Source organism: Centruroides sculpturatus, unplaced genomic scaffold (assembly GCF_000671375.1).
Source record: "Centruroides sculpturatus isolate CEXI.00-Female unplaced genomic scaffold, Cexi_2.0 scaffold410, whole genome shotgun sequence".
Taxonomy (NCBI): Eukaryota; Metazoa; Arthropoda; class Arachnida; order Scorpiones; family Buthidae; genus Centruroides; species Centruroides sculpturatus.
The window spans coordinates 408396-552574 of record NW_019384648.1 but is presented as its reverse complement, the minus strand read 5'-3'; the positions used below and the strand labels follow the sequence as shown (position 1 = coordinate 552574).

Here is a 144179-nt window from a genome sequence, read left to right as displayed (position 1 = left end):
ACAATTATCTTTCTAAATATTTTCAATTTTTGTTTCTAATCAAGTCAAGTTTTTGCAAAACTAATTTTTAGTCTTTGTACTCATTATCGTCTTTTTCCAAACAGGCAAAATAATTGGATATCTATTTTCTAATTCCATTGCAAACTACAGAAAATAACGTAACATTTTACTTAAATATGAATAAATTAGATTTCAAAAATTTGATATTTCCACTTCCCAACTGAAGGACTAGATGGGTTTTGTGACAAGCAAAGTATTCAATCCTTTCATTTGTTATGCTATAGCAGATGCTTATTATTAATAGCTGGTTCATAGTTCATACTATACGTATTTGTCCGGTAAGTGTTACAGTGGCAATAAGTATAATATGATAGCAAATTCACATACCTGATAATATACAGGGTTGTGTAGAAGCTAAAAAATAAATTCATTACCTTCACGTTCTATGCAATCTAGCTTCTAGCATCATATCTATCTTTGTTACACTTTGTCAAACAACAGTAATCATTTGTAACACTGATCTATATTCTGAGCACATTATACATGTTTGGTTAATTAATTAAGGATGTCAGACCTAACTGTAGATAATAATAAATGCGTGTTTTTACTTTCCCGGCTGTTGTGTATACATAAGGGAATCGTATCAAATTTGACCCCATGAGTTTTTTGCAAATTTTCACATTTTCAGACCATGAATTCAAAAAAATAAAAATAAAAATACTGTGCACGCACACATTGGTGTCTATTTTACTTAATATCTCAGGATGGGGTAAAGATTAAGAAACAAAATTTGCCATGGTGACTTGTATATGAGGGGCATTGATGCTATTAAATTTTGGTGGTGAAAGGTTGAGAGGTGTCGTGTATTTCAATTAGGGATTGTAAATTTACCGACTTTTTCATTTACCGGTAATTCGGTAAATGAAAATTAAAATACCGGTTTACCGGTAAACTTTTTCCTGAAAAATAAAATTAAGGTGATAAAAAATATAAGTAATTTTGATTTCCATTTCACGGAGTGTTGGACAGCAGACTTGAGGAGAAAGAGCAGGGATTATCTCTGTCCGTTTATCAACTGGCACTATAACTACGCGTCGAACAGATACATGGAGACTCTTCTTGCGCGCTTGCGTACGGGGACGGCCCCTTTGAATGATTTTTTACACTCCAGACGGCTGCACGATANCATCCGATATTGACAGTTTTATTAATAGTGATCACCGGATTTTGTACAGATTATGCAGCTCATATATCGTATGCGTATGCAAAGAGTAAAGGAAAGAATCCGAATGAGAAACTGCGAGATTGTTTGGATGTTGCTGGTCACGCGATTGTGCAAGGTTGTCTTTCATCACTTTTGGGAGTTTCTACGTTAATAGTCGCTCCGTACGGATTTTTCAAAGATATGTTAAGAGCATTTTTCATATTCGTTACTTTTTCCATAATTCAAGGGTTGTGTATACTTCCAATTATGCTGTCATTGTGGGACAGTTTCTTGTTATTATTATGTAAAAGTGACGAGTGGCAGCATTCAGACGAAGGGTCTTCGGATCTTAGGAATACAAATATAAAATTGTTAAAATAAAAAAAATTAACAATTTTTGTGGGAATAAAAAATCTGCAAGACGAATGAAATAATTTATTATAAATTACCTTAATCAATTCTATATTTTTTACTATAATGAGCGTTTGAACAGAAGCAAACTGCTTACGAAAAAAAAAATGAATTCGTATATTCCGATGAGATTAACTGCATTACTTAAAACGTTAGAAATCTCAGAAACGTTAAATATTCTTTGCATTAGAAAGCGGTAATTTCTGAGCATTGATTTCTAAGAATACTGCATTGTTGCTTTTTTTTTCAATGTCCCTTTAGCCCTTTTAAATATCTATAAACACAATATTTTCTACATAAAAATTTCTAGTATGAATTTTTCATTTACCGAATTACCGGTAAACCAATCCCTAATTTCAATAGAAGTAGGACTTATTATCTGTTATTACAGTAGAGTATCGATCAACCAAAACATTGGTTAATTGAAAGTGTTCCAGCTGGCAAATTCAAATTTCCGTTAGGGCTGTGGTGTTGCAGCACTCTTCCCCTCCCTGCCAAACTGAACTGTAGGCCTAGTTTAATGTATTACATTATGTAAGGTATGTATTTATAAGACGTGTGATACAAATTATATACAGTACAGTTTTGTTTAATATATTTTGTAAAAGATCGGTTATCCAAACAACCCCAATCCCGAATTGTTTTGGATAATCGATGCTCTACTGTACTATCTTTTACTTTCTTTTATAAAACTCACCCCTACTGTCAAAATTAAGTTTTTTGCCATTTTGTAATAATTCAAAATATAAAAAGTTTTTATAACAATATCTGATAATAGATAGTGCCATGCACAATTTTATTTTTTTCTTAATAAAAAAGTAACTCTCGTTGCTAGATTTTTTTTAAATTTGTAATAGTTTTCTATGATCTTCAATAGGGAATTTTTATGTATAATTGGTTCACAAAAACAAAAGCTGGTCAATGTAATGATTATGTCACCACAAAACATATGTTCTTAAGAAGAATATATAATCAACTAAGTCAAAACAAATGGCACGTGTCATATTTGGTGGCAGATGGCTGCAATGGATGATCTACAAGATGCCTTCTGGGAAGACTTTTATGGAAACTGGTCCCTATTAAGTGTTACTAATGTGAAGAAAACCTGGGAAACTTCACGTGGCTGGGTGCAAACCCACCACTGGAACTACCGGCATTCGATTGTTTTATCCACTCGGCCGTTGATGAACACTTTTCTGTGCATAATTGTTTTACATTTATGTGAGAATATAAATTGTCAATGTGCTAACTGGGAATGCACATAAGTTAAATGCATAACTGTTCCTATGTAATAGTTTTAAATTGTTTGTGAGATTAAAAATGCTGTATTGTCTAACGAAATACATAAAAAAAGGAAAAACAATCCTTAAATAAAATTATCAAAATCAACAAATAGATAAATGCTTTGCAATTTACATTTTTACAAATAAAAGGAAGAGTCCCAAAAGACAATTGATATCACTTCACCTGAAAGAATAATAAATATACATAAAAACAAAAACAAGAAATTACATATTAAAAATTACACAAAGTTTTTACACTTTAATTTAAAACTAGAAAAATTAAGAAATAATGAACATAAGAACTAATTTACATTTTTGGACTCGGGATCTTGAAATGTGAAAAAATGCAAAAAATTTTGTGAACTTCTTTGCTTTCCTTCAGTCTTTTGTGTCCATCAGCAGTCCAGAACAAATTTATATGCAGAGACGACCTTTCCTTAGAGGCTACGGCCCCGCAACAATATGCAAACTGGAACAGTGTCCCTTGGAGATTGACGTATTTTATTGTGAATTTGGCTAATCTCCAAGGGACACTGTTCTAGTTTGCGTATTGTTGCGGGACCGTAGCCTCTAAGGAAAGGTCGTCTCTGCACATAAATTTGTTCTGGACTGCTGATGGATACAAAAAAGACTGAAGTGAAGAAGTTCACAAAATTTTTTGCATTTTTAAAAAAATTAAACACAGTCTGCCAAGTTTTTTAATATTTACCTCACATGGTCACTGTATTTTTATGCTGACTAATATGTACATTTATGATAGTTTTATTGATCATTGTATAGCATCATTTGAAAGTGCTGTGTGGTAATTTTTTGTAATTGTCGAATTTGTTTTATTCAGTTTTAAAATTTACTTACACCGTATCTCTTCATTAGGTGAACCACTCAAAGTTTACACTTTCCCCCATTTAAGGTTTGGTTACTCTGTCGTGTATCAGGTGAGGTTAAAATAGAATGGAAACATCACAGTTAAAACAATGAAAACACACGTGCGCAACACAACATCCGGGACTCCGATATATCATGTGCAAGTTGTCTTTATAAATAAAAAAAATCATTAATAATATTAGATTAAAAAAATTTATTTTTAATCAGCCTAACTAACATTCTGAAGAAAAATTTTAAACGAACGAGCAATTACTTATTTTGACATGGTCACAATGTCAAAATAAACTTTTTAATGATATTTTTAATTTAAAATATACTCTCCACTTGGAATTAGTACTGTCTTGCTCTGTACATCATACTTTCCTGTTATCAATTACCAACCAAAAAAAAAAAAATCTTCATTACCATAGTTTCTGTTGAGTGCCTTGCTGCTTAAAATAGACGACATAAATTTTTTCTTAACTTAACCTTTCACCACCAAAACTTAATACCAATTCCCCTCATATACAAGCCACCATGCCAAATTTCATTCCCTAATCTTTACCCCATCCTGAGATATTAAGTAAAATAGATGACAAATCACATGCGCACACAAGTTTTTGCTGTTTATTTTACTTCTATACTTCGCCTTGTATACATAACAGCTGGGAAAGTAAAACAAAAATCAATTCAGAATAGCAACATGCACTCATAACCACTATAATCCAAAGCCTAGAATAATCAATCGGCTAATTTCAGTGGGTTAATGTCACCCAGCTGACCAATCAATGCAATTTGCCATCTGGATATTTAGACACAGGTAGATAGCCTATCTAGCATCGTGTTCTGGTAGCAAAAATCTGCCATTTTCTGACAAAACTTTTAACAATAGAAAATCTGTTTAAGACTGTGCCTGTATGATATAGAATGCCTTGGTCTAATACCTAAATAGGAGTTTTCCATAAAAATTTCTGCAGATCACTCAATGTGTTACATTGACGTATCTCATCAAACCAAACCTTAGGACGTGTCCACTTTTTGCCGAATGCCAAGCAAAATAGTTTGATGCATTCGGCAGAGTAGCATTGATGGTTTACGAGTGACGAACGTTTAGTATTAGCCAATTCTCGTCAGTAAAATGTTCGAACCAAAGGAGACAAATATTTGCCTCCATACGTTCGTGTCGTCCATTCACAAGTGTGTTCGCATTTGTGTATTTTTTTTTTTTTTTTTTGCTTATTGGTATTACTATTTTACTCATATTTAAACTACATCTAGTCTTTTATTTCTGAATTTACTTTTTTTTTTTTTGCAATATGGTTTTAGTGTGTTGTTTTCTACTTCTTTTAGGCTTTTATTTTTCATTAACGGATAGGAACTGCTAAATTAAATCAATGTCTGCCACTTACTATTTTGGTAAAGTGTACAACGAAAATAAAACATAATTAATTGATCAAGATTTTTCAAGTTTTTCTTAAAGATGAGGTTGAATAATTATCATAAACTTATATTTTGATAAATAATGTAGTCTTTAGGTTTGATAAAAAAAAGAAAAGATTGAATTTAATCTTATTGTATGCACCAGGGCTGTGGAGTCGGAGTCGTGGAGTTTTGATGTTTTAGCCGGAGTCGGAGTTGGTAGATTTTTACGCGACTGCACAGCCCTGGTATGCATATATATAAATTAACTTATTGGATTTTCATTAATTATTTAATTTTAAAATAGTAAAATTAAACAGTAAGTTAACTGTAACGTTCAGTAATCAAATTACTATCAAAGTGAAACTCTTAAAATGTAACAACTGCAATAATAATTTAAGCATGTTACTGTTAATATAGTCTAAAATTTCATGTGAACACATAGATTTTATTAATATCAACAAAAATTATCTTATAGGACACGACAAATTTATTTTCCTACAAACTCCTTTTTAGTGGTTACAAAAGTAAGACTGCTAATGACTACACATTTATTCGTGTAATTGCATTGAAATCTGTCTGAGACTTTTTTCGTTATACAACTAAGTTACTGTGTTGCTAGTGAAATTATTTAAAATTAATTTTTTAAAATTATTTAGTCTTTAAAATTATTTTTTTTAAATATAAACATAGAAAGATTTTTTTTCAGATTTCTCCTACGCTTAAATTTAAACCTGCCTTTAGTTAATATACAAAGCTATATTTATCACAGATTTATCAGGAAAATTAATTTTCAATGATACATATTTATTCAGTTTAGTATATCATCTAACATAAAATTATTTAAATTTGCATGTTCGGACCATGCTGCATGTCTTGATCCGTCCATGGCACTCGCTACTCTGTTGTCTTGACGGAGACGATGCCGATGTCCACCGATGGCCAAACCGCACTCGTTACATTTCCCTTCTTCCATTGCACCTCCGCATTCCGTAATGCAATAAATATGTCCGTTAGGACACTGAAACCAATGTCCCTGTCGAAGATCCATAGCTTTCAGAATTTGACGTTTTTCTGCGTCGCTTATTCCAAGAACGGCACCGTCGCAACATTTTACTAATTTGTTCAGTTTCTTGTCGGCTTTTTTGTAAACGTGATCATCAAATGTTTTAAATACGGTTAATATTTCTACAGCTTTCCGGTAATAACGTATAAAATCTGGATTATTTGCGTATCTTGTCGTGATATGAAACAGTTTAGTAAAAAGTTTAAGTCGATTAATTTCTCTATTTATATCGCAAAGTAAATGATAAGAAGCACGCGACGAGTTTTCTTCCATCACTTTTAATATCACGATAATACATTTCAAAACAAATTCCCAAATAAGAGAGTGCCGAGTCTCAACGTTTTGAATACGATTATATATCGATAACAAATTGTTACAAAAATCAAATATATCATTTAAGAAATTTAAAAAATTTTCTAAAGTATCTAGCAAATGTCTATACATTTGCTTTTCTTCAAGAAGTATATTATTGATATTAGACGTAACTCTATAAATTACTTCGGTATCAACGTTAACAGTTGATCGAGAGTGAAGTTTAGTTAGCATATCAAAAATAACATGTTCGTCTTCAGTTCTAAATTTGTCTATTTTTTCAATCAAACTTTGTTTTTTTCTTTCATTATCATTATCAATGCCTCTAATCTTTTCTTTAACTAATTCAATTCCTTTAAGACATGCTTTTATATGATTTCCAAATCTAAGACTTTTTCGAATAACTTTTTTACACCATGGACAAGATTTCATTTGAATTTCGTCGGTAATTTTAGAACTCATTTCCAACATTTGAGTAAAGCCAGTAATTTCAAATACGTGTCCACAATCTTCTAACTGAATGAACCTAGCATCTTCCTCATCTTCTGTTCCAAAAAATATCTCAGTAACTTTATCATGATTACAAATTCTGCACAATTTAGGACATGGTTCTCCACACAATCCTATACATTCGTGACCACATTTCAAAATTTTATGACATGCTTTATTACACGGTGGTCGATCACACAACTCCCCACAGAGCTGTTTGCATCTGTAGTGTTCACATTTCCAACTGCATTCCTCTTTGCAGGTTTTACACTGCTGACCACATATTTTAGGACATTTACTATGTTTACAGCTATTTTCACATTTCATCGTGCATGGAGGGCAATTTTCTGCACAGGGAAATTGGCATTCGTGTCCACAAACAAGAATTCTTTTGCATTTTTCCACACATATGACATGTAAACGACCTTGCTGACATTCGTTACATTTTCCTCTACAGATATGTCCACATTCTAATTCTGTATTACAGACTTCTTGGCACAGTTTCAATTTTTTCCATTCGTTCATTGAATCCTTGCATTCTACTTTCACATTATGACCACATAAAGCTCGACGATCTAATAATTTTTGACATACGGGTAATGGCGAACCACATTTAACTTTACAAACATGACCACATTGTAATTTTTTAGAAAGAATAAAATTGCAAATGGCATCTTCTGGTTCTTGATGACAATAAATTTCCATTATATGATTACAACTTGGAAGTCTTTTTGGAACCAATTCTAAACAAGGTCCACAAGTTTCAAAGCATTTCTTCTTACAACGATGATTATATTTGCATATTTTTCTTTGGCATAATTTTTTACATTTAAAATCCTTATGCTCCTGATCATAAGGATGACAGAAAATCGTGCAGGAATGCCCACAATCTAAACGGAAATTGCATAGTTGATGACAACCGCCTTCTGGTGCTTTATGAACAAAATCAGAAGCCGAATTCACATCAGTTATATTCGACGGATGATTCTGACATTTCAGTTTTAACGAGAATTCAATGTGATGGCTTTCTTTTAAATCTTCAATTATATTTTTCCACAATTCACTATTTTCGGCAAAGAATTCAAAATTTCCGATGCAATATAATCCTTTTTTAGCTCTTGACAGTGCCACACATACACGATTATTTACTTTAAGAAACCCAATATTTTGTTCCATATTACTCCTTACAAATGAAATCAAAATAATATCATTTTCTTCTCCTTGATAGTTATCTACCACAGTTATACGAACATCTTTACAAGCATGACTTCGTCTTGTTTTTAACAAATGCATTTGTCCCGTATACATTGTTAAAATTGTAATTTGTGACGGTTTGTAACCTTGAAGAATCAAATATTTGCACAAACCATCAATAAATTTTGCTTCATGATAATTGCTTCTACTCTTTGAATCGTCATTAACACTTTCGTGATAATTATGACAAACAAAAAACATATTTTTATCCATTCCTTTTATATTTTCATATTTTTTTACTGACACGTGATCTGTCAGATGCTTGTAAAAATATGGAACAAGTAACGTCGAAATACACGGTCTCATTCTATGTTGAATCATTAATTTTTCATACTGCATTCCGTTATTTATCATTCTTTCAAAAAACGACAAGTCTAAATGATACTTTTTTGCCAATTCATAAACAGTTGGAGAAGGTTTCAATTGCTGATGATCACCTATAAGAATTAAATGTTGTGTATCCGGAGTTAACGATGTCACAATGTGAGCTTCCAAAACTTCGGCTGCTTCTTCTACTATAACTATTTTTGGTTTCAATTTCTGAACAATACTGCGATATTTTGAAGCTCCAGTTGTAGTCATACCAACAATTTTAGCATGTTTCATTAATTCTACATCCTGTAATACTTTAAGATTGGAAAATACTTCCATATTCTCTTTATACTTCTCCTGACAGCTTTTAATTTGTTCTACATAATGATCGATGTAACGTGCCACCCATAATCGATACATTCGCCAACGGTCTGCAATATTTAAATTCCAGATATTTTCGCACTCATTTTCTTGTCTTTCTGTCATAATATTTGTTTCTTGTAATTTTTTCATAATTTTTTTATGTTGATTATCAGTATTTCGTTTCACTAACCAATTAGTTTCGTTTTTTAGTTCTGACTGTAAGTTTTTAGAACTATCCTTTGATGTTCCTGCAGTTTCAGCATCAACTTCAAAATCATCAATCACTCTCTCATTTGTGATATAATCAATATCACCGATTTCTTCTTCATCAAAATCTTCCATATCTGCCGATGAATTTACGTCAGATAATTCTTTTTGATCATATTCTTTTTCTACATCGTCGGTAATATCATTGAGTCGTAACCACTCTGATATTATTGTACTGCCATCAAAATATTGGGACATATTTTCACAAGTCTTTAAAAAATGCTCTTTACTCATAAATTGACTCAATTCATTTAGTGATAGTATACAGCTCCCTGCATTTTCTATTTTCTTTTCAAGATTTATTATTTCTCTCTGAATAGCTTTTAATCCTAACTTTGTTTCAAGATATCCTTTTGATAAATAATGCGGAATGCTGGATTTCGTTTGATCTTGCTGTCGTAAAAACGCCAATTGATAGGCATTCATAGACGGATTAGATGACCGTCCTCCCACACGTACTATACTATTTGTGAAAGATAAAATGCCTTCTAAAAACTGATCTAATGCGTGATTTGTATAACAAACAATAAGTATAGGCGATAATTCTTCCGACGAATTCCAAACACTACAATTATTTAAAAGCAACTGGACGATCTTTAATCCAATAAATGTTTTCCCTGTACCGGGTGGTCCTTGTATGATGGCTATTTCTTTAGTCATTGCCATTTTTAAAGATTTTATCTGAGAATCGTCTAAACCCATATCATCCTTCGACGGCCAGGTTGCGGTATCTAGCATCTTTATACTTGCAGCGTATTCAAAATTAGCAGAATCGGATGACGTCATCAAAGACTGAAAATTATAACAGTCGTTTTTCTTTAAATATTTGGGCGCTTTTACTTCTTTTTCACAATTTACTATGTACTGTTTGAAAGGAAGTGTATCTTCTGTCATTTTTTGAAGAGCTAACATTACGTGATAATAAGCCTCAAAATATGCATCCGATTCAACCATGATAAAAACTGTGAATGGTTCGAAATCAAATATCTTGTTAGAATTTTCAAAATGAATTTCTAGTTGTCCCTTTGCTAGATTTTCTGCATTTCTATTAGATACAGTAGCAAAAATCATAGATTGAAAGTTATCATGTGATAAACACAATAATGATCCAAATAAAAGTCTTTTGCTATTATTCCAATTTATAGATTTAAACTTTTTAACATCGAATGAAATTATATAATTTAATCCAGATGCAGTCATAACCGATCTTTTAATTGAAACATTGGTATATACTTTCAAGTTTTTATGAAGATTACTTTTATCCGATTTTCCGACATGTATCAGATACTCACCAATTCCACTTCTTAATGGTCTAAGAGTATCTTCGCGTAACAGTCTAAATTGAATATCCAAATAATGGTCAACACTGGAATAACTACCTTCCTGAATGATTGGTCTAATGAATGGTGGATCTTCCATTAAGCTTTCTCTGCTAACAGGGAGTATAGGAATCTCCCTGAAATCATTTGGCGGATCCACTACTTCATTATGTTTTAATTTACAGTTTTCTTTTTTTTGATTCATGTGTAATTCGCAAAAGCTGTCATTTGCTTGTTCCAATTCCTTAATTTTTTCTTCTAAATTAGATGAAATAGTTTCGCCACGTTTGGCAACCTTCTCGACCGTAGTTTTTAGTAACGGCAAGATGATAGATAACGTATCCGACGCAGGAATTACTCTTTGGAGTTCCGAGAGAAAGATTATTAAATAGTTTAATGAATTAATATGAAAATCCTCGCACTTATTATTTTGTAAATTACAAAGAAACTTTTGTAAATGAATAAATTTAAAATTATTTGTAGATTCAATAGATTTTAAAAATAAACTCAAAATCTCTCTTTCGTTAGATTTGCACGCCTTACCCACAGCTGTTAAAATCAATGCTACTCTATCTTTATTAAGGAAAGGTTGTGATAAAAGCTCCAGAAAACTTTTCTTTGACTGAAGTGTTAAAAGAATTTCATGCGAATCTTTTTGAATCAGACTTTCCAATTCTTTATATCCCATCGGTCTTTGAATGAATTTCTTCTTGTTTTTCTCACTCATTATTCTTATTTAATTTTAAAAGTCAATGTAATAAATTATCTAGAAATAAATGCAAGACATATTTATTAAAATAATAAATATATAAATAATATAAATTATGAAAATTTTAATATATTTAATTTTCTACAATTCAATTTATACAATTATTACTTAAGATAACATTTGGAATCTTTCAATTCACTCTTTTTTTGTATTTGTCTTTAATTACATGTATTTTTAAAGAAATATTTTAAAATTTTGTTGTTTTACGAAAACTACAATGATTGGAATATATTAAATAACAATGCAAATACCAATACATGCACCTGTTATCAAACAAAAACTCATTCCATAAATTAACGAGCATATCAATAATATTGTGTTTAAAACATAATTTATGAAAAAAAAAAACAAATTCACGTCTAGATCAGATTTTATTTAAGATTTAGATTAAATTTCAATACCAGTAAATGATGCAACATTATGTTATAGAAAGAGAAATATTTAAATAAAAAAAAATCAATGGGGCATGCATGATTTACATCTCTAAAATCTTCTTACGTGAATACTGGAAACATATAAATTAAAACTCCAAAACCTTTAAACGGCATAAGAGCTGACCTACATGAGGCCAAACTGATCAAACTTTCTCACCGGGTGGAACACCTGCGAAATCTGGAGGCACTGGAAATTTACAAAGCCGGGTTACACACCAATTGCATTAACACTAATGATGCAGTCAATGTGTCCCATGCTTGGAAATACTGCTATGAGGTAACGGGCGACGCCCACTCCAGCAATTAAAGACCACATCCCCGTTTGGTGTATTTATTTATATATATTTATATAATTGTATGTATTACATATGCCATTCCGTCGCCATGGCAATGCACATGCATAACTGTATTCTATTAAAATCCGTTTGTGGTGTTCCATTTTTCAAAATTAATTTTCAAAATTAATTTCATAATCATTGTTCTACACTTGCACAGGTTCGAATCTAACTGATTTTAAACCTGATGAAGACCGAGAGTACAGTTGAAAACGTTTGTTTATTATTAAATTGATTACTACTGGACGTTTAAAGGTTTTGGAGTTTTAATGATTTACATCTAGGGAATTCGATCCCGGTCCTTATTTCTAATACCGGGATTTCGGGATTATACTTATTCAATCCCGGGATCATTTCGGTATTGAGGGTTAATAAAAAATAAGAAAATCTTACAGAAATCAAAAATCAAAATTTAGACAAAAATCAACGTATTTTACGGTATACACCTAGTTAATTTAATCACTCTAATTAATCAGACTTACAGTCAGACTAACCAGACTTAAAATCACTGTTTCATGTTAAATTTATTCTTTTTTAAACATCACTGACATCTCTTTAAACTCACATAAATTGAAAAAACCTTTATGTAACAAACTATGCAAATAAACGTTGAAAATTAACAAAAATCTCTCTTAACATCGACTAAATAGACTACTTTCATATAACAACCTAGTAAGTAGGTAGTAAAGTAAGTTTCTTAGCAAAAAGTATTTAAAAATAATATTAATCAGTCACATTTTTCTTAAATATAAAGAAAACTAATCTAATAGGAACATTCTAATTTGAATTGCGAAAATATGATCTGAGAAATAACAACGCATCCAGTGTCTCATCACCAAGTCTGCTTCTCAATTTGTTGCACATATATGCAGCTGCTGAGAAAACGCGTTTAGGTTTGATGGAAGTTGGAGGAATCGTTAGTAAATACTTATAAGCTTCGAGGACACGGGGAGGATGGAAGAAAACAGTCCGGTCGACACGGATCGGGATTGTAGGAGTAAAGGCTACAATCCCGATTGTTTCGATCATTGTAAGCATGTCTTTCTAAAAATAAACGCGTTAATTTTGTAAATTCGGTCTCTGTGTGAGTCTCTCAGCGTCCAGCAAACCACTACCCCGAAACGTAAAAAGACTTTCTCGCATCATCCTGACAGATCGCGGGCAAGGCGAGGGTCGTAACCTTTTCACCTAAGGTCGACCCCCCTAAGCGAGAGGCGTCGGGTCTATATTAACCACACTGGCAAAACAAGATGGCTGACACATTGACAGGTAAAACGCACTGAGTAGTGCTCTCGACTGCACCAGAAAATCGATTGGCGCCCGCGAAAATTCAGTATATTACCAAGTAACCCAGTGAGAACTGCTTGCCTATCATTTTACTTGAAAATACAAGAAGTTTTATTCCAAGCAAGCATCGCAAGCCCCGCTAGGTTAATTTCTGCTGCTTGCTTGGAATAAAATTTCTTGTATTTTATATTAAAATGATAGGCAAGCAATTCTGTTAAAAGCACTGGCACTGAACGTTTCGCTTCGTGCAGTCTATTTTGCAACTTTTTTTTAAAATGATGTCAATCCCGAAAATCTCGGGATTAGGAAAATTTAATCCCGAAAATTTTGGGACTGAAAAGTTGTCGGGATCCCGATTTTCGAGATCCCGGGATCAAATCCTCTATTTACATCTCATCACTGGTGATACTAGTGACAGCTTGATGTATACTTAACTTCCAGTAGTGCATAAAATAGTGGGAACTAAGTGGAAGTTTTGATCTGTTTATAAAAATCTTGATTTAAAGAATGTAACAGTTGCTGAATTAAGAAAGAAATTAAAAGAATTAGGGACTAAGACATTGTTATCAGTGGGAGTCTAATGGGTTTGCAGACCCCCCTCTTTTCACCATGTAGGGTTATAACAATATGTCACAAAGTTGGGCTCCAATTGATGTTTATACTGTTTAAACAACATTAAAGAAAACGATATTTTTAAGCTTGAATTTTGTTTTTATTGTATAAACGTTGATTAGTAATGCAATGAATGGTGATCTAGGCATAGGCTAGGCTTTTTTGTGCTATGCCCCACCTAAGCCTTTCTAAAATTCTTATGCCCCTCTAACATATACAGTGGCTATATGGTTAACTTAAACTCTGGACAAGTCCATTTTCAAATTGCCCACCTTAACAATCCAATTGCCCCCTGTGGGGCGGAGCCCCACGTTGGGAAACACTGGGTTAGAGGGTTCCCAATACATACGTATCATATAATAATAAATTTTTTACAGTATTATGTAATTTGTAAGATAATTTTCGTTAAATAGCTTGAAAATATCACATTTATTCATTAAGTTTTTAATAAAGTTTTAAAAATTGCAACTGCATCTCTCAGAGGACTCATTGATGTTTAAAATTTCATTTTGTAATATATATGTTACTGTGAAAGTATTGTTGTGAAATCAATGGTCAGTTCACAGTTAAACTCAAGATGTCAAGTCAATTTGATAGACCTGTAGTCATACATGGATGGCAATTATAATTTCATAATGGTGTATCAAGATCATTTAACAAAATTTGTCCAGCTACAACATTTGAAAACTAAGACAACTGAAGAAGTAGCATATCACCTTGTTCAAATATTTTTAACATTTGGTGCCCCAGCTATATTGCATTCAGATAATGGGAATTCTGTAATCGAGTCATATCCAAACTATGCACTATGTGGAAAGATGTTAAGATAGTTCATGGAAAACCTCGTCATAGTCAAACACAAGCCTCAGTTGAAAGGGCCAATCAGGATATACAGAATATGTTAACTGCATGGATGAACGATAATGATACAAATAAATGGTCAAATGGTTTGCCTTTTGTACAATTTGCCAAGAACACTACATATCACGAAGGAATATGCCAAAGTCTTTATGAAGCCATGTTTGGCATTAAACCAAAAATAAGCATAGCATCATCATCTTTGCCTGGCAAACAAATCGCAAATATTGAAACTGAAGAACAGCTCAAAGAAACTGTTAATACTTTTGAAGAAAATTTGAGCAGTGGCCATAATGAATACCATAGTCCAAAGGAAAATATTAAAGAGCTGCAATCCACCACGTCTTCATATCAAGCCCTGACTGAACAACACAAAATTATTTCTATAAAAAGAGCAGCCACGAAAGAGAATCTTCTACTGCAAGCAACGAAAATGTTACAAACCTCAAAAAAAAAATTTCCTTCTGCTCAAATTGGTGATACAGTACGAATATAAGTCCCCAATGTCGACCATGGCCGTACAGATGCCCGAAATGTGTTGGCGGTTGTTGTTGGAATAGAAGACTTCAACTTTATAAATTAGCAAACAAAAATGGTATCCTCAAGCAGCTTTATTCCCGTAATCAATTCGTAATTTGTAAAGAAAAGTTACTTTACTTTCCATAGAAGATATTTCTTCACAAGAAATATCGCCAAGAGAAGCAGCTGCAGCTAATTCGAAAAGTGGAGGGCAAGGTCTATACACGCTGTCATTGCAAAAAGAAGTGTTCCACGAATAAATGCAATTGTAAAAGCAAGGGACTCTTGTGCAATTCAAAGTGCCATAATAGTTTAAGTTGTTGCAATAAACAAGATTGTATAACGTTAATCACATAATTTATGTGTAAGTTTATTATTGTATTATTTTCTTTAATGATTTATAATGTGCTGTTTGTTTTAGGTTCAACAGTTTATTTACATGTGCTGTTACTTAAGCTTTCTCCTATTTTGACATATTAAAAAGTTGCATTTTTGTCTTTTAACATAATAAAAATATTTTTATTTAACATTCACCATCAGTGCATGCTGAATGTCGACATTTGCCTGTGTAAGTGAGAAATAATGATATTTAGCAAATATTTCGTACATACACGAAACGACTGTGTCAATGCTGACATTCACCAGAGAATGTTGACATTTGCCAGATATTGGTCATTAACATATAAATATATATATATATATAATGTGTTGTTTCTTATTCCACTGCACTTCCTCTGGTAATTATCTAACAATGCATGTTGCAAGACAACAAGAACAAAAGCAGAACTTTTAGAAAGGTACACAAGCTTAAAAGTATTACACTGACCTTTTTACAGTTTTTGGCTTTTGTTTTTGATATTGCTCTTGTTGTCCTATACCCAAATGTAGGTAACACACAGAATAATTAATAAATAATACTGTATATAATTATAAAAAAGCATTATTAAGAAATGCAATAAAAATTTATTTTAAAAAATGCTTTATACTAGGATTGAGATATTAATAGACTACAAAGCATAGTTAATGACAAGGGAAAAAAATACAAAATACTGTTAGTAGTCAGTATGTTCAACAAGAATATTGACAAGAACTTTTGCACTTTTAGACATAGGTTATATATTTATTGTGTGTGGTCAAATCTAAACATTGAAAAGCACTAACAAAAGTGTACATCATACAGTTTTTATCAAATAAAAGTCATTCTACTTATACTTCATAAAACATATAAATTAAAAAATATCCTATAAACTCTTGCCCATACTAGTAACTTCGTAATCATTTTCATCAAAATGTCTGATACTAATCCAAGTGTATTCACCAATTTTCTTTCGAGTTTTTATCTTTACTTCCCGTTCTTTTTTTTTTTCTTATTGGGTCATCAGAAATTTGCAAATTTCACACCTGGTTATTTTTTATTATTGGCATTACACTGAGGTTTACAACAATTAGATTGGTATTTCAATAATATCTAAATAAGTAAAAAAGCAATTTTGAGCAATGTAAACACAATATGACAGATGAAACAGGAGACAATGTATCGATAAGCCCAATACTGGTACCACGTATTGGCTTTGAAAAGTGCATGCCCTATTAATCCATCACATCTCATGACAATATGAAGTTTTTGAATGCTACAAACTAACGTTGTATTTGTTCACAGTTATATAAAATAATATTTTGTTTGAAAAGATAAAAGGTGTGCTAAGTAATCATTATCATCATATAAATTTGTCTTATATTTTAAGTATATCACAATCTTCCAAAAATAGAATTTTATTGTCACTGGAATGCAGTTAAAAAGATTTTTCAAATATCTGAAATTCATTCAAAATTATGGTTTTGAATGTAAGAATAACTCAAAGATTCAGTTTTAAAAAATGTTTATATATATATATATCTGAAATAAATACATTGCACATTTACTGCACCCAGAAAAGCAATTTTGACTAAGTTAACTTTACAGTGATACTGATGAAAAAGAGCAAAGTCTATTAATCTTAAATATAGATAATTAAATTAATTAAGGCAGGTTGTAGTAGGCAAGCAGAGGTTGTTTTGATAGGCTAAGTATGTTGTAGTTTTTATTCTTGAGGTTTTTAACATCAGCGTGCGAATGGAACAAAATGTAATGTGTATATATACAGTGAAATCATTTTTGACAATTATCTGCTAGGACCACTAACAGTGAAGAAGTGTTTTTGATACAACAGGCATGCCTCAGATAAGACATTTGGGTGATTCATTGCAATGGAGGGCCATTTATTTCTCCATCTAAATCATAAATATATTCATAAAGAATAACATAAATAACCCAATTAAACTTGAAATATAGTGCATTATTTTTATAATTTAACAAATTTTGAATCTATACATAGAAACATACGATTATCTTGTAAAGCACTATTATAAATATTTAAAATTTTAGTTACATCATAATATAGGCATACCTCGACTTACGTCGTTCCCGATTATACGTCGCTTGTTAAAAAAGTATATGGAAAAATAAAAATCAAGTTGAAGTCATTTTATTCGACTTTACGTCTGTCCGCCACAAATATTGAAGTCGTAATATCACTAGAAAAACGTTTAAAGCACATAAAATCATATTAAAATATATACAAGTATGTACTGTATTTACAGTACAGTACATGCATTCATAAATTTAGATTACTTTTTTTGTACTATATTAAAAACTAAAATTTATTTGTTTGTAAGCTTAAAATAGATTTTTATTAACCATATATTATTAAAAATGCATTAATAAATAAAATACAGAACCGGGAATGGTAATTTACAGTTTAGCCTAGTGATAATAGATTTGGAGACAAGTAAATTCGACTTGCGTCGTTCTCCTGGAACCAATTACCGACGTAAGGCGAGGTATACCTGTATAAGAGCTTTAACTTCCAACTGAATAAATAAACTATTTCCTTCTTTAATTGCATATTGAACACACAATAATTCCAAGCATTTTAATGCTGAAACTTTCTTTAAGATACACATAAATCAAATTCAAATTCCTTTTCTCTAAGATAAGATTGTCAGAAAATGTTCTTATGTGTAAAATGATTATCTAAGTCAGCCTGAATAAGGAAAGTGGAACCTGTTAAATGGAGGAAAATGATAAATCATCATTTGGATAAACTTTATTAGATGAAACAGTGTAAATTTCTTGCCTTTAATGAATTGAATAATTATCTCAAACTACCTTATAACATCAAAAAAACCCATAAATAAAATTAGTCTTTTTTTTTATGTGATCATGATTTTCTAATGCTCCAATACGGCTTGATAAACCTTGTATACTGCCACCAATTTGTAGTTTGAGATAATTAATTAATTAATTAGATGGTTTCAGCACAGTAGTTATTACTGTTTAAGTTTTTTTTTTAACTTTGGCTTCACTTCCTGTTTCTTCTTCTCATTATCTTTTCATATCTAGTTATTTCATTTAAATATAATACTTCTTGCGCACGATAACTTTCTCAAATGACGTAAGGGAATACTTTTGCGATTTCTCTTATTTTTCATTTATTTATATTATGCCATGCCATTAGTTACCATAATCCAGTAATTTTCCTTAAATTTTAATTTTAATTTCTGATACAGAGACCGAAAACACTACAGTTTTCTAGAAAAAGATTTATATTTCCATGAAAAAGTAATTTAAATTGCATGTCTACAACAGTAATATCAGTGCGAAATAAAATGGCGATATTTACAAAAGCTACTAATTCAATTTTCACATTTTTAATGTTATTTTGACAAAACATTTTATATCATTTTTAATAATTAATATATTGGTACATTTTCTAAATATAAGTAAGACCTACCTTTAAAGATGGCTTACAATCTGATAAAAATAATCATCCGATAACGCTAATTTAAACTCTTCTTGCTGGCTATCGATATCTTTCGATCCAAATCATAAATCACAATAAGCTGAAAAGATAAAACATTAAAATTTATTTAGATTAAAAACTGATAAATGCAATTGAAATTTTTCAATTTATCATTTTGAAGCATAAATTACTTAAAAATTAATAATTTTAAGAATTATACATAAATAATATTTTTGATTTCTAAAAGTATTTACTTATGAAACAATTTTTCTTTTAAACTGTCTTTTTATTAAAAACATTTAATTTTATGTTGAGAAAAACTCTTACATAAGAACTAAGTCTTATGTATCAGTGCATATGGTTTTAATAATTGTAAATTTACTTCATTGTAGAAAGCCCGAAGAGAGATGCGTAGATCCGAAATGCACAGCATTAAGACCATAAAAGCAACTTTGTATAAACGCACAGCATATATATAAATGCACAGCATTTATATATATGCTGTGCGTTTATACAAACATTTCAACATATATAAATGCTGTGCATTTATATATGTTGAATGCTGTATATATATATAATATAATGTTGAATATAATTTATATTAAATGCTGTGCATTTATACAAAGTTGATTTTATGATCTTAGTCTTAAAAAGTGATTATAAACATAAAAAAAAACATAAAATTTAAAACTACATATTATTAGTCAATATAGTGTTTTTAATATAAGTTTTCTGTATATAATTTTATATAATGGATGTGTTCGGCAGACACGACAGTTCTGGAGCCATCGAGTGTTTTTCTGCCAAATGCCCATTACGTTAGTGCCGTTTCGGAACACTTTCATTTATGCTACCTACTGCTGGGTGCAACTGACCGATGATGGCTGCTTTCCATTCTAATGCACGCGTCACTCGTCGTTCGGCAACGTAACTATGCGACGTAACATCTATCGATTTTGACGACCGAGCGGTCGAGGCGGTTTGGATTCGATCCCGGGTCAAGAGACCCGGGATCGAATCCGAACGGGTCGAGAAATCCCCGGGAAGTTTTCAGAGGCGGTCCGACCGGACACGTCGGCACCAGGCCACGGGTCCGGCCAAACCCATAACGAACTCGCTAGAAGAGGCTCTCTTAGTGGGCGGAGTCAAAACAAAAAAAAACCACCAATTGAAACACTTTTGCTCAGTTACAACTGTCGACTCTGCTGACACACTGAATGTATGTACAGTACAATACATTCAGTGTGTCATAGCCAATGTATCATACATAAACTGTATTTCCACACAAGAGAATGCTTTTATAGATGAGACAAAATAGGCACTATATTCTGCAAAGTACTCAAACAAACTCACTATTTAAAAAAAAATACTTCGGTAGTATCAAAAGCATTTTCTTAATTTCAGAGTTGTAATTCAAAATAATACTAGCACACGTTACACACAATTACGCCACAAAACAAAACCGAAACTAACGATGTCGATGCACAAATACGCAATTCTCATCGTCAATATTTAATTATATTATATCAATGAAAATAATTTCAAACGAAAATTAAATCTTCTACAATTATTTTAACTTCGCTACATTTATACAATTTTTAATAAGTAAATTTTTCAAAATTTTATTGCTCTCGCTGCTCCATCACGTGACGCGGGAAACGTCAGGGATGTCACGTGACACGCATCCAAAGTGCTACTCCGCGACGAAAAGATTAAATTAAACAATGACGTTCCGAACGGAGCACAGTCAGTAAATATCCCAGTAATGTTTTCTTTATAGCTCTTTTAAGAAAGCAAAATTATAAAAATCTCGCGACTTTTACCGAAATTAATCTTAATAGCTTTAATTGAAATATTAATTAATTAATTAATTAGATGGTTTCAGCACAGTAGTTNCTTAATAGCTTTAATTGAAATATTAATTAATGAAGTACTATTGAAAGTTAAAATTTTTAAAATAATTTTATATAATTCGTGCACAAATTAAATATTAAAATAAAAATTATAAATAAATATAATACCGATCTCGTCTTTTAATTAATAAATCCAAAATACGGGTTAAAATCACTCGTCTAATTTCACTTTAAACTCGATTAACTGTTAACACGACGGACTTCACCTAAATAAATAACTCACGTATAAACACGTGGTTGCTAGTTTCGGTTTCGTTTTCGTATCTTATTTCCTTCATTTAATAACATTTATTTTGTATTTTAATCATAATTAATGATTTTAAAATGATTATAATTAGTTTAAAACTATTTTTAACTTTTTATTAATTAATGAAATAATACATAAAATAAAATGCAAATTTTAATTTTTAGCTCGGTTACGCCATCTAGGGACACTGCGGAGAACTAAAATCCAAATAGAAGAATTCACAACAGCATTTGTGATTTAAATAAAATCACAAATGCTGTTGGGAATTCTTTAATTTTAACATTCGAATTGTATATTTTTAATATATAATGGGGAATTTTAAGTTTGAAATTTGGTTCAGTTTTTCTAATTTTGTAAAGGTTTATTAAGTGGAATAAAATGTAAAACAATTATACTTTAATTTTTTATGAAAGATAACTTCTTTCTTTTCAATCATTGTGTAATTTTAATATAAATGTTTGTAAATAACATTGACATTATCAAGCGAGGAATACTTACGATACATTTAATTCAGTTACGACAACGCAACACTCGGGCGATCTGCCCGAGGGAATGCCTGCCCGGAGTTCTTCTTAAGGTTAACTGGCCCCACGGTCATTACAGACGTGTTGAAAACCCAGAAAACTCCACTTGACCGGCCGGGCAAGAACCCACGACCAAACTCCCTGTGTTCGGGGGACTGCTTGGCCACTGGTGGGCCACTTACGATAAGATTTTTGTTTATTTAGAACATTAAGTGAAAATGGAATTCAGACTAATCCCATTTCTTCTGTAGAATCAATGACTCAAACTAAAGAAATGAATAGTGTTATGGTAATTAATAAGATCTATTATATTTTGTAAGTGAAATTCTGAGATTATGTTAATTAAAACAAAACACTTTTATATTTTTTTAGGTTCAAACCGATCCTTGTACTGTACGATCAAACGGTTGAAAAAAGTCGATATTGATTACGATTCATTAAGTGGTTTTCTTCAGAGAGTAGCTCCTGTAGTTTGTAAATATTTAGAAGAGAATTCTCACACAAATGCTTTTGATAATAGATTGTTGAGAGACGAAGAACGGAGTTCGACTCGTATTATTTATACACTCGTGTACAAAATTCCTTCGGAAGTTAAATTTGTGTTTTCGTAAAATCAATTGAAATAAAATATAGAACTATTGGAAGAATTATTTCGTATGAATATTTCTAGTAGCATTTATTAATTACTATTTTGATACTTTCTACACAATATATATGAACATACATGTATATGTATGTGATAGAAATTTTCAATGAAATTGCTTACTTTGTAATCATTTCTGCGTATGAATATTTCTAGTAGCATTTATTAATTACTATTTTGATACTTTCTACACAATATATATGAACATATATGTATATGTATGTGATAGAAATTTTCAATGAAATCGCTTACTTCATAATTTCTTTAGATGAATATTATGTAGATTATTTAAGAGCTTTTAAAATTTATCATATACAGTCAATTCTGCTTATTTGGAACACGTTGGAAGTAATCAATGCATTTTGGCTCAATTAAGTGGCTGTCCCAATTAAATGAGCTAATAATAAATTCTAAAATAAAATATGTAATACATNTTTCCACGAACACCTAATTTATAATTTCATGTATTATGAATATACTTTAATCATTTATATTAATGTTTGTTTAAGGTATTATTATTGAATTTTTAGCTTTTTTTCAGCTTCAGTGTTTAGATGCTTTGTGGAATTCAACTGGAACTGTCTTAGCTTTAATAAAAAAAAATGTATTATTATTGAATTTTTAGCTTTTTTTCAGCTTCAGTGTTTAGATGCTTTGTGGAATTCAACTGGAACTGTCTTAGCTTTAATGTGTAAATGTTATAATGTAAAAAAGAATCTGTTTAATTAGTTACTTTGAGGCTCGCTTAAACTGATAACATTAAGCGAAGTAAGAAACTAAGAATAAGGCATGAGTTTTCAATTTTGGAGCGCTTTGGGAATCGCTGATCTAAAAGCTATATTAATGTACTAACAAATAGATTTTAGTTTTTTGGTCTTCGCATTAAATAAGAAACATGTCTGAGATCGTAGAGAACTTTCCTGTATTAAGAGGAAGTCTTTTTTAATGTAAAAGCAAATTAATTTTACATAGAATTTTCTAATCTTAGTTGTAAACTTATCTGCCAATTGTCACGAATAAGAGAATTGGATAGAAATGTGGATAAAAGTTAAAGGGAAAGAATCGGACATCATGAAATATAAACGCGAGCGAGGTCAACCAAAAACCTTCAAAGCACTACATTCGATTTTATACATATCGATCTACTGGTACGCAGTGATCCACGCCTAAATCAATTTAAAATGACACTATTACTACCAAAAAATTGTCTCATTAATTAGTTTTTAAAGAGAGTAAAGGTGTACACCAAATATTATTGCTGAAAGTAAAAAGTGATTTTTATTTAATTATTATTAAGGTAAAATTAGTTTACCCAATTTCCAAACTTGAATATTTTGATCCATAGTTGATGTAGTTAAAAGTTCTGTACTGTTAAAAGCAAAAACAAATTTTATATTAAATTTAATTTTTTATATTTATAATAGAATACATATGTGCGCATGTATGTGTGTATATATATGCAATTAAATATAATTACTTTTGCACATTGAAATGAAGAGTATTTCCACTTTTTCCTTCGGATATATTATAACTGCCGGAAGGCGCTGATAAATTATCACTTAAATCATAAATAAAGAGTTGACCGTCGTTAGTTAAGGCGGAAATTATCAAAGGCCGAACCGGTGACCATTCGGCTTTCTTGAATCCCGAGATTGTCTTTAAAACCAGTATGGGCTTTGACTGAAAAAGAAAAAACATCCTAGAAAGTTTTAATATAATTATTTTAAAAGTAAACTAACCAAAAAACTACCCTTTAATTTATTAAAATAAAAATTGTATTATAAATTATATTTGAATTAATTAAGCAAGTAACCCCAGGAATTATACATAATGTGTCTGATCTGGATATGTTGGACTCCATCCTTCAATATCTGGCTGCTTCCGCCGTGGGCCTGGACGAACTCATGATTAGCAAAGAAAAAGATCCTCAGTACTCACAGGACAACATAATTGTAAATAGTGTCATTCAACAAATGAAATTATTGTGACCGTTCTTTATAAAATATTTAGAGAATAAGACCGATAAAACATGTTATACAAAATTTAGAATGAATTAGCATTAGTGAAATGCTTTATCACAATTTATTATTTTTTGCCACAAATTCGTGACATGTGAAAACGACTTTTTACATTTTACTACTACTAAAGAATTAACAACAATGAAATGAGAGAAATACAAAGAAAAATATAAATTGAATAAATGTAACTGTTAAACTGAAAGCAATGTACAGTACCTCTAAATGTCATCTCACCATACTTAAGTACGGTTAGTTTTTTTTTTTTTTTAGTTAAAAAAAATGTTTAAACAGATACTTCTATATTCTATCCTTTTCTGATAACTTTTATAGTAAATATTTATATTTATATAAATATATATAATTTACATACTATTAGGTTATATCCAGGGCTGTGGAGTCGCGTAAAAATCTACCGACTCCAACTCCGACTTTTCCTTACGAATCCGACTCCGACTAAAACACCAAAACTCCACGACTCCGACTCCGACTCCGAAGCCCTGCCAGGGCTGTGGAGTCGCGTAAAAATCTACCGACTCCAACTCCGACTTTTCCTTACGAATCCGACTCCGACTAAAACACCAAAACTCCACGACTCCGACTCCGACTCCGAAGCCCTGCCAGGGCTGTGGAGTCGCGTAAAAATCTACCGACTCCAACTCCGACTTTTCCTTACCATCCGACTCCGACTCCACAGCCCTGGTTATATCAAAGATGTAAAATAGATATTTTAGTATAGAGTTTTTCTACTGTGTCAGTTTAGCGTAATGATTACTTTTTATTTCTCTGCAGTATGAATTTATGTTTAAAATTGTTATAAACAATAGAAGGAGAGCACAATGTCTATTAAAACACCAAGATTCATTCTAAACAGTAGCTTAACTAGAACCAATATCAAGAGAGTTCAAATTAGAATGTGCATAACTACATAACTCTATGGAAATCCTGTACCACTGTGGATTTATTCTCTGGTGCTATGGATGAAGAAATAAGCTCATTATATATAAATATATGTGTATGTGTATATGTAAGTATGATTGTCATATTCAAATCCTTCTTTTGTATTTATTTGATAGTTTTCTTATTTATTTGCAATGGTAAGAAAGCCCAGGTTCCCTGGGCCTTCTTACCATTGAAAATAATCAGTAGTATAACCAGAGAGAGAGGCCCAGGTCATCTGTTATACTACTGATTCAAAACTTAAATTATTTTTGTACAATTAATTGTTTATAATATAACATGGTCGCAATAGTTTTCAAAAAACTGAATAAATGATTAGATTTAACAAATATGAATACAATACTATATTCATATAACGTATTATCCATAAGTGAAAAATATTACAGAAAAAATTAATAATTTTACTGGAAAAATGAAACAAAACAAATTAGCAAAAGACAGAAAAGCAAATTCACAATGATAAGGATTATTAATTAAATCATAAATAAAGGTCGGTCATCGTTAGGAAAGAAATTATCACGGAACAATTTAGCAGTCTGTCAATCAACTTTCCGATGCCATTTAACGGACATTGAAATATCCTTGAATATATTTCTTTGCTCAAATAAAATAATCAATAGTAGACCTATTTAAATAACAGCATTATATTTAAAAAGTCAATACTATCCAAAATTTTAAGTCCTTCGTACGAGTACATAAATTTAATAACATTAATTTTCAGAACATCTTTTGAATTTATTTTTTTACACAATTTAACTGCATAAAGTCAAAAGAAGTATACAATTTAACAGTTTAGATATTTGTAAAATAATAACATTTTAAAGAATGACATTACTTTTCCTTTCAGATACATTATCTCAAATCTTAAAACTGATTGTAAAATATAAATGAGCAATTATTTATTGTGACATCGTCATAATGCTGGGCTGCAATTTTTAATCATATTTTTTATAATTTTTTAATTTAAAATATATTTGCTCTCCACCTCAAATTAGTGACGGCTTGCCCCTGTACATCATACTTTTCCATCAGCAAGAGTCGTGCTGGTCCAACTCATTTCAAGAGAAAACTTTTGAATTGAAATAATGTTACTTCCGGTTTGTGTTGGAAGTTCGTATATAGTTAATTGGGGCCTCCTGCCTCTAATATTACGTTTGCACACAATCCACGACTCACTTCAATCTCGATTTACCTACAATCTGAATTGTGACTGTCGCCAGTCGAACGTCATGCTGTTCGCACAGGCAATCCACCCAAGAAGAACCCGGCTATTACACGCGATAACAAGACTGACATAACTAAGCAATAAGTCACAAACACCAACAAACAAAATGGAAGTTTTGGTTAGAAATAAATACTTTTTCTTGCCGTATATCTAATAATAGACAGATGTCATTGTCTCTCCAGATATCTTTTTTTATTTTTCTGTCGATAGCCGGACACGTGTTCAGCAGCCATCTTGTATTTTCTCGCGCACGTGGGATTGTGGGATCTCTCTTATGACTGGATCTAGTTTCAAGAACTCTCTTGAGTTGATCACAATTGAACCTCGTTTCAGTCGAGATTGAAACAGTCGAGAGGTTGCACCACGGAACAGTCTCTGACCTTGGTCACAATCTAGATCAAAATGCTCGGTGCAAACGGGGTATAAGGGTTCCATATCTAGTCTCAGTTTTCATCTATCTAACTGTTGAATCTAAATAATCCATCTAACTCCTTTTAACTTTACTCAGACGGACGACAGTGGGAATTTATAGGTCATTTTTTTCAAATTGCAGCCCAATTAGTATTTAAATTCCATAATCATCTGTAAGAGTTGAGATAAGAGTTCTAACTTATAAGACCTAAAACAGTAAAATTAGAAACCAATACCATTGTTTATCTTTAATTATTATTAAGGTAAAATTAGTTTAATAAATTCTATCTGTAATGTATTATTTTGAATTTTGTAATAAATAATTAATTTCTATGTCATGATTTTTTGCTTGCCGCTACGTAACAACTAGCATTACATCAAATTTGTTTTTAAGAAAAATAAAGATTAAAATATGATTATAATAAAGTATTACTGTTATATTTTAAGAATAAACTATAAAAGTATTTATTAATAAAGATCATTTCACAAATCCACAATATTTCGAAATTATTAATACCTTTTCTTACCTGTAATAAGGAATAAACATGAATTTCACCATCACCGCCACTACTTAAGAAAGCATTACGACAATGTGGAGAACAGTGAACCGATTCGGTACGACCCAGATGGCCGTCAAAACTTATAACTACCGGAGATTTATAAATAAAATCTGAATTTGTATCTATATAATAAAGAAAATATTAAATAAAAAATTTATCAATGATGTATTTTGAATATGAATAAATATAGCAAAGTTAAATTTAAATACGGCATACTAACAATTTGCAACAACCGTGGAGTTGATTGAACATTGAAATATTCCACCCCCTTCAGTTCCAATTATGAATATGGACTTATCTTCATTGTTGAAGGATAATGAAGTAACTAAAAAATTTTTAATATTTTAGTACTTTTGTAATGGAAAAATACTTCTCTTTACAGCAAAATTCTGTATAACTATTGATTATTAAGCTATCACAGATAACAATTTTGGATATAAAACAAATGCATTATTTTACAAAGTTTTGCAAAGAAACTGATTATTCTTTAGTGTATTTCATATAGTCGAAGTTATTTTCTTTAATAAGAATCCATGAATTCTGCTTGCTATAAAACAGCGGTTCTTAACCTTTTAGTGATGAGGGACCATTTATCAAAATTTTTGTCTTGCCTGTTTGTCAGTAATATAGGTTCTTATAAGATTGTTCTATAAATTAAACATGTAGAAAATTATTCGGAACCAAGAGTATTATATTATTTGCGAAAGTGTTACATTAATTATATTATTTTAGTGCAATTTTTGTGACTGCATACTGTTTACCAACTGCTGAATTCTTGGTTCAGTGCTACTCAAAGCAAATGCATGTCGGTACTGGCATTCAACCGATTTCAATGTTTATTTTTAATTATCAAAAGCACTGAGAATCCTTGCTCGCATAAATATGTGGTTGAAAATAAAGTTAGGCACTGTAAAGCAATTTCTTGAATTTTAGGGAAAGCAATAGCTTTTTGGCTTCAAAAATCTTTAAGATTAATTCCTGTCTCGAATTTATCTTTGCAGTTACTATCATGTTGCATTTCAATTAACTCTTCTTGTATTTCATCCGGCACCTCAGAAATGTTGACTATGAAAGGATTGAAAATCAGTTTCCAAATACCTTTGTCCTTGCAGTCAGGAAAATAGCAATTGAATTCATTTTTCAAGCTTTGCAAATGGAATGTAATGTTCTTTTGTATTTGTCCTTTAATCTCAGCACACTGTCAATTAGTAATTGAATTCAATGTATCAAACGCAGAAAAATTCTCTCTTTGGACTTTGCTGATCCATACATCAATTTTAACGATAAACGCACTGATTTTATCTTCAAATGCAAATTTTTTGCCAGTGCCTTCCAATTTCATATTTTCTGACCGCGCACCATACCCCAGCCCAGTCCGCTATCGGCTCTAACCTTGATGTACTGCACATTGTCATCAACTCACCATTTATTTAATAATTTTGGGATAACTTCGCGGACCACTTTGGGTGCTTTCAGGGACCACAGGTTAAGAACCACAGCTATAAAACTATAGACAGCTAGTTGGCCAAGATGGTAAGGATATCAGTCTGCTAGAATAGACCTTGAGTCTAAGTCACAATTCACAGGAATTTTTCAAAGGCAGACTATTCCAGATGTGTTGAACCCCATCCCTCAACATCCAGCTTCCTCCATTATGGATCTGACCAAACTTGTAATGGATATGATTAAAAAGAAAATTAAATGAAATGATATAAAACTATCAGAAATCTATTCTAATACTTCCAATCTACAGAAAAAATTTACTTCCAACTTCCGAATTTGGTCTTTTGCTTCGGATTTTGTGGCTCCGAGGAAATTCGTCGACGAGCAAAATGAATCTAAATGATAAAATGTATATATATATTATAAATTTTAAATATTTAATTAAAGATTTTATAAATAAATAAAATACTGATAAATGCTGACCTCTCTACATTTTTTAATTTCTGGTTTTCTTCCATTTTCCAAATAAGTATTTGTCCATCAAGACTACAACTAATTAACTAAAATTGAAATAAATAAATAATAAATGATTATAATGTTTCTAATAAAAAAACTTTTAAAATTTTGTTATAAAAATATATATTTTTTTAACTTTTTGATAATAAATATTAAGTACAATTTAACTTACAAGTTATTCAAAATACAATAAAAACCCCTACTTTGCGACTACTAATGGTTCCGAACAAAAAATGGTCTTTATGAAGTGGTATTCGCTTTGAAAGGGTTTTTCATTAAAACAAATAATACACCATACTTTATTGATACTATGTATATTTAAATTTTGTATTATTCACAAATTTTTGTTTGTTTTAAGAGTAACTTTTTACACAATACAGTTTCTTTTTCGAAGTTCTCCTCTACTTTGCACAAAAGAGTTTCCACGTATGCATTTCCTGAATTATTTCTCAGTGACTTTCGTCTGGCAAGCATTTCAAATTTCACTTAGTTTCAAAGGTAAAGGTTCCAGCTGCTGATTGCTAAAATCATCTTGTGCGTCACTCTTTCAATTCTCTCCGTCAAATTTCTGAAAAAGACGATTCAATTTCTCTCCAAATCTTCGGAGCACTTGATCTCATTAATTGGTAATATCCTCAATATCCAGATGCATATGCATTTGTTACAAGCTCTTCTATTTCTGTCTGAGGAATATGCACTTACTGTTTCTTATTCTTCAGCACAACTGAAGCTACATTGCTGGAAACGTTTCTTGACTGAGGTTGAATTTCATTCCATGTTGCCATCAACTATTTTGAGGATGTAGTATGACCTGCAAGCTCATTCACAGTTGATGATTTGTCTATTCAGACAATTATAGCTATAAGGAACCATTTATAATACTGAATTTTGAATATTTTAATGATTCTTTGGTCTAACAGTTAAAGTGGAGAGATCATATTTGCTGGAAAAACTTCAAAAGTTCAACATTTGAAAGTGTGATTTTTGTATGACGTGATACATTGTCCACAAATAAGAGAATTTTCATATAGTTATTTTTCATTTTATTCAGTTTTTCAAGCCATTCTGTGAAATTTGCAGTAGTCATCCATGCCTTTTGATTGCTAAGCCAGTAAACTTTTAGCCGCGATGCATGTATGTTCTAAAACAATTTGGCTAGAAAAATTTATTTATCACAAAAGGAGATTCCTTCTCACCAGTTGTGCTAACACAAAAGGCAATTTCTTGTAGAAAAGGGCTGGCAGAATTACAATTTAATAAAAAGTAAAATACATCACAAATGGATACGAGTTCAATTTTGCTTGCCATGTCCAATCACCAGGAACAACTATTGAGAGAAAAATTCATTTTCAAGTGGTTTCAACTAGGCAGTCGTGGTCACGGATAGGGATGGTCCTATTGGAGGGTTGAAATACATAAAAATTAGGAACTTTGTACTCCTCTCCAGACAAAAAGATCTTTATAAGAGATAGTGTTTTAGATGGGTTTTACTATGTTCATATTTATAGTAAATTAATCTGAATTTTGACTCAGCTGAATAATGCCTTATTTTAATGAAACAGTGTGATTCTGGTTTATGCTAGTTTCAACTAAATTTTTAATTGTCTTCTAAAACAATCACATTTGTGAAATTAGTGAAAACTGGTAACTTTATGGTTAATTTCTGAGTAATTTTTGTTTTGTTGCATTACTAGATTTTTCCTGTTTATGAAATAGTTGGATCATACTGAGGTTGCTTTAAATTTAATACTCTGTTCTGGATTTAATCTTGCTCTGATCATATTTCATGCGACATAAGCCATCCTGTCTTTATTTGAATAATCATTCTGCATCGCAACTTTCCAGCACTGGCCAACTAGTGATTCCTGTTCTTACACACATTTTTTGTTTATAAGATATTTTAATGTGTGTGACACATTAAAATATCTTCCTTCTTTCTCCAGTCTCTTATCATTTTTTCAGTTATATCAAACTTTTCTTCCAACAACTTTGTTGTTGAATTCCTTTGTCATTTCAATCATTTTTAATCTAAAACTTGTTTCACACTTTCTTTCCTTTGATTTTAAACAATAGAAATTGTAAATGTAAAAATTTATTTGTAAAAGTAATTCAAAATTTTTGAACTGAATTATATAAAAGCAAGCATCTTCTAGAACAGGAAATTAGTTAAAACTTTTTACATTCAAAATAATGGGCGAGTGACTACGCAAACTCTTAGTCAAACTATAATACATACAAAACACTTTCTTCTCTGCATAATCTACTGATATAGCACTACAATTAATATATTATTGCTCGTTGATATTCATTTATATTGATATTTCTATTGTATTTCCCATACTAGATGATGATAACTCATTAGTAGATGCAATGTTATAAGTATTTTATGACTTCCTTTTAAATTGTTCTTAACAATTATTTTCTATTTATATGGAGTTTCCCCAATTTCATTGTCTAATTGTAGGTTTAGTAGTTGAAAGGTAATTTTCTACAATTTATATTGTAAGGAGGAACCTACTCCTTTTACTTTTATGTTATATTCTGTTTTTTAGGAATTTTGTTTAGTTTTAGGCAACAACTTCCCAATCACAGAATAAAATCCTAAATTATCCTTAACTCACATCAGCTATATTTGAAAATAATGCAATTAATCACATGAAAACAGAAATTCAAAGATAATAATTTAAAAATTCAATTAAGAAAATCAGATTTTTTTTAAAAATTTCATGTTATAATTTAGGTAAATATTGTTGACAAAATATATTTATAGTTATATTTCTCTGTATGTAATATTCTTTACTGATCGTGATGATTATTAAATATGAACACGAAAGAATGGAATTGGTTACGCCTAGAAATTATCGATTTGTTGATAATAGTTTGTTAATCTAACTGATAAATAGAAGAATATACTGATGTTTAATTATTTATAATAGAATCAAGTTTGAATTCTTGTTCAATACACTGTTTTCAAACAAAATTTTAACATTAAAAATGCGTAAGAGATATCGAAAAATCTCTTAAAATTTTAATGTACTTTCAAAGTTTTATCCCTGTTTTATAATAAATTTAGTATGATATAGATACTCATCAATAATACAAAGTCCAAAGTTGAAGTGACCTATATACAATCTAAGCTATCTTTTACTTGTTTAAAAAATAAAATTTCTGTTTTAAAAATTGATATGGATAAAAGAAATTTCGGGAAAATATTTCGTTGAAAATCTTACTTGTTGCAGTCGATCCAAGAATTATTAACACGACATTTGAAATGAGTAATGATGACATTTTCTGAAGGGCATTGTAATGGCTTTGACCTGAAAAAAAAAATCCATTATAAAATTAGAATTGAGCTTTATAGGGAAATATATTCGAAGAATTTCTTAAAGAGAATTATAGAATCTCCCTGAAGACAGATTAAGAGTTCATGGAAATATATATGCTGCTTAAATGTTACAGATTCGATTAAGGATAGAAAAATTCTGAGTTTATGACAGGATTGCGTGTAGTTATCTAGAATGAAGAGATATTATCTTGTGGAATATCTGAAGAAAGGAATGTAAAAGACAGGATGATGAATGTGGATTTGAATGTTTGATATCTTTTAATTATTTTACATTAAATAATTACTCTTTAGATACGATTTAAAGTTGAACGCGGATTATTTTCATATGTTAACTTGTAGAAGAATAAGAAAGAAATTATTCAGTAAAATTTTACTACCAACCTGTTTGCAAAATCAATTTGACCTTCTTCAATGAAATATCCGTTGATTGATTTTGAATATATTCCAGAAGCTACAGCGTAGAACCATAAAAATGAAAATAATATATAGAGCAAGATATCTCTCCGTATAAACAAAATCGCCATATTTTTAAGCGCTAACGAGATTAAACAGCGTGAGAAGAACGAATAAATTACTTGATGTTTTTCTTCTCGTGAGATTTATGTGGTAGTTAACTGAATTATTCGAAAATTATTTATATTAAACGAAAAAAAAATGACGTTCGAATAAACTATTTTTTCACATCTCTAGAAGTAATTAATAATGATTTGAATTTTTAAATAAAGGAAAGGGGAAAAAATATTTAGAGATTTAAGATAAAAGTGAAGTGTATATTATCGATCTGAAGTCTGAGATTTTCGATGAATGTTGACGTCAAGATAAACATGATTTAAATATCTCACAGATAATATTTTTTAGTTTGTTAACATCAACATAAAAATTAACTGTCTGTAAAATCTTATCGAACTGTTTATATGACTTAAAATATCGATTTATAGATGTAGAAAAGTTGGATAAATGTTGATAGAAAGGTAAACAAGTCTGATTTCTCTACATTTATCTCTTTTCCTTTTCAAATATGCCATCCTAAGAAGAGTAAAACTGTATTTTATATACTTTAAAGAAAACTTTAGTTAGTTTAACATAAACATAATTTCAGGAATTTAATTTAATGTTTTTAAGTATGAAGAAGCTAATTAAAATAACGCAAGCTACAATAATATCATTAATTCCTTTATATTTCATATTTAAAAAGATGTTAAATCAAGTAAAAATTATTATTATAAAATATAAAAATGTGAAGTAAATTAGTTAAAAGAAAGGTAAACAAACAAGATGCAAAAACATTATTTATGCATCAGTTGATCCAGATGAAAGAAGACATTATCAGTTTTAACTCGTCACTGTTAGATAAGAAATTGTGAAAAACCGAGCTAGATAAAACAGGGGAATGTGAAATTGTGCGTACTTAAATAGATAGAATTAATGTCTGTTGTTTCTTTAAGCACTTAAATGACTTCTTTTTATAATAAAAAAAATAACATAAATAAAAATGATCATTACTGTAGATAAAAATATAACTAAACAGATCGATTTATGTTGGTAAGTGGATTAGTAAAGTCTAGAAAAGTTGGTTCGAAAGAGAAACGAGCTTAGAATTTTCCTTGAAAACTACGAAAATAGTAGTTTTTAATCAATTAAATATCATACAAACCTTCAAACGATGGATAAAAGTACGTAAAAATGTATTAAATTAATTGTAAACATTCAGATTTTAATGAAGAACTAAAGTTCTATGAGATAAATGATTTAAAGATGGGATTTAAGATCCTTCTAATGCACTTAGAAAATATTTTTAATTAATTAAGATTAATATAAAAGTGTTAACATAAGCGAAAATTATTATCAAATGAGATCAAACTGGGCGTATGAACGAAGTTATTAAACTTCATTCGTTAATGGATTAGTAAAAAGTAGAAAAGATAGAATAAATGTTGTCAGGAAGATAAATACGACTTAAAACACTTCACCAGCACTTAGATGATGGTTTTAATTAGTTAAGATTAACACGTAACGTTTACGTAAATGGAAATTATCATCATAGACGAAACTGTGTCAAATAAAATTATCAGTTTAATTCCCTATAGGTTGCTAAAATCTATCACACGTGGAGAAATAATGTTTGAAATTTGTAAATATCCGCACTTTATTGATAGTTTGTGTATAGATAAAGTGTGTAATCATAAATTCTAGAGACGGATATGAATTTATAAATTATTTTTTATTAATTTAATAGTTATTTATGTGCACCAATATTGGCTTTCTTTTTCTTTAAAGCTTTAACTGAATGGATAAGAACCTACAAGTTGTCATCCTGCTTAATGAGAATTTTTAGTAGGAAGTTTGCAAATAGGATTCATATCATTAGCCTTCTCAGAGGGGAGCAAACGGGGCACTTGTCTCTATGGAATCGAGTAAAAAATTCCACAAATTATAATCGTAAAAGTGTTTGAGCTATGTGATCTTACATCCTCGACCATGGACTTTGTCTGTCTTTAAAAAAATCCCCAAAAATTAAATAATTACATAAAAATTTATTGATGTAATTATTTGTCTAGAAGCTTTGCCTCCTGGAAATTTATATTATATATATATTTTGCTATAACATTTGATTTAAACGCATTTATTTGAACTTCAAAGAGATTTAAACTCAGAAAAATTCATAAAATATACAATTTTGTAATCTTTACTACAACTTTATCAGCATTTACGCGAGTAGAGAAGCAGAATAAACTAGACTTTATCTTTTAAACTCTTTTAAAATTTTCCAATTTAAATAAATTTCTATTTATTGGTAACATAATTAAAACTAGCTTCTGATATTGTTTACGTAGTGAACAATATTTTGGAAACTAAAAACAAATTCAGCTATCTGAGACGATGTCGTTGCCCTTTATAATCAAATAATCAAACAGATCAGTAATTCCTGTACTTTATATAGATTTGTTTAACCGTGTAGAGTAAAAGTTGTGAATTTTTTTTTGTTATTTTAAAATTAAGCAACTTCTGTAATATTTTCGCGAATTTCGCATGAAACTGATCGATTTAAATTAGTCAGAAATGCTCATTAAACGGGTTTATATGCGGAATTTGACGTTCCAATATCTAGAAAATTTCAGAAAGATATTGCAGGAAGTGTTGTAAATATGTTAACACCTATATCCTCTTTCATAACACCTACTAAAATGTAAGTTATTTGTAACATATTTAAGTTTTTATATTAGAAAAATAAATTGAATAAATAGAAAATCTTACGATCGTGCCAAAGCGTGTGTTTTCGGTTTTTCTCAGAATTATCGATTTTGGAAAAAAATAAATAAAATAAAAAGAATATTTTTTCGGTAAAGTGCACTTACGAGAATCGTCGCTAGAGGTCACTCTCATTGAGCCCACGCCGTGTGTGTTTCTTCCTCAGATCAATGGCTGGTCTGTGTGTGGTGAGGTAGTAATATTTCTCCGTTCGTAACACGCCTGTTTTTATCTACAGAAAAATGCATAGAGGAATTTACAATACAGTAATTGATAACTTAACATCTAGTAAACCTACTGAAGAGAGGTAAGTGTACATTTCACATGTCAATTTCACGTTAGCATGTGTTTAACGTAAAGCGAGTTTTAATACGTGCTATGTGTCAGCCTAGTTAAGTTTTCGTGTATTGTGTGTAGCCTGTAAGAATCATTGCTGATTTTTATTTTACCTTCTGCAGAATTTAATTTACTTAAATTATCATCGCCCGTTAATATCTCAATGCCACGTCGTACCTGTACCTGTTTCTTTTTTTTTTGTTTTGCTTTGCTTTTTGTATCCACCCCCTTCCTGTTAAGTCACCTTTCAAAGTAATGTAAATTTCAGTTTGAATTTATTAAGCTTTATGTCCATTTCTGTTGAATCTGATAGATTTTCAAGCCTTTCTTTGATTGTGTAAAAGTTCTAAGCAACAGGCTGAAGTTTATTGAAAATGCAGATAAAGAATTTTATATAAAGAAAAGAACAGAAATAGTCAAATGCTGGAATCTCAAGGTTGTTAACTAAAATTACAATACTCAAGGCTAGATAGGATTGGTGTTTTGTATTGGGTTTAAACATTGGCATGGCATGAACTGCGAAGGAATAATAATAATAAAAATCTAGGTAAATTCGGCCACAGAATATGTTTTTGTAGGCCTGACCAAATTCTTCAATGTCTGTATTGCAGAATAAATGTATGTCTTTACTAACCTAGTATTGCTTAATGTATTATAATAATTAAATATTTAATATGGTACACAAGTAAAAAATCTTTATCTAGAAAATAATTAAATAAGGAAATATGGATGGTATAATATGTTGTTATAATTAGATTTAACCTTTGTATTTTTATTAGTAATAAATTTATAAAAGGCATGGTTAACTGCATACAAGTATTTGATTCTTTAAATATTATTGTTTAGTATTGTCTGCATTAAAGTAGAACAATGCCACTTTAGAAAATTTAATTCAAATACCTATTGTGTTTAGTTTCATTGTTTTTAAAAAGTTTTTGTATTATTCTCTATTATGTAAAAATTCTAATTTCTTTTTTATCAAAAATCTAAATTTTTATAAGAAACTTGGACATTAAATACTGATTTGTCAATCATTCGCATGATTGATTGAAACTTTGCCCTCTCCTCGTAAGCTATATCAGATTTAAACTTATAAAATATTTGGTTAAAAACTTATCTTTTAAGATAAAACTTTGGAGTTGGATGATTGATCTAGTTTAGATCTTCCATATCAAGCATTTTATTTAAAAATTTATGGATAGATCTGAAGGAAATCCTCTAGAATAATTTTGTTAAACTGCCTTCCTAGTAAAGAATAAAACATTTAAAGCAAAATTAATAAGAGAAATTTTACATTTGTTAGATTAAATGTTCATAAATTATGTATAAAGTTCATCTAAATGATTAATGTTTTCTATCAGAATTTATAAATGATGAAAAGCTTTGTATTTCTTCAGTTTTGATTAAACAGTTTAGATATAAAACTTAAAACTTTTAATAAAAATGCAAGTCTATATACACAGCTGAAACTAGAATGAAGATAAGTGATGGTAATTATCTTTTATTGATACTCAATGAGTTTGAGGTTGATTGGTTACTGTGTTGTTACTGGATTAGAAATTAATGTATTCAATTAATCATCTGTTTAGTGAAGATTATGCTTATTAGTACAGAGGATTTGTAAGCTTATCTACCTAGTTTCTTTAAAATTCATTTATTAATGTCTAAAATTTGCCTTGAAATTCATTCTAGAAAGGAGAAACTATATTTGTATGATTCTTTGCAGTGGTGTGTTATAGCTTATGGGGCTCATTCACATTTCAGTTAGGACAGTGTTGTCTTCAGACATTTTTCTTCGGTTGAATTTTTTGGGAAAATATTTTCTTATAAAAGATTGGTTTGGGCCTCTTTTGGTGGGGTCCCAGGCTGTTGCCCTTTTATCCATAGGATAATGTTACTGATTCATTGAAAAATATCTGAATTACTATTTCATAATTTGTGTCCTGTAATCTTGTCCTTTATGATGTATTTTGTATTTTTTGAAAATTTTTGAGTGTATTTAAGCTAGTTTAATTATTACCTTAAAACAGGAATTACACAAACTTCATACTATGCATATAAATATGTTGAATGATACCAAACAGAAGAGAATTTCAATTTCGACTTGTTAGTGTTTTATAACTTCAATTTATAGCTAATTAAGGTCGTCAAACTTACCAATAATTTACTTAAGAAGACTCCATTATGGCGCCTTTCCCTTTAATCATATTTATTATGTATGGTTTTTTTTTTCTTCCAAAACGTAGCAAAAACGAAATATTAATGCTAACATTTAATAAAATGATAATCGTTTAAGTACGTAATAACTTTCAAATTAAATTATTCTTAACAATCGCATTCAAATTCTTTATTAAAATATTACTGAAGATTGAATTAAGAGTTTTTTTTTATTTACTTTATTTTTTTCCTTTCCAAAAATGGCAGCTTCCATGTTTGTTGTCATGGTTGCATTTGAGTCGCTTGATTTTTAACTTAGTTGCTTTATGGTTTTGTTTTGAAGTGTATAATTGACTTTTATTTGTTTTTGTAGGGAGAAAAAGTAGTATTTATCGAAATTAGTTTAATAATAATGTCAAATTCGTGAAACACCCGATGTTAAACGTAACTTAATTAAACATACACGATGCATCATGGAAGTGAACACGAACATGCATGCAAAGTTCGAAATTAATCCATAAGACACACATTAATGAGTTTTAGAGCCCAACACCTATTCATTATAGTGTGTTAAACGTAGGTCAACCACCCGATAATTGTTTATTTATGAATGTATGTGTGCATATAAGAATTCTTCCGTGCTCTTAGCCAAGTTTTCGTCCTTGGCTTAGGAACCAAAGAACCCGTTTTGTCAAGGGATTTTGACCCGTGTACACAATGGATTCTTTCAGATGGAAGTTTTTTTCTAAATATGACCAAGGTTATGCATTCGTGCTTGAATTCTGCTTAGAAACTATGTAAACAAACATTGCTATATAGTACAAAATGGTAGCTACTTAGTAAATTAAAATGTAATTACATTAATATCCACGTTATATGTTGAATTACAAAGTCGTCTGTATCATATAATTCATTCTAGGATTTTAAAAAATTTAATCAAATTAAACGAGGGCATATTCAAAGTATGTAGTTAATGCATAATTGATTCATCTTCAACTTTCTAATTTTCTATAGGTGCTTAATAAATGCTTGCTGCTGTTTGTCATCCTTGAAGGTGCAACTGGTGTGTGTCGACATATTTTTCAATCTTTTAAGTGGAAAAATTTATATATATATAAATCAATCATGCATGCGATGACACCTTTAACACAGCGAAAACTTTGTGATATAGAGTTATCGTGCTTTAATTCAGACACGTCAGCCATTTTTCTTTCAGTTTAAACATTGATCATCGTTTCCGATAGAGATCGATGCTTGTAAATTATCGATTTCGAACCGTAGCGATAGCTGATCGATTCTACTTGTTTATTGATTGTAAATAGGCCAGTCGCATGAATATTACAATAAAGAAAATAGCTATGGTACTAACAGGTGATTGTAAGTATGTAAGCTTAACATAGCTTCACTCGAGTCGACTACATTATCATTAAAGTTCTGATAATGGGCGAGGTCGGTCGACGAACCTTATCGATGTTTCCATTGTAGAAATTTGGATTTAATTATTTAGAAAGGTTACATGGAAGAAAACATTTCCAAGATCCTCATAATTAACCTTTAATACAAGTAACGTACTACATTGGTTTTGGATAAAAATCACTCGCGTGTTGGGTGCAGAGAGAGAAATCGAATTAATTAAGAATTCCAGTGGGGTTCATACTTTTATGTAAAAATCATTTCTTTTAGTCAGTTATGCAGCACTTCTGAGAGATGTAGCAGGTGCCATTTGATATTTAAAAAGAGAAAAAAACTAGTAAAAAAAAGAGGTGAAAATTAATTCAAAAATAGAAACTTGCTCAGTTAACTTAGTTTTAAATATAGTAAATAGGTGAATTTTGTAAGAATGCAGTGTTTTTTGAAGAGTATCGCGTAGCACATGTTGCAGTAGGATCGATATTAGAACTTATTTTTGATTACTATAAATGGTTTCGATTTTTTTAGCCATTATTAAACTTGAAATATATCGTTTGCAACGGGGGTTCTCCTTATATCCCACATGTGTTTTCCATCTCACGCACTCATTGTTTAACTCTTAAAAGTTTGTTTTTTTTTTCTGGTTGCTAAGTGATATTCAAACACAGGCTGCAAAAGTTCGTCGACTGACTATCAATCTCAATTTTATTCTATAGAAAAAAAATTACAAATTATGATTTATATAATATGCTGGAAACTTAGTCATGGCGTAACGTTTCCGTTTAAGACGTGATTGAAAAAGCAAAGGGGGAAGGAAGAGGAAAAAATTAGAGAGATAACTCTCGCTGTCTTACGACGTTTTGCGGCCATTTTACCTTGAAACTGATCACGTTTTTGCGTGTTCCATAAAGGAAAGACCTATTTATGCGGTAGTAAACAAAATATTCGTGTGGGTAGGTGTATGTTCAATTATTGTTGTAATGGAGAATTATAAAAAAAAAATATCCATCTTTTAAAATATGGAACAAATAAATAATTTTTCGATTCAATTTTTGCGTTTCATCTTACAAAAGAATATTGGTTAAGACTTTTTAGACCTTGAACTTATTTGATTAACTTCAAAGTTGACATTTCATCTATTTAATTTGCATTTTAACGCTTGAAATCCACTATGACGATCCATTTTAGTTGTTTTCAAAATCCGCGATTGATGCAATTTATTAAGTTAACATGTAATTTAATTTCAAGTACATCGCCATTCCTAGAAACACCTGCCATTTAAGAAAACTTTAAACTAAATGTTAAGACTAAAATAACTCTGGAAAAAAATCCCTCCATTTTTCTTCTTTCTTTATCCGAAAAGATAACATAGAGATTTTACTTCATATAACTTTTCGTTTGTTAGATAAGTACCGGATATCTATTTAGAGCCTGTAAATTTGGCAAGTTGACAGGAACCAATCTGATCCTTTTAGAAAATATTGCAGAAAATGCGAATAATCTAAACTTAGGTTTACTTCAGTGTAAAATGCGAAGTGTGGGGGAAATCTCCGAATTCCATATAGCTGATTCTGTTGTCCTTCGCGTTAAAGTTGCGAAGGATTGTATGCTAATTTATAGGGATTATTTTTTAATTTTAACTATCGAACTGAGCCATTCTCCTACTTGCTATATCTACTGGAAAGGTGAGAGTTAAGGATCGTTGATGAGTTGAATGCTTGCTAATATTCAAATTGCGAAGTACAACTATACTTTAACTATTACGTCAACTAGTCGCAACTAGGATGAGTGTTAAGAAATGCTTTTGTTGAATACAATTCGAATTTTAATTACTATGTCCCCATGTTGTTGCAACAGGTCGTTGAATGTGGATGTTTAGGAATCTTCTAGCGTGGGAGTGAAAGTTTTTAGCTTTATATGCTAATTTGAAGTTGCTGCTTCTTTTATTGAAGTTTCAAAATATTTTATGCCAATATGTAAATTCTACTACATTTGTAGTTCCGTATTTTATTATAATGCAGCGTTGTATCGTATTGTAAATGTGCGCGTTATGTTGAAGTTTTAGCATACTTTTCTATGGCCTTTAATGATAACATGACACAGTATCATCATTAAAAAACTACGAAGTGGATTGACCTCATTATAAACTGCACATGCGTTATGAAAAAAATGAGTTAACGGTGGCTAACGGCTAAACGACGTTGTCATTTTTTTTTAATATCTTCTAAGTGGTACTGGACGAACATTTGTTACAAGTTCACTGACCGACTCGACTCTCAATTATACCACATCCTGTATTCAAACGATGTTTTTATACATTTAGTTCGAACTTTTTTCTTCTATACTCGGCCTAGTGGTTCGAAAATTACTTTCTAAGAAATTTACAAAATTTAAACGTAAAGAATAAGCGAAAAACTGTAATTAGTTTCGTAACAAATTCCAGGTATAAGCATAGTTAGGGGTGCACAAAACAAATTCAATTCTTTCGAGTACAATTAATGATAAATGAACACTTCTGCACGATATATCCTAGTTACACATGTTTGCATTTTTCAGATAATATCGATTTTTCTTTTCATACGCCACATAAAATTGTTTTAAAGTATAATTTTAAAGTTTATAAGGACGTAGACGTAGCTCTAAGATCTTTAAAATTGTGTTATAGCTATGACACTACTACACATATGTCTATATTTAGTAGGTTAAGTGGTGAACGCCCGACATTTTGATGGTGTTTTTGCCGTTCCAAATACGAATTTTCTTGAATTTATGTACGAATTAAGCGCATGCAATTCTGTAATCTTAACTTTAATATGAAGGAATCTCAATCTCTTCAAATGGCATAAAGCAGCATGTAACCGGTTTCTACGGATAGGAAGACCTTTCTCCGGATAACATCCTTTTGCATGACCTTAGCTGATGTCATGTGGTGATGTGACGCAATTCTTGCTTACCTTTCTTTATATTATACCTTACAGAATGGATTACGCTAGGTCAAGGTTTATAATATACTAGGAATTCGTGTCACGTGATAATTCTCTTCATTGTGAAGGTGTTTGCTGGAATTATTGATCCAGCTAGCAAGCTGAATTTTTCTAAGTTGTTTTTTTTATGTTTTTTTAGGTGGTGGGTTAATAGCCATTGAGAAGTGCATGGATAACATTCACATATCTCTATTCACAATATGGGAAAAGACTGTTGGAAGAGGGAGAAAATCCATGGTGAGTAATTATTTTTACATCAGAATTTATACATTACTTACTAATTATTTATGTAAGATTACTGAAATGTTATAGAAACAATTAAAAAAATCTTTAATAATTGACCCGAATATGCCCGTTGAAACATTTCATATTTATTGCTGTGGATAATGTCTAAAAGAGGAATGTTTTGTTTTATTGTGCTAAATACAATTTAAACTAGGGCATAAATTGGACATTAAAAAAAACTGACAGATCAACCAAATTTGAGTGTTGATAACTCTATAAAATTTGACATCGACTTGGAAATGTGGTATTACTGCAATACAGTGAGATGGGTCAGGTTGTGACTTTTAATGGCAACCAGGATATATTTAATTGAAAAAAACCTGCATTCTTTTTTGGACAATACAATTCTAGGAATCGATACTACCACCAGAAAAGGCCTAGAGTCAAGAATTTAAACAAGGTTTCTTTAGCTAAACCAGTTAAAGTTGTGCAATTTAAGTAGGTTAGATGTGAAATAGTTGGTGTTTGATAACAATTTTATCAGCTTGTGTTTAAATATCTGATATAAATTGTTATATATACTTAAAAACACTTGCACAAAGCCAGCTAAATAAATAAAGCTAATAGTCTCTTCTGGATTATTAATCTGAAAACATATTTCTTCTGTTTCCACCTATTAAAAAAAAATGTCTTGTGCAATTCCCACTGTACTAAATTATTATAATAAATCTAGATAGGATTTGCCAGTCATGCTTTGGCTTATTTATGTTATGCAAATTATATAATTTCCTGATATTGCTTAAGTTATTAGCCACGGGTTTTAAATAGCATGTTTTTTTTTTTTTTTTTTTTTGAAAGCTATGAATTGGAAATGGCACAGGTTTTCTTGAAAAAATTGATTTAAATTTAGTTGACAGCATCAAAAATATTACAGTTAACTTGTCAAGAATTGACCCGAAATAAACTGAAAAAACTCAATCTGTTCATCATCTTAGCATTTATTCTCTTACTCAACATTTATTATGCAACCACTAATACTGCTACCAATATTTAATGCTTAGAAGTGATATTTTATGACATCCTTCTTATGGTGTCAGTTACTTGAGGGAATAAATGCCATTATTTTTTTTTTTGTTCTCTAGAGTTTTATAGTAATTTTGTTGCTGAGATGAGGTAAAAATGACACTTGAACATAGAAAATCCATTTAAAATGTTAAATTTAAAAAGAAATTTATAAATGGAGTTTTATTACAATTTTTTTTAAAACAAGAATCCAAAGATTGATATCAGCTCTGAAAAAAGGAAAGAAGAAACTAAAGTAATTGTATTAAATAGAACAGTACTAGGAAGTGATTTCATTAAGTTCAGAATGTTTGACATCCCACACAAATGATATCATTTCTAAAAACTTTTACAATATAGAGTTTAATGATCATTCATGACTAAAGTTGCTAATTATTATAACAAGATACACTAAATTATTAAATAAAATTCATCTTAGTAATAAAAATGTATATAAAAAAAGCAAATATTTATCATTAAGATCAGTATAAGTAAACAAATTAAGTAATTAAACTAATATTTGAACTTTTATTATAATTAAAGTAAATATTCTTTGCTCAAATAATACTTAAAAATCTATATTATTCGTCTAGGTTATATACTTAATTGATAAAGTAATGAAAATAATAAATTTTCAATTTAACTTAAAAAAAGGATATAAAATTAATTCAGCAGCATGTTTTAAATAAAATATAAGCTTTGAATAGCATATAAAATTGATTAAATAATCAATAAAAAGTTTAAAGAGAGAAATTTATTCAATTGATTTATAAATTGTTATTTAGAAAAGGAAAGGAAAAAAATTACTTTTCATTCACAATTTATAGAAAAAATACTGTTGTTAAACTACTTGAGCATCTGTATTAATTATATTCATTGCCTGTTATAAGTCATTAATGCTGTTTAAATAATCAGCCTATCATCTGTAAAGTGAAAGTAATATATATTGACACAACCAGTTGTATGAATATTGAATTTTTGGCTTTATTCCAGTGTTATAGAAATGCCAAGTTTCCATATTGATATGGTAATATCTTATACGTGATTTTTTTTATACCTCCCCTAAACATGTTGGGAAAAATCTTGGAAAATATAGTTTATTTGATTTTACATCGATCTAACCAGTGTATAACGGTAAAAAACGATTGGAACAAGATCGATTTTTTTTTCGAGGTTCATTTGTAAAACACTATATACTTAGAATAGCATTCGTCACGTTTTAAACAAGTTGGCATCTGCATAACAATATTTGTGTGCCTTGAATTTCTCTTGAATTTCGTTTCTATTTTATTGATTTTATAAAATTATAAAAGTATACATTTCTTTTGTATTTCGTTTAACATAGAAATGATTTTAACGAAATTATAATTTTTTAAATTATTATTATTATTTTTTAAATGTAAATAAATAATTTTGTAAGTTGTGTATATGTTAAATTGCTTTAGTGTGTTATTGCGTGTTATACTTCTACATAAATTTATATTTAAGTTTTCGAGTAACATTGAAGGAAATTAATGTAAAAAAATTCGTTAAAATTAAATTGTAATTAGGTCCTCATTGAAAATTAAGAGAATATAAATGAAGTCTAACAATCCGGGAATTGACCCCATGCTGATGGTCTCAAAAGCCGCTCTAAAATTATTATTATTTTTGCAGAATTACTTTGAACTTTTAAATAACTTTTTAAATATTTTATATATCCATAAATCATTCGGTTAATGTACGAAGTTAGACGTTATACATAATTAATTTCATATATTCTTCGTAATTGATTGACCTTTTAAGGAAGTTAATGCCTTAATAATCACATAATGGAGTCTGTGAATTTTAAAAAAATTGGAGGAACTTCTATAATAAGATTTATTTAGAACTACTACTCCGGAAAGACGCTAATTTTAGGGGAAATTAACCGAAAACGTATCACCTCCCAAATCGCACCAGTTCTATATTTTAAAATGTGTTATTTCCTCCATTTTTTTTTTTTTGGGTCAATTTTGAAATTCAATGCCGTTGATGACGTCGCAGTAATTTAGTTACCATTGTCCACTTTTTGTTTATAGTGTGCTTGTTGAAAGGAAAGTTTTTCGTTATTTTTTGTAACGCTTTAAGGTAAACACATTCACGATACAGCATTTGTTATTAGGCGCTTATAAGTGAAGATGCTTGCTTCACAAAATGGCGTTGTATCTGAAATCATACTTCTAATTGGCGATACGTAATTGTTGATAAAGATTTTTATTATTATTTTACGTTTATTCTTGAATGAGCGATAAATAAATGTTTGAAAAATGGAGATATAAAAAATATGTATCGTCTTTAACAAAATGTTCCGTCTAACTATTATAAATGCACGTAAATTAGCATATTAGATTTTTGTTTTGCAGTTTTTATTACTCAGAACATCAAATAGGAGTGAGTGTGAGCAGTAAAAATTACTTAAAAATATACAGTATTTATATAAATCACACATGGAATGAGTGAATTTTGGAAACCTCTGGTGTGATTTTAGAGACTAGTCGACCAAATGCACCGTTTGCAGAAATTTATATAAACATAAATAAAAACAAATTGTTTGAAGTGAAAATCTGATATGCACGGTACAGTATATAATAGAACAAATATGTATTTAAACGACTTAATAATTGAATTGACATTGTTACGCCATCTAAGAATTTTATACACACTTTCGTAAAAACTGGTGCGATTTGGACTACTTTTCCCTATAGATTTTTGAGTTATGCCATCAGAATTTTTGGTTTAAACAATAGATTTTCGTAACTTGTTTTCATATTTCTAACGTGATATTTTCAGTAACTGCTTGTAAAGCGATTGAAAGTTCAGTGTGTGCACATATATACAGCCAAACCTTTGAACAATGGCCACTGACGAAAACAAAAAAATGGCCGTCATTCGGAGGTGGTCGTTGTTTGGAGGTTTTGCATATATTTCAAAAGAAACTTTTCGGAAAAATGGCCGCCGTTTCGAGGTTGTCGTTATTAGAGGTTCGACTGGATGCTTGTTTGTGTATAATCTTCAATAGCAGCCACCTCTAAACAGTGTCATATATGTATACACACCCAACCTAACCGCAATCAAGTAGAACCACCTTACGACTGGTACAAATTTGTTGTTATTATTAAAAAATGCTGTATACGTATACTATATTATTTATATATATATTTTTGGTTATTGTATTATTTAATTTAAACTATTATCGGGAATAGAATAACAATGAATCTATAGGGGGAAAGAAAAATTCGATTTACGACTGCTCGCTTAACAACAATTTCCTAAGAACATTAAATCGTACCGTATTTTTATTAGAAACGCGACTATATTCTCACTGTATAATTGCTCATCATTACACTAATAAAATTTAATAAAAATACTCAGTAATAGGAAACTTAAAAAAAGAAATAGTATTTTTTTAAACCTTGTTTTAAGTTGTCACGTAATCGTCACATTTAATCTGTTTTTAAATTTAAAATATTCTAAATGCGTATAATTTAGTTAAGATTGCGTTTCTAGTACGTACTAAACGCATTAAGTAACGTTGTACGCCATTAATTTTGGTATGTTTTCATAAAAAGTGTCTAACAGATTTATGATTTCAAGGAGAATATCTTAATAAAACACTCAAATCTTTATTTCTGAAAAATCGATTATTAAACAATTTAAATAGTGTCGAACTTTTACAGTAAAACTTCTGTTAAAAGTCCACTTTAGAAGAAGAAAAGCATTTTATTAAATTCAGCAGACTTCAACAAGTGTCCGACATTCTTAATTTTGGTAATTGTAAGCAAATAGAGACCGTAATCCCTAACCGGAATCGTCTACTACTTTAATAAAACAGAGCCGCATCTAATCAAAAGAGCGTAAAAGTTATTGCATGGCGCCAGGGTTGTTTCATCATTCATTCTCCCACGAGATACCAGACAAACTGAAAGTTCCGTTAGAGCATCCAGGGCGTGGTTGATACAGCATTTCTATTTTGGCGCACGATGCCAGTTGCCAAGGTCTGATATAACAATCGAGTTAGGGGGTGGTCCGCATTGGAAATTTATCTTTCTCGCTCTCGCTCTGCTTCTCCCCTCTGAATTATCTAGAAAAATCACAGATTTTGTAATTTTAACATCAATCACGAATTATTTTTTTAACCGCTTAAGTTCACACTGGAATGGAAAGAACGGGGAGATGCCCTAATTCTGACTGATGGCTACGATACGTTTTGACGTTGCTACAAAAGAAAATAACTGAAAAATGACCATTAATGGCTCCACACGATAGATTATTGGATAGTTTTTTACACACAGAAACGTCGCCAGAAAATTAGACCTGTCTCGTTTTTGCTGATACAGCGAAAGAACAAAGGGTTTTTTTTTTCTTTTTGTGAAAATTATTGATAGTTTACTCAAAGATGATGCTACAAGTTTTAGTTTTAATTATAGTTTACTAGGTTTTACTAACCTTTTTTTTAAAACTAAAACTAGTTGGAGTAGTTTACGTTACGTTCTAATTAACGCCTCATAAAAGAAGTATACTACTTCTAAACGGCCCCTTTCACTAGACTTGATAATTTTTAATTGTGCTTCCCGGTTATTATCTAGTGTGATTTGTTTTCAGCTTTTCAACAGTCCAGCACGTTTGCAGCTGTATTATATTACAACGGACAAGGACTAATAACTGAACGACCTTGAAGTTGTACAGTACATACATCTCTTCCTGTACTTACTCTCCCCTGTGCTATATACATGGCTTCATCCCACACCTGTTGAGTTTACATGATCACCTGTCTGCAGATATAAACTTAGATCTTTTACAATGTTTTTTAATTAGAATTTAATTTTTAAAATAGGAAAGTTGTGTTTTAAATTAATTAATTATAAATTTTTAACTGCTGACTGTGAGTTAAAATGGGAAAAGGCATTTGTGTAATTTTTATAAACAGTTCATTGATACAGCTCCTCTTTGACCTCATTAACACTTACTACTTAAGACATATGGCACATCTGTCCTTCAAATTTGCTTGTTTGCACTTTTCTATTTTCATAAGGTTTAATCTGGTTTTGGTTTATTTATGGATCTATATATACTGTACATTCCTTTCATTATTATTTTTTTCATTTTTAGAGGGTCTTTGGGAATAGACATAATCCACTGGAGATATAAAAAATATATGCACATTTTTAAGAATAAATTGTAATTGTAATGCATTAAATTGAATATATGTAAATTTTTTATACAGAGACGGAAAGACACATCAGAGCAAATGATCCTGAATTCAACACGCAGTTTAAATATGCGGTAAGTTTCAAACACATTTCAAGTTTTTATGAGAATTAAGCTCATAAGTTATCTTGGTAAGTGATGTAATAAGTTACATTCAATTATTTCTCAGGCATAGTTTTCTTGTTTCTGTAATTTCCAAATTGTTAGATTTATTTAAATTATTTAAAATTTGTTAATAAAATAGAAACAAAATTGAATAATAATTTACACCTTAAACTTTCTAGAATAATTACATCAAGACATCCAAGTATACTTTCCTGACATTTATTCCTATGAATCTGTTTGAACAGTTTCAGAGGCTAGCCAACTTTTATTTTCTTTGCTTATTGGTTTTGCAGGTAATATTTGTTGTTTAAAACAAAGTTCAATAATATAAATCATTGATAAAAGTTATCTTTCAGCTTATACCTCAAATATCTTCCCTTACTCCAGTTACTACAGCAGTGCCTTTAATAGTGGTACTTTCACTGACAGCTCTGAAGGATGCTGTGGATGATATCGTAGGTTGCTATTTGTGTCATTTTAATAAATAATTTAGATGTTTTTCCCATGGTATTTCAGATCCTTTTTTTATACTGTCAAATTTAGCGTCGTCACCGCAGTGATAATCAGGTTAATAACAGGGTGTTACGGGTATTACGAAATGGGAAATTAGTTGATGAAAAGTGGTATAAAATACAAGTTGGGGACATTGTTAGAATGGAAAATAATCAGTTTATTCCAGTATGTCATTTAGTTTCCTTACTGAGATAATAAAATAATTCATTAAAATAAAAAACTATTTGTCATTTGTTTACAGGCAGATCTTTTATTACTTTCTACTAGTGAACCTAATGGTCTTTGTTACATAGAAACAGCAGAATTAGATGGGTGAGCATAATTTTTGGACACTAAAGATATTTATTTATTTTTATTTAATTGTGTAATTATTTATATTTATAGAGAAACAAATTTAAAATGTAGACAAGCTCTTTCAGAAACAGCTGAACTTTCAGAGTCTGAAAAAAATTTAGGAAGTTTCGATGGTGATAATTATAATTATAATTGAATCAGATTGGTAAAATGTTTAATTTTAATGTTTATATGAATTTTAAAATAGGAGAAATAAAATGTGAACCACCCAACAACAATTTGAATAAATTTGAGGGAAACTTGTTTTGGAAAGATCATCTTCATTCGTTAGATAATGATAAACTTCTGCTGCGAGGATGTGTGTTAAGGAACACTCGTTGGTGTTATGGTGTAGTTATCTTTGCCGGTAGAGATACAAAACTCATGCAGAACAGCGGTAAAACTATATTCAAGCGGACAAGTCTTGATCGTCTTCTAAACTGGTTAATCATTGGTGTAAGTGGTGTATCTATATATATTTTGAATGTTTTAAAATCTTACTGTTGAGCTTTTAATAAGTTTAATGATGGGATGTTAAATTGCTACATAAATTAAACATTGGAAAATCTAAAATTTAATTTGATTTTTGTAAATTTTAATGTTGTTCATATAAAATTGAATGAAATCTTTGAATATTTGAACTTTTATAATTGATATTAAGTCTGTTATGGAAGTTCAAATATATCTTAATCTAATGTTCTTAATTTTAAATGTATTCTTAATTTAAAATTAATTATCAAATCAATTATATTTTCAAGTATTAGTTATTTAATAATTAACTATCAAACAGTTAAATTATTAGCTCTTAAGTTACTGAAATCATTGAGAAAAGTAAAATATTATTCATATGAAATAAAGCATTACAAGTATACCTCAACTTACGTCATTTCGAGTTACATCGTTCCCGATTATACGTTGTTTGTCAAAAAAGAGTATGGAAAAATAAAAATTAAGTTTAAGTAATTTTATTCGACTTTACGTCTGTCCGCCACAAATATTGAAGTCGTAATATCACTAGAAAAACGTTTAAAGCACATAAAATCATATTAAAATATATACAAATATGTACTGTATTTACAGTACATGCATTCGTAAATTTAGATTACTTTTTTCTGTACTATATTAAAAACTAAAATTTATTTGTTTGTAAGCTTAAAATAGATCCTTATTAACCATATATTATTAAAAATGCATTAATAAATAAAATACAGAACTGGAATTGGTAATTTATGGTTTAGTTTAGTGACAAGTAGATTCAGAGACAAGTAAATTCGACTTACGTCACCTCTCCTGGAACCAATTACCAACGTAAGGTGAGGTATACCTGTAATTATTTATTGGAATTAAAGTATATTTGAGACCAATAAATGTCTGAGTTTTAGAGAAAATGAATATCTTGTTAAATATAATTGAATATTTATTGTGATAGCTAATAAATTTTAATAGAAATTTTCAGTGAAATAAATTTGAGTTAAATTTATAATGAGTAAATCATATGAAAAGTTAATGTACATGAATGATATAGCCAGCTATATAAATATTTTATTAGTGAGAGTTACTTATCAAATTCTGTTGCTTTTTATCACATTTTAATACACGTACTGTACAGTAATAAATTTTGACATATTTTTATCCATTTTTAAACTTTTAAATCTTTTAAAATCATTAGTCAGTTTAAATTGTATATCTACAGAATAGTGTTTATGGCATGTTCAAGTTTAGGGTTTTCTTAATTGTGTAATGATGACTCATCAGAAAATAAAATTAATGCAATTTTAATATAAATAATAGCTAAGTAGACAAATGAATATATTCTTTTTCATATTAGTGTCTAGAAATCTGTATTTATAAAGTCAATTTCTTGCTAATTTTAACTTGGGAAGAAAGTTTTCCTGAAATATAGATTATTCTCTCAGATAACTCATGCTTTACTCCCTCCTAGATCCAGAGATTATGTAGGAACAAAAAGACATATATTATCATTTGTTTTATTATTTAGATTATCTGATTAGATGAATTAAACAGTAAAGAGATAATGTATTTATTTCAGATTTATTCACAAAATTTACTTTTGTTTCATGATATAACATAATATATTTGCAAGTTTAACTCATATTAAACTTGCAAATATATTATGTTATATCATGTCAGTTTATTTAATTATTAAATAATAATAATTAAATAAACTGACATCATACAAAATTGGCTTGAATCAGTTTGCATTTTCCATATGTCACTCTTGTTTACAACATAAATGAAAAATGTTTTAGATAAATTTATAAGGAATTTGTAATTTCTTGTATTTTTATGTCAAGCATTATACCAATTAAAGTTCACAAAAACTTGTCTAATGATAACTGAATAGCTGAGTAAGTAACACCATCGGGCTATTTGTTCTGATGCGTTCAGATTAGAGCTTAGTTTGGATTGTCAGGAATTTCATGGATGGTTTGTCTTAGATGTATTAGCTCCATCTCCCAGTTACTTTCTTGAATTTGACTGAATTTATGATGGACATGAAAAAGGCCTCTTAGTGTCCACAAGGTATTATAATAATAATTGTCATGATGGCTATTCACAACTTATACATAAACAAATATATAGCGTATATATACATTAATTTAAACAAATATATAACATATATATACGCTATATATTTGTTTATGTATAAGTTGTGAATAGCCATCATGACAATTATTATTATAATACCTTGTGGACACTAAGAGGCCTTTTTCATGTCCATCATAAATTCAGTCAAATTCAAGAAAGTAACTGGGAGATGGAGCTAATACATCTAAGACAAACCATCCATGAAATTCCTGACAATCCAAACTAANCATTTTCTTTTATATATATTTCTTTTTTATTTTTGTATTGTCTTCTAATTGCATGTTTTCCTCTTCTATATAACTTGTTTACGGCCTTTTGTATTAAAAAAATATCTCAACTGGCATATATCCAATTTATTTCCATATTTGGCTGTTGATTCCAATTTGAAATAATAAAAATATTTTGGCTAATAAAAAATTCAGTTTAGGCTAGTTCTGTTTTAATTATAATCTTTAAACCATTTATGTTTTCATTAGGAAATCTGTTTAAATGAATTTTAATAAAAATTTTCAAATATGATTATACTTATTTCACAGTTGATAGATTTTAATAATAATGTCAAAACAGTATAATGCATACAGTACAGGTATTAGTTTCATAATGGTATATATTTATAGTAAAATGAAAGATTGGATGTAGGCATGCAAACCGTTTTTCCTTTTCCTTCTCAGAACATGATTAATAAACATGAGGTCTGTTGTAAATGGAAAAGTAGCATAAAATTTTAAAAATTTTCCTTAAATCTATAAACAGGATATAGTTATTAGATTGATATATACTTGTTGTCTGGTAATGTGAAGTTCTATGTCAAGAAATGGGATGTAAAAATGCATAATTACTCAGTTTTTTTAAAGTACTAGAATCAAAAATAAATTATTCATTGTCTGAAATCATAATTTTAAGTTAGATAAACAAAATACTAATTGAATTATAATATTTTTTTTAATTGAAAATTTTCTAACAAAATTTTTATTTTTATAGATTGTATTCTTCTTGTTTAGTATGTGTTTGTTCTGTACAATTGCCTGTGGTGTTTGGGAAACTGTTACTGGTAGACATTTTCGTATCTATTTACCTTGGGAGGATTTAGTTCCTAATAGAACTACAGAGGGGGCCACTGTTATTTCTGTTTTGGTTTTTTTCTCATATGCAATTGTATTAAACACTGTTGTACCCATATCGTTATATGTCAGGTAAAGTATGACTTTTTAAGTATTATTTGTTGCATACTTTGACAGTTCTAGTTTCTAATCAAAAATTAATGTTATAATTTGTTATACAGTGTAGAAATTATAAGATATTTGAATAGTCAGTGGATTAACTGGGATCAACAGATGTACTATGCACCCAATGATACTCCTGCCAGAGCCCATACGACCACATTAAATGAAGAATTAGGCCAGATAGAATATGTCTTCTCAGACAAAACTGGCACATTAACACAGAACATTATGACTTTTAACAAATGTTCAATTATGGGACATATGTATGGAGAAGTCCTTGATGAGGTAACAAAGGAACCTATAGAAATAACAGAGGTGATTATTTTTATATAAAATATTTTATTTATGATGAACTTGTTGTATTTTATACTACAATTACAGCCTTACATTGGATATCCAGAAAGATGTTTTGTATTAGATATTGCAAGTTCATATAAAAAAACTAAATTATTTGAGTATATTTAAAATATTTTACAATGCAAAAAAAATTTTATTTCAGAACACACCTTCCGTCGATTTTTCAGTAAATCCCCTGTATGAACCAAGCTTTAAGTTTTACGATAAAGCTCTGTTAGATGATGTAATGCATGGAGATAAACATGCCCATGAATTTTTTCTTCTTCTTGCATTATGTCACACAGTTATGTGTGAAGAGAAAGATGGTAATTTTTAATTTTATCATAAATGTTTGACAATGAACTAATCATTTTTTTGTAAATTTAGCCTTTGATTTAATAAACTGTTTTGAAGGTCACAGTTTTGTTTATAATAGCAAGGTAGTTAAGTTATTGTTTACTTAATTCCAGTTATTTATAAAGAATTGAAGACAATTTTTACCTTCAACTAATTCTGAGGATATTAATTAATCATTATCATTTTTCATACTGGAAAAACATCTCAAATTTTGTTTAATTTTTATATATTGAAAATCAGATTTTAAGTTTAAACTTCCTGTTAAACATTTCTATCTTCTTTAAAAAATTTAGCAATGTTAATTTTTGAAAGTTTATCCTTAATTTCTGGCCTGTTAAATTATTTATGAAGCTGTAATATAAGAAATTAAAGGAAACTTTTACTAAATTTCCTTATATGAAGTCTTTAAAGTTTAATTTCAAGGTTTTGTATTTCAATTTCAAGGAAAAATTTATTTATTTAAAGTGTTCAGTTTTAATTACATAAATAAATATTTTAACTTTTATAATTGGTTTCATTTTTTTGCCTTTGTAATATAATAATTATTTAATAAATATCATTAAGTTGTTAAATGATTCATTAATATTACAAACAGGACGTTTAGAATATCAAGCCCAATCTCCTGATGAAGCCGCACTTACTTCAGCAGCAAGAAATTTATAAACTGACATCATACAAAATTGGCTTGAATCAGTTTGCATTTTCCATATGTCACTCTTGTTTACAACATAAATGAAAAATGTTTTAGATAAATTTATAAGGAATTTGTAATTTCTTGTATTTTTATGTCAAGCATTATACCAATTAAAGTTCACAAAAACTTGTCTAATGATAACTGAATAGCTGAGTAAGTAACACCATCGGGCTATTTGTTCTGATGCGTTCAGATTAGAGCTTAGTTTGGATTGTCAGGAATTTCATGGATGGTTTGTCTTAGATGTATTAGCTCCATCTCCCAGTTACTTTCTTGAATTTGACTGAATTTATGATGGACATGAAAAAGGCCTCTTAGTGTCCACAAGGTATTATAATAATAATTGTCATGATGGCTATTCACAACTTATACATAAACAAATATATAGCGTATATATACATTAATTTAANCAAATACACACACACACACACACACACACACACACACAGCTAATATTTATTGTATTTTTGTATGCATTTTCCATGGTTTTTGTGTTTAAAAGACAAGGTGGTTGGCTATGGGCTATGCCAGTAGTTCTAAAAGTTATTAATCCAAGGACCACATCAAAACCAAGTCAGATGAACTCCAGTGCAAGTCAGACCATTTATACCCTTGTCCATTTCTTATAATGTGAATGTTGCCTTAGATAATGATGGATTGTGTGATACATAAATGTTTTCTCTGGCTAAACAATATAGAATTGCAATTTGAAAAAAATGTCTAGGTCAGTCAGTCTGAGATCACCTGGTGCAAACTAGAGTCAGGAAAACTGACTACTAGTAATGACTCCTGGGACAATTGACAACAAAAAAATTTTCAGTTGCAGTTTCAGTGTTTTTCCACTTAACCAATTTTATATAATTCTGGAATTTCTTTATTACTGAATAATATCCAATTTGGGATAAAACAATTTAATTGAAAATTATTTAAAAATGGCATGTAAAACGAGACTTCAAAAATTTATTCATAAGAATTAAAATTGCAAATAAATCCAAAAATTATCTAGGATTTGTTATTTTTGTCTTTTGGTCAATGTTAATCACATAAAGTGAATCAAGAAAACTCTTCCTGATTTTCAAAAGAAAAGATGAGCAACTGAAACTATGACTAAAAATTTTTGGGTGATCGGTTTTCTTGGGCGATCAATTACTGACAATTATTTTACTAGTTCTGACAGTCAGTCAGTGGCAGTCACAAATCATGTAAACTTGTGCATAAGGAGCAATGACTGTTCTATAGGCATGGAATATAGTGGAACAGTTTAGGTGATTTTTCATTCTAGCAACATTTTTGTGGATTATATGTTTGAAAATATGATATTTAAATTTAAGTTAAATATGAAGATAAATTTCAATTGTATTATTTGTTGAGCTAACATTAAACATTTAATTATTAAACTTTAATGCAATAATTTATTTTTCAGCATCGTACACCAAACAGTATTATTGTAGAAGTAATGGGACAGATAGAGCATTATGAACTATTAGCTATTTTGGATTTTAACAATTATCGTAAACGCATGTCTGTGAGTAATATTTAAAAATTTTTTCAATATAAATTATAAACCTTTCTTAATTTTCCTGTTAAACATTTCAGGTGATAATTAGAAAAAATGGAAAAATAAAATTATTCTGTAAAGGTGCTGATTCTGTGATATTTGAAAGACTCAATCCTGATAGTGCAGAAATCAAGTTAAAAACAATAGAACACTTGAATGTGAGTATTTAATATTTGTTTTTAAAATGTTTTATCCTAAATAATAAAACAAAATTTTTTTTCTATTTGATGAGTTGCATAATGTTGAGTTTTGAAATGTGACTAGGATTGAAATTTTACTACGTCATTGTTTTAGATATCAAGCTTATTTTTAATGATAATTTATAACTGATAATCATATTACTTGTGTCCTGTTTTCATTTTAAAAGTGATTTGTTGAAAATATTTCATAATGATGACAAATTTTGCACAAAAGTGAGCTTTATACTTTAAAATATTTGTTTTAATAATCTGAAAAGCTATAATTTTTGAAATATTTTTACATTCTATTGATATTAATCATTTTTTGTTTTGAAAACTTAATTTGTAAATTAGCTAATCTATAAAATTCTGCATATATTTATCATATGAGATGATTAGATAAGATATCTATCATTTGATTTTGATCATTCAAGATTTTGTAACTTTTTTTTTCTTTTTGAAAAGTGTCTCACTTTTAATTATTAGTCCTTAACATAATTTATAAAATTTATAGAATTATTTATGTCACTTTTCTTTTAGTTCAAAGGAATATATTATATTAAAATCAACATTTGTATTTGTATTTTTGGTATTCTTAGACTAATATTTCTGGTAGTTTATAAGGAAAATTTTCATAAAATCAATAGAGGTTGTTTTTCAGCTTTTTAATTTTACTATAAATCATTTTTAAATCTATAGTCATTATTTATGACTAAAAATTCAATTTAAAACAACATTCTAAAACATAATGAATCACAATTGATGTTTATTATGTAGATTTTCTTTTAGTTTCTAAAAACTACTTTGTTATAATATTTTTCAAATATGATCTTATTATGTATAATAGTTTAAAATAAGATGTTTGCAGAGAAAAATTTGCATTTTTTAAATGAGCAATCTTAATTATAAAAATTTTATAAAATCATTTTTTATTCATTCATTTTCTGTAGAACTATCTATGAATTGAAATGGCTAAAAAATATTCACTTGTTTTATGTGAACAAACATTGCTTCTATTTGTTCAGATAACTTTCCCGCACTATTTAAATGTTATCAAATATTTTTGAAACTGTAATAATTTGAGATAAAATCAGAATGTTGCATAACTTTATACATACTTTTTCTGATAAAGACAATTTGTAAAATAAAGTCATATGTATTTAAAAAATATATTGTGAATTATATGAAATTTTTTCTGAAACAGTGATTGCAGATATTTCAAAAGTGTTTTATAATAAAATCATACTTATAACAAATATTAAAAAAGTAATACATTACAACAAATATATTTTAATACAGTAGAGCGTCGATTTTCCGAAAGTCAATCATCCGAAACGTCAATCATCCGAAACAATTCCAGTTGGCAAATTTAAATTTTCGCTAGTGCTGTGGCGCTTCAATCTTTGACTATGTCTTGGGCTACTCAAATATTTTACGTTTTTGATACTAAATTAACATCTGAAGTATAATTTTTTATTGTTTTTATATTTTTCAATATATTTATTTTGTTTGTACAAAATAAAAAAATAATTTTTAACGATACAATAGTCTTTGTTAGGCTTAACATCGACGAAAATTCAACGCAAAGCGACACGCAACGGAGAAAAATTTCGAAATCGGATACGTTAAACTATTTTTTCGTACGTAAATCAGTTATCCGAAATATCAGTTATCCGGACAACCCCAGTCCCCAATTGATTCAGAAAATCGACGCTCTACTGTATTAATATTTTCATTATAGATATTGCTTAAAATTTTAAATAAAACAGAAATATATGGAAAAGTATTGTTTATTGGGTGCTTTAGATTATATATTTTTAATTTGTAAACCTTTACTTGTTTACAAATAAAGTTTACAAATTTTATAATTTATTGGTTTTTTACTTATTCAAGATTACAGATCCTCTTTCATATATAGGCTATTTATATAAAGCTCAATAAATTGCTTTATATACTTTATATGATTTTATAAAATAAACTCTAAGTAACTATCTTTCAATACTTGTTTTTGAATTGACATTTTGTAACTGTTGAAAAATGTACATATTTTTTTATAAATGTCTAGTAAGCAGAGAAATAAGACTCCCATTTCTGAAAGTTAAATTTTCAGCAAACTTAAGGTCAGTAGCAGAAAAGTTATTGTTGAAAGTTAAATTTTGATTTTTATGATAACTACAAAATTATTTCAAATATTTTTTGTTCAAATTAAAGAAATTTGATAATCATATTATTGTGCAAGCAAATACTAATTAAAAAAATATTATTTTATCTAAAACATAGTTTTAAAACAGCATCTCATCTGAAAAGCTATATCTGATTTATGAATATTTTTCACATTAATCATGGATGTTTGGGAAACTTCTTGCCTGCATGTGACATATTCAGTACAATGAAAATCATAGTTCTAAAAATATTTCCAAAATAAATTATATTTTTCATATTCAGTCATTCTTGTAAATAATGAACAAATTTTACTACAAACTTTAAATTCTGTTTAAAGTTTGTTTTTGTTATATGACTGATGATGGGAGAAATAAATTTCTAATACAAACTATAGTTTATCAAAAAGGAAATTGACTTTTGATGAATTGAGTACATATATATATCCTCAATCTTATGAAATTTTCATAAAAATTCTGGAAAAAATTAATTTTTTAAATATAGGATTATATATTTCAACAATTTAGGATTATTTTAGTTTAGATAATAAATTTTATGAATTGTGTCACTTACAAAAACAGAATAAAATCAGTATTTATTTTATAATAAAAATATCTTTGTGTGTGTGTGTGTATGTAAAATAAATACTTGCTTAGATTTTCTGTAATGCCATAAGAATTTTACTTTCTTGGCTATTATAATATAGCACATGAAAGTACTGTAAAGAGTCAAATTTGACTCTCTTGACATTGAGACCCCCAGAATCCGAAAAAGTCAAATGGAAAAAACTTTCCAGGGGTGGTTGTGTGTATGTGATGGCATTTATTTCATTTAATGTCTCAGGAATAGGGGTAAAGATTAAGAAACAAAATTTGGCTTGGTAACTTGGACATTGATGCTATTAAATTTTGGAGTACAGAACTCAATTTGGGATGGAGAGATAGAGGGGTGGTCATGTGTCATATATTGAGGTTAGACTTAATGAAAATTTTACTTGCTATTGGCATTTACAATATTTATAAAAACTTTCCCCTACTGTCAAAATTAAGTTGTTTTTAATAATAGTTATTAATATAAGAATTATTTTTAAAAAAAGCTCATGACATATGATGCCACATCCAATTTTAACTTTGAGTTAATATCTTAGTGTTTTTAACCTTAAATATTTTTTTAATGGAGAATTTTATCATAATTCAACAAAATTACTCTTTTTAAGCTTTTGTTATTATTTAAATTGTATATCCTAGTATAATTGAAAATTATTAGACTTCTTAATGGTCCCCTTAACTGTTGTTCAAGTGTGTGGAAAGTTGAACAAGAGCCCTTGTCAGCTTTTATGTATTTATGTGCAAAGTTTTACTTTTATACATATTTTCCTCATTTTTTTTTAATGAGAAATACTTTGTTATTTGATATCAATAGTTAAAATTATCTCTGTAAATTCTGGTGATTAGCAAATCAGACTAATTGATGATTCATTTTTTTTCCTTATGAGATTTGTAATAAATTTCATTGAAGAATTTGATCAGAATGAATTATTTTTCTGAATGGATAGATTTGTTGAATTAAAATATTTTATTAGTTTAAGAATAATTCTTTTTATTTTAGAAGACATCTATAATATCAACTATAAAATTTGTAAAATTATATAAGTGTAGAAAGTAGGAAAAAAATTGAAGTGTCATTAATTTTCATATAATAAAATTAGAAAAAAGGAATTAATGATATGATATTAATTAAACACACTATTTTGAATTATTTACTGTAATAAATTTGAACATTAAGAGTTATTCTGTTGACAAGATTCAGAGTTATGGTGCTTCTAGAATGCTTGTTTCTGGTCTTATAATTTTAGAACTGGCATTTTTTTTTAAAAATAAAATTTACCTTTATTTATTTATTTTTTTTACCTTTTTATAACTAATACTTTTTATGAAATAAAATTTTAGGACAGGTGTCAATTATAAACTGCATATTATATATACATACAGAGTAAACATTTTAGATATATAAGGCATTAAAATTAAATAAGACTATTATTTTTTTTTATCATAAATTACAGATAAACAGAAAATGTACATTTCCAATATGCATGAAATTTATTAAACTTAGACATTGGATAACCAGTATTTTGTTTAGATACAAAAAATGAAATTTTCATAACTAACAGTACAAAAGAAAAGTAATTATAATAAGGGAAAATATATCAAACTCATAAATTTTAAAATTATTATTCTATTGTGAAATAAAAGCTTGTTTTCAAATTATACAATTATTTTCTATATCCTCTGTACCATACATGAATTTAGAAAATGTTTATTTTAAATCACATGAAAAATATTTGTTTTATAAACATTTTAAATGTAATATTAAACTACAGTATATTTCTTCTATGATTTTATAAATTTATATATCATGTATAAATTATATGAAATCATATAATCATATATTTCAAAATTTTCATTGATATTTTTAAAATATAAATTATTTTGAATACTTTTTATTTTTATTGTATTTTTTCGTAATCAGATTGAAATTGTATTTTCTAAAAGGACATTTAGATCAAATTCTTATGTTACATGTTCTATGTAATACTTTTTTTGGTTGAATTTAACAATATACAATATCTAATAATTATTTAAGTTTAATAGTTTTGGACATGTTTATATTGAAATAAAAAGAAAAGGAAGAGAAGATTGTTTTCTTCATGATCAGGATTAAGTTTAGAGCTTTCTTTAACATAGAGCTTTAATTTGTTTCTAATAATTCTAGTATTATTGAATAATCACCATTAATCACCAACTAGTATTTTAAGTTACTAGTATTTTTAACTATATTTTATAGTTAAATAACTCACAAATAACCAATATTTTTGCTTTAGGTTTAAATTTTCCAACTCAAAGCACACACAATATTCACATCTTTAACTTGTAAGTTATTCTTAAATAGTTTAAAAACTATTTAAGAATAACTTACTATTTTTATATAATTGATAGATTATATAAAGTCATCCACCTCATTTATTTATCTTACAAATTATTACATATTACATTTATTTCTGTATTTGATTTTTTTCAACACAGCCATTTTCTCTATCAGTCTCAAGGACAGAGATCCTAGGTTCAAAATTTACCAAATCAGTACCTATTTATATTGTATTCTCAATCCATGCTTGCATTTTGTCTAAATACTCCAAAAGTACCTGTAATTTACTATTTGAAGAAGCATATAATTTCACAGGGTTCATAGCAAACATGGAAAACCCAGAAAACATGGAATTTTCATGAATTTGGAAAACAATTTTATTGAAATTGTTGTCCTATATTAATGATACATACTTTCATCCAAAATAATTGGCTAATTGGTGTATTGGGTATAAGAAGTTTCATTTTTTTGTAAAATATAGATTTTCAATTAATCTAACTTGAATATAAAGAGTGCATTTTGAAATAAGTTTTATTGGAAACTGAGTGTTCACTTTCTGAACAGAGTAGTTGGCTCATAGAACAGCACTTATTGAGTACTCAGTGAATGTCCATTAAAAACTACTACTATCTGTGGACGAGCTTTGCAATCTCTCTTCATAGAATGTTGCTGCCAGTGACTTGAGATGGGCCTTAATGTTGTTTTGAAGACTGTCATTAGTCTCGAACCTCTACCCTCCTAGCCACTTTTTCAATTCAGGGAAGAGGTGGAAGTTGCTCAGTGCTAAATTGAGGCTGTATGCCAGGTATTCAAAAAGTTTCTGTCGTAATTGCTGAAGTAGCTTTGGGTTACAGCAGCACTGTGAGGTTGGGCGTTGTCATGAATCAGAAGAACTCCAGAAGTCAGCATGCCTCTTCTTTTGTTCTAAATGGCTCTTTGCAGTCATCGTAAAGTTTTGCAATAAACAGCTGCATTGATTGTTGCTCCTGGTTCCATAAACTTAACAAGCAACACATCTTTTTGGTCCCAAAATACAGTAGCCATAACCTTCCTATTGTTGAAGGTTTGTTTGAATGTTTTTGGTTTGTTTAGTGAGTTTGAGTGCATCCATTGTCATGACTGTTTTGTTTCGGGGTGACATTGAATCCAAGTCTCATCTCCAGTCACAATAGATGTCAAAAAATCATCACCTTCAGCCTCATACCTGGCTCATTCTTTGATGAATTTCCACAGCACTATTCCCTTCTGCTTGAAGAAACCAAATTACACTACACAACTTGAACTTGGCAGGAGAGTCAATTGTAACATCTGTGTTTACATGCCTGCAACTAAGCTCACAATGATGTAATGACATTGGAAGTGGCAGTGGCTCTAGTGGAGATGGGCAATTGCCCACTGTGCATACTTGCCTCCTTCCATTCGATTGGCTGTTTACCCACACGATTGGAGGTTGAAACAAAAACTGCCTAAGTATTAGGACACTAGAAATATTTGATAACATGGAAATTTCATGGAAACTTACAATGACAAACTGCTATGAACCCTGTTTCAGCAAAATTCTAATTTCTTCTTGAATGTTGATCTCACGTTCAGTACTTATATATAAGACTAAATCAAATGTTTCATTGACTCACTTGAGACAGCTCTCTTCTCATTTTCAATTTAATTTCTTATGTTTCATGGTGATATGTCTTAAGATAGTGGCAAAATGTTTCCTTTTCTGAGACTACAACACTGTCATTTTTCGAGGAGAGCAAAACCAAGAGATCAAAAAACATCAAAAAGTTTGCACCAACAATAGCTATAATATGCCCTGGTACTGAAAAGTTTAAATATTAATCATATATAATATTATGATTTTGCTAGGAATGATTTAAGTTGTATCAATTCTCTCGTTTTTAAATATCATTATTATAAAAATAATAATACTGTTTTCTTTTAAGAAACTATATCTTGCTTAGTAAAAGTTCTTTCCTTAATACAGAAATTTAAGTTGTAGTTTCCTGAAATATAATCATAGAATGTTGTATTTTTATTAAAAGGAATATTAAATTTTTATTGAAAGGAATTTTTTGTTTTCCTGAAACATTGCATTGTCATACAGTTTGCATAAAAATAAAGAAATCTGTTCATAAAATATCCAGATGATGCAGAAATCAGTTAGAAAATGTTCATCTTCAGATCCTTCTCAAATTTAAATCAGAATTTAAGATTTTAAATTATTTTATTTCTTATAAAATATTCTTTGAAGACCACTGAAGACTGGAAATAGAAAATAAAATAGTAATAGTAGATTCTTAAATGCTGGAGAAAACATTAAATTGCTGTGTTAATATTAATGACCTAATTAAAAACTCCTACTGTTTTGTCCTTATTTAATAGTCATTAGAAATTGATCACTTGTTTATAAAATACCAGGATAAAGTTTATCAGAGAAATTTATTTTCCACTAAAATACAGTAATTACTTTTATTATAATACATATTTTAAATGTTACAAAAATTTTATATTTTATAACGAAGATTTAATTTTAATTTCATAAATTCTTAATTATTGTGAACTGTTCTTGGAAATTTATAGCAATAACAAAGTTTTTTTTTAATTATTTTGATGTTCTATCAGATATTTAGATATTAGTATCTACTTTTCATTTAATTTAATGACAAAATAACTTAAATTCCAAATTTTAACACTAGAAAAAGTGTTTTTAAAAATACACATTACACATGTATAAATTAAAATAACAAAAAACTAATATTCTTCAGAAAACTTTTAAGTAGAGTGGCTCTATTAATTGTTTCAAATATTAGTTATTTTGTTCTAATTTATAGAAATGAAATTGAAGAATTTGTTTAAAAAATAAATGTTAAATTAAAAAATGATTTTAGTGACTTCCTGATACATAAATTATTCAAATTATGTCTGCCTAAAAATTAACATTTTGGAGAACAAATCGAATTTTTGTTTTTTCAAATTACATTGATGTTCTTTTATTTATTTTTTCCTATGTATTCTGTATAATGATAGATAAATTTGTCAGTTAATGGTGATAATAGCCATGGAGAAATTCATCCTCTGAAAACTTTCAGTAGCTATTAGAAAATAAAATAAGTAACAACCTCATCTTAACAAAGTTTTAAAGTTGCTCTTTTTATAATCATATTAAACTAGTCATCTGCAAATTTCTATAGTTAGTCTGTTCCATCTACATTAAAAAAGTTCTTGTAATTTTATGTATCAAATAGTTTGTCTGAATCCTACTGAAATTATATACCATACTTATTTTAGTGTTATGTACTATTTTTAACATTCCAAAAATAATATGAAACTGCATCAATGTTTTTAAATAATTGTGTGAAATTAAATTAAATATTAGTAAAATAAATATTTTTATTTTTTCAAAAGTTATATTTTAAAGTTGTGTGTCTTTGTTTATAGATTATTTTTGTCAATGTAAAAGAGTTTGGATATTAATCCTTATATTGAGTTATTCATTAGGAAATTAATACAGTTATTCTATTGATTCTCTGGGATTCTCTACACTTAAAATATTAAAAAATAAGTCTGTTGTAGCAGTTTTTTTTTGTTTTAAAAACTATTATTTCCAAAACATGCTATTTTTTGCTTGGAAGCATTTAGGAGAAGGATACTTTTGAAGATTAAATGATGATATAACAATATTAATTTTTTAAGTGTTTTTACAATAGGTTTCTTCAAATGTAATTGCTGCAGTATAAATACAAGTGAACAATTCTGTTTGGGAAAAACATATTTAATCACTAATAGGAACTTATTATGTAGCACAGATTGATTGTGTTGCATTTCACAATTAATAGTTTATAAACAAGGAAGTTTATGAATAAATAAATAAAAAATAAAAAATATTAACATAAGAAGAGGATATACTATTGTCATTTGCAAACTTAAACATCTGAATCCAGATAATATCTGTTTAGATGTTCCATTGTTAGAAGTTTAGATCATATGATGTCTATAATGATAAAATTACATTAAGATTTCCTGAACATGTTATCTATACCACGGGCTATCTAATATTCTGCAAATAACTTTATCTTACATTTCCTAGTTACAATTCTAATATTATATATTAATTTTTCTAATATAAATATAAAAAACTAACATAAATATAAACTATACTGATACATTGCTATATATCATAGGACTATAATTTTAATCTAAAATTATTTAATTAAATTTAATAAGAGATGGCACTTAACACTTTCCTCTAGGGTCAAATTCTTTAGTGATTTATAATTATTATTACCAAATTATAGTTTGATGATATATGGCAATGGAAGGTGTATTAATTTTTCTAATTTAAACTAATTAGTTTATCTTAAAATTTAAAGAATTTAACATGCCTAAAAGCCAAAATTAATTCATCAGATCTATAGAATTTAGCAATAAAGATATATACTTAAGCTACCATCAAGCTACAATAATTAATTTTGAATATTAATTAAATAATTTAGAAAATCTGATAGCAATTAATCTATATGGTTATGATTTGCATTTAATGTCAGTTTAGATAACTTTACTGGTAGCATATCTGTACAGTAATCACAAAATATATGTTTGAGTCCTGCTATAGATTTTCTAAATTATTTAATAAAATTAAAGATTAATTTCTACTTATTAATCTTAGCATAAGATGATACTTAACTGCCTACTATTAGGTAAAATCATTTTTCTGTGAATGAAAATTGATCCATTTTTTGATATCAAAATTCTATTTTTTGTGTAACATGTAGAAAAAATTAATATATAACAGAAGCTATTAAAAAATATTTAAATCAGTTATTTAATAAATAACAATGGTGACATCAATTGAATATGTAATGTAATCTCTAATGAATATCTATATTTAAAACTTAATTCATAAAAATAATTAATTTAATATTTAAATAAATATAAAAGTCATGTTTTTTTTTTTTTAAATAATAAAAAGCTATCTGACTATTCACAACAATAAAGCCTTAGAAATAAGATCTAAATGAAATAACATTGTGATAGAATGAGGAAATGTTTTTATTTGAAGAGCATATTTTTGAAGTTATTGTTAAAGAATCATTTTGTCATGTAATTTTAATAGTAGTTACATAAGAGAGGCTGTTGCAAATAATAGAGCCATATCATTTTTGCAAGATGCTGAGTTGTTATTTTTTAAAATTACTAAATATCAAAATAATATTTCAAAACAAACATGACAACTTTAATATATTTACATAAAAAAGTATATATTCATGTAATTTATATGTAAAAGAATAAAACATCAAAAATATAATTATTAATAATTAGGAAATAAAGGTTTTTCTTTAGTCCTTTTCAGCCCTGTAGTACTGAATCTCTCTCCTATTCCTATCATTGGTTTAGCTGGCACAATGGCATGAACAAGTAATGGGAAGTGGTGCTACCCATTCAGGTCAAAATCATTCATACGTTAAAAATTAAAAGTTATGACTTGGACTTGAACCTGTAGACTCTATAGACCAAATGATTGATGTGTTTACTGCCTTGATCATCTGGCTGTAAAAAATTCTAATGTTATAGAGGAAAGTGTAACACATCACAAAAACAATCTCTAAAATTTTTTCAATTTATTATTTCCATTTTTAGAAGAAAATATTTTGAAAGCAAAAACTTTAATTTTTATGAACACTGAATATGGTTTTCAAAAATGTTATGATTTTTTATCATAATTGATCTGTAATAATAATTATAAACTTAATATAATATTAAAGGCAATAATAATTTAAAATTGTCAAAAAAAAAATTCATTAATTTCTTGAATAAGTTTTTTAACATGAAAGTTTGTCCAATATATTTGTGTTAAAAATGTAATTTCTAAATTACAATCATTGTAATATGAATGAAAATTTTAATTAAAATCAAAATTATATTAGCACCAATAGGGTATTGTAGACTTAAAAATATATAGTCAATTTATCATTTATAAATTGGAATTTAAGTACATAAATATACATATATATATATATAGTACATTCTACTGCTAATATAGGTAATATGTAACATAATGATAACTAATTATGTATCCAACAAGATTTGAACATAAAAAAATTCATAGTTATCTGTGTCTTTTCTTGTTATGAGACCTCTGTCTGTTGTTAGGTGGAATATTAAGTGATGCATACCCATATTTGGGCATACTTTTGATTTGATGGAGTTGTATCTATTATTGTGGTGATTGTGTAAATGCAGTACCTTCACTTTATTTGGGCTGAGGACTGTGCTTGACTAAAGTCAAAGTATAGTTGCTAAACACAATTATGTTTTGTATGCTATTGGTGCGTTTATCTATTTATGTAAACTTTTATGATATGTAATATTTCTGCTTTCTGTAGTGTCTCTTAAATGATGTTAAAGATTACTATTATTATTGTTTCACTCTTTGAAAGTTTGCCCAAAGGTACTGTTATAAAAGAACAGAAATATGTACAAATAAATTATTTAATCTGATATTATTAATTTAAATCTTGAGTAATTTAAATAGAATAAAATATAATGTCTAAAATATTAAATGTAACCATTACATTCATTTTTGTAATTAAAATTTTACTGTAAACAGATATTTTATGATCTTTTGGATTTTATGTTGAATGAAATTGTTTTAAACTGTTTTCCAGTCTGATAGTTTTATTTATTCATCTAATCTGGTGTAAAAAAATCAACTTGTATTGTATTCAATATAATGTTACTTTAAACTATACCTGATTTAAGAAATTAATCTGTTTTTGCTTATTTGGTATGCCTATAAAGTTCAATACAATTTCAATGATTAATCTTATTTGTAACTGTAATGAATACTTATTTGGATGAAATTACAGCACTAGAAACAACTTATGTTAAAATTCTTATAATATGCTGATATTTTAGATGTACTTCAATAAGGATTCCTCCTCAAATACATCTATTTGTGTAGTGAAGTTTCCCAATATTTTTTTGCTTATTGACTGCATTCTACATTTTAAATTTAATTTTGAGTCCTTTCTACACTGACACAAAACAAGAATATGCTACAAAATAATAAAATTAAATAGAAATTAATAATAATCATCATCATCATTTGTCAGATATAAATTAAAATTAAAAATTGAGTGTTTTACCTTACTGTTTTAATGATTTCAGTTATTAGTATTGTGTTATATTTTTTGTTACTACATTCATAAATTTATTTATCCATTGATCTCAAAGGTTTCTAATTCATTGACCTCCTAGATAACTGCTAGGTCCCTTAGTAATAGTAATTAGTTGAACCCTGGTCTAGTTCAAAACTTTTATTTTGAATATCATATAGGTGTATGTTATGTCACTTAATTTGTTTTTTTAATTAAACATTGCTTTATCTTAAGTTGTTTAGATACATAAATTGTTATATTTAAGTTATAATTTGTGATGATTTTTACTCCTAATAAATTATTAATCTTACAATTAATCAATTATAGTAACTGGACACATTCAGTGAACAAAAACTATGCAGCACTTTAGCTCTGTGCTAAAACATCTCTCTGTAAAATTGATTAGATGTGTTCAGTTCCTTAACTGACAGATGTCATAGTAGTGATTCAGAATGTAAACATTTGTGGTATATTTCTGTACTTGTAATTATCTTTTATTCTTGCACACTTATATTATATTGAAGATTTGTTTGTCAAATTTTAAGTTTAAATCTAATGTTTCCATTCATTTTTAAGCACAACAGGCAGAATGGAAAAATGTGCTGTACTAAAGTGCTTTAATGCAGCAGAGTAAATATCCATATGAACAATGACAAACTTCTTCAAGAAAGCACTGACAGTGACATCATGTAAGACTAGTTTAGCCAGCTAAAGTATTGCAACACTACTGTTTACTGAATTCATCCATTGTGATAAACTTTTTAATATAGTACTATCATTAGGCAAAATAATTTTTATGTTTCTATTTTATTTAAAACTTAATTTTATCAACAGTGCATTTGCCATTAGTGGAAGGAACACTTATGCATATTTATTAATAAATGGTGCCTACATATATAATATTTTGACTTAAAAGTGACTGTGTAATAGTGAGTTCTAAGCTCCTATACTATTCAAGCATTTTTACATTGGTTGATTGCAATTATGTCAGCTTTGTGATAAGAAAATGCTTACCTGTTTCATGCTGAAAAATGTTTAAGATTTGTTAAATCTTAAACATTTTTCATTATCCATTGCCATATATCATCGAACTATAATTTGGTAATAATAATTATAAATCACTAAAGAATTTGACCCTAGAGGAAAGTGTTAAGAAAAATTTGTTACGTCAAATTTTGTTTATTTTAAATGTGAATGCCTTAAGTATAGTAAACTTCTCTTTTATATGCTTGCTTAAAGTAAATTTATATTTCAGAAATTTGCTGGTGAAGGACTCCGTACATTGTGCTTGGGTGTTAAAGATCTAGAAGAAAGTGTTTATGAAGAATGGAAAGCTAAATATCATGAAGCAACGTAAGTATGTCTTTTGATATGTTAATTCTTACATATAAAGTAAGTTATTTATAAAATGTAATTCATATGCTTCAAGTTTTTAATTTTATTTTTTCAAAAACAAAAAAAAAAAAAAACAGAATAGATACTTTGAAACACTTTTTATAATATTTTAAATTTTAATTAGTTTTCAAAATGTGAGTAGTCCTTACATAAAATTTTAGAAAATTAAATTTTATAAGTATTATAAATTGGCTAGATTTCATAAGGCATCATTATTTTCGTGAAGGAAGAAAGATGCTTTATCATATCTTAAAATTCAATAGGATTCTTATAATTTGTTATAGATACGAGGGGGCACTTTGTAACATCTGTTAGTGCTGGTGACTTTCCCACAAACTTTGTAATAGTGAATTTTATGATTTGAATATGATTCGTTTAATCTTTTGTTTATATTTACTTCGGTTTTATAAATTTTTTTGATTTTTATTTGTTAATACATGTTCTAGTTATTAATTGGAGGCATCAAATCTAATCCTGGTCTGATGTCTCGTACTACTACTCCTTCTCCTCTTTGAAGTCGTCCACATCAATTGGAAAACATCAAAGATTGCCTAGTGAACCAGCTCTGAAATCTCAATGGCTGGAATATTTTTTCCTTTTATTGAGTTCATCTACTACTGTACATCAAAATTTGGTTTCTTTCTTAGAAGAGCAATTTGATGCCATTTTGACAAAGCTTGAGGATTTATCTACTAAATTTGAATGGCTGGCTATTATTCAATAAATATTTTTATTTTCAAGATGTGTTTTTGAAAATGTAAAAGTATTTTGTAAGAAGCAAGATTAAAAGTACTTTTAATATAATTTCATAGATTTAAATACATTGTCATTGGTAGCTTTTCAGTCAAGTTAATCATAACTACTGCAATGTATATAAAAAGGAAAAGTTAATACTAGAATATTTAACTTCTATACAAAAGTTTAAGAAATTATTTTGATACAGCTTTATGGCATTATAACAGCTTACAGCATTTATAACAGGTTTTATTTATTAAAATACTACATATAGTTTTGTTAAATGTTGGTACACATGGTAGTTGGTGGCTTATTATACATTAAATAATTGTTTCTGTTGTAGTGTCAATGAAATTTTTTTTAATTCTCTCTTAAATCAGAAGAAAAGTTTTAATTTACTTTGTAAAGATTCATTTCACTGTATTTTACAGAAATATTTATAAAAGGTAAAAATTTTCTCAAAGGATGAAGAGAGTAATTCTTAATAGCACAACAATTTAAAATCAGTATCAAAACAATTTAAAATATGTATTTTTCTTAGCACAATGTTGCCATTGAGAACATATCACATAGGTACACTTTCAGAGGAAAAAGGTTGTTTTATTGGTGTGAACAGATATGCATTTCGGGCTTAACATGACTCGTAAGAAGATATACACGTAGTTGAAAAAGGAAAAGTTCTTTTGGCTCCACACATATACACATTAGGATACTGTAGCATTAATAGGATGGAAATGCCAGGATCACTCAAAGGTATTTCCTAGCAGAGGAGAAAGTACAAGGTTAAGTAGTAGAAGATAGTGGGTGAAGGGAAAAAATAAAGAGAAGATAGTTGGTGAAAATGGGAGAGTCGTAGCACTACAACCATTTATTGAAACAAACTGAATATGTGTACAACAGTAAATGACTAGGAAAAGGTTAAAGGTACATACACAATTAGGCATGAGGGCACATACCAAAAAACCAGTAAGAATTTGCATTGCAATTGAACAAGGAATGACTGACATATTATTAAAGGATTGTAGACAGTAAAACAAAACAAAATCGATCAGGTTACATGGGTGACAGAGATATGCCTGGATGTTGACGTACTGGTACTTCGATGATAGACCTGTGCCTGTAGAGAGGAGTACACACATACACAAACATGCTTGTAGATGGCATTCCCAGTCGAAAGAAAGCCCATAGCCAAATAGGGCTGGCACTGGCATGGCTGGAACACTCACCCCGATACCTGTTAGGTGTGTAGCTAAGGCCAAAAGTACCTAGTTGTTGAAATTCAGTTCTAGTGCATTTGTTGATAAAATAAAGTTCACCAGTTCCCTAAAAATAACAGGATCGCTAGTGAGAACAGCTAATGGGCAAGGCCAATTGTATCCTCCTTTAATGGTTGTCATAATGATCACAATGGAAAATTAAGTGAAGAGGGTCTTGGGTAGAGATATCACACATGCAATAAGGGGTCTTCCTATGTTTGAACCAGTTTAAGTACTGATTAAAGTTCCCATGGCCACTGAGAAGTTGTGTAGTATGGAAGTCAATTTGCAGATGCTTCACCTTAAGCCTGAGACTAACGTCTGGGAGAAAACAAAAGGTTAGCTGACCAGTGTTGTCATTTTCCCAATGACATTGCCACAGAAGAAGAGCAGTCTGGGTGATAGTATTTTTAATGGCACAAATGGGAATCCTATTCCAGGAAGTAGTTGCTGATGAATTAGCTGCTTGTTTGGCCAGGGTGTCAGCTTTTTCATTTTCTTCCAACCCCGAATGCCTTGGACCCAAGAGATGGCGATGTATTTCAGCTTACTTTTGTTAACCTTGAACACAATGAGATTAGCGAGGTGATCTTTTTTGATTGCAGATTTGCCTGATAGCAGTTTGGCTATCAACGCAGATCCTAACACATTAGGATAGTATAATGTGTGCTGTAGGGTGTGAAATAATTCTGATGAGATGTACAGAGAACATAGACAAGATATGAGAGGTTAAAAAGAAGTGAGTAATGTAACCTTGTAATCCTTGTATCCTTGTTACAAGGATTACTCACTTCTTTTTAACCTCTCATATCTTGTCTATGTTCTCTGTACATCTCAACAGAATTATTTCACCCCCTACAGCACATGTTATACTATCCTAATGTGTATGTGTGGAGCCAAAAGAACTTTTAGCTCCTTTTTCCTTTTTCAGCTATGTGTATATCTTCTTACGAGTCATGTTGGTTTAACTGTCGCTGTCTCAGGACTGAAGAGGGGTGTTAAGCCCAAAATGCATATCCGTTCACACCAATAAAACAACCTTTTTCTTTGAAAGTGTTCTTGTGTGATATGTTCTCAATGGCAACATTGTGCTAAGAAAATACATATAATAAAGAACAACAAGCAACCAAGATTTAATTTAAAATATATTTGAAGAAACAATAATTGTATTTTTAAGGAACATTGAAAATAGATGGGAAATAAAGAATAAATATTTAGTAAGAATATGTTATTTTTTTCAGTAAATACTTCCAAAATATTCACACATCAGATTCTATGTTGAAAGCGATAAATCAGATTACTAGTATTCAGATGAAAGCAGATTGATTAAAAAGTAACGACACCAAGGCCAATTTTAGCCAGTTGCTTGTCATTATTTAGATCACATGCTATTAATAATTATGTAGGGCTTGCCAGGTGATGTCTAGGCACCACTGTGTGATTCTACTATGATCTCTCCTTCTGACACAAAATAGAAGAGCAAAAAGGAACACATACACAGTAAACAGAACAGTTGGAAGAACAGGCGCTGACTGTCTGGAATTGGCCATTCCTTGTCATATTCAAAGCAGCAAATACCTTAGAGGTGACTAAAAGTCATGGGAAAGTGTCACTACTGATTGAGAAAGCATAAGATGACACACTCATAGAGTATTGATGTATACTAGCTTCTGATGATGTCATCCTTGTTTTCCTTTTACTTGTTTGATTCTCACAATTAAATTGTTTTATTAAAGAAAGGGTAATAAATAAAAAAGATAAATTTCCTGAAAAATTTGATAGAAAAGAAGACAAAATTCAATGATACTGCCTATCCAAACACAAACGTGTGTACAAAGGCCTCACACAGATAGAAGACTGCAACAAACAAATTTACAAATGTATAATTTATATATCTAATAAATAAAAGAGTTTGCATAAATAAGTTAGGTTGCATGGTAATGTAAGCCTCAAACTAGATTTAATTATTGCTTTGCCAAGAGCATCTGCTATAAGAAAGACTTTGTCATTATTTGCTTGTTGCAATTTCTCTTTTAGTTTTGTTGGGTGAAAACTACTGATTAAAAAACTTACTCTGAAATATAATTATAAAATTATTTATTGTAATTTTAAATATTGAAAAATAACTTTCATTTTTTTGCAGAAAAATCAGACTGTCAATAGTTTTTATTAGAATTATCAATTAATGAGGAGATGGCATGATTTTGGAATCACCAATTTTGATCAAACTTATTGACTTTTCTCTATAGGTTCTTCATAGTGTTGGATGAGTAAAGTTTATAAAGTATGTATTTTCTCACCACACCGGGTTGTATATAATCCAAATGCACAATGATCTACAATTAACCAATAACAGGCATGAAATTCTTAAAAAATCAGCGAATGTTTTCGATGCCCCTCCTGGGCTCTTCTTCAGGCTTATTTTATATCTTCCATTATAACTGGATTCTTTAATTCAAATGTTTTTTAAAACTTGAAACGTGCCCTTTTCTGAAAAAATTCCAAAAGTGGAAGGAATCCATCAGCTATTTCAAATATCATTTTCTACCAATGGGGTTCGTTATGTGCAATACCTTATTTAAATTTATCTTATAAAATATATTTTGATTTATCATCAAGTAAAAATTGCCATGCTGTAGAGAGATTCATTTCTTCTTTGAAATTAATGCATGTGGATTTGTGGTCGGCTTTAAAGATTTCTATTGCTTCCAAAGTTCTTAGTTGCTTCTGATGCTGGGTGGTGCGGATAACATGAGCTTCATCGAAGATAGGTGCGATACCCAGGTTTGTTGCATATGTAGATAGGGCTGTTGTACATTTATTATGTGTGATGTCAGATTTATGCTCTTTTAATCTTGTGGCCAATGAACGTTTGGTGGATCCGATATACACTAAAGGCCTATCCCATCTGTTATCTTTTAATGGAATACTTTATATTCCCGGAAGTCTGTTTGGGTCAGAATTCTCCTTCCTGTTCCTTAATAAACTGTATATGGATGAGTTTCCTTTGTATGCAATCTTAATTGCCCTTACTTTTGCAATTTTTTTGTGCATTGCTTTTAGATGCAGGTTATATGTTATTGGTACACTCTCTATGTTATCTTCAGAATCTTATAGAAGAAAAGGTAGAGGTGCAAAATACTATTTTGCACCTCTACCTTTTCTTCTATAAGATTCTGTAAACGCATGTGCTGCTTACACAATCTATTTATAATGTTACCGTAACCACGCTCTTTAGCAATCTTCCTAACGTAATTTACTTCTCATTGGAGGGCTTGGGTGATGGAAGAATGTGTTTAGGCTCTTTCTACTAATGCTTTAAACGCCACTATCTTACGTGAAAACAGGTCACAAGATTCATATGGTATATATGTCGATATCACTGTAGGTTTTCTATAGACATAAGACCTTCCCCTAAGAAGGCAAGTAACTCCTTTATCCCAGACTTGGAAAAATCTACTGAAAGGACTGTCACATAACCAAAAAGAATACTGCAGATGGTTAGCATCTTTTAAGATTGGTACTGCAAAGGAATCTAAGGAGGTTGTACAGCTGAAACATAAATTGAATAGAGCTTCCAAACGGATAAAGAGTAATGGCATTGTTTTGACCAGAGCGGATAAAGCCAAAGTAATGGTGTTAATGAAAAGAGAGACTTATGAGAAAGGATTAATTGAATACCTCTCATTAACTCAGTGCTCAGAAGTGGAAACAAGCTGGGTGGATAAGATGCAAGCAAGAATTAAACAGTTTGCTAATACGAAACTAGCCAGGAACATAGGTATTGAGGATATAATTGTATAGGTCCGGGACATAATTGTAGATGTCCCGGACATGCCGAAACTGTTCACTTTTTCAAAGACACATAAGCAAAGGCAGCAACTCAGACCTATAGTAGACAAAGGGAGAGCTCCCACCCTTAAGTTGGAAAAGTTATTACATAACATGCTATCCACACACTTAAGACTACCAGTTCAAGATTTTGAGTGTAATGGAGCTTTTAAAAGAACTTAAGAAGATACACTCTCCCAACTGCACAACAGTATTGGATTTTAGATCCTTATACCCATCAATAAAAATTCAACCATGTTTTTGTGTGCTCAGAGACTTCCTTCTTTCTAACATAGAGGATACCACATTGCACCACAATATACTCGAGTTAGCACATCTGGCTTGTTACAATTCCATATTCCAATTCAAGAGCACTATAAATGTGCAGGGAAGAGGTGCACCAATGGGAAATCCATTGTCTGGAGATTTATGTGAAATGGTGATCAGAGTATTAGAAAGCAAAGTCCTTCCCTCCTTTCTCCCAAATATTATTCTATATGGAAGGTATATTGATGATATAATTATCCTTTAGAAAACTGAGCCGGATCTAGAACATTTTAAGGAAACAATGAACAACAACCCATATGGCCTTCTAGTGGAACTTGAACAGCATAGTAAGGATAAAATCCACTTCTTGGATATAGTCATAGATATTAATTAAAGAAATGTCTATAGAAAACCTACAGCGATATCGACATATATACCATATGAATCTTGTGACCTGTTTTCACGTAAGATAGCGGCGTTTAAAGCATTAGTAGAAAGAGCCTAAACACATTCTTCCATCACCCAAGCCCTCCAATGAGAAGTAAATTACGTTAGGAAGATTGCTAAAGAGCGTGGTTACGGTAACATTATANGTTTATTTTGGTGGTGACAGAACATTTTGCTTTTAATATATTATTATTACTTTGGAAGAAAACTGGCATAACTCAAAAAAGCGTGATTTTTCGATTATGTCGTAATCAAAGCAAAAATGTAGTAAATTTTTATGTGGAAGAGTGTCACAAAAGTAACTTGCGTATTTGGCCACTAGGGAGCAGTTATGTGGGAGGTAAATGATATTCAGTTAAACTTTGGTTAAATCTTTGCATGGGATTTTCTCAAAACTAGTAATTTTGAGTTGTGCCAGTTTTCTTCCAAAGTAGTGAAATGGTGACACTGCTTGTATTTGTTACTGTGATATGTGGAGGATATACTAAGAAAACTCAAAATTTATTTTTGTCTTCAAATTAATACTTTTACCTCTGTCTCTCTGGATTTTGTTATCCTTTCTTTTTTATAATTGAAATTTTTGAGTATATATAACAAGGGCAAGTTTTACTTGAAATGAAGACACAGCCTTTTTTCAAAGCCTTTTGTTTCTTTGAGTTTTTACTTTTCTGGCTGCTATAGATTATAGTAGGAAAAGTCAATCTGTCAAATTTTTGACTCGCTGATTTTTTCTTTATATTTTGACATTCCATGAGCCCAGAAAACATCCTTACAAAAATCTGTGTTGGCATGTATTTTGCATTATATCTCAGGATTGGATGAACCAAAAATTTTCAAACTTGCAGGGTATTTTTATATATGGGGTATTGAATTTGGTGGTTAAATGTTAAGAGATGGGGAGATGGTAGGTTTGTATCATATCTTGAGTGGGATCATACCTAATGAAAATTTTACTTGTCATGGAATTTAGTTTTTTTAACTAGTTACCCATCCTCAAAAAAACCTTTGGTCTATTTATAATAATCAATAATATGAGATTTTATTAAATAATTTTTTAACAGATAGCTCAAATTTTTTAAACTTAAATTTTACTAAAATTAATAAATTCTAAAAATTTTTCCATTTAAAAAACTTTTAAGAACCACAAGTGACGTTCACTCTTTAATTCCGACTTCGATAGAGTTTAAAAAACAGAGAAAACAAGAGAATTATTTTCACTATTTCTTACTTTATTATGTTATCCATATATATTTCGCTATTTTAGCCTCTTCAGTGGATATTACACTGTCAAGTTGCCAGTACTATTATAGTTCATCAAGCTATCCCAGCATGCATCGACATATGCTCCTGTATTTAAATTTATACAATTTGCATGTTCTTTAATACAGTAATGTTCTATGATGCGTCTTTTTACAAAATTTTTTTCTTTATACAAAATTTTAATATTACTACGATCAATAAGACAATTTTTAATACTGCAGTGTTGTTGCCACGGGGATTCAGTTCTGTTCAATCGAATTGCCGCCTCATGCTCCTTTAGCCTCACTTCCAGTTTTCTTCCTGTTTCTCCAACGTAGCTTTTCCGTTCTGTGCACGTACACATCAATTCATATACGACTTCTGCAACTTCTAAAGGATTCTTCGATTGTTTTTCATTTGCTTTATTAATCAGACAAATACTGTTATTTAATTTATTTTTTTGTTCACCTACTAAATTGACTGAGAACAATTCTTTAATATAAGTTTTATATTTTTCATAAAATTTGAAAATATATGGAATTTTAATATATAAGTTTTCTATTTTATTATTTTTAACATTATATCTATTATTTAAATACGAATTGTACCACTTACGTATAAGCTGTTGTGGATAGTCATTCAATAAATATTTTTTAAAAAGATTCTTANATAGTTTAAATAAGAACATTAAATTTACTTATGAAGAAGAAAAAAATTATGAAATTAATTATTTAGATGTAATAATCACAAGAAAAAATGAAACATTGCTGTTCCGAAAATACGAAAAAATATGTAATAATAATAAGGTGATTAATTACAAGTCATATTCTTCTATAGGAATAAAAAGAAATGTTTTTTTGATGGAATTAAAGAAAATATTTAATAGAACAACTTTAAAAAAATATATTGAAATTGAAACTAAGAATCTTTTTAAAAAATATTTATTGAATGACTATCCACAACAGCTTATACGTAAGTGGTACAATTCGTATTTAAATAATAGATATAATGTTAAAAATAATAAAATAGAAAACTTATATATTAAAATTCCATATATTTTCAAATTTTATGAAAAATATAAAACTTATATTAAAGAATTGTTCTCAGTCAATTTAGTAGGTGAACAAAAAAATAAATTAAATAACAGTATTTGTCTGATTAATAAAGCAAATGAAAAACAATCGAAGAATCCTTTAGAAGTTGCAGAAGTCGTATATGAATTGATGTGTACGTGCACAGAACGGAAAAGCTACGTTGGAGAAACAGGAAGAAAACTGGAAGTGAGGCTAAAGGAGCATGAGGCGGCAATTCGATTGAACAGAACTGAATCCCCGTGGCAACAACACTGCAGTATTAAAAATTGTCTTATTGATCGTAGTAATATTAAAATTTTGTATAAAGAAAAAAATTTTGTAAAAAGACGCATCATAGAACATTACTGTATTAAAGAACATGCAAATTGTATAAATTTAAATACAGGAGCATATGTCGATGCATGCTGGGATAGCTTGATGAACTATAATAGTACTGGCAACTTAACAGTGTAATATCCACTGAAGAGGCTAAAATAGCGAAATATATATGGATAACATAATAAAGTAAGAAATAGTGAAAATAATTCTCTGGTTTTCTCTGTTTTTTTAAACTCTATCGAAGTCGGAATTAAAGAGTGAACGTCACTTGTGGTTCTTAAAAGTTTTTTAAACGGAAAAATTTTTAGAATTTATTAATTTTAATATTTGTCTACACCGATCCCATTGTTTTTATTATTTATTTAATTAAATTTTACTATTTTTCAAAATAATATTTATCATAACTTAACAAAATTACTTCTTTTAAACTTTTATTATTTAAATTTATATCCTACTGTAATTGAAAATGATCACTTCTTACCTGGTCTGCCTAACCTCTTGTTTAAGTGCTGGAAATTCATGCATGAACTATTGTCAGCTTTTTTCTATAGCTGAACATGGAAGGGCTCTGATAATTATTTTAAATATGGTTTTAGTGTATTTGAGTAACTTTTCCCAAACACTTTTATATCATCTTTTAATATGTATTTCTTTTATGTCTTTTACAAAAACACTAAAAATTTGCTTCCTTTTTTCATTTATATAATAATCCAAAAATTGCAACTAACATAATAATTTTAATTGTTGAATTTGGCTTACATATAAACTGCAGCTTAATATAAATTTCTGTAAAATTCTAAAGATTTTTTTTGGAGATAGAAGCATTTGCTTTGAGCCAATAGAGATATGCATTATTTAATGACAGGGATGTGTTCCAAGAAATACATTAAGTAAACATCATACTTAGACCAACTTTGTATAGTATAGTTATATGTAACAATTGTAACACAATAAGTATTTATGTATCTAAATGTATCTAAATATAGAATAGGTACAGGAGATGAAAGTTTTTCATCTCTCTCTCAGGACTATATTACAAGAACTCTGTGGTCTGTTAAGTGGAATGGTGTTAAGCACTGCATATCTGTGTATGCTTTGAAGTTGTAGAGTTTGTGGATTTTGATATGCTTATTTTGAAACTTTACAACTCAATCTTACTATAAAGAACAGTAACAGGAATTTTATGGTGATGGAATATATAAGCCATTCCATCAGCATAGTGACAAGTGACTGAATATATTATTTTTAATGTAATCATCAAACTTAGTTTCAATTTATGTAGTTGGTTGTGTGTGTTAAAGTTATTGAATATTATTTATGGAACATTATTTTTAAATCTATCCTTTCTGCATGTGTACATGTATCTGTGTGATTCCAAACTCTGTACAAATTTTTATGCAGTAAAGGGAATTCCAAGACACATTTTTCATCTATGAATGTATAAGAATGTACAATCACAAATGTTACCTTCAAGTGCTAGAGGATATTGTTTAACAGTGTTATGATTGCCTAGAGGAAAATAGGAACAGAGAACGAACTTGTTGTTTGTTGCCGACAACAAACTCAAAAATTGGATACATTTCATGTAATGTAACCTGATGTATGAAGACTCCCATTGAATCAGAAGCAGTAACCTTGCAGCAGTAACAGCATATAGCAACTGTTCATGAAATGCCAGAAATCATTAAATATATATCATAATCAATGCTTTATTGCTGTCATTTATTATTTATTATTGCTGTTGTAGCCAATTGACACTTTGAGCAACTTCTTTAATAAAACTCACATTTCTCACAGTTGTTTCCATTCATTTATGTACCAGATTTACCAATACCAGGCAGTTGTCCCTTTAGCATCAAAGGTAATCTGTGGACATTTACAGATAGGAAACACAATGACAAACATTTTTCATTCATTAAAATCTATACAGCATATTTGAAACATTCTTTATATTAATAAAAAAATTGCATGTAATATAATTTAAAATGTTTTAATTATTTTGGTTTAATTTTTAGGACAGCCTTAGAAAACAGAGAATCTAAAGTTAATCTAGTTATGGAAGAAATAGAAAAAAATCTGACTTTGATTGGTGCCTCTGCCATTGAAGACAAATTGCAAGATGGCGTTCCTTACACAATTGCAAACTTGGCATTAGCCGGAATTAAACTATGGGTGTTGACTGGCGATAAACAAGGTAGTATCTTAAAATTTTGTTTAATGTTAATATAATGGACTGTTTTTTTAAAGAGAAATAAATTGCAGAGACTGCCATAAACATCGGATATTCATGTCAGTTGCTGACGGATGACATGGTTGATATCTTCATTGTTGATGGAAATGATCCTGAAGAAGTACAAAAGCAACTCCAGACTTACAGAGAGAACATTCGGAGTGTCATGTCTCATACTAAAGGCGCTCCTCAGTGCAGCGTGGTTACATTTTTGGATGATTTATATCCACTCTCTAACAGCAGGGAGGATTTTGGAGGATTTGCACTTGTTATTAATGGACACAGTTTGGTAAGTTTAAACTTCAGAGATTTTTAAATTCAAAATCATTAACAAATATGCAAGAAAATTGTCAAGATATTTGTTATATCCTTTAGAGCAAAACTAAGATTTGAATTTGTATTCTCATTTAAAGCTGAATATAAAAATCTTTGATTTATTTAGGACATTCAGTTGTTACAGTGCAATTATACTAATAGCAATAAATTTTTCATATTTAGAAGTTTTATGAATAAATCTTTTTTTTGTTTTAGTCTTTTGCACTTGATGAGTCAATGGAACTTCTATTTCTTGAAGTTGCCTGCCACTGCAAGACTGTCATTTGCTGTAGAGTCACTCCTCTGCAGAAAGCATTGGTAGTAGATTTAATCAAAGTTCATAAGAAAGCCGTTACATTAGCTATTGGTGATGGCGCAAATGATGTCAGCATGATCAAAAGTAGGTTTTATTATAAAACTGAAAAATCCGAATTTTTTAAGTGTAATGTTTGTGTGAATGCTTAACATTTATAGAGAATATTATCTTTACAGCCGCCCACATAGGAGTAGGTATCAGTGGACAAGAAGGTATGCAGGCCGTCCTAGCCAGTGATTACTCGGTGGCACAATTTCGTTTTTTGGAACGTCTTCTCCTAGTCCACGGACGTTGGTCTTATTTTCGAATGTGCAAGTTTCTACGATATTTCTTTTATAAAAATTTTGCATTTACACTCTGCCATTTCTGGTTTGCTTTCTTCTGTGGATTTTCAGCACAGGTATGTAAAAGTTTGATCAAATTTCTTAGAATTTGTTTTGACTCATGATTGATTTTATATTTCTTTTCAGACTCTCTTTGATCCAGCTTTTATATCTGTTTATAATGTTATTTATACATCATTACCAGTTTTAGCACTTGGAATACTTGACCAGGTAATTTTTTGTGATTAGAAAACATAATTTGAGTAAAATTTAACTTTCGAATTTATAATTATTTTCTGTTTGAATTCAGATGTTAGATAATGAGATTTTTTGTTAAATTAATTACAAAAGCCATAAATAAATCTACGCATCCTTATTTACAGGATGTAGATGACAAAAATTCAATTCGATATCCAAAACTTTATACTCCTGGGCATTTAAATTTACTTTTCAACAAAGTTGAATTCTTAAAAAGTGTTACTCATGGAATCCTTACGTCTTTCATCTTGTTTTTTATCCCGTACGGAGCATTCAACACCGGAATAAGTTCAGAAGGTCGAAATTTAGATGATCTCCAGCTATTCGGCACCACTGTTTCCGTCATTTTAGTGTTAGCTGTGACTTCCCAGGTATATTTTCCTTGCAAATATATTTTAATTCTTGAGAATATAAAATTATAAATTAATGCAATTCTATTTTTAAACAGGTTGCTTTAGATACTGCATACTGGACTGTTACAAACCATATAGTGATTTGGGGAAGCATTGCCTTTTATTTTATATTAACTTCTCTTATCACTAGTAACTTGTTTCTTTACAATTATGTGGGAATGTTTCTTATTGCCATTGCCACTCCACAATTTTGGTTTACGACTTTTTTAACTCTAACCATTATTTTGGTGCCTATAGTGGCCATAAGATTTTATCACACGGACGTCCATCCAACATTATCTGACAGGGTCAGGTTAAAACAGCGGAAGTCGTGCCTGAGGTCTCGACCCTCGGACACGCAACTGCACAGATCTTCCAGCATCAGAAGGAGCAGTCGGCGTTCCATACGTTCTGGATACGCTTTTGCCCACCAGGAAGGATTTGGCCGCCTCATAACTAGCGGCAAGATAATGCGAAAGAACAAGTCCAGTAGTTTCGGAAACAACTTACATCCACACTCCAGGAGCCACAATCTGTGGGTCACCAGAAACCATTCAGGAAACTCCAGGGAGAGAGCCACTCCTTCCACAGTTGAAGTGTAAAGTTTTTTCTGTGTGTGTGCGTGTGTGCATTTCTGTGATTCGGCATTTGCACCTGTTACAGTGCATAAATATTTTAAGTTTTTGTTCCAAATTTTCAAAGAACCTTATAAGTTTCAATTAAATGTTTCGAGAAGAAGCATATCGATATTTAATGTTCATATTTGCAAAAAAAAAAGTTTTTTCTACCATCTTTATCATGGATTATGGCCTTGTACATATTAAAAATTGAAACAAAAGAAAATAAAATGTCTGTACTAAAAGTGTTGAACATCTTCATCTAGTGCATTACGGAACAGACATTTACCTATATCATTGTTAATAAGTCCATTTTATGAAGTGTAAACTAATTGTGGCACAAATTTTTATTTTATTAAAACTGTTGGTAAATACAGAAATCTTCCTACACTTGCATATGTATAATATTCTTTGTAAACATTGATTTTTAAAAAAAAATTTTGTTGTAGCCTAGATTTATAAAAAAACAAAAAAAAATTGTATTCGAGTGATATACTTTATTATATATATATAATGCATTGCATTAATGGAAAAAATTATTTTAATTGCAATGTTGTTTAAAATGCCTGTTCTTATAGTTAATGGGTGAAAAAAGTTTATATGGTTAATAAAATTTATGTATTTTATAAAGGATCTTTTGATTTTTATAGTATAGTTTTGCATTAAATAATTGCTTGATTTACCATGAAGTAAATTGCAAATAACAAACTGAAAATTCGACTCAGATATTTTGAAATCTTGCACTTATTTTTCCAACAAATTAAGGAATTTTTCATCTTTAACTACATGGTATGCAGCAACTTTGTCCCCACTTCAAAACCTGGCTAAGGAAGTTTAGTTTGTCCTAATTTGTAGCTATGATATGGCATATTCACTCCTCATTATGCCACTGTTGGTGTTTAACTGATGATGATGATACATTTAAATACAAAATTGTTTTTTACATATATTGTAGATAATGAAATTCAACCAGTTTGTAAACATGAAACAGATCTGTTTGTATAAATTATTAAAACAAGTAGACCATTGCAGAACATCCTGTATAAACATGATACTAATATATGGTTGACTGAAAATTTAATTTGTTTTCAGGTAAGAAATGGTAAAGATCACATAATATAGCAATGATGCTTAACAATTGCAAATTGGCATGTTATGCAATAACTATGATCAGATGGCAATTTTGTATTATTGTAAAAAATCCACTTGTGTAAGGTCACATTTTGTGTAGTTTAGTAAGGTTTATAAGGACAATTAACACAAGAATTTGCACAGTTCATCATCCATATTGCAGAGCAAAAGAACAAAGTTATACATACTGTTGTGGGTTTGATCTTACACTCAGCTATTTGAGTGGCATGGTTACCATTTTAAGCATTTATTGTGACCACCACAAAAGTAAAGCATTCGATGATCGGTAAAAACATTCAGCATGTCGTCTTGCAATAAAGGTGCATCTCAGTGCAGCATTGTGTGTAAAGTGTGTAAATCATCATAAAAAAACAAATCATCCTTACTAGTTTTTGTTCTTAATTTGCAACCATTATACAGAAATCCCAATGCCCATAAAGTTTGGGCCTACATTCTCATCATTTCAGGTAAGGGATCCATACCTGAAGTTAAAACAACTATGCTGTAGAATATTCTGTAAACGAGAGATAGGAGAAACAAATGTTATATTATTAATAAATGAAGAATCAAAAAGGCACAGAAGTGCAAATATTAAAGTTATATATAAATATAACAAATATGTTGATGTAACTATAGCCTTAAATGCATAAAACAATTTCAAAATGTGTGTGAATTTTTTATTGAAAGCTTGTCATTTAACTTAATAAATCATATGAGAAGAATTTCTCATTTGGTATCAAACCTAGAATTTCAATTTTAGGTTGATGTTTTTTAACTCTCAATATAATGAATGGATGCCAAGATGATATTAAGAAAGGCATCAGGCTTTAACAAGGGGACCATCAACCCTTGTCCTCTTCAAATTGATTTTATTTTTCTATTATGCAAGGGTTCACAAGATGATGATTAAACAAAGTTAAGGATGATTTACATTGGATGCAAAGGGCATGAAAGCAAATTTCATTCACACTGCAAGTGGTGATAAGTATGGTCACACTTTGTAGTTTCTCACTTTTACTAATAGATGGTGTGTTAAAAATGTAACTGCAGTATAAATCAAATTTAATTTTTTTTTTTTTTTTGTTTACTGTGTTGTGTAGGCTTATCGAAATTAAATTATATACCAGTATTATTTTAGACCGTGAATTTTTTCTTTTCCCCTGCTGTGAGTCGAGAACTCTAGTTGAGATGAAAATGTTTTTATTGACTTGCTGTCACGTACTTCCATTAGCTGACACAAAAATTTTTAACTCCATGAAGTTACTGTTTGTTTCGTCGTTCACCCTCTTTAAAGCGTGATTTACACAATGCAAAGTTTTTATAGTAGAGGAGGAGGTGTTTCCCAATTACATTATAGTGAATTGTAAACAAGGTATCATAACTATACCCACATTTTTTGTGCAAAAAGTACTGGTAACTATTAAACTAAATGTTCTTAATTGGATTTTTTGCTAGTGTAACTATAAGTATGGTTTTTGAAGGCTTCTGTACAAAAAGTCAAAGTAGGCTTAGGGAAAACTGGGTGGTAATATGGAACCTTACTGTATATTTTCAAAAAATGCTTTAATGTATCCAAAAACAAATAGGAAATTACAAAGAATGTTAAATAATTTTGTAATTATTTACTCCAATGTATTTTATCGAAAAAATCTTTTATAATAGAAAAATATGATCTCGATCAACAATGTATATCTCAGCAACTCTTTTTCGATATTCTCAGGAAGAATTGGCTTTCTACCTAGTGTCTTTCACAAATTGCTCCGGACAAATGTCTGCTTGCAAAGAGAGGGTTCGGAGGAGTTGAGTTCCATATTAAAAGTACCAATGGGGTCCATATCATCATCAGCGCCACGAATTAACTTGTCTGTCAAGACAAAACTTGAAAAAACGTGATCGTCACATTAATATGTACTGTACCCCTAAGTCTCTGGAACAGAATACATGCACCAGTGAGCCTACAACTACACGACTTATATTTTAGAAATAATTAAATTCACTTACCATTCAAAACTTTCGAATTTCGAAATACACAAATTTGCTATTCACTACGGACAACCGTATAACTGAAGTGAAACGGGCTTTCCCCTTGCTATGGATGTCTGCCTAGTGCAGTTCAGCCACAATCTGCTACAGTTCATCTTTATTATCAGTTTGAAATGGAGGGGTTCCATAATACCACCTTTCCCTCTACTCTTATACACAGTGAAATAATTCTTGCCAGTTTTGGTTATACAGCGAGTTTGTAAAAATGACAAACATGCAAGCATAGTCAAACCATAGGATGGCTGGTTGGCATGATGAATGTCACAGCTTCAAGCCTCTAAATTAAAAAAAAAATTTGGAAAGAATCTTTTCCTGCAATGTGTAATCATGTGAATTGTTTTTAGCCTAATATACATTTAACTATAAATTATTTAGTTATTAAATTTATTTGCAAACCAATATATAAAGAATATGTACTAATTTAGTATTCAACGGAAAAATAAAAATTGTTTTGACTTCGTGACCACCTGGCTCAACAAAGTTGCCACATTCAATTTGAAGAAAATGTGAGTTCAACCCAACCCCACGTGACATATCCCAAAGTTTGGGATTGTCTTCTGATCTAACTTATGACAATTACTTAGCACACTTTGTAAACTGTAAGCAAATTGTAGCAGCTGCATGCCAGGATCATCAAGTCATAGAACAATTCACACCTTATATCTTGACACATCTTTAGACTTTCAACTGCTTGTAGAAACCATCATCATAAGGAAAATGCAAAACTGAATCATGAGAAATGGAAGGTGTAATAAAGTGCAGAGATAAGTATTTTGAATTTAGAAAATGTTGAACTGATGAACAAGAAATGGAAGGAGCTTGCAAATGCTCTAATTTATTGTAAATATATGTTGCAAAGCAAGAATATGATTAGTAATTTGTCTCCACAAAATATTGTCTGTTTTTGCTACTATGGGGGAGGAAAGTTTTAAAGAAATTATACACTTGCTGGAGGATACAAAAATTCACAATTGCATCAATATAGAAAATTCAATGCAAAACCTTTTCCTATAACTTGCAGAGAGGCTTGAAGCCATGATGTCCAGCGTGCCAACAAGCCATCTTATTCATTCAACTAAGCTTGTGTCCAATTTGTTTTTACGGACTTGGTATCTAATCAAAATTGAAAACTTTAAAAAAAAATCACACTTATCCAACTAATACCTGGTGAAGTAACTCTTGTCCATGTGTTAAGAGTTTACAAAATATCAATACTTAATGTGTTATAATAATTGACCCTTGCCTTCCTTAAATTGGTCTCGTTGTAAGATGCATTGTTTACAATACTTCAGCATTCCAATTCCTTTTGTTGAGTGTGAATAAGCACAAAGAAAAACAATTAGTTAACTCAATAAACATTTAGAAAAAAAAGATATTTTATATAATTCATGTAATAATCAAGACAAGTCAAAACCAAATTATTTTGTTCTCTAATGAATAATGCCATGACTAAATTTTCTGGTGCAAAAGAAAAAATTTTCTATAAATGACTTTGACTAAAAAATTTATAAAATGTAACTAAAAGTCAAATCAGAAATTTGGCTTTGACTAAAAATATATATAATGCAACTTTGAATGCAATTGCCTCAAAAGAAAGAAAAAAAAACTTAGCTTTTATATGAGTCTACTGATGTATCTAAATATTTTACATTTGAAAATTAATATTTACTGGGCCTATTTATTTATATATCATAAGGCCTTGTTTTATGTGGAATTGATACAGGTATACCTGGACTTACGTCGTTTGTCAAAAAAGTATATGGAAAAATAAAATTCAAGTTTACGTCATTTTATTCGACTTTACGTCTGTCCGCCACAAATATTGAAGTCTTAATATCACTAGAAAATTGTTTAAAGCACATAAAATCATATTAAAATGTATACATTTACAAGTATGCACTGTATTTACAGTACATGCATTCGTAAATTTAGATTACTTTTTTTGTTCTATATTAAAAACTAAAATTTATTTGTTTGTAAGCTTAAAATAGATCCTTACTAACCATATATTATAAAAAATGCATTAATAAATAGAATACAGAACCGGGAATGGTAATTTACGGTTTAGCCTAGTGACAAGTAGATTTGGAGACAAGTAAATTCGACTTGCATCGTTTTTCGACTTAAGTCGTTTTCCTGGAACCAATTACCGACGTAAGGCGAGGTATACCTGTACATGTAAATTCATGTTTTTGCAGAAGGTTAAATTAATCCTGAGATGCAAAGGAATAATTCTTACTAAAGTACTACTGTACTAATGTACTGTACATTCTATTTTTATTACAAAATTTAGTTTAACATTTACTTGATATTAATGTTTTTTTCTATTATATAAACACTTTCATAAATATCTAAGCAATTACCATCATCTGGGTCTACTTGGAGTAGACTACAAATTTAAGCAGTATCTTCTGATACACAAGACACACACACTTAACTGGAATAATGATATTCTCAATAATCTCTCTCTTAAACCCACTTGTCAATGATGGGTTTATCTTACTCTTGCTAAACTGAGATTTGTAAAAGAAATCTAAAAAAAAAACTATTGTATAACAATCTGTATCCTGGTTTTATAATTACACACACAGTTTTGTCCTATGTAAAGATTATTTTCTACTTAAAAAATATGTATTCTAGTTTAAAGTGTTTTGGTAAAACTTATAACCAGTAGCATATGGGGCAAATTTTAACAACAAATGAAAACAAAAACATATTTTACAACAATTAGTTCAATTTGTACAGTGGATGAAATTTACATCAAACTATTTAGAAATTCTGTTTAGTTCACTAGAATTTGTTGACAACAGATGAAAATGTGGATTTTATGTTACATGCTGTGAATCTTCCAACATTATTCTACAAGCCTATATGTTATAGAAGAGCAACTTAATATGAATATTCTTTTGTATTAAACACAAATATGCATGCATCTTAAGGATTTATCATTTACTTTCCCACAGAATAATACACAATTATTGTTGTTCGATCATGTTATCTCTAAAATGTTTCGATGTAACTGCAAAATGAATTGGCTAAGTTAGAATACTATATTTCAACATAGAATAACCCATCTTAGTTACATGTGCATAAGCTGCATATAAGAACTTTTACACAGTTCATTCCACAGTATGAACTCAGTGCCTGTAGAGCAACCATTACTCCTGTAGGAACAAGTTGTAACTGCAATTAAAAATTAAAAAGGGCTGCAAATTATGCCACTAATAATGCCATTATAACATTACAGATTGGCATGGTAACTTTTACTATGGTGCCAATCAAAACACTATGATGATTTTGTCAGCAATCTGTCCAAAGTTAAATCTCAAGTTCACCCATTCATTACAATGGATTTTTTAAAACTATAATGACTTAAATTTAAATTTCAGAACTTCTGACATAATATGTAAGATCCAATAATTAAAATTACAATACTTGATACCAATAGTTTATTAAATTAGCATAAATAAGGTAATAGTTATGAAAACTAAGAATTTTACAAGTATATAATTTTATGCAGTATATATCATCTAGTGGCAGCATTACCATATTAGTAGTAGTAGTAGATTTGTAAGTCAATGCTTTTCATCAGATACAAAGGACAGAGCTGCCAGTCTAATTTTGATTGAGACCATTAGTATATAAATAAAAAATTTTTGTAAGAAATGATGCTGCAGCTTAAATTCTGGATTCAAACCATGTACAACTAAATGGGTTCCCCACAAGTATTAAGAAATTAAAACAACAGAATATTAAAAATGTAAATGTTTACATTCCCTTGTGCAGTTCTATAAAAATTTCAAATCATGTTTTGAGATAATGCAAATGTTAAAATGATTTTATACAATAGTAAAACAAAATATTTTTAAAAAGTCTACATTTAACTTGCTTTCTTTTATAGATAACTGGATTTTTGATAATTTAGTTGAGAGTTGCTTCAATTTCCTGGCAACATTTGAAACTGTGCGCACAATATTTTTCATTATTATAAAGTGGCAAAAAGCTTAATTTTGAGGTAGGGATGAATTTAATAGAGCCAGAAAAGTAAAAATGCTTTCATTTGCATCACTAGCTTATCATCCATGTCATTCACTTGGTCCAGTGATAGGAATCATTCATTTTACAATGGACATACGTTTGGACTTCGTCATGTGGTGAACATGAATTTGTCGTAGTATTCTTGTCAAGTTATAAAAAAAAAAAACAATTATAATTAATCATATTCATATGATGAATCCTTAGTAAACATTAGTGTAAGAATATGCCAAATAAATAAGTGCAATAATTTTTTGAAATGTACAGTACAATTGCATACTATTAAATTTAAAATTTAAATATTGTTCTGATCTAAAACTCATTTATCCAAAATATTTATCCTTAAAAAAAAATGGTCATTAATAGAATTGGTATAAAGATCTTTTAATGTCCTTGCAATTGGTATCACCGACAAAAGTTTGAGAAAATCCTTTGATTTCAAACTTGAGATGAGCAATACTAAAGAGCAGTACTGCTTAATTCCATTCCAAATACTTTAAATGTTGTTCTTGGTTTGAGGCATTGGATGAAATAAGGTGATTAGATGAAAACATTTTTCAGAAATTGACTAATTTGCATATTCTTTATTTATGGAGGAATAAATATCTCAAAAGGGAACAATACATTATGTAGAATAAGTGTATTTTATATACTGTTAAAAGCAGGGCTGTGGAGTTGTATAAAAATCTACTGACTCTGATTCTTCCTTACCATCCGACTCCAACCAAGGGAGGACTTGTTACCAAAAGAGACCCAGAAATTCTGATGTCATCACGTGACCTCAGAATAAAATATTCAATAAATAGAGTTCTAATAAAGATAGAACGTAGAAACTTTTTATTCCAACGCTAAAAGATTCCTGTAAGTAATATATAAATATGTATTCGATAATTTTTACTTTTCCGGCTGTTATAGATAACAGAGGGAAAGTGTAGTGCTCGGTCAAAAAATACCCTTTCCAAATTTTTACTTTTTGGACTCAGGACACCTTGAAATTGAGATATGCAAAAGATTTGAGTTTTTTATTCATGTGGATGTTAGTCTTTGCGAGGGGACATAATTTTGTTTACCCTGTTTGAAGCCTAATAATTTCTGTGGTCAGAATCGGAGTCAGATGAGGACACAGGAGTTAGTTATTAAGCGTCAAAGTGGTCGAACTAAATCATGTCCCCATATACATTCTAACATCTTAGGCCAGAACACCTTAATGGGTTTTACTGTACTATCATAAAATGACAAAAAAGCTTACTTTGAGGGTAGAGACGAGGTTTATTTTAAGTTTTGAATGCTAATAACAAGTAAAATATTCATTAAGAGATATGACACATGACCGCTTTTGTGTCTTCACCCTGTTGACCTTTAATTAAGAACCAAAATTTAATAGTATTAATGCCCCTTATACACAAGCCACAGTGCAACATTTCATTTCTTAAACTTTACCCATTCTGAAATATTGTTTAATATCTCAGAACAGAAAATAAAAAAAGTTAAACAAATTAGACGCCAACACACACGGGAATTTTTCCCCTTTTATTGACTTTTTTGAGGAGTTCGGGAGGTCTCCAAACATGTAATTTGAAAAAAACCTGGAGGGTCAAATTTGATACAATTCCAATACTTTTCTGTTTTATATACATAACAAGTTGGGAAGTAAAAAGGAGTCTGAGGATTTTTTGATGACTCCGACTAAAACACCAAAACTCCACAGCCCTGGTTAAAAGAAAGTTATATATATCTAACTATTTTAATTTGGGCTCCCTTTTTCCATAAACTACAAAACTAAAACAAAAAAGTTTAGTCTATAAAAAGCAAAATTGCCTAATTCTTGTATATACTTTTGCTCCATTTAATTATGAACAAGACAATCTGTTTAAATTCTACTGGCTTAATTCCTGCTTAAGACAAGGCTTCATGTTCACTTTTTCATTATCCTTCCAAAACTTTGATTATGAGGCATTTTCCTTCAAATTGTGCATGTTTGTGTATGGTGTGTTTATTCAAACAAACCAAACAAAGTGAAATGCATTTAATACAGAGGCTGCCATGTTGAAAATTAGGGTCTTAACAAAAAAAACTGCACTGATTCATTGTTTTATGGGAGTCCCTTATCCTTGTTCCATCAAAACCCTCAAATTGGAATTGAGCTGCAATTTGAAAAAATTGTAGACTTATAAATTCCCACTCTTGTCTTTCTTTAATCAAGAACAGAGCAGATTAAAAATGAGACCAGATATGAAAACATTTGGTGGCAGGAGGCCCCAATTAACTGCATATGAAGTTCTGGTGCACTGGGAAGTCATGTTATTTCAATTCAAAAATTTTCTCCTGAAAGTGTTAGATGACTGGCACAACACTATTATTAAAGGAAAGTATGATGTAAAGGGGCAAGCCACTACTAATTTGAGGTGGAGGGCATATATTTAAAATAAATTAAAAATTGCAGCCCAGCATTGTGATGTCACAATAAATATTTGATGATGTGTGTGTGAATTAAAAATTGTCCATAAAAAATTACTTGGATGCCTTGTCCAAAAGTATGACATTGAATTGAAGACTTACAAATGAAAATCATAACACTACTAAATTTAAGGAAATACTAATTTGTCTTTTATTTCTGCCAAATATTCAATACATACAATATCTTTTGCAATATATTCCATAACTTGAAAAATTTACACAATCTTAAATATTATTTCTTTAGTGTAACAAGTGTAGCAATAAGGAATATCAAGGAATCAAAATCTTTACAACTATTTAAAAATAATTTGAAAGCACCAAATTCATACAATTAATAATTACAACCTCTCAAAAGACAAAATTGATTTTCTTTGAAGCCATGATTTTCAAGAAAGTACAAAGTTTTGAGCAATTCTTATTTAAAATAATTCTGAACTCATATATATATTTCATTTATATGTACGCATATACAGTATTTTATTTCCTTTCAAAATCATAACGAGAATATTCATTATATGGGCGAGAGGTGGAATTTCACCTAGAACCGTCCAGACCCCAGTTGTGGTGACCTCGTGACGCCCGAAGTCAAAAAGTTACATTGCCCGTGCTTTACATCCTGTACATAACTATAAAATTACAGAATGCGAATTGGATGGACATATTCAGGCAATGGCTTTGGCCTCCGGTATGAAGCCCTCCCAATATTTTATAAGCTAAAATAGTAATTGAAAGAAAAATTAGTATTTTAAAAATTAGTATATACAATTTTAAAATTTGGTTACTTTTGCAAGTGTGCTTTACCTGTTGCTGAGTTTCTAGTAATTGTTCCATGTACTTGATAATTGTTGCTTTGAAATCTTGTACTCTGGTTTGTTCAAAACGTTCCACTTCCTTGCGAATCATCTTTGAAATATTTTCAAACTCTTCCTGGCCACGTTCCACTTTTGCTTCCCACTACAAAACATTTCACTCAATAAAACTGCTTAAATAATGACAATCATGCTATCAATTTACCTCAATCACTTCCTCTCTTGCTTGAGGTATCTTATCGGTTTTTCCTGCAAGTTCTAACTTTGCCTTCTGTTCTCTCTTCTTTGTAAGAATTTGTAGAGCATGTTGCCAAGTTTGATAAACTTTCACCCGCTGATGGAAAACATCCTGCAAGATTGAAATGGTATTAGAAACGTAAGTGTATTAATGAATTTACATAATACCTTACCTTTACAGCAGCTATAAGACTGATGTAATCTTTTAGCAGTTCAGAAAGTAAATAGAAGTCATGATTAGCCTGCTGACACTGCAGTTGTTCAATTTTCTCTTCTACTTCAGCCAACTGTGATAGTGCTCTAGAGAGAGCCGTGTGCTCTTCACAATTTCCCATCATTGCAGCACTTTTTGCAAAAGATGCCGTCGAGGAGGAAAGTTCTAGAAAATTTGAATACATTAATGTATTAAACATATTTAAAAAGAATTGTTAAAGCAAAAGCAAATAATTCTTACCTTTGCGATGATGTACCAAAGCTTCGACACTAGAATGTAGTTTCCTCAATTGCTGATCAAGGTTTTCTATTTGATGCTGTTTCTCTTCAAACCACTACAAGTGGAATGTGTTACAATAAGAATTTAAAAAAAAATTTATAGTAATCATGCATCCTAATAGCTATTCTCCTACCTGGATTGCATAATGTGGATTTGTTAATAAAACCTGTCCTCAAAAGAGAAGCATGAAAAGAAAGGAAAGACAGATAAGCAAAGATTTAGATTAGAAAGAAGAACCTAGAATAAGTTTTATTTAGTATTTCTGCTAACAGTTATTGTAGTTTTACACAATGCATTTACTCTATATACAATATACTCAGAAAAATAAAGTTCAACATTCAATCTAACTAGTACTTCACTCTTTACACTTTGATCCACAATAGAGAAAGCTGAAAATACATTGACAAATTAAAATTTCAAAAACATTAATAATGACACTGCTTACATTAACTACAACTGATTTTATTTTTAACATTATCTTTTTCAGCCTAAACTTCTTAAATGTTTTTATTTTTGAGATTACTGCACATTATAAAGAAGCAGTAAATAAGATACTTTGTGCTATTTAATGTAACAATAATTTTATAGAAAACATTGATTCCTTACTAAAAATGAGATTAAAAAATTCATATTATTTCAAAGTTTTGGTTTTTAAACTTTTATATAGAAAAGTTATTGCTTAAGAGCAAAAACCAGGCTATCTTTTTTTGAATCAGTGCAGTTATAAAAACCTTGTCTGAAATCTTTGCATATAATACTAAATCAAAGAACCATTAGTTAATTTTCAAATTCATTTTTATGACGACTATTAATGATGTTACATCTATTATATGGAAAAATTACATAGCAACTAGTAAAAGCTTTCAAAATTTAACAGTAACCCACATTATTTAACACAAATCATCATCATCAAACTGATTGTTACTTAAGATAGTGTAATAAACACTAATTTCACAAGTGAAGAGTTGTGTCACTCGTTTATGTATCATTAATTAAAAGCATGCAGAAAAATTTAGAATTCATAATTACATTAAGAAAGCCTTAACAAAAAAATACTTTTTGAATCTAATATGACTACTACTCTGTATTTGAAGTTAACATATTTTTAAATTTCTCTACAGCATTTACAAATAAGCATCTTTCTAATTTTAACTAAATTACATTGGCATTTGATACAAAAATAATCTTATAATGCAGATCATTTAGCATCCCTATTACCATCTTATAGTTTGCAAATTAATCAAAAATCAATCACTAGTGTGTTTTTCTCAGTATCATCAGTATCCAACATTTTTAGGTATATTTACATTCCTTATATTTAATGAATTAATGATATAGGAGTAAATATACAAATACTAAAGAAAATAAGCTTGTATGTTGCAAAATAAGGTAAAGATTTCTTAATTTCATGGAAAAATATTTTACAATTGCTTTTCTTCATAGTCTTTCAATCCCTAATAGACTCATTTCCCTGTATGGTGTACTGCCACCCTCATTGCAACTTATGCTATTATATACAATTTATGCAATTTGGTTATTTAATAAACTAATTTGTATACAGATTCTGCTGAGACAGTCCTGCCAGACTGAAATTTTCCAATATCTTAAGATGCATAAAATCTTTGATAGGAAAAAAAACCCAAAAGAATTTAACAGTTGTTTCCAAGTAAGGTAATTTCTTACTACTCAGCATTATCAGTTTTATTTTTAATTTACATTTGATTAGTTTCATAAAAGCTTACTTAACAGTTGTATTTAGAATAAATGTCAATTCTCTTGGAAACAGATAAATTAGCCAAATATATAAACAAAATCCAATTCTTACAAAAAACAAAAAAATATTTATCTGTATACTTTACTGTAAGTTATGTTTTATGCACACAACTAACATGAAAAATCTAAAACCAATTTCAGTTTCTTAATATTAATACATGATAAAATGTAACTTAAAAAAATGGCTAATCTTCCTTTGAAATAAAAATTCATGTTAATGTTTTATTCAAAGTTTGTATCTGGACATATAAAGAACATAAGACAAAATTGCCTATCTCAATAACTTGAAACTAACAGGATTAACCTCATTATAACATTTAATTACAATAGTTTGTATGAAATTTTTACAGAGAAAAATTAACATTTCTTAATGTTTATTCTAGAATTGTTAAATATAGAAAATATGCTGTTAAATATGTCATAATTATGATAAACATTTCATTTAAAAAAGTGGATATAAAAAAATTTACTTTACATATTTATACTTGTAATTAAAAATGGTTTGATTGTAGCAATTGTATATAGGACATATTAATGTAAAGTGAAATCAAATTATATAATTACTGTAAATGTCCTCTTATTAAAATCCTTACATTGAGATAAAGACAACAGTTCTTTAACAATACAAGTCCAATAGCCAAAACATAGCTGAAAAGCACTTATAGATACATTATAACTTAACAGATTAACATTAATAATGGTAAATTTTGAATTTTATTAATTTATGAAATTCTGAGAGAAACAATTGAACTTCAATGCAACTTGCAACATTTCTATACCACTGTATAGAAAATGCCATTAATGTTATTGAGACTGATATCAAAACCATGCAAGTTAATTGACTATTCTGACTAGATACATCTTATATCCATAGCTCTTCAATACCTCAGCTGGTTAAGTTTCTAAAATTTCCAATACTACACTTAAAACATTAAACACCTTCCATCGCTGAGAAATGTTTATTTAATAAAACATTTTCAGTCTCACGGAATAGGCCATCCTCAGGTGTGAGTGACTTTGAACGTATATTATATTATTATATTGTTATATTATTTATATAATGTTATTTAAATGTTTATATAAATATATAATTATATTTAACATTATGTTATATCGTCGTTGCTTCAGCGTATTTAGTACATTTTATTTTGTTATGTACTTGTTAATTTATCTGTTATTTTTGTTTTAAGTTTGAATGTATAATTGTACATAGAAGTCCAGGATTATTTTAACTTATTTCAAAAAATTGAAAAACATGACTTCAGAAACAAAGTTTGTCATTCAGATGTTGTAGTCTACAAGAAAGGGTCGACGTAGGGAATTTTTAATTGTGTGTGAAAAATTTATTTGATTGTATTTTTATGTTATTTTTTTAGATGATTTTTTCAATTCATCAGCTGTTTTTTGTAGTTCCTGGACTGGAATGAAAAGGATAAATATAGACAGANGTTGTAGTCTACAAGAAAGGGTCGACGTAGGGAATTTTTAATTGTGTGTGAAAAATTTATTTGATTGTATTTTTATGTTATTTTTTTAGATGATTTTTTCAATTCATCAGCTGTTTTTTGTAGTTCCTGGACTGGAATGAAAAGGATAAATATAGACAGAAAGACTGAAACTTTGTTTCTATAGTCATGTTTTTCAATTTTTTGAATGTATGTTTGAACGTTCAATCGTTAGTTTTAAAATACGTTTGAACTCATTTACACTTGAGGCTTAATAACACTAACATTTTAACTAAACATTTCTCAGCGATGGAAGGTGTTTAATGTTTCATTAAGTGTTTTAAAAAGTGCTGAGTTTGATGAAGTAGTATTGGAATAATAACTATCTAAGTTAAGATGAATAATTAGAAAATTTTAATACAAGCTTATTAAAAATAGTTTAATCATCTATTTTTAAAACAAAGTTCTATAATTATTTTTGGGATATAATTACACTAATCTGACTTCTAGAGATTTGAAGATATTCTACAATTGTTTTGCTAATGATAAATTATTTAAAATTTCTCTGTATACATTAATCAAATTTTTTTTAATGTGCTGTGATCTAACTCATTAAAAAGTTAACTTCAATATAAATGTGCTATTATGAATTAAGATTTTATAATATATTGATTTATTATAAAAATTGCTATTATGACTAGTGTTATTAGTTCAAGAAATTGTTTGCTAATGGTTAAAATGTTTATCTTTTTGAAGAGATTTTGATATTTAAAGTATATCCTCTATTTTCCGATTAAAATTTTAGCAATACAGCATTCTTGAATGCTGTTGCTTGAAATTTGAAGAAAATTATCAGAATTTAAAGCAACAGTGATGATAAATGTTACTTAATGTTAGAATGTCTAACTGACATCAAGTATTTGGAACAGTATTTATGACTAAGCTATAGTTTTATTTATGATTAGAAAACCTAAAATCCATTCCTGTTCTATAAGAAATTTACCTTATAAAATAATTTTTGTAAGATGTTTCATCATTTCTGAACTAAACCTGAACAAACTTATATCACAAGACCAACATGGAAGATGTAAATTGCATGATTAATGTGCAAGTTTCTAAATTTCAGGAAGTATATAAAAATAAAATGTCTTTTATATTAAAATATATTTTTGTAAACCATTTTTTCACATTTAGTTTGTCAAAGAAAAGATACTTTTACATTTTATGTATAAAGGGCATTTTAGATACATATGTATATGTATTATAACATATACATATACATATGTTATAATTTGTATCTAAAATGAAATGAAAAACAATCTAGCTAAAATACAACAAATTGTAATCTTTTGTTGACTTAAAATTGTATGTAGATATGTTTTATTGTTGAACAGGATGCCAAACAGAACCACAATGACAGCTAATGGATAATTAAAAAAAAAAAAATCAATCAAAATTTGAAAAAACTTGAAGTATTGTAAAAGTTTGCAAAAATCAAAAATTTTGGTACTGAAGTTGAAAATTATTTTTTGATATAACCACCAACCAAAACCCAATGCATAGCAAAGAGACACCCACAACTGGCGTAAATAATTTGGCTATAATTTGGAAATATTAATTATAGCCAGATTATTTATGGCACCAAAGTATGATTTTGTATACTAGAACTTGTCATTATTTTAGGTGTCTATTTTTTTTGATGTGGTTTAGTTGGTACAAGTACATTTTGAAAGCAAATGACAGTCCTAGTTTCCAAAGTAGGATTCTTTAACAAAATTTTAACGTTTCTCTACAAAACTGATTCAAGTTCTTATACAGATTTGTATGTTTTTGTTTCCTATGTGTTATCAAAACAATGTAGTGAATCATAAAACAATGTTTTTCTTCAATTGAAAAATAAATAACCATACTTCAACTTTGTACCAAGAAAATAATTATAAAACAAAAAAATTTCTATTGTAGTTTAATCCAAACTCAAAACTCATTTTTTAAAACATCCAATCTTAAACAATTTCAAGGATAACTAAAATTATACATTCCACAGTATTTTGAAAGGCAATGTCTAGAATAAACAGTTCACTGTCAGGATTCATTCCAGAACCTTATTTTAAAAAAAGTTAGCCAATAATTTGCATAAAACTAAAATGAAGTGACAGTCACTTTCTTTAATTCATATCTCATTAGAATTTAACTCCACAAACTATACATTTTAGTAAATGATCAAAGAAAAAAATGAACTGGATTATGTTTAATTTTGAATCATTATATTAATTAGGCAGAATATAAATAATACAAACACATATTTGAAAAATATTTCACATTATGAATCTTTTTGAAAGTGAATATAACTAAACTGATATTTAAATTGATAAATATTAAAATTATTTCATTGGTTGAAAATGAGTTTACATTATCTTATGTATTAATAAGTTTAATAATAATATAGTTTTTAATCAGGGCTGTGGAGTCGGAGTCATGTAGTTTTGATGTTTTAGCCGGAGTCAAATGGTAAGGAAAAGTCGGAGTTGGTAGATTTTTACGCGCCTCCACAGCCCTGCTTTTAATATAAATGAAAAATTCTATTCATCTAGTTTTCTAAAATTTGTGCTTTAACATTAAAATGAATTTTAATAATTACAACACTATTCTATGTGATTTAATTTCAAGTATTCTTTATATTGATACAAAGTTAACATAACTAATATACCATATATACTAACTCAGTTATTTCATTATTTCATTTGTTTAAAATCAAATGCTATGAAATTGTGCAAAGTGTTTTCTTAGCCTCATTGTATGACCTAAAATAATGTTCTAGTATACAAAATCATGTGATGCAGTGATCAGTAACTCTGGTTATGCCACAAAATACTAATATTTTGTCCTAAAAATACTGGACAAATCTGCATACTTCCTGTGGTAGCTTTACTTTCGTCATCGTGTAAAATATAAAAACTTCATTTTTTCTTTTGTAAATCAGATTTAAAATAAAATCCGTTTGATTCAATTGAGTATTTTGACTCTTTTTGTGTGCTCTTTTCAACTATCACAATATTAATTATGTAGTAGGTAGTAAAAAAATACAGCTTGCATTTTTAAAAACACACGTCAACAATAGCTCTACTTTTGGCCACTACTGTACCATTTGGTTTCAAAATAAAAATTAGTTTTACCAAAACTAAAAATCGAAATTCTATTTTGGATGCATTTTGTTATGTAATTATTTTGTAAAATAATTATTAGATTGTATTTGAAAGCTGGAACCTGTCACAAATTGCTATTTAATCATAGAGCAGAAAGAGGTGTACAGTTGAAATACTTTTATATAATTTCCCAATGTATCAAGATATTAAAATACTTACTGGATCCGATTCATCCATTTTGAATGTCATTTTATTTACAGTGTCTCCTACTCTATTAAATAAACGAATGACACCAGCACCACTAAGAGCAGATGTATTTGTTGCTTTTGGCAATTCAGCTTCAGTTTCAAGAAAATCACGGAAATCAGGATCCATCCTTAGTACTGGATGTGATGCAGTACGATTCAGATATCGCTCCAATGCAGCTCTTCTCTTTTCAATAAAGTCGGTTGATGAAACAGTTTCATCTTTTGACATTTTAATTTTTGTCATTCCTAAAAAAATTAAAATTAAAAAATTAGATATCAGATGTTTCTTCTAAAACTAATTTATTATTACCTACCAATAACACTTTTTTCTGGTGCAGGAGGAACTATACGTCCTAAATGAAGGTGTCTTTCTACTAATTTATCATGCAAACCGAGGAAATCACTGAATCTTCTTGATACAGAAAACAGTTTCTTCTTAAAGTATGGCAAATTTGTCTTGGTAGTAACTTTATAAACAACGTATGCTCCCATACCATCACCAATTTTATGTGGATTATCAACAGTAATTTCTAGAAACTGATCTTCTTCCAGCTTAAAAAAAATTAGTTCATTTGACTAAAAAATTTTCTTCTTAAAGTATGGCAAATTTGTCTTGGTAGTAATTTTCAGATCAGTTTTAATTAATTAAACAACTAAACTGAATTATTCTATGTAAGTATGAAAAAATAAATTGTAAAATTACAGAACACTTCAAAATTTAAAATATTTGCTGCCTGATACATTCTAGAAAGCTTACCTCTTCACCAGACTTTGCTGATTTCTTTGTTGTGGATTTTACAGGCTGAGATGGTGTAATTTCAGCAGCAGTAGAGTTATCATTTTCTACGCTCGTTTCTTTACTTTTATCCAATGTCGGAATATCTTTGCTAAATTCTTCTTCTGGTGTACAAAATTCTAGTTTTGATTGAGGTGTGGGAAGAGGAACATCGTCATCTAAATTGACTTCTATTCCACCACCTATAATTGAAAGTTTTAGAAGTTTATTCACAAATGTTAAATATAAGTAGAAACCTATAGAATTTATCTTAGATATTCCTTTAGTAAATCTTGTAGACAAATATTCCTGATAAATTAATGATTCTGCAACTAATTTTAAAATGACTTCAAATACATCCCAAAAATTGTTGTCATTAATTCAATAGTGTTGCACTTGAGTTAACAGCAATACAGCTAAGAAAACAGTCCACAGTTATACAAATAACTGATAAAGATTACTATTATTGTCATTAGGAATAACTAAAATATGAAAATAATAAAGCTATTTTAATCAGTAAAAAAATAAAGCTATCTGTTATCTTATGTATTAATAAGTTTAATAATAATATAGTTTTTAATCAGGGCTGTGGAGTCGGAGTCATGTAGTTTTGATGTTTTAGCCGGAGTCAAATGGTAAGGAAAAGTCGGAGTTGGTAGATTTTTACGCGCCTCCACAGCCCTGCTTTTAATATAAATGAAAAATTCTATTCATCTAGTTTTCTAAAATTTGTGCTTTAACATTAAAATGAATTTTAATAATTACAACACTATTCTATGTGATTTAATTTCAAGTATTCTTTATATTGATACAAAGTTAACATAACTAATATACCATATATACTAACTCAGTTATTTCATTATTTCATTTGTTTAAAATCAAATGCTATGAAATNTTTTTGTTGTGAATTTTACAGGCTGAGATGGTGTAATTTCAGCAGCAGTAGAGTTATCATTTTCTACGCTCGTTTCTTTACTTTTATCCAATGTCGGAATATCTTTGCTAAATTCTTCTTCTGGTGTACAAAATTCTAGTTTTGATTGAGGTGTGGGAAGAGGAACATCGTCATCTAAATTGACTTCTATTCCACCACCTATAATTGAAAGTTTTAGAAGTTTATTCACAAATGTTAAATATAAGTAGAAACCTATAGAATTTATCTTAGATATTCCTTTAGTAAATCTTGTAGACAAATATTCCTGATAAATTAATGATTCTGCAACTAATTTTAAAATGACTTCAAATACATCCTAAAAATTGTTGTCATTAATTCAATAGTGTTGCACTTCAGTTAACAGCAATACAGCTAAGAAAACAGTCCACAGTTATACAAATAACTGATAAAGATTACTATTATTGTCATTAGGAATAACTAAAATATGAAAATAATAAAGCTATTTTAATCAGTAAAAAAATAAAGCTATCTGGATTGAAAATATTTAAAATCCAAAACATTAAAATCAGCTGGTTTTAATTAGAATATTCACTCTAATTCACACTTCTGTTTTATAACTGATTAATTTTCAAACATTTAAATTATTTTTTTTAAAATAGATATTTAAATTCATCATCATTAATATGTTCATTTGTATTGTAAAATTAAATTAAAAATATAACAGTAAAACTGCCATTTAAGTTTGGTATAGTGAGGCAATTTACAAAATTCCTTCCAACTGAGAAGAGAGATTACTTGATTAAAGTGAAAATTCTTAGGCTCAGTCCTTAAAAGTATATTTAAAATGCTAGACACTCTGAAATGTTTCTATTTAGTTTATATTGATAGTTTGAAAGGTTAAATATTTTATAATTTAAAAAAATAAAAAATTGCTATTAAAAGTAATTTGATAAATCTAAATTTAGAATGTTTTTTTTTAATATAAAAAATAGCAAACTAATTGAACTGTTTGTATCATAAAAACACCTGCTTGCTTTATCATAACTTGTTATAACTAAAGTTACATACTAAGAATGGAATGCAACAAATTTTTATATTTTACTGTTATAAATTGCCCAAAAATTTTAAATTTCTTACCAGCCATTAAGTCTTCAATTGTATTTGGTGGTACAGCTTTTTTGTCACCGTTAGATATGTTCAATTGTGTCTAAAAGTAAATTAAAATTAGATAAGGTTAAGTTTTTAAAAAATTATATATACATACAAACATACATCCCAAAATCCAATGTATATTTGTAATATGTCAAATGACAGCCAGATTAAATTGGGCTACTTCTCTGCTATTATTTTTAATTAACTTCCAAATAATTTGTCACTAGAGGCAGGTGTTAGGCACCATTTGGTGACAAAAATAAGAGTGAAGTAGTCAATTTAATCTGGTAGTCATTTCGCATGGTAAGGAAAAGTCGGAGTTGGTAGATTTTTATGCGACTTCCACAGCCCTGGCAGGGCTGTTGAGTCGGAGTCGTGGAGTTTTGGTATTTTAGCCGGAGCTGGATGATAAGGAAAAGTCGAAGTCGGTAGATTTTTACGTGACTCCACAGCCCTGCCGAAAACGTTTGATCCACAAACTGCTTTGGGTTTCAAATTACATAATTCAAAGTTTCAAACGTTCAAAGACATTTTAATAAAGAATTTTTTAAATCGACAATTGGGTTGCTGTTTCTATAAATTGAATATTAAAATTTTTACACTAACTTGTATGCAGTTCATGCAATGATTATTAGATACTTTTTGAAAATTATTGTGAACAACAATCCAAAAGCAGTACTTTTTTCAACCATTCTAAAAAAAAAAAAAAAAAAAATTGGGNAGAGTATATATTTTTCTTTTCTGAACAAGGGGCTGAAGTAGCTAGCTAGATTGCACACTTTCTAACTCTTCTGGAATGGTGTAATTGAAGTGCAAATGCTGTCAAATATATGTAGATGTAGAATTTTATCATCCCCTTTCTCCTCTTATTAAACATTTGTTAAAAATAATTTTTTTATACAAATAAATAGTATTTTTATATTTAACTTACATTAATAACTATTAAAGTATTTGGGTAAATGTCCCAGGCTCCTTTCAGAGTTCATAGTAGGGTACCCCCTATGAGTGCCTCTGCCCCTATAAAATGACTTGGTATTTAATTTTGCTGGAGTCAGAAGTCAGAGTTGGCCTACTAAAATTGTCAGGATTTGGAGTTGAGTGTTTTTTTTACTGACCCTGCAGCCCTGGTACTATGCCAAGATAAATTATTCGCAGGTAACTGAACAAATTTGATAAATTCAGAATTTAGGTTGTTTTTTAATTTTTGACTAAAAAATCAATTCTCAAAGCTCCATAGATTCCTAACAGAATATTAATTTGAATGGATATCAGAGAAAGTCATAAGAATTTCTATTAAAAAAATAAAAGCATTTAAACTAATTCAATATCAGTTTAACTAATTTTTTCATTCAGAGGAACCATTTGGCTAATGGTATTAGTCGAAACAGTTCCAATACAACTTCGGATTCAACCAAATGAGTCATCATATTTACTCAATTAGAAATAAATTGAAAATTAACATACTTTTATTAAAATTTATCATGAGAAATAACTCTAGGCAAATTGCTTTACATCTAATTATTAAATTAACCTTAAATAGCCCAATAAATACTCTGGTGGATTGTTTGGCAATGCTAATTGAATCAGGTGATTGTATACATATTCAGTTATGACAATTTTCTTTTATGAAATGAACTCTAATGTAGTTTTATTACTAAAACCAAAACTACATGAATATAAAAACAAACTCAGAAATAAGACAATTATTATTCTTGACCAGACAATTACCACCAGATTTTCCAATAATTATCTGATTTCTAAAACAACAAATATCTGATTTAAGAATCTAACATGAGAGGAATAATTGCTGTTAATTTGAGTTAGTCAAACTTTGAGAACAACTATATTCAAAAACAACTATAAGTAATCATTCTATAAACTACTATTTTTTTCTTTTGGTCTAAAAAGCATCTTAATCTTAAAATATTAAATAAAATGAAGTATTATACACAATCTATTATGCTTGAAGATAACTTTTTGAACATTAAATAAAGGATCACTTGAAGTATTGTGTGTTATCTTTGGTTTGAATCACAAAGATACAATAATCAATAATTTAATCTTATAATTGTAATTGGGATAATTAGGACAGCATAGAATCAATATTTTTCCAAAAGAAAACTTAGATAAAGCAAATTTTACTTTAGTCGATTTTGTATTCTGCATTGCACTCTTTCAAAAGAAAGTTTGTCTTGCTATAAATGATTAATGAAATTCTGATTAATTTCTTTACAAATATAACTAGAAATTTCATTTATCTTTTAGATTAATAACTTCTATACATTTACACAAACTTTTCATTACATTAAACTATTACAATATACTTGTTCATTATACTGTATTTTGCTTCACCCCTTCAAGACTTCCATTTATACAGAATAAAGTATCAAAAACTTGATCACACATTGGAAATAAAGATGATATAAATTAGAATAATTTTCAATTTAAAACTTTCCATGATCATCAAAAAGTTTGAAAAGAACTCCCAAGTAACAATTTCAGACAGCTTAAATAAATCAAGTCATCTACAAGAGAAATGTTGCAAGACAGTAGCTAGATTCTCCTAGTTTAACTTAAAACTTCGAAAAACTAAGTCAAGTGATGTAAATTAATATAATGAGAAAAATAAGCTTAAAAAAATACTGGTTATCTTTAATGTGCAAACATCTTAAAAATTTGAAAATTTATAAATGGCAGTGGGGCCAAGGCTCTTATGGCACCTGCCAACTGCTCTGGAATCAAATTCAGGCAGTTGAAAAAACCCTACATATTTTTGGAGGATGTATTGAGTCCCATTCATCATAACCTGGATGTTCTCATTGTGGGCCTAGCTAAACCTATAATAGGTATGACAAGTTCTCATAGCACTGACAGGATAAAAAGTAAAAACTTGGTTTTATAATTCAGAAGAAAAGTTTTAATTCTGATTTTCCAATCAAAAACTAGCACACATTTTTATAAATTTAAATATGTAGTTTTCTGAATATCTACAATTTTGCAAGATAATTTGTGTAGTTTTAAGCTTACAACTTTATATATTTTGCTAAAAATTTTAATGAGGTCAGTTATGATAAGATTACAGAAAAATCATGTTATAAATTCTTAAAGTGTTAAGTCATTTAATTTCTAAAACTTCACAATATTTGTATGTAGCTAACAATAATTAGCAAATAATTTCATTATTTAAAATATTTGAAACTTCCTCAAAAACAGTATGTTTATCTGAATTTTAAAGTTATCCAATAGCTTACTTTATTGATTTTTGTATCAGTTATGTAAATTTTCACAAAGATTTCCTTGAAGTTGATAAAATCTAAATTATTCTCTTCATAAAATTGTTTCTAAAGTAACAAAATTTAGATTATATATATAAACGATAAAAGTTTTGTTACATTGTTCACTCACTACAGGTACTACCCAAATTATTTATAAATGCAATTGTGTTAGTAATATTGCCTTAAAATAAATGAATTGTTATATGAAAATGGTTACAACTAATTTTTGAGATCTGTATAAACTGCATGTAACCAGTCTTTAAAACAGGAATCTAATAGCAATAGCAAAACAGAGCACCTCTTTAAATGATAAGCTCCAATGATTTCTAATGATCTTATTGCATGAATCTAATGATCTTATGGCATGAATTTCACATAGTTATATATTTAAGACAATATTTCTTCATTGAACTGCATAGCGAGCATAAAATTTTAGAAATTATATTCATATTGTATTATTATTATTATTAAATATATTATTGAGATGAAGGAATGTATGTAAATTCATTATAATGAGCCATCTTCCTTTCACTCTTCTCTACATACAAGAGTTGTCATATAAAGTGATAACATGACAATACTTGATACAAGCACCAATATTTACAACAAAAAATATTGTAATCATGCATGCAACAAGAAATTCTCATCCTACATTTAGAAGGCTTGTATATTCTGTCTCCTTTTTTTCCACTTCATTAACATTGTCTGCATAATGCTATTCATTCTAATAGAGTTGTGCAATTTAGTCAACATTATATCACAGATTCTTCAATCAGCAATTACATTTTCATTAATTAAAAATTATTTATTCCATTTCACTTTTCTATACTTCTTTTATAATCAATAAATAACACAGGTCAAAAAAAAATTTTTTTTGGTGCCTAGGATTTTAGAACTGATTTTAGCTATATTTGGGTTGCTGAATCCAAATATGAAATCAGTTTTTTTTACATACAGTGCTACATGAAATGTGCAGCTCTAATTCCAGTTTGTACAGTTCTAAATCACATATGCAAGAATTGATTCCTATATATTTTCCCCATTGTTAGTCTGCCGTCCAGTTAGTTCCAGATAAATCCACCAAATGAAGTAAGCATTCGGTAACGAATTGACGTTCAATGCTTCAACTAGAGTTGAGGTAAGTTTGTAAGTTCTAGCCGTGCAGTGTCTAGATCAGTGTTTCCCAACATTTTTTGTGCTATGCCCCACCTAAGCCTTTCTAAAATTCTTATGCCCCCCAACGTATACACTTAATTGCCACACTGTTTCGTCGTAACCACGATAAGACCTGATCCTTTCATCAAAGTCTCTTGTACTTTCCAGTCGTTGCCAAACGCAACCTGGAACACAACTCATGTCTGTCCACTTCAAGGTCTGGGCAAAGAATGTCCTCTCTCCTCAGTATCAGGACTTCATTCATCTCTTTGTTCTCAGTGGTTCCAAGAATTGTTAATCCCACCCCAAGGGAAAAGGGTTATAAAGGAAAGTTCTAGAAGGAAAAGGAAACAAAGAACAAAGTACTGTATAACTGGATTGCCGTATATTATCCCATGCATAAAAAAGATCTTTGAAAATTGCAGTAAAATTCTAAAGAAATATAAGATATGTTTGGCCCCATCTTTGACCAATAAGATTTCAAATGATATTTCTAAATATGTTAACAGAAGTAATCATAATATAGATTCTCTAAAAAAGGCAGGTGTGGTATATATATTGGAATGTAATTGTCAGAACCCATATATGTATATAGGAGAAACTGGTCGTGTATTGGATGTTAGGATAAAAGAACATGAAGCAGCTATTCGTTTAAAATATAATAATTCCCCATGGGATGAGCATGCAAAAAATAGTAATTGTAAAATCAATCGCAGTAATATTAAAATTTTGCATTATGAAAGAGACATGTATAAATGAAAATTTAAAGAACATTTAGAAATAAAGAACCAATAAACTTCACTTCTAATACTGGAGGTAATATAATTCTCTCCACTTGAATAAAAACCTTTCAATCTCCAGTGTTATTCTTCTTGGCAAACATTTTCAACCCTACCAGGATCTTCTTCAGGCCACTGTTATAATAAATTCAAACAGTACAAAATCGAACAGGAACTGAATAAATGCGATTCAAATCCTAGAACGTCAACGTTAATGTCAAAAATATAGAACACCACGCTCTTGCTTTGATGACGTCAAAGTTTGCATAATTTGCACTTGTAATAAATCCATATTACATCCAATTATGGACTGTTCCTTCATAGCAAAATTTCCATGCACTAGAGATGTTGACTGCATCTTTGGAGTTAATACATGTGTTGTTTAATCCCGCTTTATAAATTTCTAAGGTCTCCATAATCCTTAGTTGGTCTACACGATGTGATAGCCTAATTAGATGGGCATTCTGTAGATCAACCTTTATTCCAGGTTCTGTGGCTATGGTTGAAAGGGTGGTGGTGTGCTTATTATTATCTATATCATACTTATGCTCCTGGAGACGTTTACGAAGGGAGCGCTTGGTTGATCCCACATACACTAACCTATTATTAAATCTGTCATCCCAAAGGGGGATAGAATATACTCTCGGTGCGCATTTTAAGTCAAGACTATCTTTCCCGTTGCGGAGTAAGCTGTAAATAGATCTTGGTCTATTGTACGCTATTTTATTATTAGTGCGGGAAGAGATTTCTTTGTATAACTTGTCCAGATGGTGGTTGTACTCTACTACTTTTCTTTTACTGTTTCCGTCAAGGTGAACATCTGGGTTGTCAGGAGTATTGCGCGCACTCATCTGTATATACTTTCGTGCTATATTATATACCAAGTTTTCACTGTATCCATGCTGCGTGGCCATTTCCTGGATGTGATCTAGCTCAGCTATGGTGGCATCCCATTCGGAATGGTGGGTGAATGCCCTCTTAGTCAACGCCCTAAATGCCGCTATCTTATAGGAGTAAGGGTCCTCTGAGCTGGCGGGGATGAACATTGGTACATAGCATTTTTTGTAATAGACTTTGAAAGAAATCCTATTGTTTATTAATTGAATGTTCAATTCAAGAAAGTGTATGGCTCTATTGCTTTTTTGGTCTAGTTTAATTTTTAGGCCATATGGGTTGTTGTTCATTTCACTTATGAAAATATTTATGTTAGGTTCTGTTCTCCATATGACAAGGACATCATCCACATATCTCCTGTACAGGAGTATGTTGGAATTATAACGAGGGACGATTTGTTGCTCAAGCCTCCTTATTACTATCTCACATAAGTCCCAAAGAAGAACCAAAAAAAATAATTTAGTAAATAGTTCAGATGTTATGCTAATTGATTCTCATTGGTACAAACTGACAGAGGGCATTACATAGAATGAAATTATTGCGATTGATTAAAAGAAAGATGCTAAGGTTTTACTTGTTTTTGTAAATTATTGTTCGTAAACTGTTTATATCACTATATATTTTAACAGTAAGTAATGTATGTTGTTTTTATGCATCATTATTAATTCTACAAAATAGTCATAAAAAAGTTTTGTTTTTAGTGATGAAGTTATCAGGTGGTATTAAACACTTCAAGTGCTCTTTGAGCTTGTACAATTCCTCTACGATGTATTTATGTATAACATGTGTTGGTGTCCCATGCACAATTTATCACCTTTAAGAGTAAGTGTGTAAGAAAAAATTTTTCCTGTTGGTATATTTGTTGTCATGAACTGACTATTTTGGTTTTTTTTTTATTTTTAAAAATTAGCACTGAGGAGGGGTTGGGATGTACTGTGCCAACCTGAAATGCATTTGTCAATTTTGAGAATAAAATTGTAGTTCCTAACTGAAAATTTGCTGTGAGTTCGTCTATCATTTGTTGGATTACAGAGACATATTATTTAGAGAACAAAGTACTGTGTTCTAGATGCTTTTATTTGTGTTGTTGAATAGAAATAAAATGAGTTCAAGTAGAAGTTGTTGTATAAATCATTCCGATGTGTTTTGCTACATATGCGGAGAATATACTATTAGTGACTTTGTAAAGAGAGCTTATCTTGGATACTTTGGTGTTAAACTTGGTGATCAGGATAAAAGCTGGGCACCGCATCAGGTCTGTAAAACTTGTACAGAACATTTATGACAGTGGACTACTGGGAAAAGAAAAAGTCTGAAATTTGGTGTACCGATGGTTTGGAGAGAACCCAAAAATCACCTTGATGACTGTTATTTCTGCCTAGTAAATATTAATGGAATCAATCGTAACAACCGTAGCAAGTGGACTTATCCTGATTTAGTCTCTGCAAGACACCCGGTCCCTCACTCACAGGAAGTGCCAGTTCCATCATTTCACCAGCTACCAGAGCTCTGTGAGGACGAGTATCCCTCTGATCCTAATGAAGGTGACTGTGATTACGAGAGAATGTCATCAATTCCTCAATGTTTCAACCAGGATGAGTTAAATGACCTCACCAGAGATCTCAACCTGCCAAAAGAAGCTTCTGAATTATTGGCTTCTGGGTTGAAGGAGAAAAATTTACTGGAGCAAGGAACCAAAATTACCTTTTACCGTACAAGAGAAAAGGATCTGCTACCCTTCTTCTCTCAAGAAGACAATTTTGTGTTTTGTCACGAAATTAGAGGACTCTTGGAAAAAATGGGCCTTCTTGAATATTTTTCAGATGATTGGCGCCTATTTATTGACAGCTCAAAACGAAGTTTGAAATGTGTCCTTCTACACAATGGGAACAAATATGGTTCAATACCAATTGCTCACTCAACGAAAATGAAAGAAGAATATAACACCATAGCTCTGGTCTTGGAGAAGATAAAGTATCGTGAACATCAATGGGTAATTTGTGTAGACTTAAAAATGGTAAACTTTCTCTTTAGACAGCAAATTGGCTACACCAAATATCCTTGCTTCTTGTGCCTCTGGGATAGCAGAGACAAAACACACCACTGGGTTAGAAAAGAGTGGCCTGAGAAAGAAAACATGGACGTTGGAGAAAAAAATGTCATTAATGACCCCTTAGTTGAGCGAGAGAAAATCATCTTTCCTCCACTGCACATCAAGCTAGGCCTAATGAAGCAGTTTGTAAAGGCTCTTGATAAGAAGGGATCGTGCTTTGCATATATAGGGGAAAAAATGCCTCAGTTAAGTGTAGAAAATATTAAAGCAGGAATATTTGACGGCCCACAAATAAGACAACTCATTAACGATCTTGCCTTCGTAAATTTGATGAATGAAGCTGAGCAAAAAGCCTGGACTTCATTTGTTCAAAAATTTTCTAGGCAAATGCAAAGCTGAAAATTATGTTGAACTGGTAAACGAGATGCTTAACAGTTTCAAATCCCTTGGGTGTAATATGAGTATTAAGGTGCATTATTTACACAGTCACTTAGACCATTTTCCTGAAAATTTAGGACACACCAGTGAAGAACAAGATGAAAGATTTCACCAGGATATTAAAACTATGGAGGACTGCTACCAAGGAAGATGGGATATGCATATGATGGCAGATTACTGCTGGAGTTTAAAAACGAATTGCTCCAAAATACATTCACAAAAGTCACGGAAAAGAAGCTTCCTCAATGTGTAACTGTTTAGTTTTATTGATGACTTTTCCTCTATCTTTGTATAGAATAATATTTGCATAATATAATAATAAAAATTCCATGTTTAGTTTTTTATTTGATCCATGGATTTAACTTAAGATATTGAAACGTGCATTTCGCTAAAATGCTATATCTTAAAAATTAGAGCTCCTAGGCAAAAACTAATGCCATATTTGAATTCAGAACATCAAATTCATATGAAATCAGCTTAAAATACCTGGGCACCAAAACCACTGTTGACCTGTGTAATCTATTTAGCACTAATTCAACTAAAATTCTTGACTGATTTTAGTAAATAGGTGTTTTGTAGCACTAATGTTATTTGGGGAACATGGATAAGGCAGTTGCAAGAACAAAATTTCAGCTTTAAGAAATAATGAAAAAGCCTGTTTCTATTTACAGTAACAAGATTTTGATTTAATGGATTTTCAGGAATGAGTTATACTTGCAAGATGTGTGTGTCCAAAGTATTTTTATACTTCTCAACTACCATCCCAACCCTTAGAATATTCCATAATGCTTTCACAAATGCCCGTCCACAAAATTACATAATGCATATCCTTACTCAATCCTCTTATTTCTACTAAAGAATAATACACAGCATAAAGTACCAACATTATTAATTACAGTAGACCCCCCTATAACGCTTAGATACGTTCCACGCTAACCGAAAATTACGTTGTAGGAATGATTAAATACATGAGCCAATCGCAGCCCGATAGGTGGGAACTTTACGGACTAAGGCTGTTCGAAAAGTTTTCTTCTATAAAATTAACCGATTCTAGACTAATTCCACTCAACATTTCCAAAACACNTTTGGGAAACACTGGTCTGGATATAACACAACGTGGAGATTTGAGATTTAAGCTAACTAAGCTTGAACCAGATATAAAATCGCTGTGTAAAAAGCATCAAGTCCACAAATCACATTAAAGTAAATTTTTAAAATCTATTATTTTTTTATTTATTAAAAGTTCGTTTCTTTGTTTTGACAACAGTTGTAAGAAATCGCTTTAAAATTATCATTCATATTACTAAAAAGAACTAAAATTATGTATGGTGGGACATGATGATTTTAGAAATGTTAAAGTGGGGCATGGCCTAAAAAAGTTTGGGAAACACTGGTCCAGACTCTATCAATCTTCTCGCGAAACGACGTTATAGGAGGTACGTTATATGAAAGTTGCTACAATTTTTTCGCTACGTTATAGGAATTTCCGTTATAGGAACGTACGTTATGGGGGGGGTCGACTGTACAAGTATAAGGTACAAAGTAATAATAGTATGGTTTGCTATGTGGTACTTAAAAAAATGAATCGTTTTGTTACACAATGATTGAAATCTCAGAATTACATAACATTTTGTAAACACTCCTACCTCCTTGTAACACATGATAGTGATTATTTACATACCCATCTACATCTAGGTTACATAATTTATGGACAGGCCTAGGGTCTCAATATTTCAATCAGGATATCAATAGACTTTGTTCTAATAATTAAAATGCAAGAATTTTCCATTATGTGCTATTTGAAAGTTTTATTGTTTTATTAAACAACAAACCAATATGAAACAGATGTGTTGTCAAAATAAACAAATCAATGCCTCATTCCAAGGATCTCTATGTATTAAACAACCTGCTTAAAGCCAGTACAAAAGAAAAATCCACAAAAGAGACTGCATCAGTAAGACCCATGTTATTTAAATTGAATCAAATGGAAATTGAAGGCTGGAAGCAGATCAATCCCAAGTCATGTCATGAAAATTGAAAAATGTCAGGACACTCAAAGTGCCACAATACCCAGACAAAGTTCTGTGACGATAATTATCTTATCACAGCATATGAGGAATTAGCTTTTCTGGAGCTTTCATTTATTGGGAAGATATTTCAATATACTTTTAAGAATTAATTATGCAAGAAGAGCATTTTATGTCCTGTTCAACTCCTTTTATAATATAGCCAGATTAAATAAGTTGTCTTGTACTGAAACAGTCTTCTAATAGTCCTGTCAGCACTTTTCCACAAATAGTGAGTTTACATATTAACATTTCCTGTTATAAAATGCTTAGTTATGAACCTTTCAGACAGTATGTTCTGAATATAAACAGAGTATATATTTTATTTTATAAAGCAAGCTCATAATGTTAGCCCATCTAAGTAATTCTTTGCTCACAATGACACGATAAAAAATTGATTTTCTAATGCTCAAAAACTTAGTGTTGACAAGGATATTTCAAATAATGAAAATGAGTTATGGCAGAATTGTATATCTTTAATATAATATAGAAATGACAAAGTATGAAAATATTAAATATACTTAATTGATGAAAGCCAATAAAAATTTAAATTTTAGATTCAAAATTTCACAGTTTATTATTATTAAAGGAACACATTTCCTAAATTTTGAAATTCTCTTAAGGCTGCAGAGAATGATCAAGATAAATGTCAATATTGTCAATCTGGTTTTCAAAATTTAACATTAAAATATAATGAATTATTACACAAATTCAATATATGCAATTCAATATTACACTGTAAAGATATAAGCATAATGGAAAATACCAATGCATAAACTCACTAACAAGTTTATTCAGTGTGTTTTCATTTAGAAATAATAATTATTCTTCCAAAACGGTAGTAGTATTTTTGGTATAGATGGAATGTGTTAAGTATGTTAAATTTAGGCTATACTAAGAGCAATTGCTCAGTACTTTAGAAGACCCAAGATACTAATTTTAATGGCATTCTATTCAGATCAATTTATTTCATTAATACAAACTCAGAGTTCAATTTGTTAATTTACAAGGAAATTGACAAATTGAAAATATTCAAAGAGAAAGCAATCCAGAGATCTGGCTAGACTAATCCAATAAAACACAAATAAGAAGTTCTAGAAACAGTTGTTAAAAAGCTTTTATAAGAGGCTGAACAATAAAGTCATTTTAGCCAAGGAATGGAATTTCAGTATCTGAGGCTAATCACAGCTTTATAATCAGTATAACCTATCATTGAGAGTTTAATCGTGAGAGGTAATCATATTTCCCTTTAAACATACGCACTGTAACATCTGTCATCTTAGTTTAGAATCCATTTTGTCAATATGCACATTAGTTACAAGCGACACATTAGATATGCAGAAGCATGTCACATACACAAAAATAACCAATCGGGCCAAGCAATAAACTTTAGAGTGTCAAATAAAATTTTAGCTGTCTGGAAGGAGTGCCTATTAGTTACATTTATTTCTTAGTTTTGTCTATATAGGAACATTTATTAGAGTTTAGTATATACAGTTATATGTCATTGTTAACTTAAAATGCATGTAGAATTCCATAAAATTTTTTGCTTGAGTTATAGAAAATGGAGAGAAATAAGTCACCTAGACAAACTACATCTAAGCTATCCTCTATATTAAGGAAATTCTGAAACTCCACACACTTATTGATTGTAAGTTTCACAAACCATTGTGATTTTGTATAGAAAAAAGTCAAGTCAAATTTTTTAAAAATGTTTTTAGAATGGATAAACTGTGATTAAGTTAATAATAAAAATAATAAAAATATTAAAATAGCTGAAATATTTGATCTTCAGATAATTATTGACTAATTGATTTTAAATTTGATAGTGCTAATTCAGTAATTATTTAATTTGTTAAAAGAATTTTTCCAACTGGATAGCTGAGTTTACTAAGAAAGCAGTAAATTATGCAAATCAAGTAATCAGGTTATAATGAAAGGAATATATTAGTGTCCTGATTACTCAGTTCAGAAGTCAGCAAATGAAATCAAACAAAAGCTCAGATATGCTAGAAGAAAAAAAATGCTATTAAAGAACGATAAATAAAACCAGTCTGTTTACCTATTAACTGCCTTAATGAGAAAACAAAATAGTTTATTAATTAGACATTAGGGTAAATAATGCCAAGGTGTTTCTTACATCAATTATCTCATTCTTCTAGAATGAAAAAGCTGAAATGAATATCTGACAAACCTATGAGAAATAACCAATAAGAATGTAAGATGAGATCTGCTCTTCATCAAGGACAAAAATTTGTAGTCAGTTTCACTGATTAGATATCATTTCACATTTAGTGCAAATCAATTGTAAAAATACTGCCTTCTGTTAGAAACTATCTTATTTAAACTTAACCAATAACTATCTGTAAATGTTAACATTTTGGATATGTAAAAGTCAGTAATCAACTATGTTGGTTGTAATAAATATCACGATTTTAAAATATTCTCACAAGATATATAAATGTAGATCCAAAAACAATGTGCATTATTATTGCATAAATATTTTAGCTATTTATTAGGATCAGCAAACATTTTTAAAACAAAGCATTTAAATAGGAATAAAGTATCAATAAATTTTGTAAACATGAAAGAAAGATTTATTCTATTAAAACATGAAAGATTTACTCTCATTCCTTATAACTGGCACAAATGTTACTTTTAGAAAAAAAACATTAAAGCTGTCGATCTAGCAGGCAGCAAAGGCCTTTACAGATTTGGTCAAGCTTACAAATGACAAGGAACGAAGTCCGACACACGGGCCAAACTACCAATAAAAATTTTAAAATAAAGCCACAGAGAACAGACAAATACCTTTACAATTTTGACTGTTAAAGAGTATACTCCAACAAGGGCCCACCAATGACCAAGCAATCCCGTTCCCCAAACACCAGGAGTTTGGTCATGGTTCACACCACACCAAAACGGGCTGGCCACTTGGAGGTTTCCAGGTTTCCTCCACGTCCATAATGCCCAAATAGGGACCAGTTACCCTTAAAAACACCTCCCGGAAGGCATTCCCCCTAGACCAGTGTTTCTCAACGGGGGCAATATTGCCCCCATGTGGGCGTTTTCTATGTTGAGGGGGCAATTAGTAACAATTTATATTTTGGGGGCAAAAAACAATTTTATGGGCAATATAGTAAAACATTATATTAAGAATAATTAGATATTTTATTTGTTATATCGTACAATAATTAAACAAAACATTATGCTAGTCACTAGTCTATTCAATGCAGTGAGAATTTGGTGTTAGCCTTGGCCCTCGGCATCAGAATTTTGAAGTGAAGGGGGCGATACTATAACAGTTTTATTGAAGGAGGTGACGATTCGTTAGAGGTTGAGAAACACTGCCCTATCACCTAGACAGATCACCCTAGTGATGCATTGCCATAACTAAACTAAAATACTCCCAAGCACAAGAGCTTGAAAATACAGTCGAATTTGTCTATCTCAAATTTCACAGAACAAGAACATTTGAGGCAGGTCGAGATAGAGGTTCCTATACAGTAAACAGTAGTAGGTGCAACTGAAGATATACTTTATTAATATAATAACAAGTATAGTATAGACCAATATTCGGTATAAAAAAAAGATTTTGACATACCTTAAAGTTTATCAACAATTTGCTACAACCAACTTTATTCAACCAGTAAGATGCAACCCAAACTCGCAGGTCTGAGAAAAGCAGAATTAATTGCAACTATACCGTATTGCAGGAGACGTTTCTCGATTACAATTTACGCCATTGAAATGTAGTCGCCGAGCTCCAAATTGACACGTCGGTCCGTAACTTCACATAGAGAGAATTATTTAAGACAAAAGTGGAAAATATATTGAATTTTGGCGAAAATGCAGGGGAAAAATAAAATTTCGAGATAAGACAGGTTCAACTGTATTAGTTCTGAAAGAACTAGAAGTAAATTGTGTATTATTAAATGAAATAGATTCAAATTGCTGTTATGTAGATAATTTTAGAACAGTGTTCATAACACAATCACCACTTGATAACATCATACATGGATATTAAATAAATATCAATCATACTTACATCATACAGGAGACTTAAATGATTCTTTTTTTAAGCATTAAAATACCAAATACTTCATGACTCAACACAGTACAAGCAAAACAATTACAAAATGATATAAATTTACACACAATTACGCATAAAAATCAAATTTTTTAATAAATAATTAAGAACAGAAGCTACACAGATGACATTTTTGTATTATTTAAGGCAATAAATATTAAATTTTTAACAAAAAACAAATAAAACTAGAGAGGAATTAAGCCTAACGGTATCCACCCCCTTCACCTTAAACTGTAGAAAAGTATGACAAATACGAGATATTTTCCGCGTAAATTCGCGAGTTAGTTGGTTTATGAGTAAACTTACATCTACTGCGGATATAAATAAATCTTCTGTATCCTCTTTTACAGCCGAATCGTCTTCTTCGACCAGAGGAGGTGGTACCCTATCATCCGCCATCTTGCTTACGCCTCTCGTCGGTAGGGGGAACCACTGAACGACCAACCGGCGCGACGTCACTGACACGTGTTATATATCAATCTGGAACATGTGGTTGGTTATGGAGATAACTTATATACATTTTGCTCCTTCTTCTAGCGATAAAATATTAATTCCATTCTAATATAAAATAAATTAAATTAATTTTAAAATAACCTATCACTGTTATTAAAACAAATTTTATGCAAATTTAAATATTATTATGGCTTAAGATGCATGTAAGAGGAACGTTAACCTTCTACAAAAGTGGATATATATATAATTTTTCAATTTTTTTAAAGTTTATTTAAATATTTACAGATTTAATTTCAAAATAAATAATTATTTAATTATTTTTTAAACATTTATTTCAGAAAAAGATCGTATCCAACTTGAAAGACAAAATTACAGCAATAAAAATATATTTTCGGTTATGTTGTTGTTGTAATCTGCCTAATAAAAATGTATGTAGTTGTATATAAAAATGGAACGAATTATTTATATATTTTAAAAATAAATTTATTAAATTTAATCGATTTAATTCATACTATTATCGAAAAGTATGAAATTCTAGAAAATTTATGGACTGATATCGACATTTGATATTTCAGATAAGATAAATCATGACAAAAAATTGAATTACTGAGAACAATTGATATTAATTAAATTTAGGCGATAATTTATATATATCGTTAATTATGCTAAATATATAGAAAAATATTAATAAAAATATCATAAATTTTGGTTTATCGGTTGCATAAATAATATATTTAATCATTTAAATTATATAAAGTATTTAAGAATAAATATTATTCAATTGATACGAATTATCTTGATTAAATATGTAAATATTAAAGCTCGAAGATTGAAGAATTTTTTAGTTTAAAGTGAATTAAATTGTATTTCCCCTCTATTTTTTTCCTTGATAATTCATCACGCGATAAGTTAGAAGATGATTTTTCTATCACGTAAACGTTAGATTCAACTGTTGCTTCGCTTCACCTATTTAAACAGTCATAAACCAATTGATAATCGAACTGTAACTCTATAAATTTCCTTAATTCCCGAAGAAAAACGTAAATTCATAGAAAAGATTTGATATTTATTTAAATTAATATATCCTGTTACAAACTTAAATTTCTCGGAAATAATTATAATTAATATTTTTCATTATTTTCAAAGTGATTTAAGCTAAACTTATTGCTAAATAGATGTCATTAAGTCGTATTCAGCTTCAACACCTACACGAAACGTTCCCAGAGGCTGCGGCACTTGGCGATGACGTGGATCGAACATCACTCCACTAGGATGGAGTTACGAGTCTTCTAAAGAAAATATTTGATTGATTCTCTAGCTAAATAGGAGGGAAATAAGAAGATGTGAATCTCTAGGATACTCCAACAATCGAGTCTTAATTAAATTTCCTACTAGATTGGCACTCCAGTCTGTAATTGGAATTAGTGGCGACGTTAAGGTAAGATCCAGCATGTTTGCTATATTTGACTTTATCAAGTATTAAGATCCTTTCAGACAATTTTATCCAGATTAATAAAATTGCTAATTACATTGTTTATTTTTGTAATTGAATAATTTTAAACATTGTAATTGATTAAATTATTAAATAATACATTGAGTTTATTGTAAGAGATTATTTTTACTAATTTTAATCAATTTCTAGTTAATTGTGATTAAGAATGTCATTAAATTGAAACTGATTATTATTCTGTACAGCTGATTCTGAAATTGAATGCTTTTTTTTTTCTTTTTTTTTAATTATTCAAAAGAACGAATTGAGCGCAGCTTCTCCTCAAAGCAGAGATCTAAATTGTGACTATTTTTTGCGTTTTCTTCTTATTTTTTCAAAAGTAAATAACAGAAATTCGACGGTGTAGAGTTTTAATAATAAGCACAAAACATTATATTTTCTTCTAAGGAGAATATTAAATTAAGATACTTATCTTGGTCGTCTTGCAAGTTGATTGATGACTTTAATGACTGCGCCTAACCTAATTTAAAACTTTAATGATTTTTGGTCATTTTTATACAAGAAGTTAATCATGTTAACGATGATAAATAACAAATGAACCAAACAGAAATTATTTTTATCATGTTCGAGGGATTTTAAAAAGATTCTTTTCCTGTACCGGTTTCGGTTAGACTAATTTAAATTTAGCTACAGATTTCTTTTTAAATGAGTTAATTTTTTTAAAATGATGTTAATGTTTGACGTGTTTTGAATCGATCGAAGCTTCGTATAATGCAATTTTTAAAGATTATTAATCGATTTTGCTTCCTTTCAATCGATTGTGATGCGGCATCGTCTCGTAAATAGAAGAATCGATTTTGCGATTATTTTACATGGACACCGTTCTAATAAATGAACGTTATTTACTTAGGAAAATCCAATGGCCGAAACGTATATAGTGGAACAAGAAGTAAGATGATTATGTATACACTTATTTATTATTAATTTATTAAAAGTTTTAATCAAATTTGTATTTAATTAGTGCGTCAACGAAGTGGAATACATGAATATTTCAGTGACAAATCAGCAAAAAGTGAAAAGTTTAGCAGGGTCTTATGTCATGTATAAGATCGAAACCACTACCAATTTTCGACATTTTGACAAAAGAACGATGACTGTGACGAGAAGATTCGGTGATTTTATTGGTCTATACGAAAAATTACGCGAAAGATACGAAAGTGAAGGACGTATCATCCCCCCTCCACCCGAAAAGAAGACTCCTGGTAAGTGACCAATACAAAAATTATCTCTTATGGAAGTTATCTGTAGTGTGTTCTTATGAACATATTAAGATAACAGATGCTGGAAGCATCCACAACGTTAAGAGAATCTTCAAGAGAGACCCTAACTTATCATTTCTAAATATAGGTGCTAAAAAAATCCAGTTTATCTCCTCAATTATTTTAATAATTTAATTTTATATTCCAGTTAGCGAAAGAATTTCAAGAATGAGGAAAACCGATAAAGTTTCTGAATGGAAGACCTCAGCACTTCAACGCTATCTTAATCGCTTGGCCAGACATCCAGTACTCAAATATGACCCCATTTTAAGAGAATTTCTAGAACTGAAATCGGTTATACCACGTTCTTATAGAAGATCGCCATTTTCTGCAAGGACTATACGTTGTCATTTCAAGAAATTAGGAGAATCAATGGGTAGAATATATGCTATGGATGATGATGAACCCGTAAGTTTTCAACTTTTCCTTAGTCAATAATAAATTAAATAATTTTAGACAGTTTAAAAGAAAAATTCTGTTTGTAAATCATTGGCTGAATATCAAATTTCTTTGACATTTCTTCTTGGAATCGTTCCAATTCAGAAGTAATCATTATGATAAACCAAACAAACAAATCTTGCAGTGAAGGAAATGTTAAGAATTTTCTGTTGTAATATATTGATGATAATATTTTGTAATTTTATTTTAAAAAATATACATTTTCTAGTGGTTTAAAACTAAATACCAACATCTGGATACCTTAGAAGATAATTTGAAGAAATGGTTAAACAGCATCGCTACTGTTATATGTCAGAGACAAGGTTAGTGATGACTATTGTGAAATATTATCTTTTTATCTTATTAATTTACACTCCGTCGACTCGTAAATAATTATATAATCATCCAGTTATAATGGTTAGATAATTAACTGTCTGGTTTTAAATTTTGATCAAGGACAATTTACGATGATAACAAAATATTTGCTTTGTTAAGATGTAAATGTAACAATTTTCATTGTATGTGAAGCGATAATTCGCTAAATTAGACGAATGGAATGCTATTTTTTTCCTTAAGTGAAATCAATATACCTTAATTTGCACTGTTTATCATCTTATTATCATATCAAATTTTGTTTTTATGTCATATTAATCGCTCTATCGATTTATTTTTTGACGCTAAATTAACTTCAAAACTGACTTTTAATAGGAAAAAACTTAAGAGAAAATGATTTTTACAGTGTCACTTTAATGATTTTTCGTATAACAGTAAAACCTGTTCAAAACGGAATCTGAATAAAACGGACACGTGCTTAAACTGGAAAGAATTCGGTACCGCGCGATTCTTGTTTACACAGGTTTTGCTGTAAAATTTATAGTTCTAATGTATATATGAAGGCCTAATATACATTTTTAAATACTAGATTTATAGACAAGCTAAACCAGATACAGTCGAACCTCTAATAACGTCCACCTCCCAACAACGACAAATTTTTATGTTCCCATCAGTGGTTCGACTGTATACAGCCTATATTTCTAAGAGGCCTTTCTAGCTAAACTAAATTATAATAAATACAAAATATTTAACCTTATTATGATTTAGTACAGCTAGAAAGACCATATATATAAATATCTTGTTTAGATTACATGCAAATCTCGTCAGTATATTAGAGCCTTAATATATACATTAGGACCATAGACACATTTAATATTTAATAACTCAGAAAGGGCCTGTATGAGTATTTGGATCTCATACGGAGTCTGATTTGAACATAAGCTGCAGCCTGTTAGGACTTCATATTTTTATATATATCATTATTTCATAGAGGGAAAGGGCCTGTTATATGTTATACTGGTTGTGGCCCTAAGCTATAAGTTTATAATCTAACGCTAACTGATCATCTTATCATTTAGTAGTGATAAAAATCTTGTCATTTTACAGCTTAGGGTTGTGCCTTTGGGGAAGACCACCCTAAGCTGTAACTTAAGGTCACAACAAGTGTAAATTGGTTGCTAAAGATAAAGCACATTTTCAGCTTAATTTTTGTTTATTTTTCTCTTCCCAATTCCAGCTTTATCTTCAGGTCTAGGTGAAATAGCCAGAGCAACTGCATTAGTCGCAGGTTGTGAAGAGAACAATATCTTTTCACGACTATTGTATAAAGTTGCAGAAGCACAAAAGGAGACTGAAGAGTTACAACTTCAAGAGGCTGAAAGTGATTATGGAACGTTATACGAACTGATAAAAGATTATATTATCCTTTTAGATGTGGTCAAGGTAAGTAACGCGCTAAAAATATTAGGACAAAAGATGCTCTAGAACTTGTAAAGCTCTTTAATTTGGGTGCTTCGGTAATTTCAAGCGTGAATAAGAATGAATTTTATGTATTGAGAAACAATTAGAGGTTGGAAAAAATATATTCTCGCTGCTGGAAAATCAATAATATTCTTAGAAAAGTTCTAGTTTCACCTAAGTTTTATGAACCGGTAACGTGTTTGAAAAACTTATGACCTTATTGAGCTTTCTATAGCTACAAAACTAATAACCCGTTCATAACAGTAACATTAGTTTTATTTCTTCACATATAACACAAGAAAAATAATCTTCCAGATACAAAGAAAGACAAATCCTTCAAGAAGAAAGTATAGAAAATCTAGAAAAATAAAAATTTTAATTAATTTTACTACTACTTTTTCTACATTTAGAATAAATTTTCAACGTTTAAATGTATTAAAATATTCACTTTAGCTGTTATTTATATTTAAAAAAACGCTTTTAAAATATTTTAAAAACATCTACAGTATATGCAAAAGGCGAATTTTTCAAGTGTAACAAGCATAGAAAACTTAAAAACAAATAAAATTTAATTTTTCTTTATTTCAATTATTTATTTATAATATTTCGACGATCCCACGCGCTTCAAAAAATTCTTATCGCTGTCAAAATTTTAAAAAATTACTTTAAAATGTAGATACAAAAAGTCGAATTCTTCAAGAAGTAAAGAAAATGTAAAAAGTAAATAAAATTTAATTAATTTTATTGAATTTTCTACATTTTAATCGCTTCTTTTTGTTGTTTCGACTTAATTTTCAATGTTTAAATGTACTCTTCTAGCCGTTCTTCATATAAAAAAATGCGATGCTTTATAGCAAATTTTCTTATAATAAACACTATAAAAAAATAATAAATTATTATGTTTTTCTAGCAAATATTTTGGGAGCGATTGAAAACAGTTCATTTGATTAAATTAGACGAACAAAAATTGATAGATAAGGTAAAGAGGATGCACAAAGAGACTGATTACTACAAGCAAGAGTGCTTAAGAGATATCATTTTACAGGTAAGAATATGAAAAAAATAAAATAAATAAATAATTTAACGATTTTTAAGGAGTTTCATGTAAAATTTAATAAAAAATCTCAGTTAGAATCGAAAATATACAACAAAAAACAATCCTTAACCACATTATCCAAAGTAATCCGTGAAGAATTCGAGCACTTTGAACAAACAAGATTAGGAGAATTCGAATCCGTGATTAATAAAAGACTGGAATCATTTGTGGGAACTCATCAACAGGTAAAAGTTTTTATAATTTTTCATAATTGAAGCTTAAAAAATTTTTTTAAATTAAAATTCTTCTTGTCTAGATGATTAACTATTGGAAAGCATTGCTACCAGAGGAACAGGGAATTGATTAAGATTTTTTTTTCTACTCCGTAAAAATACTCAGCAGAAACACAAAACATTCAAGTTAAAAGATTTATAAAGTGTAAAAATACACGAAATATTCCAATATTTAATAATATAAACAAAAAAACCGATAAAATTTACTAATCAAACTAATGGCCAGATTCTCTTTTGGGCTACAATAAAGCTAATTAATTGACTGAAATATTAAGCAATTCATCTGGAGGTAGGCGATTAGGTCGCCATCTCGTGTTAAAAATTCATAATATATTATTAATTAATTGGCCCGATATGAATCAGGCTTTTCGTTTGATTCCGATATTTGTTGATAATTATCGAATATTGTATATTTTAGAGCGCTTTTTGTATGGTTCTTCTACAAAATGTTGGCATATTAGCTGTGCTTCTTGGTGTTGAAGCATAATTTGTATGCAAATATATGCATAAAAAGTAGCTCTTGCTGCTCCTTTAGATGCTTTTTGTAATTTTGAGATGTATATTTGTTGACTTTTCTAAGCATTAAAAGCCATTTAAATATTATTAAAAAATTGTAAAAAAAATAAAATATTCTCTGTCTATATATATTTTGATTTAAATAAAGAAATTATTTGCAGTTATTGTTAAAAATAATGGAAAAATTTGAATATTTAGTTTAATATTTAAACGCGAGATGGCGACATCTGTATTAAATATTCTAATAGATATAAGTAGTAAGATTGTATTAACTTAAAATTTAAAAATTAATTTTTAAGTAAAATAATCTTAAAAAATTTAAAATATTTACAAAATTTTCTGTTTATAAAATTATAATATTTTAAATAATTTTATCGCTGTAAAATTCGAATGTTTTCAAAATTTCTCAAAAGATGGCACAATTCGCTTATTTTTATTTTTAACATTTCTAATTGCGTCATCATTGAATAAAACAAAAATTTAAAAAAAAGGCAAAAAAATTAATTTTAATTTAAAGTATTTTATTTTATTTAAAAAAATTTTCGACAATTTAAAATTAAATTTACTTAAATATTCCAGGAATGTTCACTAATTTAACAATTTTTCATTATGTAATTTTTTAACATCTAACGTGCTGCCGCCTGACGGTATTATTTTTAAATAATAATTAAAAAAAAATTCCAAACAATTCAGAAAAACACGAAATTATTTATTGTGGGATTATTTTAATAAATAAAATATAAATAAAATAATTAGTAAATATGAATAAAGTTGATATCGGATCTTGACGTAATTTTAATCCGTAATGCAAAGTGGCAAGTGAAGAGACTTTGACCAATTGAAGTCGACAGTTACTTCGCATTAACAGATAACGAATTCATGTTAATTTGATAGAAAACTTGCAAAAACATTGTAATTTCATTACCTAGTTAGAATCCCTCTTAACTTTATTTATTTAGCATCGTGTGAAACAGCACAGAAACAAGTATCCTATAGAACTGAAAAAAAGCCTAAATCAGAGTTAAAATATGCATATTAAATTGTATATATAACTTCTTCTGCCGATAATACGTTAGATAAACATGTTAGAAAGAATACATCAAAGTGCGAAGCGGAGCGAAGCGACGCGACTTCATTACAATTTCGTTCTTTAATTTAATTTAATTTAATAAAAAGGCATTCAAATGTAATTAAAATATAAAAACTACACACTTCGTTGTTTTAAGTTTATTTGTCGTTTTTAAATGTATATGTTCATTTGGTTTTAGATTGTCGAAACAGAGCTTGCGAAGCGATGCAGTTCGACGCGCAGCGTCTTGATTATTTTATTTTAAAATTCTATTTTATAATTAATTTCACGTAGAATAAAAGTTTTAATATTAATAAAGTAAAAGAAAATTTTTCATTAGTGTGTTCAATAACTTTAAAGTAATATTAAATTTTAAAAAATTAATTATAATTATTTATGGCATCGCGTCGCCTTTTAATGCTCGAAAAGTTTATTTTTCATTTTTAAATAGTAAAAAAAAACGTATTTATTTTAAATAATATATGTATTTAGCACAATTTGAGAAACGTTTTTATATAAAATTGTAATGAATATTCCCATTTTTGTGTAATATTTTTTTATTAAAATTCGATATCGAAGAAGCGAAGCGACGCGACGTGTCATTCACTCTTTAATCAAATAAAAGTGCATAAACTTAAATAATTTTCTAATAAATGAAGCAAAATAAAATTATATTAATAAATTAAAAATAATAATAAAATTAAAATAATAAAAACTACATTTTTTGTTTATAAGGAAATTATAAAATTAATAAAAGAAACAATTTCGCGTTACTTCGCATTACGTCGCGTCGCTCATCTTAACTTAATTTTTGGCAAATAACTTTAAATAATTACTGATATATATATCCAAATTTTATTTTTTTTAGGTTTGTTTAGAGTTAAGATATGATATTATTACAATATTTAACGAATAAACGTTAAATTATTTTAAAAAATCGAGTTTTTTGCGAAGAAAGTGATGTAGAACCTACATAAACTGTACAGATGGTTCATTGTTTAACCATTTTAAAAAAATATTGTAAGAGTTTTATGAAGTGAGAGAAGGAAAAAAATATATATATTTTGTAATATTTTCTTCGATATAATAACTTTTTTTCTTTTCTAAAATATTTTTTGTTGCTTTTATAACTACAGAAATTCAACTCACTATATAATAGCATCTTATAGATTGGTAAGAAGATAGCTTCTATTTTTAGAAAATAGAATAAATAAAATAAAATTTAATATATTTTAAGTTTTTTTAGCATTCCGGATCATTTTTTAAAATTATATTTTATTATTTTCTCTCCGTAAAAATTTTAAAAAATCGCCAAAACTCCAGATGAAATATGGGTAAAGCATTGCAATCATTCATCAATCTGACATTTTTTAATTAAGATAATTAAATATATAACACTTTTTCTCACTAGCAGATGGCGTAGCATGTTTCTTGCAAGTGATATTCTTAGAATAATTATGAATAATTAAGTATTTGAATATAAAAAGTCATTTTTATGAGGATAAAAAGTTTTAAATCATTATATAAAAAAATAACTATTACAAAAAGAATAAAAAGTATCAATTAACTTATATGATCCATCTTCTTCTTTAAAAACATCATTAGAATATAATGAACCTCATTAATTTGCTTTCATTGTCGGTTATTGCAGTTAATATTAATAAAGAGTAGGCAGAATTTTCGGGAAAAAATTATTATAATAATAATAAAAATGATAAATGCTAGTTTTTATTCTACTCAGAATCAATTTGTGTTTTACTAATTAATAAAAAAAAATCAAAGTAAGAAAAATAATGTAATTGTTATCATGGATGAGAAGGAGGACGAGGAGGAGAGCTGGAGATGGAGAAATGATGCTCTATATTTACGTTTATTTTATTTATATCTAGAAAAAGTAAGAAAAATGTTGTAAAAAATTTCGAATTCCTTAGATAAAATTTTATCAATCCTCTCATCTTAATCCAAGAAGATAAAATCTTCTTGGATTAAGATGAGAAAATTGATTAAGGATGAGATGAAGGATGCGGAGAAAGCGAGATGGAAATTGAGAAAATGATGCTTGATATGCACGTTTCTTTTATTTATATCAAAGAATATCAACGAAAATATTGTAAAAGATTCGATTTTTCTTCATTAGATCAGATTTTAATAATTTAAATATAAAAATAATCATTGCTTAGTGAAGTTAAATGGATCATTTAATTCAATTGTTTCCTTTGCAGTGGTTGACTTTTAATCATGCATTTTGAAATTTAGAGATGCTAATGATGCAATAAATGAAAGTAGTTACTATGGTAACGTCTTTCGGATGACCACATTCGTGTCTAACAATCATTCCTAGTTTCCAAAGTTATTAAATTCGTTCAATAGGCATTGTTAAGTTCGATATTAATTGAAAGAGAGGGCTTTGCCCCCCAGTAGTTCGGAGTGAAAACGTGGAAAAATCCAACCTTTGATCCACAAAATTAATAATTATGTGGGACGATTTTCGATCCATAAATTTCGAAATTTAATAATGGAAGCTCCTTATTTTCCATCATGGTCGGCATCTCACTTGTTGCTTTCTTCTTTGAATAAATCGTATATCATTATTAGTTTGTCAGAGAATATTCGTTGCTGCAGTCAGACAGACAGACGTGTGTGATGAGAATATTGAAAAAGGTGAAGAAATATGCAGTCAACGTGGTCGGCACCATTTCATATTCCAATCACAGACAGGAAGAAAAACATAGTTCTATCAAAAGTGTGCAGGATATGACAACTGTCGCCATTTTATACTTCTGTGTGTATCTTGAGTGCTCCTGTTATCATTCTGTCCGTTAACTGTCCGTTCGTATGTCTCGAAAGAACTTCTTTATGAAGTTGGAAGATCGAGATGACGAAAAGGATAGTGTGAGTTCCGTAATGGAGAAGAAATATTAACTTGCTGCTGAGATAAAGTGATTTTTCTTCAAGAAAATTGGTTGAAAACTTTACTTTTTAAATCGCTTAATCTTTTTATTCTTCTTAAGAATTAGTTTTTATTTATTATAAGATTATCTGAACTCTTCTTCTACATCAATTTTATTTTTTATTAAGCACGTAGCGAGAGATTTAATATTAATAAATTTTATGGAGTTTACAGGAGATTACGTTCTGATTTTTTTAAGTAACATTCTCCCATATTTTAGCCAAATTTTATGTTAAAATATACAATTTACAGCTAGAAATTAAGGAATTTGATATTAATTTATGCTTTATTTCTTTAGTACTGTGTGTGATATTCACTGACATCATCAGCAATATTTTATCATCATTTATCTTCAGCATCTCTGTTGCTCATCTTCAGATTTATCTTTATTTATTTAGTATCCTTAACGACACGTTTATAACAATTTTGTTTTACTGTTTTCATCTTCATCGTCTTTTTTTCCATCATTATGTTTTCTCCTCTAAAATATCATCTTTATTTCTTCAAGATCATCTCTCTCTCTCTCGCTATTCTTAGCATCAATTTTATAACTTTTCCTCTANGACTTCATATTTTTATATATATCATTATTTCATAGAGGGAAAGGGCCTGTTATATGTTATACTGGTTGTGGCCCTAAGCTATAAGTTTATAATCTAACGCTAACTGATCATCTTATCATTTAGTAGTGATAAAAATCTTGTCATTTTACAGCTTAGGGTTGTGCCTTTGGGGAAGACCACCCTAAGCTGTAACTTAAGGTCACAACAAGTGTAAATTGGTTGCTAAAGATAAAGCACATTTTCAGCTTAATTTTTGTTTATTTTTCTCTTCCCAATTCCAGCTTTATCTTCAGGTCTAGGTGAAATAGCCAGAGCAACTGCATTAGTCGCAGGTTGTGAAGAGAACAATATCTTTTCACGACTATTGTATAAAGTTGCAGAAGCACAAAAGGAGACTGAAGAGTTACAACTTCAAGAGGCTGAAAGTGATTATGGAACGTTATACGAACTGATAAAAGATTATATTATCCTTTTAGATGTGGTCAAGGTAAGTAACGCGCTAAAAATATTAGGACAAAAGATGCTCTAGAACTTGTAAAGCTCTTTAATTTGGGTGCTTCGGTAATTTCAAGCGTGAATAAGAATGAATTTTATGTATTGAGAAACAATTAGAGGTTGGAAAAAATATATTCTCGCTGCTGGAAAATCAATAATATTCTTAGAAAAGTTCTAGTTTCACCTAAGTTTTATGAACCGGTAACGTGTTTGAAAAACTTATGACCTTATTGAGCTTTCTATAGCTACAAAACTAATAACCCGTTCATAACAGTAACATTAGTTTTATTTCTTCACATATAACACAAGAAAAATAATCTTCCAGATACAAAGAAAGACAAATCCTTCAAGAAGAAAGTATAGAAAATCTAGAAAAATAAAAATTTTAATTAATTTTACTACTACTTTTTCTACATTTAGAATAAATTTTCAACGTTTAAATGTATTAAAATATTCACTTTAGCTGTTATTTATATTTAAAAAAACGCTTTTAAAATATTTTAAAAACATCTACAGTATATGCAAAAGGCGAATTTTTCAAGTGTAACAAGCATAGAAAACTTAAAAACAAATAAAATTTAATTTTTCTTTATTTCAATTATTTATTTATAATATTTCGACGATCCCACGCGCTTCAAAAAATTCTTATCGCTGTCAAAATTTTAAAAAATTACTTTAAAATGTAGATACAAAAAGTCGAATTCTTCAAGAAGTAAAGAAAATGTAAAAAGTAAATAAAATTTAATTAATTTTATTGAATTTTCTACATTTTAATCGCTTCTTTTTGTTGTTTCGACTTAATTTTCAATGTTTAAATGTACTCTTCTAGCCGTTCTTCATATAAAAAAATGCGATGCTTTATAGCAAATTTTCTTATAATAAACACTATAAAAAAATAATAAATTATTATGTTTTTCTAGCAAATATTTTGGGAGCGATTGAAAACAGTTCATTTGATTAAATTAGACGAACAAAAATTGATAGATAAGGTAAAGAGGATGCACAAAGAGACTGATTACTACAAGCAAGAGTGCTTAAGAGATATCATTTTACAGGTAAGAATATGAAAAAAATAAAATAAATAAATAATTTAACGATTTTTAAGGAGTTTCATGTAAAATTTAATAAAAAATCTCAGTTAGAATCGAAAATATACAACAAAAAACAATCCTTAACCACATTATCCAAAGTAATCCGTGAAGAATTCGAGCACTTTGAACAAACAAGATTAGGAGAATTCGAATCCGTGATTAATAAAAGACTGGAATCATTTGTGGGAACTCATCAACAGGTAAAAGTTTTTATAATTTTTCATAATTGAAGCTTAAAAAATTTTTTTAAATTAAAATTCTTCTTGTCTAGATGATTAACTATTGGAAAGCATTGCTACCAGAGGAACAGGGAATTGATTAAGATTTTTTTTTCTACTCCGTAAAAATACTCAGCAGAAACACAAAACATTCAAGTTAAAAGATTTATAAAGTGTAAAAATACACGAAATATTCCAATATTTAATAATATAAACAAAAAAACCGATAAAATTTACTAATCAAACTAATGGCCAGATTCTCTTTTGGGCTACAATAAAGCTAATTAATTGACTGAAATATTAAGCAATTCATCTGGAGGTAGGCGATTAGGTCGCCATCTCGTGTTAAAAATTCATAATATATTATTAATTAATTGGCCCGATATGAATCAGGCTTTTCGTTTGATTCCGATATTTGTTGATAATTATCGAATATTGTATATTTTAGAGCGCTTTTTGTATGGTTCTTCTACAAAATGTTGGCATATTAGCTGTGCTTCTTGGTGTTGAAGCATAATTTGTATGCAAATATATGCATAAAAAGTAGCTCTTGCTGATACTAGATTTATAGACAAGCTAAACCAGATACAGTCGAACCTCTAATAACGTCCACCTCCCAACAACGACAAATTTTTATGTTCCCATCAGTGGTTCGACTGTATACAGCCTATATTTCTAAGAGGCCTTTCTAGCTAAACTAAATTATAATAAATACAAAATATTTAACCTTATTATGATTTAGTACAGCTAGAAAGACCATATATATAAATATCTTGTTTAGATTACATGCAAATCTCGTCAGTATATTAGAGCCTTAATATATACATTAGGACCATAGACACATTTAATATTTAATAACTCAGAAAGGGCCTGTATGAGTATTTGGATCTCATACGGAGTCTGATTTGAACATAAGCTGCAGCCTGTTAGGACTTCATATTTTTATATATATCATTATTTCATAGAGGGAAAGGGCCTGTTATATGTTATACTGGTTGTGGCCCTAAGCTATAAGTTTATAATCTAACGCTAACTGATCATCTTATCATTTAGTAGTGATAAAAATCTTGTCATTTTACAGCTTAGGGTTGTGCCTTTGGGGAAGACCACCCTAAGCTGTAACTTAAGGTCACAACAAGTGTAAATTGGTTGCTAAAGATAAAGCACATTTTCAGCTTAATTTTTGTTTATTTTTCTCTTCCCAATTCCAGCTTTATCTTCAGGTCTAGGTGAAATAGCCAGAGCAACTGCATTAGTCGCAGGTTGTGAAGAGAACAATATCTTTTCACGACTATTGTATAAAGTTGCAGAAGCACAAAAGGAGACTGAAGAGTTACAACTTCAAGAGGCTGAAAGTGATTATGGAACGTTATACGAACTGATAAAAGATTATATTATCCTTTTAGATGTGGTCAAGGTAAGTAACGCGCTAAAAATATTAGGACAAAAGATGCTCTAGAACTTGTAAAGCTCTTTAATTTGGGTGCTTCGGTAATTTCAAGCGTGAATAAGAATGAATTTTATGTATTGAGAAACAATTAGAGGTTGGAAAAAATATATTCTCGCTGCTGGAAAATCAATAATATTCTTAGAAAAGTTCTAGTTTCACCTAAGTTTTATGAACCGGTAACGTGTTTGAAAAACTTATGACCTTATTGAGCTTTCTATAGCTACAAAACTAATAACCCGTTCATAACAGTAACATTAGTTTTATTTCTTCACATATAACACAAGAAAAATAATCTTCCAGATACAAAGAAAGACAAATCCTTCAAGAAGAAAGTATAGAAAATCTAGAAAAATAAAAATTTTAATTAATTTTACTACTACTTTTTCTACATTTAGAATAAATTTTCAACGTTTAAATGTATTAAAATATTCACTTTAGCTGTTATTTATATTTAAAAAAACGCTTTTAAAATATTTTAAAAACATCTACAGTATATGCAAAAGGCGAATTTTTCAAGTGTAACAAGCATAGAAAACTTAAAAACAAATAAAATTTAATTTTTCTTTATTTCAATTATTTATTTATAATATTTCGACGATCCCACGCGCTTCAAAAAATTCTTATCGCTGTCAAAATTTTAAAAAATTACTTTAAAATGTAGATACAAAAAGTCGAATTCTTCAAGAAGTAAAGAAAATGTAAAAAGTAAATAAAATTTAATTAATTTTATTGAATTTTCTACATTTTAATCGCTTCTTTTTGTTGTTTCGACTTAATTTTCAATGTTTAAATGTACTCTTCTAGCCGTTCTTCATATAAAAAAATGCGATGCTTTATAGCAAATTTTCTTATAATAAACACTATAAAAAAATAATAAATTATTATGTTTTTCTAGCAAATATTTTGGGAGCGATTGAAAACAGTTCATTTGATTAAATTAGACGAACAAAAATTGATAGATAAGGTAAAGAGGATGCACAAAGAGACTGATTACTACAAGCAAGAGTGCTTAAGAGATATCATTTTACAGGTAAGAATATGAAAAAAATAAAATAAATAAATAATTTAACGATTTTTAAGGAGTTTCATGTAAAATTTAATAAAAAATCTCAGTTAGAATCGAAAATATACAACAAAAAACAATCCTTAACCACATTATCCAAAGTAATCCGTGAAGAATTCGAGCACTTTGAACAAACAAGATTAGGAGAATTCGAATCCGTGATTAATAAAAGACTGGAATCATTTGTGGGAACTCATCAACAGGTAAAAGTTTTTATAATTTTTCATAATTGAAGCTTAAAAAATTTTTTTAAATTAAAATTCTTCTTGTCTAGATGATTAACTATTGGAAAGCATTGCTACCAGAGGAACAGGGAATTGATTAAGATTTTTTTTTCTACTCCGTAAAAATACTCAGCAGAAACACAAAACATTCAAGTTAAAAGATTTATAAAGTGTAAAAATACACGAAATATTCCAATATTTAATAATATAAACAAAAAAACCGATAAAATTTACTAATCAAACTAATGGCCAGATTCTCTTTTGGGCTACAATAAAGCTAATTAATTGACTGAAATATTAAGCAATTCATCTGGAGGTAGGCGATTAGGTCGCCATCTCGTGTTAAAAATTCATAATATATTATTAATTAATTGGCCCGATATGAATCAGGCTTTTCGTTTGATTCCGATATTTGTTGATAATTATCGAANTACTTCTTTTTTTGCAGAAAAAACAAATTAACATCTGTATAAAATCTCTTCACAGTAAACGAATTTTTCTACACATTCCCGTCAATTTTTAATTATTTTCTTATATATATATACTTTTTAATTGGTATAAAAGTTCTTCAAGTTATAAACAAGATTTGGCAATTATAAATTGAGTTTTTTTGGTTTTCAGAGTACTTTCCTCGAAGCTTCCAACTCGAAGGCAGCTTAAGCAACAATATTTATACATAAATCTGTACACGATATGATTGTGAGGCAGGTGTGTTGTCTAGAAATCCGTTGTTCATCCTCATGTCGTCTCCAACAACACGTGAAGTTTCGGGAGGAATCGTCCACTTTGATCACCTTTAAAGACGTCTAACTAATTAAAAATATGTATTTTTAAGTTAAATATTTAATTAAATTTAAGGAATTTTATGTATAAACAACTCACTCGTGCTTCTTTAGCATCCTGATGATCCGCATCAGTTTGGAGAGAGGGATGAGAGTAAGAGGAGCGCATGAAAGGAAAGGAAAAAAAAATTGATAAAATGAGATTTATATAGAAAAATCCATTGAGGAAAATTAAATTAATGACAGATGCCAAGTGAATTATTAATAAAACGACACAAATCTATTCGGGAATGGGACTATTAAACATGTGATATCTTCCAAACTGAATCACGTATGTCATACAGGCAATTAGTGAGGAAACGATCGTTAGGTTGACCGTGAGAGAAAACAGATGGACTGTCATGTATCATCACCATCCCAACAGATGTAGCAGACATAACAGATGAAATATGGAAATCCATACGATTACTAAAACCTCAATTTATAGAGTGTATCTGCCTTTTATCCTCTATCATTCTATTAAGAAGAGCTTATGATGAGATTCTGACAAACTTATTACAAGGGATTCATAGGGATGAACTATAGATAAATCTTTCACGGGGAGTCGATTTTGCATAAACTAGTTAACAGCATCCCTCCTCATCTATGCAGTTTCGAAAGAAATCCAGCCTTTTGGGGTCATTTTAACGTTATAAAATCTTACGTAAAGATAAATTAAATGATGAAAAAAGTATACTTACGTTATAGACATGGCTCCCTGATGGTGATGATGAACAGCGATAAAGTGCAGCGAGGACAGAGCTGTGACTTCTTTTTTTCTAGATAACGATGCATCCGAATAACATTGCAAAGTCTGGTAAACACTGGGAAGAAAAAAGATCGAATTAAATCAAAGTTTAAGATTTTCGGGAGACGTTTTAAGAGTTTTTAACACTGTTTTTACCTTCTATTTGCGGCCCTTTATGAGTTTTGGCCGCGATAACTTTTGTTTAATTATCTGGAAGACTATACGACTGCCATTTTTTCGATTTGGACATCTCGACGATCGAACGCTTTATTATTACATCATCTGGAAATAAATCTCCATTATGCAGCATCCACAAAGAATACAAAGAAACTGGATAATGGAGAAGAGATGAATTACAATTTTTTTTCCATTCTTACCTGCTTTACAAGGCACATAACTAAGGACGGTGATAGCTTTCTGGTATCTGCAGCTGAACAACCTCATTTGGCACTCGGAACCATAAGTTACACCATCCGATCCGCATACTGGATTTGGAGATTCCTCGGATGTACACTTAATATCGCATACACACTGAGCACGACCCTTTTTTTCTCGACATATCGCTTCGTGACTGCACTTTAACTGATCACACGATCCAGAAACTGGTCTAGCAACAGACTCTACAAGAAAAAAAAATTAAATTATATATATAATTGCTCCTCAATTCAGTGATTTTATTGAAAATAAGATAAGATTCTCTTTAAGTTTTGTTAAAGAAGAGAATCTTTTACAGTAAATACACATGTCGAGATCACACAAGAGCAGAAAGTAAACATAATTCTCCATTGTGAGATACAAAAGAAGCTTCCTTCTCGCTCCAACAGAGAAAATAAACATTCTTCTTCTTCTCCTTGTTTAAAAAAATGAGCAAATATTAATATATTATTCTTCTTATGCACAAAACATAGAAAGCTTTATAAATATAGAACAGAGAAATTAATCAATAAAACTATTCAGAAAAAGTATATACATCTTCAAATGAAATTCAATCGATCATTTGGTAAAGTTAGAAAACGTTCGGATGCTTTTTTAGAAAAAAAGGACATCATTCTTGTATTTTTTTATAGATTTTATTTTAGTTTTTTTCTTGAATAATTGCCTGAAAGAATGAATTATGGCTTCCCTCCTCTTTTGGTATTAATTTGTTCCACAACCAAGAGTTATTCCTCATTCGCCTTTCATAATTCAAAGAACTCTTTAACAAACATCGAAAAATTTACTATTCGTTGGATAAGGAAGGAAGAGGAAGAGGAGGAGGAAAAAAAATGATGCGATGGAAATTAATTTATGGCTATATACTGTACTTTCGAGAGAAACCTTTGGTTTAGCTTTTGGAATGTAAAAATATTTGAAAAAGTTGAAAGTTTTTTATCAACTGAATTTTCGCATTTTTATCAAACTGAATGTTGGCATTTTAATCAATTGATAAAGAATATTATTCTTTATTTTATTTTTTATACAACTAAAAGCATTTTATCAACCGCCTCTAAACATTTTTAGCAACTGAATAAAACTACATGCTTTATCTAACNTAAGTTTTTATATATACTTGCTAAACATTATCAATATTTTCTTAAGCACATTATTTAGCATCACACCAATATTTTATTTAATATCTTATCCATCTTCAGTATCATCTTTTCAACTCTTCAACATCACTCTTCAGAATCTTTTAAAGTTATATTTTCCTACTTTCCAGAAAAAATAATTTAAAAATTTTAAAAATTCCACATTTTTTCTTCTCTTAAGCATCACTTAAACTCTTAAACTTTTATAAAATACATCAGAGAATAAAAGCAAACATAGGATTTTCCAAAGTTTAAGTTGCTGATGCATATTCATCATCTGTTCTTTTTTCTTTGCTCTGTACTCATCAATTCTAAAGAAGTAGCATTTTCTAGACAGATGTACAAACAATTTATTAAATTATTATCAAAAGATAAATATCTGTTACTATTTAATTGAGCGAGGAAATAATAGTAATTAAAAAGTTATCTAGGGTTTTAAACAATATTTGTTAAGATTGCGATTAGCTGTTTAATGAACTTAATGCCAACTTGGGGGCAATTTAAATTCGCTATAGAATGAATGGCTACATAAGATAAGAGAAAACGATAAATTTTAAACTAAACGGGATGATGTTACTTGTATAAACTAATAGAATCGGACCAATTTGCATGAATTTGAATGCGTTTACAATAGTTTACAATATTAACCCATGTTGCAAATGTACTAGATAAGCAATTAGAGTAACTCTTGTAGTATATTCTGAATATTATTAGGATAAATTCGATTCCTCCTGAAGGACCTTCAACTTAGAAGAAAGTATTAAGTACAAATTTTAACATTTTTCTAACCTTTTTATGTATGCAAATACGAGATATTCTTCTACAAATTTTTTTAATATATAAATATATTTTAAAATCAAATAAGTAGTTTAAAATTACAAAATTTTCGATGGTAGTGTAACCAATTGAAATCCCAATACCACCTGAGCCGAGATGCTTGTGTGCAGACGTGCAGTTAAACAAGAATTTATCGATTATGGTTATGGTAAGAGTAAACTTTCTGCATGCAAAATTCTATTAATATGCAGTTACAGATAAAAAATTCATTGGTTTGTATTGATCCGAATCCCTCATGAATCTTTCAGTAAACATTCAAAATATGCAAATGAGATTTTGAGTTATTAATCTCTTTACTACTAAGTCACCAATTAAAAATTGTATTGTGACTCTCCATGACATCACGCAATGATCATACGGTGCCATATCACGAATTGTATTTTGAATTGTATCTTTAAAAATAATATACAAATTTATAGAATTAAAATGCACGATACATACTTTAATTAAGTATAATTTAGCGTGGTAAGGAATTATTTAAGCCAATGCCATTTTATCCAATGGTCAAGATGAAGGATGCTGCATGTATAATTGCTGTTTTTAAATTAATTAAGCAATCCAATCGTTAGGTTATTTGTTAAAGAAATTAAACGTTAAGTATAGAACTCAAAGAAATAAATATTAATATAAAAATAATCAATTATTACTGCTGTAATTGGTTGCGAAATGCAGTTTTCTCCGACTTGTTGCAGGGTAATTTCCCTAGGGGACTTTGGATAACTCTTCATTATCGCTTGCGTTGGCAAGAATTTCTCTAACGTTTACAAACCCGTACTACAAAATTACGATTACGTCAACGCGACAATTTAACCGAAGCTCATTTTCATCTCGCTCTCTCTCCCTTTCTCCTACTATCTAACAAAACTTAATTATGTTAGTCTGGAGACCCCAACGTTCGGTTTGCTATTTATCGCCCATTGATGCTATTATTTGCAAGGACATTATTAGCATTTTACTATCTCTCGAGGCTACACAACGAGTTTAATTTGATATAATAGCTTCACTGTATATAATTTTTCTCCATTAAATAATTAACTTTGTTTATTATCATCTTTACTGATAATTTATCCCCTATGGTTGTGTTTAGAGTTTTATACGTTTGCACGCTTATAAATGTATAATTTGCAGTTGTAAGCGTGTAAAGATGCCTTTTTCTATTCAATTTTTGTCGGAATTTTGTTACTAAATACTCGTTTTAACAGAGCAAAGAGCAGTTTACTGATAAACGTACCCCGTACTTCGCTCCTACACTAGCAACCAATAAATGAATCTAACCTTTCTCCGGGCTATATTTATTTAAATTTTCTGATCTTAACAAAGTTATGACAATCAGCTACACGTTTATATTATGTTCCTTTAACAGGATTTTATCTCTTATTGCCATAGAAGCGGCAAAACGGATCGGAATTCGATCGCTCCTCGTCATCCGCAGCATCGAAAAATGGCAATTAAGAAGTCATTAATTAGTTTTTTAAAGTTAAATTTTCAAGTTTTATCCATTTATTCCGGATATTTTTTTTAAAAAAGGAAGAAGAAGAAGAAGTTAGATATGTAGAATTTTTATATTGTGATAGATACACATTCCATTTGCTCCGGCGCTTCTCTTTACAGAATACCAAAAAGATCCAACGATAATCGAGGATCATTGAAACGTGACGTTATAGTCGAACGTCACGTAACGTTAACAGTGTGAACTAACGTCACACAGCGTGTCTTCACACACAAAATTTTACGTTGCTTTTAAATATCTCTCTTTTGAAGAAGTGGATAGCGTGAAAGCAATATTTTCTAACGTGTCAGTTCGTTCTCTGTAAAATTGTCTCTGACAGACGAATAAAAATAAGGGGAGAATAAACTAAAATAAAATAAAATAAAGAAATATTTATATATCATCTTCGATTCTCTTCTAACATTGGACAAGATCCAATTTCGATATCAGATTTTTCAGATACTTTTAATGCATTATGTAACTTGTTCCTCCTTAAGAGCATCTCCTAACTTTAGTGGTTTTAATGTAGGCCATTGCAATACTTGTACTAAATACAGGCTTCAGTTTTCTTAGAATTTTAAAATTTTACAATCTACATAAAAAATTTTAAACTTACACAAGCATAAAAATGCAAATTTTTTCCACCCAAAAATCCACTTTAAACACATAAGATAAATAGGTAAATTGTTGATACTGAGCTAAAAATAGCAATTTTTAAGGCGGATACAACCCTTTAGAACGTTAGAAAACGTAATAATTATTCTTCTAAATATATAATTATCGAGTTTTATGAAGTAGCTTCTTAATATTTCCCTCTATTCATGTCATTAATCAATATTTTTCTTCTCTTGTTTTCATCGTCTTCTTTATATCAAAGCTGTGTTATGCATTACTGAGTAAGTCAACATGTTATTCTTTCATATTTCTTTTTTTTAGAAATTTATCATAGTATTTGCTTTGCTTTCTTTGATAACATATCAATGTAGTTGTCATTCGCACTAGTTTATAAAATCTATTGCAACAATCAATTCTGAAACTAGAAGAGATCTTCAGCATCTTCCAACGTCTTCCATCACTTGACGGATGTCTATGCATTAGAATCTCATGTTTCTTATAAGAATTCCTCAGAAATTAGAATTTAAAAAGTGAAAGTTAGATTTATAATATGAGAATGGGAATTTTTTTTTTCCTTCCTCTCCTTCCTCCTGATTTTTTAAAGGAGGAAAATATGATCTCGTAAATACTTTCCCTTTCTACTAAAGTTATAAAAATAAGTTTAAATCTGAATTTTATCTAATATAACTACGTAATTATTTATACATTGAATGTGTTTTTTATATTTATTCTTTTAAAATGTAAAAGTTTTTCTTTATTTTGAAAGGAAAATGTAAGTAAAATTTGTATTTTTTTCGGCAATTATGAAGGGTGTAAGCTGGTATGCTGTGGAGATGGATTCTTAAAAATTTAAAGAAATATTCTGTAAGAAATTCTCCAGAAATGTTACATAAATCCCTAAAGGATTCGCTTTCCAGAAATCCCTAAAAACATTTTACGGAAAGATGGAATTTTCTTAAGTTCTCCAATAGAGATATCCCTTAAAAAATTCTTTTTAAGTTAACCTAGGTGTATTCTCTTTTGAGAAATCTCTAAAAATAATTACAGTATAGGGAAAGTTTCTTAAATTCCTTAATAGAAATCCCTAAAAATCAATTTTTTAAGATTCTTTAATAGGGGAAGAACAGAATAATTTCCTTGGATTTCGTTGAATTCGTTAAATCCCTAATAATTCCTAAAATTGAGTTAACCTAGAAAAATTCTATCTTGAAAAAATCTCTGAAAATAATTACAGAGTAGGGAAAATTTAAAAATTTTTTAAATAAAAATTCCTGAAAACCTTTTCTTAACTGTTTCTTAATAGGAAACTTTACTTTAAAGAATTTAAGGAAACAATTATTTCCTTAAATTCTTTAAATTCCCCAATTCCCTAAAAATTTCAATTTTGAATTAATCTAGAAGTATTTCTTAGAAACGTTTAGAATAATAGGCGAGGA

The 144179-nt window shown here is 29.3% G+C and overlaps 9 protein-coding genes and 1 long non-coding RNA gene across 12 annotated transcripts; 6 read left to right on the top strand and 4 right to left on the bottom strand.

Annotated features, from left to right (window-relative positions):
• Positions 1-5867: 5867 nt before the first annotated feature.
• Positions 5868-21384, bottom strand: LOC111626235 (NFX1-type zinc finger-containing protein 1-like). Of its 2 annotated transcripts, none has more exons than XM_023369544.1 (3): positions 21241-21384; positions 19211-19319; positions 5868-11329 (listed from the first exon to the last, which is right to left on the bottom strand). In XM_023369544.1, exon 3 carries the CDS (start codon positions 11288-11290, stop codon positions 5993-5995), a length of 5298 nt encoding a protein of 1765 aa, XP_023225312.1. In that variant the 5' UTR covers positions 11291-11329; positions 19211-19319; positions 21241-21384; the 3' UTR covers positions 5868-5992. The 2 variants fall into 2 exon arrangements, with proteins under 2 accessions (XP_023225312.1, XP_023225313.1); XM_023369545.1 differs by lacking the exon at positions 21241-21384 and adding an exon at positions 20573-21028.
• On the top strand, positions 14809-15354 carry LOC111626244 (KRAB-A domain-containing protein 2-like). Its single transcript, XM_023369553.1, has one exon. The coding sequence runs from the start codon at positions 14809-14811 to the stop codon at positions 15352-15354; it is 546 nt and encodes a 181-aa protein (XP_023225321.1).
• Positions 21385-23838: 2454 nt separating the features above from the next.
• LOC111626243 (WD repeat-containing protein 34-like) lies at positions 23839-29763 on the bottom strand. The gene is made up of 6 exons (XM_023369552.1): positions 29644-29763; positions 29482-29555; positions 27938-28042; positions 27685-27839; positions 24024-24226; positions 23839-23914 (listed from the first exon to the last, which is right to left on the bottom strand). The coding sequence occupies exons 1-6, from the start codon at positions 29676-29678 to the stop codon at positions 23839-23841; spliced, it is 648 nt and encodes a 215-aa protein (XP_023225320.1). The 5' UTR covers positions 29679-29763.
• A 6627-nt stretch (positions 29764-36390) lies between these two features.
• On the top strand, positions 36391-85483 carry LOC111626234 (phospholipid-transporting ATPase ID-like). The gene is given in 23 exon segments (XM_023369542.1): positions 36391-36578; positions 43298-43395; positions 49691-49749; positions 49959-50072; positions 50136-50234; positions 50323-50457; positions 50534-50604; positions 50677-50759; positions 50834-51081; positions 54217-54428; positions 54518-54773; positions 54958-55120; positions 55747-55810; positions 57244-57370; positions 57442-57561; positions 71080-71177; positions 82422-82600; positions 82669-82925; positions 83168-83351; positions 83444-83667; positions 83738-83821; positions 83974-84219; positions 84297-85483. Coding segments are annotated over 22 exon segments (3606 nt in total). The 5' UTR covers positions 36391-36578; positions 43298-43358; the 3' UTR covers positions 84843-85483.
• On the top strand, positions 79704-80769 carry LOC111626233. Its single transcript, XM_023369541.1, has 2 exons — positions 79704-79966; positions 80162-80769. Exons 1-2 carry the CDS (start codon positions 79855-79857, stop codon positions 80539-80541), a joined length of 492 nt encoding a protein of 163 aa, XP_023225309.1. The 5' UTR covers positions 79704-79854; the 3' UTR covers positions 80542-80769.
• Positions 85484-94649: 9166 nt separating the features above from the next.
• Positions 94650-120706, bottom strand: LOC111626242 (sorting nexin-2-like). The gene is made up of 12 exons (XM_023369551.1): positions 120550-120706; positions 105479-105548; positions 104333-104539; positions 103429-103778; positions 102986-103223; positions 102643-102917; positions 96196-96228; positions 96024-96117; positions 95743-95948; positions 95538-95681; positions 95325-95477; positions 94650-95236 (listed from the first exon to the last, which is right to left on the bottom strand). Exons 1-12 carry the CDS (start codon positions 120640-120642, stop codon positions 95186-95188), a joined length of 1914 nt encoding a protein of 637 aa, XP_023225319.1. The 5' UTR covers positions 120643-120706; the 3' UTR covers positions 94650-95185.
• Positions 120707-121871: 1165 nt separating this feature from the next.
• Positions 121872-127118, top strand: LOC111626229 (sorting nexin-2-like). Of its 2 annotated transcripts, none has more exons than XM_023369538.1 (9): positions 121872-122134; positions 123057-123095; positions 123168-123408; positions 123614-123873; positions 124133-124226; positions 125474-125679; positions 126608-126742; positions 126826-126978; positions 127050-127118. In XM_023369538.1, the coding sequence occupies exons 2-9, from the start codon at positions 123066-123068 to the stop codon at positions 127098-127100; spliced, it is 1170 nt and encodes a 389-aa protein (XP_023225306.1). In that variant the 5' UTR covers positions 121872-122134; positions 123057-123065; the 3' UTR covers positions 127101-127118. The 2 variants fall into 2 exon arrangements, 1 of the variants encoding a protein (XP_023225306.1); XR_002756852.1 differs by having other exon boundaries at positions 121875-122134; positions 126830-126978.
• A 5101-nt stretch (positions 127119-132219) lies between these two features.
• Positions 132220-134050, top strand: LOC111626230 (sorting nexin-2-like). Its single transcript, XM_023369539.1, has 4 exons — positions 132220-132611; positions 133540-133674; positions 133758-133910; positions 133982-134050. The coding sequence occupies exons 2-4, from the start codon at positions 133618-133620 to the stop codon at positions 134030-134032; spliced, it is 261 nt and encodes an 86-aa protein (XP_023225307.1). The 5' UTR covers positions 132220-132611; positions 133540-133617; the 3' UTR covers positions 134033-134050.
• Positions 134051-134943: 893 nt separating this feature from the next.
• Positions 134944-136784, top strand: LOC111626232 (sorting nexin-2-like). The gene is made up of 4 exons (XM_023369540.1): positions 134944-135345; positions 136274-136408; positions 136492-136644; positions 136716-136784. The coding sequence occupies exons 2-4, from the start codon at positions 136352-136354 to the stop codon at positions 136764-136766; spliced, it is 261 nt and encodes an 86-aa protein (XP_023225308.1). The 5' UTR covers positions 134944-135345; positions 136274-136351; the 3' UTR covers positions 136767-136784.
• A 366-nt stretch (positions 136785-137150) lies between these two features.
• LOC111626226 lies at positions 137151-139121 on the bottom strand. The gene is made up of 5 exons (XR_002756851.1): positions 138612-139121; positions 138391-138516; positions 138188-138310; positions 137548-137565; positions 137151-137475 (listed from the first exon to the last, which is right to left on the bottom strand). It is a non-coding gene; the product is annotated as an uncharacterized LOC111626226 (long non-coding RNA).
• Between the last annotated feature and the right edge of the window lie 5058 nt (positions 139122-144179).

Coding starts and splice junctions, on each gene's coding strand:
- LOC111626230 (XM_023369539.1), top strand. CDS start 133,618: ATGCACAAAGAGACTGATTACTACAAGCAAGAGTGCTTAAGAGATATC. Junction 133,675..133,757: donor TAAGAGATATCATTTTACAG/GTAAGAATATGA, acceptor AAAAAATCTCAG/TTAGAATCGAAAATATACAA. Junction 133,911..133,981: donor TTGTGGGAACTCATCAACAG/GTAAAAGTTTTT, acceptor CTTCTTGTCTAG/ATGATTAACTATTGGAAAGC.
- LOC111626232 (XM_023369540.1), top strand. CDS start 136,352: ATGCACAAAGAGACTGATTACTACAAGCAAGAGTGCTTAAGAGATATC. Junction 136,409..136,491: donor TAAGAGATATCATTTTACAG/GTAAGAATATGA, acceptor AAAAAATCTCAG/TTAGAATCGAAAATATACAA. Junction 136,645..136,715: donor TTGTGGGAACTCATCAACAG/GTAAAAGTTTTT, acceptor CTTCTTGTCTAG/ATGATTAACTATTGGAAAGC.
- LOC111626243 (XM_023369552.1), bottom strand. CDS start 29,678: ATGGAAGAAAACCAGAAATTAAAAAATGTAGAGAG. Junction 27,840..27,937: donor CTCCACGGTTGTTGCAAATT/GTTAGTATGCCG, acceptor TTTATTATATAG/ATACAAATTCAGATTTTATT. Junction 24,227..27,684: donor ATGTTTATTCCTTATTACAG/GTAAGAAAAGGT, acceptor TTTCTTTTTCAG/TCAAAGCCCATACTGGTTTT.
- LOC111626244 (XM_023369553.1), top strand. CDS start 14,809: ATGTGGAAAGATGTTAAGATAGTTCATGGAAAACCTCGTCATAGTCAA.
- LOC111626233 (XM_023369541.1), top strand. CDS start 79,855: ATGGAATTAAAGAAAATATTTAATAGAACAACTTTAAAAAAATATATT. Junction 79,967..80,161: donor CTATCCACAACAGCTTATAC/GTAAGTGGTACA, acceptor TGATTAATAAAG/CAAATGAAAAACAATCGAAG.
- LOC111626229 (XM_023369538.1), top strand. CDS start 123,066: ATGGCCGAAACGTATATAGTGGAACAAGAA. Junction 125,680..126,607: donor TCCTTTTAGATGTGGTCAAG/GTAAGTAACGCG, acceptor ATGTTTTTCTAG/CAAATATTTTGGGAGCGATT. Junction 126,743..126,825: donor TAAGAGATATCATTTTACAG/GTAAGAATATGA, acceptor AAAAAATCTCAG/TTAGAATCGAAAATATACAA.
- LOC111626235 (XM_023369544.1), bottom strand. CDS start 11,290: ATGAGTGAGAAAAACAAGAAGAAATTCATTCAAAGACCGATGGGATAT.